Source organism: Mus musculus, chromosome 14, assembly GCF_000001635.26.
Source record: "Mus musculus strain C57BL/6J chromosome 14, GRCm38.p6 C57BL/6J".
NCBI lineage: Eukaryota > Metazoa > Chordata > Mammalia > Rodentia > Muridae > Mus > Mus musculus.
Genome location: NC_000080.6, coordinates 46563039 through 46707217, shown reverse-complemented (window position 1 = coordinate 46707217; position 144179 = coordinate 46563039). Strand labels below are relative to the sequence as shown.

General features: G+C 44.6%; 4 long non-coding RNA genes and 1 pseudogene across 6 annotated transcripts, besides 1 other annotated feature; 3 read left to right on the top strand and 2 right to left on the bottom strand.

Moving 5' to 3' along the window:
* The first annotated feature begins 33442 nt into the window (after positions 1–33442).
* On the top strand, positions 33443–61401 carry D330046F09Rik (RIKEN cDNA D330046F09 gene). Its single transcript, NR_131909.1, has 4 exons — positions 33443–33490; positions 52385–52481; positions 56651–56719; positions 60544–61401. It is a non-coding gene; the product is annotated as an RIKEN cDNA D330046F09 gene (long non-coding RNA).
* Positions 61402–69794: 8393 nt separating this feature from the next.
* Positions 69795–104412, top strand: 4933425B07Rik (RIKEN cDNA 4933425B07 gene). The gene is made up of 5 exons (NR_046460.1): positions 69795–69920; positions 73023–73194; positions 80914–80972; positions 101975–102031; positions 102901–104412. It is a non-coding gene; the product is annotated as an RIKEN cDNA 4933425B07 gene (long non-coding RNA).
* Gm41146 lies at positions 75643–81057 on the bottom strand. Of its 3 annotated transcripts, XR_874593.2 has the most exons (4): positions 80836–81057; positions 80553–80750; positions 79004–79250; positions 75643–77606 (listed from the first exon to the last, which is right to left on the bottom strand). It is a non-coding gene; the product is annotated as a predicted gene, 41146 (long non-coding RNA). The 3 variants fall into 3 exon arrangements; XR_874592.2 differs by having other exon boundaries at positions 80553–81057; XR_874594.2 differs by lacking the exon at positions 80553–80750.
* Positions 95441–96548: an enhancer, noted in NCBI's record as "VISTA enhancer mm387". NCBI's record gives its function as "enhancer in: branchial arch[11/12] | nose[11/12] | facial mesenchyme[11/12]" and the evidence as "EXISTENCE:transgenic organism evidence [ECO:0001131][PMID:17130149]".
* On the bottom strand, positions 98754–99454 carry Gm18761 (predicted gene, 18761; annotated as a pseudogene).
* A 26954-nt stretch (positions 104413–131366) lies between the features above and the next one.
* On the top strand, positions 131367–138887 carry Rubie (RNA upstream of Bmp4 expressed in inner ear). The gene is made up of 5 exons (NR_046459.1): positions 131367–131539; positions 135969–136131; positions 136950–137015; positions 137453–138041; positions 138475–138887. It is a non-coding gene; the product is annotated as an RNA upstream of Bmp4 expressed in inner ear (long non-coding RNA).
* Positions 138888–144179: the final 5292 nt, after the last annotated feature.

The window sequence follows — 144179 nt, the reverse complement described above, 5'->3', positions numbered from 1 at the left end:
ACATATTGTCTACAGAGATTTCTAAGGTATCTGCTTTTAACGGTTGTTAGTAAAACTGGGGTGCTGTTACATAAGATTGTCAAGTGACATTCCAACATATTAGAAGAATTAGGTTTTGAATAATATAAAGATAGTTATTGAGTTAGCCCATACGCTTCTGTGTGATCTGCTGGGAAAGTTGTCTTTCTAAAACTTGACAGATTTCATAATGAGGAGATCACTGACATACCCCTGTGCAAAGGCTACATGCAAATGAGCTCTTCCGTTCCTGACTCCTATTTTAATTGATTTTGGAGTCTCGTCACGAGTAGGCTACTGTGTTGTATTGCTTAAGAAGCAGCAGCAATTTATAGTTTAGTTGAAGCAAGTTCTTGTAATAATGACAGGCACGGCGCAGGCCTAATCCATGGGGATCTATACAACATGGTGAACAATACACTCCCCAAGACATGTTTAAATTATGAATCTGATGGTGGGCGGTCTCTCAGCTCTGTGCAGAATAGCTTTGGTGTGAGCTGTTGGAGCGTTTTGTACCTGGGATTCAGAACTTTTATGAAGGCCAATACCCTGAAACTCATTCAAGCAATAAATTCACTTGTCTTTGAGTTTACAAGGCAATAAACAGTGAAGGCCTTTGACCTTAACATTTACTGAATACATTTGCAGCAGTTGTGTTTATTGACAACTATTTATAGGGAAGCATTGGGAAGTGAACTTCCTAAGTTGGGGGGAGGAGGAGGAGGGCAGTTTTGTAAGGCTTCTTTAAAAACAAAAGTTTGTATTTACTTTTCAGCTATTGGGTGAACTTTCCGTTTTGGAATTGGGGCTTGATTTTGTGTACCAGAATTTCTTTCAGTGTGATAAAATACCATAATTAGAATTTCTAATTAAAAGAAGACAAACGAAAAAGAATAACAGCGGAGTTAAAGAGCACTGGCCCAAGGGCATTTTGTGTTTTGAGAGTGGGATGATTGAGAACAGTCAAGGGCTGTAATTTTTTGTTTTTGTCATGGAGTAAGATGCTTCTCTTCTATATGAACATCTAGTTAAAAGGGCTTCCAGTAGCTCTGTGTTGCCCAAAGAGAGGGGTATGCTGTGAACCTTACCTGTGTTATGCATTTTGAAGTTCATTGATTTTTGATAGGATCGTTGACGGTTGATCTTTCTCATTGGAGTAACTTGTATGGCATCCCAAGGCCATCATATTCCTTAAAGTTGGGAGGGTTTGAAGCTGCTCATCGCTGGGGATGGGGCGCTTAGACACACTATACAAAGGGTGTATTTAGTCTACAAGTGGGAAGATGCTGCAGGCACCTGGCGCATAGGGCATAAAACAAATGTAGGGGAAGAAACTTGTAGTGATTCCTTAGAGCCATTTTCCCACAGACCCAAAGTCCTGTTCCTTCCCAACCTGGGGAACTCCTTCTGTTGATGCTGTATGAACATGGCGGACGGGGAGAGGGATTCCTTGCTGGTGCCGTGGGGCTCATGCCTTGGGGAATGAGAACGGTTGCTCACCATCTTCACACATGGTAACGGCTGGGGTTCTTGAGGGAGCAGTTATCAGAGTGTGTGCCTCCCAGATTCCACAACAACAGGCTACACTCTTGGTAAGTGAATTCTGCAAGAAGCCTGCTTGGCAAGCTTGTATACACACACACACACACACACACACACACACACACACACACACACACACACACACACCACACACCACAGACCACCCCCACAAGTATCTTTCAACTCTCAAAATTCTTCACACGCCTTTTTTTTCTTTTTCCTGATAAGAGGAGCAAACCACTAAACAAACAGGGGAGGTGCATGTCCTTTAGGGTCTGTAGTCACTTTTTTTTTTTATTAGATGTTATGTATCTGTGGATCGACTCCATTGTGATCCAGCGATCTGAATCTGCACTTGCTTACAAGTCTGTTTTTACAGACTGTGGAAGAACAGAGTTTTAATTGCTTGCCGAGGAGAGCGGGGATAGAATCCTCCAGGTAAATCTGGTATATGTGTCAGATTAGTTTTGCCTAGAGGAAACGCCATGTCTCAGCGTCTTATACCCCTAATTTATACCCCCTTATAACTGTGATTACCGTGACGTGGAGTAGAGAGATGCGGTGAATGATTCAGGAGGCTGGCACGGGAGGGTCACAAGTTTGAGACCACCACCACAAGAAAAAAAATGTAGTTCTCAGAAATTGGCTTCTGAGATTAAAGGGGAAACTATATAACCTTACTGGTTAATATTTCATAACCAGTAAGCTTTGGATGGGGGGGAAATTGAAGAAAACAGAACAAAGTGTGTTTGGCAGACTTCTGCTGTCTTTCCTGCCTACTCAACAAGCTCAAAGGCAAGGACCGTGTTTCTCTTGGTGGCTGCTCTCTCTAGGGAGGTAGAGTTGTTTTGTATAATTCAGCTGACATTACCTTAACTTCGGGACACTCACCTTGGAAAACAAACAGTTTGATACCCAGAAACATCTAGAAACTTCCCAGAAAGCAATGATCTTAGCCTGTGTTAGAAACAAACCAACAAAGCTTACTCTTCCTCCTCCCTGCCCCCACTCCTGTCCTCCAGGCTCCAGAAAACAAGTTTGTTGAGCAGGGAAGGGAAATGCCTCCAGCCAGCCAGTCTGAAGACAGGAATGCTGGGCAGGAGATCCGATCCACAATCGGAAGGGTAGAAGGGGCCGATAAGGCTGCATCAGTCACCAAAACAGGTTTCGGAGGTAAAGTGAGGAGGGCCAGGAAATTTGCGATAGGATCGCACTGGGCTGTTAAATCCTGGCACCCAGCGCAGGAGTGGTGACTAAGAGACACTATTTAAACAACAGAGTTTGCGCAAGCGCAAAGGCTCCCTAGCCAAGCTCCTGTGTCAGATCCTCCTGGAGCTTCTGGTCTCTCAGAAAGTACCACGTCTGTGGTCAGTGTCTGCACTGGGGCTGGAGATCAGCTGTGTGTTCATCTCTAAACATTTGAGTCTCTTTTCTAGGAGTACACCCCCCCCAGCCCCCCACTCCAGCCTGCTCCCTGACCCCCACATCCAGGCTGGTCTTCAATTTTCAATCTGCCTGCTGATCAGCCTCAACTGTTGGGAGTGAAATGAAGGTTTTCTGTGGCCCACTTCCCTTCGAGCAGAAGTAGACTGACTTTGGTTAATATCAATACAAGACACGTAACTACGTTTCTCTTGCTTTCTCCTCTTTTCTTGGAAGTACGTTTTTCTGGGTAGAAAGACAGCTTTGGACAGTTGTGCATTTTTCGGTCTCTGGAATTTTAGTATATGGTCCAAACCAGTCGGACTGTATGAGCTGGGCGTGGTGGTGCAAACCCTTAGTCCCAGCACTGGGGAGGCAGAGGCAGGCGGATTTCTGAGTTCGAGGCCAGCCTGGTCTACAGAGTGAGTTCCAGGACAGCCAGGGCTATACAGAGAAACCCTGTCTCGAAACAACAACAACAACAACAACAACCAAACAAAAAAACAAAGAGAGAGAGAGAGAGAGAGAGAGAGAGAGAGAGAGAGAGAGAGAGAGAGAGAGAGGCCAGTGTATCAGGACGTCACTGTGCCTGTCACATTTTTTTTTCTTGGAGTGTGTATATTAATGTGGCCACACATTGCGTATGGTGGGCGGGGACACCCTCAGGTGCTGTCCCCTCCTTTCTTTTTTCCTCTTCAAGACAGGTTCTTTCACTGGCCTGGAACTTGTCAAGTAGGCTGGTTGACCAGCCAGTGAGCCACAGAAGTCCACCTTTCCCGCACTCACGGCCATCCCAGCCTTTCTTCACCTTTGTGTGGGTACTAGAGACTGAACACAGCAGCAGGGTCTCACGCTTGCAGGGCAAGCACTTTCTGGCCGCGTCCACCAGGTGGAGGATTCTGACAGAGCGGACACCTGTTTCAGGGTGTTCTGATTCTTGTTGGGGGAGCTGGGTGGCCCTAAGCATAGCAGACCCTACAAGGGAAGCAATCAGGTGCCCACAGCAGGAGCCTCCCTTGGCCAGTAGGGGTGATCAAAGAATGGAAAGCCAGGGCCAGCACTTTTTTCAGTCCCATCGGTCTATGGTGAAATCTCAGGCGTCCGGTGTGCTTGACTCCCAGATCGAATCTTCGGAAGAGGCTGGTGGTGTGCCTGCTTCGGGATCCAGAGGCCAGCTCTCTGGCTTTCCCCTGGGAGAGCATGCCCAGGCTGGTAGGGTTGCAGTGTGGCTTAGAACCAGGAGAGAGTGCGCCCCCTCGGGAAAAGGGAGAGCTGTAATTCTCAAGAGTAGCGCTAGAGGTCGCAGCTCGAAAGGAAAGTGCCACTCAGACTCCAATCTGACCTCAGCCCCCCCCCCCCCCTGTTTTAATCTCTGGAGACTTTCAGGCTTTCTGTGCTGTTACTCTGAGCCATGGCGCTTTTCTGTATTTGAGGGTCACTCTCCAGGCAAACCTAATTTATTCTCCCTGTCCCACTGCTCCTCACGGTAGGAGAGGCATGTTAGGTAGAGGCATGTGAGAAGCTCTGCCTCTCAGAGAAAGGCAGAACCCCCTTAAGGGGACACTTTTGTCTTCCTGCATTCCAGGGTCAGCTTATATCCTGTTGTTGTTGTTATTATTATTATTATTATCATTGTGGTTGTTATTATTGGTTGTTATTGTTCTTATACTACACAGATATGTAAGGCTGGATATACATGTCTACACTCACAAAAACATACTATTCAAAATAACAATAGGAATGGAATGGAATTGAGTTGGGAAAGCCTGAACCACTGAGAATAGTTGAAACCCAAAATTGATGTCCAGTTCTGTATTTGCTTTATATGTTGAACGTCAGTGGGGCTAGGCTAGAGAACCTTCATGCACTCGAGTGATATCCTGATATATAGGATAATTGATTCGAGACCCTTGGGAAAGGGTCGTTCAACCACAAAGGGGTCTCAAACCACAAGTTGCAAACTGTTGTGCTATAACATGGGATCACTGAACTTCATGCTAGCTGAAATAAGCCTGTCACAAAAAGGCAAATAATGGACGGTTCTGCTGTTGAAAAGTAGCTAGGATAGTAAAACGGAGAGACAAAAATTAGTGCCTCCCGGGAGATAGGGGGAGGAAGGCAGGAGATCACCTTAGGGTCACTACTGTGGTGTAAATAAACATCATGACCAAAATCAACTTGGGGAGGAAAGGGTTATTTTGCTTATTCTTCCTTATTACAGTTCATCACTGAGGGAAGTCAGCGCGGAGACTCAAATAGGGCAGGAATCTAGAGACAGGAGCTGATGCAGAGGCCATGGAGGAGTTCTGTCTACTGGCTTGCTCAGCCTGCATTCTTATAGCATCCAGGACCACCAGCCCAGGGGTACCCCACCTACAGTAGACCAGGCCCTCCCACATCAATCACTAATTAAGAAAATGTCCACTTGCCCACAGCCCAGCCTTACGCAGGCGATTGTCCCTGCCTTCTTGGATAACTCTAGACTATGCCAAGCTGATATAAAAACTGGCCAACACGGAGATTACAATTTATTAAATAATGAGTTTCAGTTTGGGAAAGTGAAAATGTTCCAGAAATGAATAGGGGTGGCGGCTGCACCATTCAAATATACTTACTGCCACTGGATCACACGTTTAAAATGGTTCAAACAGGCCTGGGGAGGAGGCTCATTTGATTGAGTACCCAGTTAGCATGTCCAAGGCCCTTGTTTGATTCTCAGCACCACCGAAACCAGGAGTGGTGGTGCACTCCCAGCACTCCCAAGGGAGCGGCAGAAGGATGGGAAGTTCAAGGACATCCTTGGGTACATAATAAATTTGAGTCTAGCCTGAGCTACATGAGACCCTATCTTTAAAAAGTGTCAACATGGCAACTTGTGTGTATATTTTTCCACAAAATTCTGATAGAGCAGTTTCAGACTCAGTAAGAGTTCTGTGATTTGAGATTGCTCCCCCAATTCTGGGCCCCACAACATGAATGGGACACTACAGCCAACCTGTGAGTTGAAATAACACCAAACACTGCTGTCACAGTTCTTATCGTAATTCATTCTTGGACAACTTCACACTTGTACATAGTACATTCTGATCACACCGTCCCTTCTCCGTGCTAGTTTCTCCCAAAGCTAAATTGATCCCGTGGAAAGATTTTTCTTCATTTGGCCTTCCGTTTGTAAAGGGAGGTGCAGCTGATGGTTGATCAATCCCAAGAGTCTGCCTAACTGGCAAAATGCATAGTTTGGGGGATTCTTTGTTGCCACCGAACTCAGTGGATACCAATTTACAAACCCCAAATTCTGAGAGTCCCTGCTTTGCAAATTGGCTTGGGTGCTGTTAGTTCTTCCACATGTGTGCATGGCTGTGCGTGGCTGTGCGTGGCTGTGCGTGGCTGTGCGTGGCTGTGCGTGGCTGTGCGTGGCTGTGCTTGCTCAAGGTGCATTAAGCAAGAGAAGAATTATAGATAGCCACAAGTTCCAGAGCCGGATTCAGCTCACCACCTCCCTCAGTGGCCACTGTAAAACACAGGGCCAGACGTAGGCCCTCCTTAGCTCTCTCTCCACTTTTATTGAGCATCTATGGTAGGTTCCAAGACAGCAGATAAATAAGGCTTAGTCCTTGCCCTGGCAGAGCCCATGGCCCAGCAGGGGAGGCAGCTACATCAGCAGCTTACCATAATGCAGCAGCGTGATAAACTGGGTCATAATGAGATGGGCAGAGAGGCAGGGGAGCACTGGGGAGCAAGTAAATCTAATAGTATCGTGGGGTTTGCCAGGTTTTACAGGAAGAAAACAGATTGCCTAAGACTTAAAGTTAGACCCCCCAAGCTGAGACGTGGGCCCATTTCCCTTCACGTTGACCCTAGATTTGCATGGTGTTCTTCCTGTAAGCATGTGCAGTACCATGGCTGGTGAATTCTGGGTTAAGGATCTGTGATGGAAGGCAGGCAGGCAGGCAGGCAGGCAGGCAGGCAGGCAGGCAGGCAGGCAGGCAGGCAGGCAGGCAGGCTGGCTTGTGGCATTCATCAAGGCTCCAGCTTGCCAGAGGGAAGGTCAGCAGCTGTTACACTTCTCTCTGAAATAACTGCAAGGCCTCATACTGTTTCGAGTGTGATCCCTAGCGCAGCCATATTGGAGTGGGGCATCTGGAGCTCACTGGCTCATGAGGGCTCCTCATCAGTGGGTTAATCCATTAATGAAGTCATAATTTTCTGGCATGATTGGAAGATACTGGAAACTTTGGAATTCTAGGTCTCATTGGAGGAAGTAGGTGTCCTCCGGGAACACCCCCCAGAAGGGTAGGTCTTGTCTCTGGATCTCTCTTGTTCTCTCCCTCTCTGCATCCTGGCCATTGAGACGTAGCTGATCAGCAGCTGTGTTGCACACATATTTCTTCTACGATGTTCTGCATCATTTACACATATGGAAATATTGGAGTCTGCAGACCCTGAACTCAAACCTTCGAACCTATAAGCCAGGCTACATCTATTTCTGTTAAGTCAACGTTCTCAGGTCCTTCGTCATAGTAATGGAACACTGACTGACACGGAGCACATGAGTTGATGGATTGGGTGGGTCAGACATCAGTCACAGTGGTTAGGACACCAGGGAACAAAGTAAGGGCAGACTGGTATATGCCATGGCCTTAAAAAAAAAAAAAACCAAGTTAGCAGGAGAGGCAGCTCAATGTTAGAATGCTCACCTGCCTAAGACCAGGGGTTCAATTCCAAGTAGTGAAAACACAACACAAAACAAACAGAAGTGATAAGCAGAGGCAGGGGTGGGTGGGCAGTTGACAGTGTTTGCTGAGGTCTTAGTGAATTCTTAGTGCTGTGCTGGTATCCTTTCTCGAAGTTCCCACAACCGGATTGGGCTGTTTGTGCTGTTGTGGCCCCTGTGTGTAGATGAGATGTCTGAGGTACACAGAGGTTATTCACTGGTCTCAAGCCATGTAGTAGGATGTGTAAGAGGGGTATCCAGGACTTAATCTGGGGGCTGCAGGGCCCCGATCATATCCTCTGATCTGACTTTTCATACCAGTGCCAGCACGGACCAGGCTTCAGAGTTAATATGTGAATGTAAAACTGATGTTAACTCTGCTCACTCTAGTGAGCATTTCCATTTTGTGTGTGCATGCAAGTGTGTGTGTGTGTGTGTGAGATGGTGTATAGCATATGTAGGTACACGTGTTTATGTATATAGATGTCAAAGGTTGATTTAAACTGCTTTCACCTTACTCTTTGAGACAGGGTCTCTCACTGAACCTGGAGCCTGCCAATTGGTTAGGCTGATTGTCACTTGGTTAGGCTGATTGTCACTCTTTCCTTTTCTGGTGCTGTGGTCACAGATGCCAGCTGCTGTGCTGGTATGTTACACTCTAGGGATTTGAACTCAGGTCCTCATGCGTGTGTGGAGGGCACCTTGCTGGCTGAGCCATCTCCCTGGCCCCTGCATTTCTCTTTGTCCATTCCTAAGATCTCAGCTTACCATTTTCTCTTCTTAACTCTTGCCTTGTCCAGACGGTGCCAGGCATCACTGGTATCCAAACCAAGGTTTCTATGCCTACAATTGCAGCTTCAGTCAGCCATACTCTGCCGGCCCCTGTAGGTTTGTCTTGAGGTTTCCTGTTCTGTTTCTGCCAGAGAAGACCCTTTACAAATGAAACGCCGCTCTAGCATAATGTCTCGTTTAGATCAAAGTGCACTGTAAAATGAATAATAGTGGTAGATTTCTCTCTGTGGCCTCAGAGGAACATCCAACCCCTTTGTTTGTCATCTGAGGTCACTTCCCAGTATTAAATTGTTCTGCTATTCTTATGTCCTCTGTGCCCCTTGTATTCGTTCTAAGAAAGTTGATCCTGGACACATTTGTGCTGGTTAGTTGTATGCCAGCTTGACACAAACTATTGTCACCAGAGAGGAGGGACCTTCAATGGAGAAAATATCTCGATTAGATTTGGCTGTACCCAAGCCTGTAGGGCATTTGGTGATTGATGTGAGAGGGCCCAGCTATTTTGGGTGGGACCATCCCTGGGCTGGTGGTCCTGGGTTCTATATGAAAGCAGGCTGAGCAAGCCATGGGGAGCAATTCAGTGAGCAGCATCCCTCCATGGCCTCTGCATCGGCTCCTGCCTCCAGGTTCCTGCCCTTGCTGCTTTTGAGGATAACCTGTTATATAAAACTGTGAATGAAATAAACCCCTTTGTCCACAAGTTGCTTTTTGTCACAGTGTTTCATCACAGCAAGAGTAACCCTAACTATTAGATACTATTAGATACTTGTGGCTGAAATAAAAGAGAATCAATGTAAAGGAGGAAGGGGGCTGGAGAGATGGCTGACTGCTCTCCCAGAGGTCCTGAGTTCAATTCCCAGCAGCCACATGGTGGCTCACAACCAAACCCCAACCAAACAAAAACCAATGAGCCTCTTGGGACCATTTTTATTCAAACCACCTCAGGGCACTACATCTACCAGCTACGATCCAGGTTCCAAAGGGTCTCCAACTTCCCAAAACAGCACCACCAGCTGAGACCAAGCCTTCAATCGCACAAACCAGTGTGAGCGAGTAAGACACTCCATTTTCATGCTGTGACACGTGGCCCACCGTTGGCTACTGCTGGGCCGACATGCATGTGGCACTATTGGGTTGAATGTGGTCTCTGTCATTTCACCTACTGCCATCCTAACTGCTGTGTGAGGTCAAGGGCTGCTTCCCAGAAGACATCTCACCTCATCTGTTGGAAGTTGCTTCTTTCCTCAGGACACAGGCACTAAGGGCAGTGTAGACTTTCACATGTGTGTACCTATACTGCCTCCTAGACGCAGACCTCAGAAGACAGGAATCTTGCCTGTTCATGTTTAGGTTCTTCTTTCTTCTTAGAGCCTGGCTTGCTTTCGGGGACACGAACGGGAAGCAGGTGGAATAGAGGAGAGTGAGGGACCAGGAGGGAAACTCCTGTACACTGGTTTCAGAGATTTGTTTTTCTATATTAAAAAGAATTTCTGCCATCTTCCTCAACATTTTGGAAGATTTGAATTCATGATTCTTTGTTCCTTCACTTTCTGTTCCATGGAGACAGGGCTCCCTGTGGCTGCATGCACACCAACAGGAACTCCATTTGTGTGGTAACCTGGGCAGACAGTGCTCCGTAGTTTCACAGTGTGTGGCGGGCCTGAGGGTGGACTGTGAAAGTCCTGCACACGCTTGGCTGATTCCCTTCCTTTGTAAGTCACTGTAGGCTCATCTGGACCTGGGGCGGGGGGGTGGGGGGGGGGTGGGGCGGGGGCGGGTCTCCATAAGTGTTATGCTGAAGCAGGGTGTGAGGTGGTTTCTTCAGCAGCTGCTCAAACTTCAGGAAACCAAGGCAGGCTGCTATTTGGACCCTCAGCTCTTATATGGTCAATCTCTTGACAATCAGACACCCCAAATTGGGACCTGAGAGCTGTGAGCCTGGAGGCGAAGCGCAGGTGTGGAGGCTCATATTTGGGAGTTCAGACTGGCACTGAAAAGAATACTCAGATCCCACCAGCATTGCCAATTATGAAACGTTAGTTGGAGCTCTTTGTGTCAAAATTATGTGCTTGTTTAAGCTCCAGGTACCATGGTGATCCGTCTTGGGTAAACACAAAGACAAATAATGCTTTGTATTCATCTGCCACCTGGGCCTGCCGAGTTACCTAATCATCCCTTGGTGAGCCTACTTCTCATCGAATAACTGTACCAGGCAGCATAATTAGATGTTTCCCCTGCAAGCCCTGGGACCACTTACCAGCATTTGGGATGCCCGGCCTTCCACGCCATGATGACGAGGGATGGGGCCCTTTCCTGTGGTGGAGTCATGGTGTGCCATTTTCTTGGATCTTGGAAGGAAAATGACCTTGAGGAAGACAAGCCAGAAAAGACAGCCCAATAGCAGCCGGGCCGCCCATATGACAGAATAAAAAGCCACTTCAGAGCTGTCAGTGCAACAGCTGGGAGAATAAGCTTAGAAGCCAGATGCCGCTTCAAAAAGGCTAGTTTCCACAGCGTCAGGGCCTGCAGTGCTCATTGGAGCCCCTTGTGTGGCCCCGGGTGCGGGGCTTTGCGGCTGAATAAAATAACAGAGGCAGGGAGAAGGGGGTATTGTGTTCACGCCCAAGGCCTGACATAGAAAATCAAAGCAGACAGCAAGAGGTGGCGGTCCTGGTCACTGTTGGTGGGTCACTGAACCCAGCAACGTCATCAGGAATCTGAACCCTGTCCATACTCATTCCATCAGGGGTTTATTTGAATATTGCCTAACAAGGGGGCAAGTTTTAATTTGATGCTAGTCATTAGCTGGTGCGATCCTACTGCTAGGTCACCCTGAAGACCATCTAGCATCTATTAGTGGCTCTGCTGGGGAGACTCCTGTGAAGTCTTCCCGTCCTGATCTTCCTCCCAGATAAATGAACAATATCTCACTTTACACATTACTGACTTGAGGGAATGCCTAAGTGACTGGCTCCAGGTTACCCACCTGAGGTATGAAGGGAGAAACCATTCTGAGTGATGAAGCCTGCCTCAGTACTCAGCACCCAACCTGTGTCACCCAATGTCCTGGACCCCGTGCATTCACCCGTAGCTTACCTGTTCCACCACTAGGGCCTCCCACTGGGCCATGGCCCTAGAATACGGATACACAGTGCTAATGCGGTTCCTTCCACAGCCACGTACTACTGGAAGAGATCATTTCTTGACTTTTGAGGAGAGAAATAGTTTTCTTTTTCTTTTTTCTTATTTATTTTTAGTGAATGTGTGTGTAATATGTGTATGTGATAGATGTGTGTATGTGTGTGTCAAATGTCAATCTAAGATATCAGATATCTTGTCTGTCTGTCTGTCTAATCTATCTATGTGCAATGTCTAGATCCTGCCTCAGAGGCTAATAAGCCTCTGGAATCCACTTAAATTCACCTTTCATACCTGTACCTCCAAGTCCTGCCTTTTTAAAAATGAAGCTCTGGGGATTAAGCTAAGCTCTGGGACTTTAGCTCAGCTCTTCCTTCTTGGACAGCAGTCCGCTCTTGCTCTTTGCTGTGAGGATATTTGTTGTATCAAGTGTGGTGATGCTCGCCCCGAGGGCAGAGGCAGTCAGATCTCTATGAGTTGGAGGCTATCCTGGCTATTGTTGCAAGTTCCAGGCCAGTCAGGGCTACACAGCGAGACCCCATCCAAAGAGAAAAGACGAGATTTAAAAAAAATATTTGTCCCAGACAGAATATCTGAAAACAGGCCGAAGAGTTAACTTTTCTACTCCTGAGGTGTGGTGAGTTGACTCTCACATCAGGCAAATGAGCACAGTAGTCAGAAGGTAAATGATAGAAAACAAGTTTTGAACTTTTCCTGAAGTTGTCAGTGGGTTGAAGTGATCGCTGGCCTCTCTTGCTTTGTTCTCCCATCTGAAGGAATGTAAGTACGACACACTGGGCCACAGAAAACTCAAAATTTGGAAGGCTGATAGGAGTGTGGGTCTGCCTCAGTGGCCTCCTGGGGAGGGTGTGCCAAGCAAAGGGTGTCACAGCAAAGGCATGGACATTGCTGAGGGACACCTGCAGAAGCAAGAGGAGGGGACAGTGACTGAACCCTGAGAGGGTCCAGGGTAGGATCTGAGGCCTTCAGAATGACATTTGCCATCCATGGGGGGCCAGCAGGAAAGGAGCTGGAAGAACGGATGCCTTTGCCCACTTTTGCCAGGATCTGAGGATGCCTGCTGATGCCTCCCAGCAGCCAAACTCCATCCGAGGAGGAGTCTGCTTGTGGCCAGCGATCTCACGTCGAGTATCAGGGTGATTGTCAATGCTTACTTGGATATGGCTTGCTCTTACACACATACAGTATCTTCAGACTTAAAATCCAACTGGCTCTTGTAGATTAAACTGAAGGCCTCTAACTCAGAATGAGGCCAGCTGGATCGCCCTGGATTTCAATGTACTCAGGGTTACTAGGAAAATATTTATTAACACGATGAGAGAGATATTTATTATGGAAAAAAAATCACACTGGGCCATGAATAAGAATCTGAAGGAGGAGGAGAAGGAGACGGAAAACAAGCTCACAGTTTGCCGTGGGGAAGGGGCCTTTTCTCCTTGAATACCCTCGGTTGCTCTTTCAATGCACGTTCTGCAGTTGGAAATAAAGAGAAGCAGCCTGTTGTCTGTCTGAGCTTAGGCTGTGGGTGGAAATGTTGATTCACTGATCGTCTTGGGGAAGGAAGGCTTTGACATGAATGTTTCTTGCCTGAGTCTTAGAAGAATAAAGTAGCACCCATGAGAGGCTCATTTTAACAGGGCCTCTGCGTTCTCTAGCATTTGCCCCCCAAATCACTTCTATTTGCTTCCCAAGCAGTTTGATCGGAGGGAGGGGAGGTATTTTCCTTTACTCCATTCATGTGGCTTAATGCCCAGTTCTCAAGTCACCATGGCTACACAGAACAAGGCTAAGGTAACCTACACAGTGTAGTTGAGATGAGACATTTTCTGCTGTGAGACCGGTCCTTTGGGGGAGACACAGAGAGGAACCATATGATTATTGGGGGTTGCGGGGAGACAGCATTTCATCAGAATGCTATGATTGGGTCACCCTCACCTTTTCCTCCGTGAAAAAGCTGCTGGGTGTTACCATTCGTATCGGTGACACAGAACACATACCAGGTCCCATTTCTAGTGTAGAGCTGTACACTAGTAGGGATGGGAGACTGGAAAACGCTTCTTCCTCGACACAGTTGTAAGCCTGACTTGAATGCCTGTGGACAATCAGGAGGATTGGCAGACATGGGTTCTAATCTTATGGACGATCAGGAGGATTGGCAGACATGGGTTCTAATCTTATAGGTGGTGTTGGGTTGACATTATCCAAGTTTTGCTGGCACAAGGGCCTGTTTTCCAGCTGTTAACTACGTGTCTGGTTTTCTAATCTTCTCCTATCCCAATCTGACCAACCAAGACAAAAGGACAAGAAAGGGAGGGCCAGTTCCTAATAAAAGACTGGATCTAAAGAGAATTTTTTAAAAAAGATGGACGTGTGTGTGTGTGTGTGTGTGTATGCCTGCAATTGTGTTGATACCCACAGAAGCCAGGAGAGGGTATTGGAAACCTGGAACTGGAGTTATAGGTAGGTGTAAGCCATCTGATATGGAGGCTGGGAACTGAACCTGAGTCCTCTATAAGAGAAGCAAGTGCTTTTTTTTTCCTTTTCTTTTTTGGTTTTTCGAGACAGGGTTTCTCTGTGTAGCTACTCAGAAATCCACCTACCTCTGCCTCCCAAGTGCTGGGATTAAAGGCGTGCGCCACCACTGCCCGGCTGAAGCAAGTGCTCTTATCCGAGCCACCTTTCCAGCCCTGTAAAAGAATGTTTGTTTCTAAGAGTTAAAATTTTACTTTATTTTATTTTGATCTTAGCTCAGGGTAGGGACTCTGTACTAGTGTAGAACTTACCAGTAGCTGATTGCTGGCTGCTGGCTTTGCACCAAAACAACAGATTAGTACATGTGGTTTCCTCGCCTGATACAGCTGCGTGATGTTCTAGCCTTGGTGAGACTCACGGAGCTTCCCATGTGTTGTGAAATTAAGTGTGCCTTAGAGTTGCAAAGCTCTGGGGACCTCAAAAACACAAGCAGACTAATATTATTATTATTATTATTAATTATTATTAATAGCTTGGACCGGGGTTTGTCTGCTTTGCTGGACTCTTTCCTCTGTGTGTACGTTCATGCCATTGCAGCAATCCTTCTGTCTCAGTCCCTGAGGTGGTGGGTCACCATGCCCGGTGCTAAGTGGTCATTTTAGCTGTTCTCATGTCCCTTTGTTTCTGAAACCTTGAACAGAAAAAGTGGACCACAGCAGAGAAGGCCTCTGTGCCAAAGACTGGGTGTTATTGTCCTTGGTGGGAAGGGTGGAGTTGGTAGAAAAGCTTTGAGTATCCTCTGTGCAGACAGGGTGGTGTCTGGTGGGTCAAAGGTCAGGCCTACACACCCTGCAGGAGGAGTCTTTTTGTTAGCTCAGTGCAAAGAATTGGTATAGCCTTTGGCAGAATATGCTGAGCCACATGACACACAGTGTTAGCCATACCTGCAGGAATATCCATTTCTCCCCCCGTCCCCCAACACACACACAGAGATCCAAGCTGCAGAACCCTAAGGTCTGAGCTGCACAGGTGCAAGTGTCTAGGCCAGCATCCCTGGATAAGCAAGTCTCAAAGGGAGCATCTTTCAAGCCCAGACCCTCCGAGCTAGCATGCTTCTAAGTTCCACCCGGTTTCTGTCCTGGGGCACAGAGACTACATTAAAGTACAACAGCAAGACAAAGACAATATGAAGTGCTTCAAGACTGACTTCAAGTATAAACTAATATAATAATAATAATACTAATAATAATAATAATAATAATAATAGCACTCTTGTGTTTTTGAGGTCCCCAGAGCTTTGCAACTCTAATGCCTTGACCCATGGCTGAATCATTTGGAGATGCCACCATGTGGGTGCTGGGAATTGAACCTGGGTCTCCCGCAAGAGCAGCCAGCACTTATTTGCTGAGCCAGGTCTCCAGACCCTTTAAGGACATGTTCTGTCCTCCTCTCAGGGTCCCCTCGTACTCAGGACTCTTGGAAGAGATGAGCGTGTATGCACATCCCATTTATATCTGTATGTGCAGATGTATGCACGTTCCATTTATATCTGCATGTGCAGAGGTGGCACATTCCTACAATAAATCCATGTGTGGACACTCATATACATACACACGCATGTATGTGCATGTGTGTGCAGAAGTGCCTCAATCAGTCTCCACTTTACTTCTGGGGTTTCCTGTTGAACTTGGAGCTTGCTGGTTTCACTAAGCTGGTGGCTAGGAAGCCCCAGGGATCCTTTTGATGTTGCCCCTCCAGCACCGGGATTACAGCTGTGGGCTACCATACCCAGATTTTAAAACAGGTACTTGCTGTTGGAAACCTCAACTCAGATCCTTATGGCTTTGTGCCAAGAACAGTATGGACTGAGTCATCTCCCCATCTCAAATAAATCTTTAAGAGGAAATTCAGGAATGGCTAAAAAAAAAAATCTTTAGTGTTTCTGCGATGTCAAAATGAGATATGTATCTTGCTGTTAAATTCATTTCATGTTTATGAAGTATCTACTAAGCACTTGGGAGAAAGCTGGTATAGCCTATGCTAATTTCTAAGTAGCTTGCAGTCCTGGAAGGACAGGGAGCTGGTGTGTGTGTGTGTGTGTGTGTGTGTGTGTGTGTGTGTGTGTGTGTGTGTGAGTGTGTGTGTGTGTGAGTGTGTATGTGAGTGTGTGAGTGTGTATGAGTGTGTGTGTGTGAGTGTGTATGTGAGTGTGTGAGTGTGTGTGAGTGTGTGTGTGTGTGTGTGAGTGTGTGTGAGAGTGTGTGTGTGTGAGTGTGTATGTGAGTGTGTGTGTGTGTGTGTGAGTGTGTATGTGAGTGTGTGAGTGTGTGTGAGTGTGTGTGTGAGTGTGTGTGTGAGTGTGTGTGTGAGCGTGTGTGAGTGTGTGTGTGTGAGTGTGTGTGTGTGAGAGAGTGTGTGTGTGTGTGTGTGAGAGTGTGTGTGTGAGTGTGTGTGTGTGTGTGTGTGTGTGTGTGTGTGTGTGTGTGTGTGCAGAGTAGTTTGGTTTGAAGGCCTGGATGTGGAATAGGCAGAGACAACAAGGGAGAGGATGGAGCTTTAAGATGGCATTGGTGTGATCTCGAGGGCGCTGAAGAGCCTTGGGGGTCTGCTAGCAAATGCTGCCAAGCATGGCTGGGCCTTGAGGGAAGTCAGATATGGAGTCAGAGAGGCTTGGGAGACTTTCCACCTGTTAGTAAAACCGACATGCTCACTGTTGGAGTGCAGCGCACATAGAGGTCAAGGGCAGAGGTAAACAGCCACGTGTGCCTTGGTCCCTGTCTCCTCTCAGTGGGGAAAATGGAAGGACTTCCAGCTTTTGTCTCTAGGAGACACTAACTAGATGAATTTTAACGCCCACCTTGTTAAACCGTTACAATGACCAGACCTCACGCATCCTGGCATTAACCATTCTGGAGCTGGTAGCTCTGGCCGGCAGCAAGTTCATGCCTTTTGGGGGGTTTCTTGCTCATGGTCCTTGGCATGTTTCTTTTGATACTACGTTTTACCTTTGACGTCCCTCAATCCTGCCTGCCTTTCTATTTAAAATGTCAGTGCTCAGAGAGGTCTGAATTGCGCTGCCTAACATGGCTACCACCTGCATAGTTTCCCACACAGTGTCCTGTCAATCTCACTGGTAGTGTTTCTCACAGACTTGCTGTTTTACTGTTGGTTTTAATGAAGAGAGCGACCCTTCAGGGTAAGACAGCATCGCATGCCAGTCATGGCCTGAGAAAATCAGCATGGCTTCACTATGGGTTTTCAGTTCTCTTCAAACCACCTTCGGGAAAGTGTTCTTCAGCCCCCTTGCTGGGATCCCCTCCTTTCCAGCCTGACCCAAGGCCTTCTTCTAAAAGGTGCTTATGGCGTTGTGGTGGCCAGGCCTCGGGGTGTGGTGGTTGAGGAAACAGGCCCCATAGGTCCTGAGAATGCCCTTCATTATCAGTGAAACGCTGCTTTGTATTCTGTCCGCGGTTTCTTCCTCTGGACTCCGTGTAGACTTGTTACTTTCATCCCCACTCTGCTGCTGTGTGAGACAGCTATGAGGAGAAGGACAATGTTTGTCTTCTTTGTTGAGTTTCTAGGATGTAGCCATGTGTTCATGGAGAGCCCTACAAAGTCCCCAGTTGACCTCAATCACTTTCTCTTCCAATCCCTGTAATTCAAATCCACCTTTTATTTCTAAGGTGCCCCCACCGTCTCTTGGGCCTATCTATATAGCCCACCTGAACTAAACATGAGTAAATAAATAAATAAAAATAGCAGGAACATCTATTTGTTTAGTTTTCATTTGATTAATTTTTATATAATATATTTTAGTTATATTTTTTCCACCCATGAACTCCTCCCAATACCTCCTCAATATTCTACCTACTTATCTTCATGTGCTTCCTTTCTGTCTCTCAAAACAAAAACCAAAATGTGTGTGTGTGTGTGGGTGGTGGTGGTGGTGGAGAAGAGACAAAACAGAACAAAAAACAAAACCCCAAACACAAAAAACCCAAACCAAACCAAGCCAAGCATTATAGATTCTCCCTTGTGTTTCCCTGGAGTACGGACGATAAACCCAGTGACCCTCCATTGGAGAAAACCGATTTTCTCTCTCCCAGCAGATATCAATTGCAAATAGTGTCTTTGTTTTGTGTGTGTGTGTGTGTGTGTGTGTGTGTGTGTGTTGTGTGTGTGTAGGGTAGGGGGGAATTGTGCCCACTTTCCCTTCTCAGTCTTGCGATCCCACCTGGCTGATGTCAGTCTGTGAGTTCATATGTGCATCAGTCCTGCTGAGTCTGGAAGACACGGTTTCTTCGGTGTCTACCATCCCCTCTGGCTCTTAAGTCAGTCCACCTCCTCTTCTATAGATCCCTGAGCCTTGACGAGGAGATGGTTGATAAATACACCCCAATTAGGACTGGAGTTACTCAAATCTAAAAAGGAAGAAAACCTAGAGTAATTTCTTCTGGTTTTTCTATTAAACTGGTAACAAATTCTCTTCTGTGGCTTACGGAAGGAGCAGACGAACACAACTATCTGAGAGAATTCCTCTGCCAGCCTGAGCCCAGCTTTTCTATTCAGAGTAGTGGATGGCTATTTTTCCTTTCTCCCAACTTGTCTCTGCAACCCCCCTCCAGTCCCACTCCCAGCTCCCTATGTGGGCTGTTCTTCTTGTTCCTAGTGCTTGGGTCGCCCTTTATCTACTCGAATCTGTGTAAGGGGATCCTGCCAAGATGATCAGATGAGAACTCAGCGCCAGAAACATTTTAATTAATTTATGGTGATAAAATGCGAAAAGAAAACCATTGAGGAAAGACTGGGCCAAAGAAAATTAAACATAAGAGGAAACAAAGAAACTAGAGACGTGCGGTCTTGGAAGGAAGGGCCTGGTTGGCAAAGGGGCCAGCAGGCTTCTTTTCTCTTCCCTTCTTTGCTATTTTAACAGTTCCCAAGTGCAACAACGGACAGAAGACCCCGGGGCAGGGACAGAGGGGACAAGGTGGAAAACTGAGCAGCCAGCTCTTGGTCTGGTACTTCTTGCAGAGGCTGTTTGAGGTTGGATGTCCGGGAAACATAAAGTGTAAGCCGAGGGTTATGAGCCCCAGCGTAGGGAGTCCAGTGTTTCTCAGGAGAGGTGAAGAGGAATGTTTCTTAAGATTCAGCTAAGAGGGAAAATAATAAACCTGCAAATTGGATAGTGTTTATTTGTTCCAGTCCTGGGGATTGAACCCAGGACTTTGCGCATGCCAGGTAAGTTGCTCTACCACTGAGCTATACATCCCCCCTTGCTAGCCCTCTTTTTCATGTCTTTACTTTGAGATAGGGTCTTACCAAGCTGTCCAGATTGGCCTTGGACTCACTGTGTAGCTCAGGCAGACCTTGAACTTGTACTCTTCCTGAGTAGCTAGGATCATAGGCACTCGCCTTCATTGCCTTTAGATCTCGAAGTGTTTAAAGAACTCTCTCTATATTTAAAAAATATGACATCCCAGCAAGCTGCAGGAGGGTGGGGAAGAGGCTAAAGAAAACCCTTATCACCTAGCCTTCTCTATCATAAGGCAAAAATAGGACAGCAATATTTAATATATCTGCAGGCAGGCTGGCTCACTGAGCCATTTACAATGCTGATTTTATTTTGTTTTTTTCTTTTTAGATGAAACATCTTCTAAATGTTGGAAAAAAAAAAACAACCCACATTTCCCAATTGCCCTTTCCCTAAATGATGCTTGAAGACAAGAAAAAAGAGGAAAGCACCTACTAAACAGCACACAGTGGTTCTACTGAAAGAGGAGGTGGCTTACTTTTCTTGTTCCATCAGCTCAATATCTGGTTGCTGTGATAAGATACTGGAAGGAGCCACTTAATCGAGAAAGGGTGTATTTTGTGCTGCAGTTTGGGAGGCTGTAGTCTATGATGGAGGGGCAGGCAGAGTAAGCATTGGGCGGCAGATTCCTGTGAGATGGAGTGTCAGGGAGCAGAGGGAACTCTAGTGGAATAAGGGTGGGCTATACTGCATAAAACAGGTGCCCAGTGGCCCACACCCTTTGATGAGGCCACCTTCTAAAGGTCCCATTGTATCTCCAAACAGTGCCACCAGTTGAGAACCAGGTGTTGGTACTTGATCCCACGTGGGACAGTTCCCATTCAAACCATGATACTTGCAAGCTATTACGTGTCCTCATAGATTTGATGGCCAACAGAACTGTCATCGTTTAAGTAAAAGAGGGGATTAGTAAGAGCAACTGGGGAGGGACAGAGCTCTGAAGGAAAGCAAATTTGCTGGAAAAGACAGAGAGACCTTTCCATGATTGGAAGGAACCTATAGCACGGGGTGCCTATTTGCTCTAATTTAAGAGGGAACCATGTAAAACTGAATAAATCAATGTGTGTTAAACATGACAATAGATTGCGAATACAGCTGATTTAGTGCGATAATGGAGATTTCAGGGCTGTGACCATATACCACGTGTCTTACTGAGGAGGGCGTAGAAAGTCAGTTCCTTTTCCGTCTTTAAAATGTGTGCGATCAAGCCTCCTCCTCCCAGGGCTTACGGGATGGGGTCTTGGCACATCGTGTGCATTTTGGGAAAGGTCGCACACGTTCTGGCGTGCATGTCAGGGAATTTGTTTCCCCAGCATTCAAGCTTACTAAGTGGTTCCTAAGGTCCGGACAGTGTACTTTGGTGTTGGGGGCACACGGCCAGGGAAAAAAAGATGATATGTCTCGTGACCTCACAGAGGCAATGATCTTGTGTAACAGGCAACCTTTTCATTTTCCCTTAAAGATACGGTTAATCTGAAAGTTTGGGTGACTTCCCGCAACCTCAGTTCCCTCACCTGTGTAACGGAATCCTATCTGCTGCACTTAGGTGCACAGGCTGGGTATTTGGTAAAATGACCTAAGCCACGGCAATCTGTGTAGAATCTAGGACTCTGGGAAAATCCCATTACTGGGGATTCTGTTTACCTTTTTGTAAGAGGTGACAGGCCAGGTGAATGACCCCAGCTTGGGTGCTGGCAATATGACCAGAGGAGACCCTTACCCACTGAAATACACTGTCATTGTTGGGGGGCACATTGGCATCAAGGGAATTCTGCAAGTCAAGCGGTAATGAGCACAGGGGTTTGGAAAGGGCACCAGAAGCATTTCAAGGCCAATAGGGGATTTCAAAGTGGACGCAAGGTGGGTCTGAAGTGAGGGGCCACGGGCAGCCCTGGATATAGGGACTGGAGTACGGAGAGAGAGGCTTTCGGGAGCTCCCACCATACCTTCCTTTGAGGTTTCTTGTGCGGCTCTGTCAGTGATCCCTGAGGTATGCTGTGGTTACAGTACCAGGCTGCCGGCAGCTGACCAGCTCAGCTCCCTGGGCGATAGTTTTCATCTTCAGAGGAGTTTCTTTGCAGAGAGAAGTCACCAAACAGAAGTCACCACCCCAACGTTTTCCAAAAATCAGAGCATGTTCTAGAGTTAGAAAACAACGGGAAGCAGTTGATTGGATTAAGCTAGAGGCATATGTCTTAGGGGCAGAAACAAAGCCAAAGGCTTTGAGAACAAAACGCTTCAGATCTTCATTATGTACGAGAACATATATACTGCTCTAGGCATAATTTCCAGAGAAATGTGTGGCAGCGCCGAGCAGAAGATCCACAGAACGTCCATCACAGGAGTATGTGAAACAGCCCCAAACTGTCTACTACGCAAATACCTGTCAACAGAGCAATGGAAACATACAAGGTATCTAATAACGCAACAGAGTTGCACAGTAATGACCATGGACAAACTAAGCCCTCATGACACAGTTGAGTCTCACAAACAATACAAAAGAATACATGCCTCAATTTCATTGATCTGATGTTTGAAACAGGAAAACTTTGTCTAGAATGTCAGAGGTCAGGAGAATTGTCACTGGAGGCAGCGACAGTGTTGGGCATGTTCTGCTGGTGTGCTCCATCTTCATAATGGCTGAGTGGTTGGAATTCCTCAGTTTGTGACAATTCGGCCAAGTGCATGTGCTCTGCTGTGTACTGTGTTCCTGTGTACTGTGTTCCTGTGTACTGTGTTCCTGTGTACTGTGTTCCTGTGTACTGTGTTCCTGTGTACTGTGTACTGTGTTCCTGTGTACTGTGGTGTTCCTGTGTACTGTGTTCCTGTGTACTGTGTACTGTGTTCCTGTGTACTGTGTACTGTGTTCCTGTGCACTGTGTACTATGTACTGTGTTCCTGTGTACTGTGTTCCTGTGTACTGTGTTCCTATGTACTGTGTTCCTGTGTACTGTGTACTGTGTTCCTGTGTACTGTTTTCCTGTGTACTGTGTTCCTGTGTACTGTGTACTGTGTTCCTGTGTACTGTGTTCCTATGTACTGTGTTCCTGTGTACTGTGTTCCTATGTACTGTGTTCCTGTGTAGTGTGTTCCTGTGTACTGTGTACTGTGTTCCTGTGTACTGTGTACTGTGTTCCTGTGCACTGTGTACTATGTACTGTGTTCCTGTGTACTGTGTTCCTGTGTACTGTGTTCCTATGTACTGTGTTCCTATGTACTGTGTTCCTGTGTACTGTGTACTGTGTTCCTGTGTACTGTTTTCCTGTGTACTGTGTTCCTGTGTACTGTTTTCCTGTGTACTGTGTTCCTATGTAGTGTGTTCCTGTGTACTGTGTTCCTATGTACTGTGTTCCTGTGTAGTGTGTTCCTGTGTACTGTGTTCCTGTGTACTGTGTACTGTGTTCCTGTGTACTGTGTTCCTGTGTACTGTGTTCCTATGTACTGTGTTCCTGTGTACTGTGTACTGTGTTCCTGTGTACTGTGTTTCTATGTACTGTGTACTGTGTTCCTGTGTACTGTTTTCCTGTGTACTGTGTTCCTGTGTACTGTGTTTCTATGTACTGTGTACTGTGTTCCTGTGTACTGTTTTCCTGTGTACTGTGTTCCTGTGTACTGTGTTTCTATGTACTGTGTTCCTGTGTACTGTGTTTCTATGTACTGTGTACTGTGTTCCTGTGTACTGTTTTCCTGTGTACTGTGTTCCTGTGTACTGTGTTTCTATGTACTGTGTACTGTGTTCCTGTGTACTGTTTTCCTGTGTACTGTGTTCCTGTGTACTGTATTTCTATGTACTGTGTTCCTGTGTACTGTGTACTGTGTTCCTGTGTATTGTGTTTCTATGTACTGTGTACTGTGTTCTTGTGTACTGTGTTCCTGTGTACTTGTATCCTGAGGTCCAAGGAAAGGCTCACAAGAGAAAAAGAACGTGGTCATGTTTCTTTACTGCCACCATCATAGCCTGGAAGTGTCCACTGTGAGTTTCCTACCACTGAGATAATGTTGCATATTATTATGTCTGTAATATAGTAAACCCTCATTTAAAATACTTGGTGAATAAATGGAGACTGGGCCAGAGCAGTTCTCTAGGTCAGGAAAACTCTTGAGAGTGCTAGGGACTTTAAAGAAGCCCAAGGCCAAGGAGATAGCTTAGTGAGCAGAATGCTTTCCGATGTCCAGAATCCATGGAAAATAGTGGCTTATGCTTGTAACCCTCTGGCTGAACAGGAAGAGGGAGGCAGATCTCTGAGGATGCACTGATCATCTCAGAGAGATGAGTGGGGCCTGAGGGGTGGCATTCTAGGTTGACCTCTGGCCTCCAAATCCATGTGCACACATGGACAAGTGTACACTCAGTCAAGTCTATCCACATGAACACACACACACACACACACACACACACACACACACACACACACACACACACGAGTACAGTAATAGAAAGATAACTGACCCCCATAGAGACATTTCTATCATCAGAGATTTCCATTAGCTAAACCATTGTGCCAGACATTCAGGAGGGGGCCTCATGCCTCCTGTGTGACATCTGGCTCACAACTCCATGTGCTAGCACCTGGTACTCCTCCTGGGTGTGGAGAGCAGCCAGAGGCAGGGTGATGGGGACCTCCCTGTACGGAGCTTTGCTCTGTCCCACGGCTCCTCTGAGCTGTCATTAGGTCCAGCTCAGCTGGATCTTTGATGTCTTCTCTGTGTAAATGCAGCCTGATTATTTTCTCCTGTTCTTTGATGAACAAAATGTGAGGGGAGATGTTTGACCCGGGGGCATGGCTTGTGGCAAGGCAGGAAATGCCTCATCTTGTTGGGGGTACATAAAGGGGAAATTAAAAGGTACTGTTAAGTGGTACATGCCAACCCTCAGGTCTGCCAGACATCTTCCAGGAAGTGTGGCAGCAACACGACGTGGCGAAGAGCAGATCCAAGTTCCCCAGTTCCGGTCCAGGTGGACTCTCTTTTGTCCTGCCTGTGCTCTACTCAATCCATTAGTGAGGAATCCTGAAGCATCACGTGTTTGAGAGATAGCTGAAGCCACATAAAAGGTTGGTTGGAGACATTTTCTGACTAGGCTGTGGGTGGTGAGTGTGTAAGCCTGCACGGACTTACTCCTATTACCGCACAGCTTGGCTGGTCCTTGTTTTTCTGAGGTTTGGGTCACATCACACAACTCAAATCTAACTGACAGTACAATATCAATAATTGCGTACCTGGGAAATCAGGCTTCCAAAATGTGATTCCTTGTTTTCTAGAGATGCTTGCACTCTCTTGATCCTGGTGAGATCATCCAAGAGGCGTGGCACGTGTTGGAGCAGGCTTAGCAGCGAGTTGCCACCACAGTGCAGCAGCCCAGAGTTGGGCTGACGTCCTGACAGAGCAGGAAGCTCTAGGCCTAGGTGACTTGGAGACCCATTTCTTCCCCATGATAAGGTCAGCTCATATGAGTGCCCCCCCTTTTTTTGATAGAATATCAAATAACAATGATATTTTCAGGGACGATGTCAAGAAGCAAGGCCTGCTCTCTGTGGGTGGCGTGATTCTAAAGGGGTCCTCATCCTGGAGGACCAGACTCTGAAGTCCTTAGGACTCAGGACTCCCTGGTAACCCTGGATAGCACCCATAAAGACAGCTGACTTTGCAGTAGGGGCTTCAGGGTCCTTTTCTGAGGCACTGCTGAGGGGTGGCTAATCAGCCAGACAGGAGAGCGACAGATACAGCCGTGGTGGAGGGGAAGACAGAAGTCGAGTAGACAAGGCTTTGGATCTCCTGGAATATTCTAAGCAGTCTGGGTGCTGAGACCTAACTGACAAGCATTCGATTAGCACCGAGCTTGAACCTTGTTTCTAATAGCGCTACGCCACCCCCCCCCCGCCCCCCAGGCTTAGAACATGCCTCTAGAGCGGTGGCTCTCAACCTTCCTAATGCTGTGACCTTTTAATACAGTCCCTCCTGTTGTGATAACCCCAACCATAAAGTTATTTTGTGGCCGCTTCATCACCACAATTTTGTTACTGTTATGAATCGTAATGTAAATATCTGATATGTGACCCCCATGAAAGGGTTAACTCCTGTGAAAGGGTTGTTTGCCCCCCCCCCCCAAAAGGGGATGTCACCCACAGGATGAGAACCACAGGTCTAGCCCCATGTTCAGGATGACAAAGGCTGCTCATTGTATGCAGAGAGAGCGAGAGCATGAGGAGCAAGAGATACATAAACTGACTGCACGAAGTCTGGTAGGCCATTGGCTTCCAGTCCCTGGGCTTCAGCTTCCTTCTCTGCAACAAGGCAAGGCTCTCAGTGGTAGGGTCCCCGAGGCATTCCACAGGATCTGCCCGGCCACTGCTGAAGTCCAACCGTGCTCCTGCGAAGGGTAAGCGGTAAGCCTCGGTAACACTAATGCCTCTAGCCAAACGTGTTAGCCAGACAGGCATTGTAGTTGAAGGTCTAAGACACAAGCTCCGTTCATTTTTATTAGAGGACAAAGGGTGGAACATTATGGAGAGAAGGCAGCTAACGAAGGAATTCAGCATTCGGTGATATTCTCTGAAAGTAGCCCGGCCAATACCAGGCTTCCAGAGAGACTGCTGGTTTTACTCTTGTGTCTGGTAGCAGAAGCCTGGAAGCCTGTAGTATCTGGAGGAGGAAACAGAAAGTCCTCAACCACTGGGGTGGTCCAAGGATGCTCACGTCCTGGAATTACACTTTGTGGAATCTCTTTCTCTGAGTGTTAGGGAACCTAGGACTTTAAACTTAATTCACAGCAGGGTGGGGTCGGTAGTACAACTAACTGTCACTAACATATGTACTAAATAATTCTAGCGTCACCAGTGAGAGCCTATTGAATACTGTTAACCTGGTCTTTAAAAAAACGTCACTCACTTCTGACCTTGAGGATGTTAATTTGAAAGCCTCGAGCTTGCTCGACTGAGGTGGCACTAGGAGGCACTTGTAGTAGCTGTCTCCGGAGTGTGGGGCTTGCTGAGGTAGGTCTGTGTATTCATGGGGAAAATGCCTTTTGAGCCTTCAAATTAGCTTGGAATTGACTGAGGAGCTGGCCTTCAACACAAGCACACACACGTTTGACAGTGGCTCCTGGAGCTTTGTTTCTATCTTTTCATCTATCTGTGTGTGCATCTTTGTTTATATGTGAATACACATGTGTGCAGCTGTGTATGAGTGTGTGTGCCTGTGCGTGTGCGTGTGTGTGTATGTATGTATGTGTGCACACATGCACACATGTGTGCCTTTGTAGACCCAGTTGTTCTCCCCTTGAGACAGAATCTCTCACCGGACCCAGAGAGCTCGTTTTTTGCTAGTCTAGCTAGCTGACTTGCCCCAGGGATCCTCTGTCTGCCTCCTGGCTGCTGAGGTTACTGGCTGGCATTTATGTGGGTTCTGGTTATCAAAACATTGGCCCATATGCTTGTGCATGGGCTTTACCCACTGAGCCATCTTCCCAGACCCTCTTGGCGAGTTCTGAGAGACAGCCAACCCCAATAGCTAGGGTTTCTTCAGTGCCCTGGCTCTGTGGTAGTCCCCAAGTCTGTAACCTGGTGAGATACTTGGCCTGAAGGCATGGAAAGATGTGTTCTGTTCCTTCCTGGCTCCTTCCCTCTGGACTGAGGTTACATTGACCAAGCTCAGTTGTATTTTGCTTTCTGCCTGGGTGGGTAAGAAAGGACCAGGTTTCCTTTGGGTGGGGAGAAACATTCCTTTCCTGCTCTAGGGGGAAGGTGGTATTTATGTTTCTCAGGAAAGAACTTCCCAAAGGATAACATATTGCTATATGCTCTGGTGTTTAGGGTACAAAGGGAATTATTTAAGCAATCCATTCCTGTCTAAAGTCCTGTCAGAAGAGAGGGAGCCCAACCTAAGGAGCCCTTGCCCAGATCCAGGATATGAGAGCGACGTTCTCAAGCTCTGTGTATGATCGCTTTGGCACTTTATAAAAAGCATACCAGTGCTGAGTTCTACCCCAGACCAATTAAACAGGACTCTCCGGGTGGTGAGGCCTGAGTCTTGGTATTTTTAAAAGCTCCCCATGGGATTTTAATGTGTGGCCAGGTTTGAGAACTGCTGAAGTAGAGTGCTGTAGAGATTACAGGAAAGCATGGGATGGGCGTTGGGTGGGGGGATGGTATCCTAAGTACCTGAAGTTGAGTGCGAGGGCAGGGGGGACATAGCTGATGGATGAATGCTTTTCAGGGTTAGGTTTGTGGGGGTCACTTGCCCTGTGTAAGCCTGTAACACCCACAACACTGCCAGGTGATGTGGTTCCCGCTCCATTTTCCAGAAGAAACACCAAGGCTTAGAAAGAGGGGCTGATTTGTACAGAATTAGGCTATGGTGAAGGTGGCAGTTAAAGTCCCATTGGGGACAGACCACAGGCTTTGTGAGCTGGTACCTGTTAGGGACTGGCTAAGGGGCACATTTCGAGCACTCATCTGCCCTGCAGCTCTCCTTGGCCCCTCTGGGTTTCCTGCTGGTTTTATTTCCCAGTTCCCACTTTTGCTTCTTCTGGCTTTCAGAAGATAAGCTTGGCCAGCAATCATTGTCGTCCTGTGCAAACTTCCTGTGCCTCTTGTCCTGCAGAGGTACACCTCCGGCTTACCACGTGGGCCAGCCTGTTGGCCACCCATCTACAGTGATCTCCTTTCCCTGTGGGTGACAGAACTTCCTCTAGAGCTAACTCCTGCTCACACCATGGCTCTCCTTTCTGCTGCTTACCCGATGGTTTCCTCTGATTATCCCATGAGAGCAAAAACTACTCATTTAACATCAGGACTAAACCACAAAGACATTTTTTTTGACCAAGTTTCTGCAAAGTTTTGATTTTTGGAAAAAAATATATATATATGTGTGTGTGTGTGTGTGTGTGTGTGTGTGTGTGTGTGTGTAATATTTTACTGTGTTACAATGTCAAAATATATACTATGTAATATAACAATATATAACATATACTATATAATATCATATATAATACATAATATATGATATATATTAACATATATTATATTAACAAATGAAACCAGAGGCAGTAGACATAGCTCATTAATTAAGAGTGCTCTTCCAGAGAATTCTCAGTTCTGGTCTGCACACCAGCTGGCTCACAACTGCTTGTAATTCCAGCTCCAGGGGCTCTGACTCCCTCTTCTGGCCTCTGTGGGCATCTGTACTCATATATACATAGAAATATATAAATAAACATAGTTAAAGAATAAAGAAAGGTTTTTAAAAAAGGAACCAGATCATCAAGAATTAGAGGGTGAAGCAGCACCCCCGTTATGAAGAGGAACAGAAACATTGAACTTAGCTTCATTTCAAATGGATAATGTCACCCTAGTGGGATGGAGGAGCCTGGGAGGAGTGACCTCTGTGAGCCTATGGCATCGGACATTGACAGTCTTAAGCAGGGTAAGAGATGAGATAAATAGGAAAGAGGTCTTGAACTGTTTATGGTAGGTTCATTTTTAGGGAAAAATCATTATGAGATTATTTGAGGTACCACAGACCTGAGAAATGAGGAAATTGACTCATATTGTCGGGAGCAAAGAACTATAGAGCCATAGAGGTGCTAATGTGGAATGGAGAAGTCAAGGAAGAACCAACCCTATGTGGATAAAGAGTTGGCTCAGTGGCTAAGTGCACTGGCTACTCTCCCAGAGGACCCAGGTTCGATTTCCACCCCTCACATGGCAGCTCACTACCACTTGTAACTTCAGTCCCATGACATCCTCTTCTGGCCTCAAGGCACCAGGCATGCACGTAGTACATAGTCATACATAAGACAACATATCCACACACTGAAAAGGAAAAAGAAAATAAAGAGGCCTATAAGGAGAAATTGAAAGTAGATGCCTCGATGTGGATCAAATTGTGTGTGCACAGAGTGTTGCGTGTAGCTGCATGGGAATGTTGCATGTAGCGCCATGTGAATACATGTACATCATGGCTTTGTCCACTTCAAAGGCCAGGGATAACAATGCTCCAAAGCCATGGCACACCTGTCATGGTCTCTTATACTGCTCACCACTCAAAGGAATCAGGGCTCTTTGAGGAAGGGGTTGATTCCGTGGCTGGGACCAGACATGTACCAGACATATTTTCAAAGAGTGGTGTGGACTATTATACCAGTTTGTCTTCGGTTGTTGTAAGAGAATTCCCAAGCTCTTGCTGTTTGTGAAATAAAGAGGGTTATTTAGCTCCCAGTTTTCCAGGTTCAATAGGATGGTGTTAAGCATTCGCTTGGCACTGGCGGGTGCCTTGTGGCGTCACAGTGGTGGGAAGATAGGAGAGTAATTAAATACTACGACAGGAAGCCAGGGAAGTTCAGAGGCCGGCCACACTCTTATCACAAGTCACTCTTGAAGCCTGAACAAAATCCTACAGAACTACATTAATCCCTTCTGAGAGAGGCACCAAAGACCCAACCACCATCTGCTTGGCCCCACCTCTTCAAGGCTCTCCAATTTCTACACAGCTGTGCTGAAGATCAAGCCTCTAGCACATAAACCTTGGAGGGATCCAAACCACGTCTCAGCAATGCCAGAAGGATACATAGCCAGCATGAAGGGATTCCTAATGGTCAAAATCAAAGATAACCTTAGCAGTACGAGGCACAATGAAGCACAAAACACTGAAGCAAAAGGAACTCAGAAGCTCATTACAGGTGAGGAAAAAGGTCTTTGAGGGATGGAAATCTTGGAAGAGGAGTGCCAAGTGTCCATTAGTAAATGTGAAAAGAGCTCAGCCAAAGCTACGAATGGTCATTTTTGCAGCTATTAAGGTAAAATTGCTTCTGGAAAGAATTGTTGAAGGATGCTAAATCTGGAAAGAGAAGCTTTGAGGAGAAGCAGGGTATTTGCTTAATCCTAAAATATGTCTCCAGATTGCTTATTAATAACATAGTGAAAAATTATAGCCATGCATACAATAGAGAAGTACAAATCACCTTGACTGGGGATCAAAGCTAGAGTTACAAATGAGAGGCTGGGCCCTGGACCCTGTGACAGGGGTGCTCTGAGATGGACACGCCTTTTCTTGCACTGTATTCTGGGAGGAAAAAAAAACAACAACTCAGAGCTCATCAAGAGGAGCCAATCCCAAGTGAGCAGCGCTCTATTAAGTGAAGGGGAAAGAGGAAGCCGACGTTGTTCAGAAATGCCAATGCCATTACAGACAAACAAGGGTCAAGGATTTATCAGATTAAAGTCAACCAAAATGTCATCACACGCAAGTACTGTATGTGACTCTAAACTGGACCCTGCAGCACAGAGGAGAAAATGCTATACATGAGTTTGTGTCAATGACCAAACTGACCTGAAGTGGTAAAGTATGACATCACTCATGAATTTACTGAGCCTGTGACTACATTGTAATTAGTTGTAGAAGAGACCATTTCTGCTCTTGGATAATACATAATGAAGTTTTTAAGGAGAAATGGTCATGATATATGTATGAATTTATTCACAAGTAATTCAGAAAAATACTTATACCCACATTACCCCCCCCCCAATACACACACACAAGCTGACCCAGTGGACTGGACCCTGAGTGTAAGCTACAGCCTTCAATGGCCTAAGTCTACTGGCCTATTTCTTCCAGTTGGGCCCGTTCTCTGAAAGGCTCCCCAGCCTCCTAGAGCTTCCTGTCAGGGAACAAGCACTCAAAGCCTTTGGCAGTGATGTTTTAGAATTATTTTATAAATTTTGATTACACCTAAAGCCATATAATAAACGATTCTTCCTACAAATAAGTCTAACTACTAGTTAATAGAATAAAACTCGGGATCCCCTAGAATGGCCTCAGAGCCGTCAGGCCCCACTCCCGATTGATGTCTGGACTCCCTTATCTTGAGGCTTCTGGTACTTGCTCTTTTGCTGTCCTCAGAATTCCTTCAGTGTGCCACCGTCTGTTTGTCCTGTGGATCTTTATACAGGGCATCTCCTGCCTCTGCATATATACTCCCCGCACACAGAGTGAGGAGCCTAGCCAGGACTCGGGATGTGTAAGAACTCTTCTCTCTCCTACAAAGCTCTGACTCCAGTCTAAATGGAAATGACTTATGCCTATTGTGTTAGCACAATGGCCTCCAGGTGTTGCAGTGTCTCCTACTATCTTCCTGGGGAGCAGGACTCTGTGGGGTATACAGGACAGTAGGATCTGCAGTTCCCAGATGCAGTCTGACTCCACAGACTTTGAGTATCACTTGTGGTGGAAAATGAACCACTTGGAAATAAGTCCTTGTCTCCCTGGTGCCCAGATGGTTGGATGTGAGTCTAGAGGAGCCCAGTTTTCATTGTTCTGGGAAATCCAATCTATAAGAGTACCAGCAGCGTAGAGACAAATGAGACAGAGCAGGGGGCTTGTGTTTGTCATTCTCTCCCTACAGCCAGATCTATACTCAAACTGGGCTTTAGTTGGGTGAGCTGACAAGTTCCCACTGACCCCTACTTTTTTGGTGTTTTGGTTGAACCAGATAGAATTGGGCTCCTATCACTTATACCTAACAGAAGCCAACCCAGTCATTGGCTGTCCCGAGTGGTTTAAGAGCTGGCAGTCGCCAAACACTGCCTTAGGCACTGTAAAGCCAAGAGCGCAGTCTTTGGAACATCCCGGTTGTCTTGGGCCTGTGGCTTTACATCAGCTACCTCAGGGAAGCCATTGCTGTTGTGAGATTCTACGAAGGGTGCCTTGTTTTCTACAGAGAGCAGGCTGAACCAGAACCTGTAAGAAGATACGACCCAGTTGGGAAGACACAGTTCAGAAGCAAAAATAGTGGCATTTCTGGGACTTTTTTTTTTTAATTAGTGTGAACAATTAATTCGGGGTTAGTCCCAAATATTATGTTTACTTAAACATTAAGTTTGGGTTGATGCAATAGATAAATGGGTAAAGATACTAGCCTTGCAAGCTGACCACCCAAGTGTGATCCCAGAAACCTACAAAAAGCAACATGTGGGAACTTACATCTGTTCCCCTTGCATGTCTACGGTGAGGTGTGCAGTGGTGACAGGATCACCAGGAAGCTTGTGGATCGGCTTACGTGGAGTACTCAACACAACAGAAACAAGAGAGACCCTGTTTAAGGGGGTAGAGGAGACAGCAGACTCCCAAAAGATGCCTGGTGGCCTCTGTCAAGCATGCTATGGCACTCCCATGTGCACACACACAACACACACACCACGATCTAAAATTGTATGTTTACTTAAAAGCTACTCTAGGAATATTTGTGAGAACTTCATAACACTATTGAGGACTAGCGGTGTCCTTGAAACAGGTTGGAGGTTAGAGGCTGGTCCGTGCCTCAGGGTCGCATGCTCAACAGCCGTCTTTCAACATCTTTGCCATGAAAAACATCATGGTTTAACTGCAAAGTTCTATTTTAGATTGCCTTTCTCAATGACTTTAAACCTTAAAATAGAAGTGTACCCGGCAGACACCTCATTTTTCAGTATAGAATTAGGTTCTGCTGATAACGGATGGATACTTTCCACATTAATGCAAAATGTGTGCACGAACCTGGAGATAGGGTAATGCACTCCAGGAGCGGGCCATGATATATTTAGATACAGACTAGAAGTCAAACTGATACATCATTCCTTACAGCGTAGCCAACAACGCCAGTGCAGAACAGCGCCTCTTGGGACTGAGGTCATTTATTTTTTCTCCTGGATATATTGTTTATATCACATTCTCTCCCTCATGTTATATATTAAATTGTTTAATGTAAGCCATGAAAGAACAAATGTCTCTCCCTCTCTGACAATCTGAAGAGTCGGATCTTCTGAAGCAGGTGATCTGTCAGCTCTCTTTCCCGGATGTCACTGGTACCTACGGCTCTCCTTATCAGCTCATTTCACGTTCCCAGATTCAATGACTATTAATCTATAGCATCTGTGCAGATAGGCTAGGGCTCCCTGGCTTTTGTGCAGGCTACTTTCTCCGCCTCCAAAGTGTGTCTGTCTGCAGGAACAAAGGCTTCCTGAAGCGGGTAGAAAATCAACTCATTGAGAAAAGTTCCTTAAGGGTGAAGAATATCTAAAGTCAAGGTATTGTTTTGGCTACTGCTATTCTTTACAAAATGTGTGTGTGTGTGTGTGTGTGAAAATGAGACTTGGGGAGAAAAGAGAGAGTACCTTGTGGTTTGAGGGTAAAGTAGCCCTATGTCTTAGAAAGTTGGGGGCTCCAAAATTAAGCCGATCTTTCCTTCCGCCCGTTTGAGGTGCAGTATCTCTCATTTCTGAGGTGCCAGCTGGCCGGTGAACTTCCGGGTGATTCTCTGGCCTCTGTCTCCTATCTGGGTAGAGGAATGCTGGGATTGCGGATGCGAGCCACCACAGCCTGCTGTGGGAGCTGAACTCAGGTTGTCAGGCTTACATGTTGACCCACTTCTCTCTCACCAACCCAAACATTAATTTTTAAATAAGCACGATGTATTGGGCTATTCTTCAGTTAATTGTCCCCACAAATAATTAAGCTCCTCTTCTATTTAGAACTACAATAATAATCACCCCTTATTGAGACTTACCGCAGGTCTTTCACTGGATAAGAACTTATCACCCAAATTCACTCCCTGTGGTGTGGTTGAACTTGTCCACATCCACCAGCAAATTTCGTTACAGCCTTCGTGGCACCTTCAGCATTTGCTTCCGTACCTCTCCTGGACAGCCCAGCCTGGGTAGACTGTCCCCTAGACAGATCCTCATAGCCTGTCTGCTTCTTCTGGCCTCCCTGGTATTGAATCACCAGTGCTGTTGGTGATGGTGTTCTGCTATGTTTCAGAAAGAGGCTGCTCTGTCCCTGAATGGAGGTCTCAGAATGAAGGGAGGACAATAAGATGGATATGATGCACAATGAGACCTGAAACTTTTTTTTTGTTTTGGCTTTTTGAATCTGAGTTTCTCTGTGTAGCCCTGGCTGTTCTCAATAGACCAGGCTAGACTCAAACTCAGAGATCTGTATGCTTCTGCCTCCTGAGTGCGGGGATTAAAGGTATGTGGCATCACTACCTGGCTCTGAACTTAGCTTTTTATAGCCTCTAAGACTGTACTGCTTCATTACATCAGAGTGATCGTCTCTCATACACCTTGTGATCTCACCTTCAAACTATGAATTGGGAGGTCCTCTCTGAGCCTACGTCCCTCTGCTGTTCGGAACTTCCAAGGGCTTATCAAGAGCACTGCTTTCCTTCCCCTGCTATGTATCAGGGTCCTGTCTTCTCTGACACTGCAGTTTGCGGTTCCTTGGTTTCTCTCTGGGGTTGAGGTTTCCTGCCTACTTGGGCCACTGTCTGGTTTCTAGCCCATTCCAACTACTCGGAAAAATCCACGTCTGGATTACACAGGGCAGAAGCCTCTGAGAAGGGAGGTTGCTTGGTCAAGGCCACCACAGGTTGTTAGTAAGGTGGCTATGGCTGATGGTGGGTCTCTGACTTTCATGTGCTCACCAGCTGCTCTGCCATGGTTGCTGCAAATGCCATTCGTTGATGACCTTTCCCCCAGAGGTTGCCACGTCCCTCCTGTACTGGAGCTTGTGACGAGTGGCTTGAAAAGCTCCGTATGCAGTACTGGTTTATTTGTATGTGGGATAACACTTGTAATCTCATCACACAGAACAACTGAGTCCAGGGCTACATAGGACCAACATGAGATCTTGTTTCACTCACATACACCAAAGTAATATGGCTTCAGGGAGAGGGTAGGAGGAGCCCTGAGACTGTGCTGACCCATGCTGCTTGGTGTCTGAAGGGCGTCACTGCCTCCACCCACCCCACCCCATCCCCCACGCAAACTCAAACCTTTGCCCTGCACACAAAGTAGATCATCAGTGGGGGATGCTGACACTCGAAGCTTCCATATGGAGAGAGGTTTGTCAATTAACATGAGATTTGCCTGGACAATTGGAGTTTCTAAAATTGGAGTTCTTAAAAGTCTCTATAAGAGACTATCAGATGAAGCCCCTTAGGGCTCATTAGACCTGAGCTTCATCTCAGGGCCAGGCCTGCTTGCTTTAGACCGGAGCCTTGTGTCCCACATGTAAACCTCAGCTTCAGAACAGGTGGTGTGTGTGTTGGCGGGGGTGGGGTGGGGTGGGGTAGGATGGCGGGGGAGGGGGGGAGGGTCCGGAATCTGCATATGTAACAACCAGCTACCCAGGTGTTTCTCATGAACACTCGACTTTGGGTCTCATTCAACCTCATTTTATAGGTTTAGAGAAACTGAGGCCTAGGGATTTGATTCTTGTGGAAATGATTATGTCAAATTGCAACAAGGAAAGGTGAAAGTAATTTTCAGGGTAAAATAAAATCTTGAGAGTCATCATTCATCTCTGGTTTTGGCACAGATCTCCTTCATAAAAAAGTATAAACCTAAAAACACAGGTCCATCTACTGAGCATGTGGTAAGTAGCGGGTTTCCCTTTGACTCCTTGAAGTCAGTTTTGCAGAGCCCAGAGCTGGTGACTCATTGGAAACAATTGCTACCCCGCACCACCCCAACCCCAGCAGAATCATGGTACCTAAGAGTGAGCTAGCACTGGAGGAAGTGAAAGGAAGAGGGAAGGCTTGGGGTAGGGCAAGCAAAAGGAGGCAGACCCAAGATTACTCATCAACATAAACATGGCACACTTTCAGATTGTATCAGGTGAGAGACTAGAGCTATGGTATGTCAGGAGAGCCAGAGTATCCAGGAGAGTCACTGCAGTCTCCCACCTCCATCCCATGGTTAAGGAATGATGCGAAGAGCTGACCAATCAGCCAGGATTGGCTAAATGTAGGACAATGGAAGTCTCTGTAGCTGACCCTTAGCATGAATATATAAAGAAGAAGAAGAAGAAGAAGAAGAAAAAAAACCACCTAGAACTCTGTGGTGAAATGTGGCTGAAAGGGAGTAGATAAGAGTCCAAGTAAACTCGTACTCCTTCATTCCTGGGGGAGCTTGGTGAACCGCCCACATAATTTGCTGATAAAGGTCCATCTGTTAAAACAAAATACAGCGGCGCTGGCAATACATTTTAGCCGGAGACCAGAAGTGGTTATTTTTTTCTTGACAGCCTTGTTGGTTCTGTATTTTTATTTTTTATTTTTTTTGCTCAGAAAACTATTTGAGAATGAAATATAGATGATGATATTGGCTTTAAGTTCGTGTTACACTTTCTGCTTGGAGAGAGACAAGTCAGTCGGCATAGCCTCCCCGGGAAAGACTGCTTTGTGATAAATCGCGATGAGGGCCGAGTCGTTAAGGAAAACTCAGCTTCACAAATGACACACGTAAAAAAAACAAGCGGATGTCTGATGAAGGAAAGAGCCGACTGATTGCCAAGACCTTGAAAAACAAAATTAATTTCCTTTCGTCTTTGATAATGGTGATGTAATGTAGTTAATAGGAAGACCTGCCATGCTCAAGTAGTTATAAAAGGAGAAACGTTGGCCAGGCCTGGGCTGGGATACTGTTGTTACTTTCACTCTGTTGTGAAAGGAATGGGGAGGGGCCCGAGGGAACATGGGGCCGGAATCTATTTTCATTTGTTTTTTTTAAGCAGCTATTTTACAAAGAACAGGGGGAAAATAACCTGTTTATTCAAAGATTTCTGATACTTGGAGCTGTTGAGAGACATTGTAAGAAACATCTTGTCACAGTTTCAACATAAAATGTCCCCACAAAGTTCATGTGTCTGAATGCTTGGTCCCCAGCTGGCATGCTGGTTTGGAAGGTTGTGGAGTCATCAGGAGGCTGAGTTTTTCCTGGAGAAAGCGAATCATTGGGGGTGGGACTTGAGGTTAGATGGACAAGCTCCACTTCCTGTCTGCTCTCTTTTGGTCCTTGGGGAGGTAGCATGAACAGCTGGCTCACACTCCTGATATATGTCTTCACAACACGATGGACTGTATCCCCCCAAACTTCGAGCCAAACCCATCTTCTCTTAACTTGCTTCTTGCCAGATGTTTGGTCATAGCAACAAGAAATGCAGCTGATACACATATAACTCAAGAATAAAACGAAGCCATTGGTATTTGTCTTAGTTAGGGTTTTACTACTGTGAACAGACACCATGACCAAGGCGACTCTTCTAAGGACAACATTTAATTGGGACTGGCTTACAGGTTCACAGGTTCAGTCAACTGCCATCAAGGTGGGAGCATGGCAGCATTCATGCAGACATGGTACAGGAGGAGCTAAGAGTTCTACATCTTCATCTGAAAGCAACTAGGAGAAGACAGGTTTCCAGGGAGCTAAGATGGGGGGGGGGCAGAGGGTCTTAAAGCCCACACCCACAGTGACACACCTACTCCAACAAGGCCACACCTCCTAATAGTGACACTTCCTGGGCCAAGCATATTCAAACCACCACAGCATTTAAGAGAACAGTTCAGTGTCTGCAGGAAGGAAACACCCGGGCCTTAGGTAAATGAAGCACATGCCTGGGACCCTTTGTCATACAGGCGAAATGTAAGCACACACAGAGGTAAGGTTTATCTAAAAATCTACTCAAGCTTACAAAAATCTGTAGGTGGAGTCAACCATTTCCTTCCAGCATAGGCTGAAACATCCAACTTTAGCTCAAACAATGTGGTGCCTGTTGCCCTAAAATGAGACACCACTGAGTTTTCTGCTCCTGGTGACTTGGATTAAAAACAGGCAATGTAGCAGACGGTCATAACTTAAGTCTTGGAGTCAGAATTGGCCCCCTCTTCCAAAACGCTGAATTTGTTCTGTATGCTAGGGACCACAGGCCATTTGAACAACCTTTCTGTGAATTCACTCTGATTCAGAGAGGACACACTCCACTTAAGGGTGGCTGTTGACCAGTTAGATCATTGATTGCCACAATGAGCTCAGGTTTGGTGGCATTAATGGGTTTGTACACATGCATCCCAGTGGCGGGGCACACATTCAGGGCTGAGGGTGTTCATTGAACAATAGGTCTCTCTTTCAGCAACTCTCCCTAAACTCTGTAGAGAGGCCACAATAGCCTGTCCAGTAGGCTACTGTGTCAATGCCCAGGCCAGAGTTCTGAACCTGTGATTTTGAGTCCAATCTTTAACTTTCTTCTCTGAAGGTGGGGTGGGAGAGGGAGATTCTTTTTCTTGAAGAGAATAAATCAGAAGAACGGGTAAGTCTTTTCAAAATTACAATACTGGACAACACTGATGGCACTGACCTCTGGGAGAGCTGCTTGCTTTATCTCTTTTCTCTGCCTATTTCCCTCTCTCTATCCTGTCCTTACACTGTTTATCTTGGAAGCATCTACTTCTGCTTTTCTTTTTATCTCAGCTGGAATGAAGCTTGAGTTATACTAGGAGGAAAAACTGACAGTGTATACACTGGGTCTGACTGTGGTTTATCATCGTAAGAAGCTGTGTGGTTCAATGATGCTGCGACAGTCTGTTATCAAGTGCTGTGTAGCAACTGTGTGTCTTGTATGATATTTGTACCATCTCATTGAGCCATCCTAGCTAGGTGATGAGCTAGCTACTGTGGACATAGATGAAGAAACTAGAACATAGAGAAGCTAATCAACTTGCCCAGGACCCCACAGACTCTTCTGTGCTGAAAGTGCAATTGTAAGACTTGTTCCTCATTGCTCGCCAATATGTTTGGTTTTTTGAGATAGGCTTTCTCTATGTAGCCTTGGCTGTCCTAGAGTTTGCTCTGTAGACTGGGCTGGCCTTCAAGGACCAGGCTAGCCTCAAGCTCTCTATCATTTTATATTTTTTGTCCTTTGGTTAGTTTTACTTATTATTCCCCCATAACTCAAGAGAGGAATCATATCTAATGACTCTGAGATTTGTTCTTCTCAACTGGGCTAAGAGAGCAAGTCTGTGAATGTACGGTCTTGCGCTTTTAGGAAACCTATCCTTTGGTTAATTCCTGACGGCGACTGAAATGTCCCTTTGGAAACTGGGCCAGGCCATAGAGACTCCCTCCCCTCCACAGTGCAACAGGCTTGAAAGCTGTTGTTTCTCTATGAACTGGGCACTCCGGGTATGTATGCAGGCTCTTCTGAGCAGATGTCAGCTAGGAGAATTTTTCTCCAAAGTCAAGGCCCAGAATACAGAGCAGAGAGACTTCCAGGCAGAGATATTACCCTAGACCCTCAGGCATTTGCATAGTTAAGCAGAAAGGTGTGAAATGTGAAATTCAGATGGCATAGGGGAGATGACATTCTTATTAGTTAGTCTTATATACAGGGATGCACAAGGAGTGAGAGGCAGGCAGGAGTGAGGCACCAATAGCTGCCTAAGACCTGAGATGGGTTCTAGGCAAGACAGGAGGTGTTGTGAGGCCCTCAGCATGATGAACACATGGGAAAAAAGCAACCGAGCTTGGAAAACAATGAATGATTCCCTTTTCAATTTTCCCCTTCGACACCCCAATGCTTTTATGGCTTTATTTGCATGGAGCTGCTGAGGTTATAGCCATCACAGCAAATGTAGAAGCTGTAACTCCTGTACAAATGTCACTCTTGGGAACATTAGTTTTCTTCAGCCTTGTACTTTAGCTTCAGTAGAATTTTACTCTGAAAGTAAAATTCTCCACACACATGAGTCTTTTGCTACTCAGGACCAAGGGCAGCAGTTTCTGTAGGTGAAAGTCTCAGTTGGCTCTGCTTTCACTCCTTGGAGTCAATGGATCATGTTTGAAAGCCTGCAAAGACTCATAGAGATCTCCAGCTGGTTGAGGCTCCCATCTTGAGAACTGGCTCTGGCCTTGGGAGGGAATGAGCAGGCTTGAAATGATCACTAAAGTTACACTAACCCAAAGTTTCTAAACCTTGACGTCTGTCCTGTGTGTTGTCAGTTATGTGTGGCTACTTTTACCCTGATGAGGCTTGGTCTTCTCAAAATCAAGAGGTGGCTCAAGGAATGAGCTTCAGAAGCAGGAGAAATGGAGAACCCTCAACTCTAGTGACCAACAGATGCTTTGGGGTAAATCACATCTTAGTCATCTGCTCTGCAGAACGAGAACACTGCTTTTACCTACTAGGGCTTCTAGAAAAACAATAAGAGAACAAGGAAGTTACCCAGGAAATGGTAATTATTGTTGCTTAGACAAAACCACACATGAGCAATGCATAAGATATATAAAATGTTTTGTACTGCTCATGTCCATGGTGTCTATAGACTGGCAAGTTCTCATAACACCTGGATAGTAAGTTAGAAGCGATAAATGGTCTTCACATTCTCCAAAATAACAAGTCAGATGTTTGGTAAGCTTTGGAAGGGCTATGCTCTCTGTCTAAAACTATCCATCCATCTATCCATCTATCCATCTATCCATCTATCCATCTATCCATCTATCCATCCATCCATCCATCCATCCATCCATCCATCTATCCATTTATGTTTATTTAACTCTTACTATGTGCCAGAGGTGTTGTCCAGGAGAGAGGTATTTGAGAATTTCTTTCCTCCATAATGTTCTTTTATATTCTAGAAGGGAAAGAGATCATGGTTAATAAATAAATGCAGATTTTTGTTATTATGAAAGCAATCTAAAGAAAGGCTCCAGGGCAGCCCAGTGATGAGAACTGTGCAGAAGTAGGGTGACTCAGAATGGGGAGTGTCTGTGTGTGATTATTCAGTGAAGGTGGTGGTCAGGGGCTTTGTCACATGTTTTGAGATTTTAATTTTTTAATAATGCTTTTCTTTTTTGAGATTATAATTACATTGTTTCTCTTTTCCAACCCCTCCCATATAGCCTCTTGGCTCTTACTCAAACTTATGATCTCTTTTTTCTTTAATTGTTGCTACGTACACACACACACACACACACACACACACACACACACACACACACCCCACAGAGAGACATTGCATGTATGTGTGTAAAATGTCACTTGTATGCATGCTTTCGGGCTGACCATTTGGTATTGGAGAATCAGTTGGTGTGCTCTTCCCTGGGGAAGACTGTTTCTCTGACTCTTGGCTTTCTTTATTTGCCTGTAGTTCTTTGCCTAAGGTTGAGCCTTGTGAGCCTTGTGTTGACCCTTCCATGTTAACATGCCTATTGATGTGGTGCTTGCTCAGGTTTTGGTTAGGGACTATGCTGGTGAGACTTCATGGATATAACTTTAGGCATCTTTAGGAGCCATCAGCACATAGCAAACTTCCTATTCCTCTGGCTCTTACAATCTTTCTGCCCTATCTTCTTCAATGATCCCTGAGCCTTAGGTGCAAGAGTTTTGTTGTAAAAGTACCAGTTGGAACTGGTATCCATAAATCTGAATTTTGTTTGCTTATGATTTGCTATAGTGGTCTTTATCTGCTACACTGAGAAGTTTCCTTGATGAAGGGATAAGAACTACATTTATCTGAGAGTATAAGGATACACATTTAGAATTTAGTTAGGGATTATGCTGGTTTACTTGTGTTATTTATTCATTCATTTGTTTATTTATTTATTATGGTATTTGTAGCTTTTAGAGGTTTCTTTACTCTCTTGTTTCAGAGCCAATGGTGAAGAAGAACTGTGTAGTGGAAGGGCCCAGTAGAGCAGAAAAGGGACTAGGAACAAATGCATCAGTCAAGGGCACACCCAGTGGCCTGTTTCTTCCAAATTGGCTGTGCCCTCACACTTTACTAGCACAATAAGGAATGAGTCCCACGAGGTCACAGCCCTCCTGACCCAAGCATCTGGCCCAACCTCTGCATCTTGGTGAATTTGGGGACCAGGCATTCAAACAGGCTTTTGGGGATATTTAAGATCTAAATCCTCATAGTTGTCCCAGAGTGTCCATTGAAGGGCGACTTCTTGCCCTTTAGACTTCAAAGAAAGAGAGTGGGCCAGCTATAAGGTAAGAAGGGATATTAGGAAAAGCAGAACCCTGTGGTCTTGAGAAGTCACATTGGAAAGGCACAGTCCATGGGTTATTTTCTATCAGCACTCACTAAGTTAGCTCTCCTGTCAAGATACATCTGCCCATCCACCGCTTTCCTTGCTCCAACCCCCAGGTTGGTTCGATTAAGTGTGTAACATGTCCACACTTAGCATATTATGTGATCATTCCCAAGTTGTACAGATTTGAGAAAGGGAATTGATTTGATTTTCTTGACAGAGACAAGAAACTACCTTTGACTGGCATTTTTACCCCCACCCCCGCCTTACTCATTTGTCCAAAGAGTGGGACTGTGCTCTGAACACGGTGGAGTAGCCCAAGAGCCAGGCTCCATCCTCAGGCAGGCAGAGCATTCCAGGTGAGTGTGCAGAGGTAGTGCGCAGAAGCTTCCAAAGGCTCTTTGACCCCAGGCTCGCACAGGGAACTACTTGAGAGGGCTGGCAGGGTAGTCATTGAACACAAGTGCAAAGGTGGTTGCTCATTATCTTAATAGAACAAAAGGTTTCCTGTTCCCCAAGGATTAGTGCAAATCATGGAGCTAAGAGGGGAGGGTGATGTAAGTAAAGGGTGCTCTCCGGCTTGGGGGCAGGCGTGTTAATAAATAATGTTGAACTGCTTTGAAATGCTGTACTTGAAATGAAAGGAAACGTAAAAGATGTGTTCCTGAGAGTCACAAGACTCACAGACTTGGAACCAAACAAGCTACTTCTAGGTTCCTGACTGACTCACTCTGGGAGTCATTTTGTGAAGATGGGTATTTGTTTCTGACTTAATAGAATTGCAAGAAAGAGGAGGAGACATTTAAAACATAAGAAGAAAATGGTGTTGCTGAGGCTGCAGGCAGGCTCAGATGGAGAGGGTTCAAAGAGATAGGTTATTGCCTTTAGCTGAAATCGGAAATGGTAGGCTAATGGAGGAGGTCCTAATTCAAATCCTGGCTCTGAAGTTAGATGCCCGCACTCCAGCTTCAGTATCTCAGGGTATTTCCATCCGGGTGTCTTTGGGGGAGGCCCATGAGCCTCTTTTAGAGTTGCATTCCTCATCTGTTAACTGGTATCTGCTTCTTGGGACTCTGATGAAGACTTGAGATAATTAACCTTGTTAAGCGCTTTGCTCTGGAGAAATGGATGAGGTCACTCTAACTGGGTTGTGGACATAAGCATACAAACAACTCAACAAGGGCACAAAGTCATGCTCCACGCTTCAGTGTACACTATTGATGTGGCCTGGAGACAGGGTGACAGTGCCACAAGGCACACAGCCCTTCCCTGGGTGTCCTCACTTCCCGTCACTGGCCGTCTGCTTGGTCTTTTCTGATATAATCAGGTGTCTTCATGGTTAGTTCCCACCATCTTAGTCATGCGTTCCCAGGCCTAATGATGCTTCAGGGTACATGTCCAGGCATTTGTGCAGGTCATGCAAAGGAGGAAGCTGCCAGACTTTATTTATTTCTAAAAGTTGTAGTTTCTATACTACGGTTGGAAGACATGTGAGTAAACACCATCTATTAGGTAAGGGAGAAGCCCCGTGGTTATTTTCCAGAAGGTCCCAGGGCTCACATGAAGTCAGCTTGCTCAGATTCTTTTCTCCAGCTTCATGGAGTAAAGGTTTAGTATTGGAGTGATAGACTGGGGACATGCCTGCCACCTCAGCTTGTAGGAAGGAGTCTGAGGCAGGCAGTGAGCCTGGGCTGCATAGGAAGACCCAGTCTCAAAAGCAAAACAAACAACAATACAATGCAACACAAACAAACAGACAAACAGCCTACAGAAAAACAAATAGTAAAACAAGCATGGAAAAGTACTTTTTATATGAATCAGTGGAATTGGGCTTTAAAATGAACGTTCCTAGGAGTTTCAGAACTGCTACACCCCAAGTTCATAGCACCCTGAATCCAGCACTATTTGTTTCCCCATCTTCCTTTGGGAGGCATTTTGAATCCTTTGAGATTACCAGTGAGAGACGCCCATTCACCTACTACTTTCCTGCATCGCATTGTCAGAAGCAACACACTTGACAACGCAGTTTCCTAGTTGCTCATTGCAAACTCAGTTGAAGTGTAAGGAAATTTGTTTTTGGAAGATAAAAAAAAAAAAATTACTGCTTTGACAAGATAGACTAGAAAGTGTTCTGAGGCTACTGAGCAATTTTGAACTCTACACTAAAACTCCAGGGTTCTCAGAAGCAAAGGAGGAGCACTGGAGGGGGAAAAAGGAAAAGAAAGAAAAGGAAAGAAAGAGAGAGAGAAAAGAGAAAGAAAGGAGAAAGAAAAGAGAAAGAAAAGAGAAAGAAAAGAAAAGGAACCTGTGTGAACTATTGGATGGGTCTGTTTATTCCCCTGTCATGGGTTTATTGATTGAGTGAGCTCTCCTATAGCTTGGGCTGCCTTTGATCTGCCAGGGAGAAATTGGGGCTGGGATTTTGGCGGAAGGGAGGGGAGGGAGGAGGTTACGGAAGAATCTGGAATGTAATGGCTCCTGTTATCTGTAGTGGCCAGAGACACTCCTGACCTGGGCCATCCAGAGCTGTTGCCAGGGAGCAGGGGAGGCACTGACAGGAGAGAGCCCCCAGCTCTGGCCTTCCCAGTGGGGACAGCACTTAGAGCTGGGCCAGTGATTTCTTGCCGCTAATAGATTTGTTTCTTTAGAGTCAGATAAGTAAAGAAAGCGATGACTTTTAAGTGAATAGTTCCCTTGCACAGCAGGGCTGGTTAGTGTCAGCCAGTTCAGTGGCAGGGAATACCAGTGGGGTGGCTTTGAGCCCCCTCCCTCTCCACTCCCCTTCTTCCCAGTCTACAAAGCCCAGACACCGGCCCCCTCTGCTCTTGGTGGATGGCCAACGCTTGTCTGAAAGCCGTTTAAGTAATTGCTCATAATTGCATGGTTCCCCGACTGGGCTCTTACCTCTCCACCCCTGAAATTAAAAGGGGCCAAAGATGTGTGACCTTTTTCTAATGGGATGGGTGCTGGAACAAAGAGATTCAAGGAGGAGGCCCCAGGCCCTTATCAGGGCTCATCTCTGACAGCTGGAAGCCTGGGGGTGGGGGGAGTCAGAATTGTCCTTTGTCAAGTTGGAGAGGAGTGGAGGCTGAGGGGATTCCTCCCCCCTAATCTCACAGCTCCGTGTGCTCTCTGCCTGTTCACCTTCTCACCCCCTCCTTCCTCCACTCCAGAGAAACATAAATCTTTTGCCTCTTAATTCTGAAAAAAAAAAAAAAAAAAAAAAGAGTTAGGCACATTTGCTGGGCAGCATCCCGTGGCAGGCCATGGCTCCCTGCTGGTGGATAATTCACCTAACTTCTCTGAGCCTGCCCCTCACCTGACAATCAGTGACAATGAGATAATGCCACTGTCAGGGATGCTCCAAGGGGGCCCACAGATTATCATTTCTGATGTCATCCCAACTCCCCACTTCTTAACTCCATTAGCTGGGGAGAGACTAAGTCCAGGCCTTGGTCAGTTGATATTTTAGGTTCAGATCCACAACACCAGGATTTCAGTGTTTGAGGCAGGAGGATCACATAGCTAACATGTTGCTCAGCCGGTCTGGACTATATGTTAGAGTCTTAAAAAAAAAAAGTCTAAATAGAGAATGGAATGCAATGTCCCTGTATCTAGCTCACTGCTTTGCAAGTCTGGTTGCCTTGGCAACACCTGGGCAGCTTTTAACCATTGACACCCAGGTTCTGAATGCAGACTATGGTTGATTTGGTCTGTATACAGATCCAGGTGTCAATATTTTCTCTCTTTTTTTTTTTTTTGGTGGGAATATGGTGCTCATGTGGTGGTCAGAAGCCATCCACCGAGTTTGAGAGAGTCTCTTTTGTTCATGGCTGTGTATGGCGGCCCAGCTGGCCCACGGTCTTCCATATCTCTAACTCTCATCTCTCAGTGTGAGTGTTGAGATGATAGAGACATGTCACAGCTCCAGGGACTCAGACTTGCACCATTTTGCTGGAACGTATCACCAGTGCTTAGTCACAGTCTGACATCACACGCTCACAACAGATGTTCAGATGCGTGGGTCAGTATGAATCAACATACACATCTCTCCGCGTCTCACGTTCCTTCTCTGTGAGGTGAAGGACCAGCATGAGCAGTGAGTGGTTCTTACCCAGTTGCACATTGCCAGAGAGATGGTTTAGTCATCGAGGTGCTTGCTTTGCCGGGGCAAGAAATCTGAGTTTCATCCCTAGAACCTGTGGAATAGGCCAGGTGAGCTAGTGTTTGCCCTTGTAATCCCAGAAATGCTGAGACAAGCTGACAGATCTCCGAAGCTCATTGGCCGTTTCCTGCAGCCTACTTGATGAAGTTCCAAGTCTTGTCTCAAAGGAAAGGGTGGAAGACACCCAAGAAATGACACTCAGTGTTGTCCTCTGATCTCCACATACATGAACATACATGTACCCCTCTACATTCACCTGCACACATATGAATCCCATACATATATGTGCAACTCCTCTCACATACAAAAAGATCATAAGTCATAAAGGCCTGGCAGAGAATGGTGCCAACTTGCTAGCTGCCAACGCTCCTTTTCTTGTGTGTGTGTGTGTGTGTGTGTGTGTGTGTGTGTGTGTGTGTGTGCGTGTGTGTATGTGTGTATGTGTGTTATATGCATGTGTGCACATGTGTACTTGTGCAGTGCATGTGCACATGGAAGCCAGTTTCCAATGTTAGGAGTCTTCCTTTATTGTTCTCTACTGAATTTTCTGAGACACGATCTGACATTGAACTTGGAGTTTGCCATTTTGGTTAGTCTGGCTGGCTAGCCTGCTGTCAGGATCTTCCTGTCTCTGCTTCCCAGCTTCGAGGTCATGGTTGCATGCTGCCACACCTGGCCTCTGTGGGGTGTTGTGAGTCTGATCTCAGGCCTCAAGCTTGCACAGCAAGAGATTTACCTACTGAACCATCTCCCCAGCCCTCAAACTACTTTTTCATATCAGCAAAAGTCATACTTAGGGCAAGGAGAAATTCAGCTTGGAAATGAGCAGCCCACAGGCATGTAGGCTTCTAGTATACAGTGCTTTTTCCACCCTGAGAATTCTGCAATCTCTATTAACTTCATGAATTCCAGAGTAACCTGTCCTTGAGGGCTCTGTGTGTCCTGAGTCACTTTGTCCTCTTGCCCTCAAATTTGCCTCAAACAGTGGGGCACAGCTTATACACTCCCACCAGACTCTGAGCCTGGAAATTCTGCTGACAAACAAAATGGAGGCAGCATGGAAAACGGTGCCCCAGTTTGTGCTGTTACAGTTAATGACCTGTCAGCGTTTCCATTTGGAGCCTCTATTTCAGGGGATGTATAACCAACCATAAACATGCTCTCTGGGCTGAACCTTGGCACTTGTGATTTCAGCTCGAGAACACATGTGTGCTGGTGTGTGCATGTGTTTTTACAAGATGAGAGGGGAAAAAAAATCAGTTAGCCATTTTAAAGCTAAGGGTGGTGAGAAGCAGGGTGGGGGGCTGGTAATTGGTAGCAGATGCACCTCTGATGCTGCCAGGACTTGAGAATTGCTGAGTTGCTTTGCCCCCCAGTTGGGGATATGGAGGGTGGAGAAGTAATTCCGTGCTTTCATTCTGTGCAAGCAATACTAATTGACAAAGTAAAAATCCATATGTAAGGGGTAAAATACAGGTGAAGGTAGCTTCTCTAAGAGCAGGAATTGACTGAAGACCAAAGGCTGTATAGGGCCCAGAGGCCAAAGGAGCAAAACTGTAGCTTACAGAGCCGGCATCTTTTCACCAAGGTGCACTCTCCTTTACTCTCTTCTTCCAGAGGCTGGAAGAGGGAGGACAGGCCAGTTTTAGTTTTTAATGACATTTCCAGTTATCATAGCATGTGGTTGGTGGGGAAATGGCCATTTCCTTTTGAATAGAGAGTGTCAGAAGACCTCTGAAAATGTAGATTTAATGAGATTAGATGATGACAGTATCCATATGTAAGTACCAAGATGATCATTACAACTGAGGCATCAGTCAGTCCACAACCCTCAGAACTCTAAGCCCTAGAACAGGGTATGGTGACCTACATCTGTAATCTCAGCACTTGGGAAGCTAAGGCAGGAGAATCATGATGAGTTCTGGGCCAGCACAGGCTGTATAGCAAGGGTCAGTTACAAACAAACTAACAAATAGCAACAGAAGTTGTGAAGCCTCAAGCTGCCGCTGTTTTAAGAGCATGTAAAAATCTCAGCTCATGTAGTGAGCTATGTCTGCGGTGGTTTTCAGACTCTGTTTCCTGCAGTGTAAGAGTGACTGGCTTGGAACAATAAAGACATCCACAGACACTAGGCCCAAAAAAGTCAGAAAAAGAGTTTCCTCCAAAGACCTGACCATAAATCGGAAGCCATAGTGGGAAGCCCTCAGGCAGAAGGCTTCACACTCATTGGGGAGGAGAGATAGTCTGCTTCAAAGTTTCCATCTTTAGTGATGGTCACACCTTCTAGCAAAGAACAGTGCAGGTTCCAGCCTCATGTCCCCTTATACCTCCTGGACAGCCCAGCCCTGTGGCTGCTGGTGGAGGTGGTGTCACTGCTCAGTGCCGATGCTGAGAGCCCACACCTCGGGTCTCAGATGCTTCTCTTTCTTCTCTTTGGCTCTCCGTTCAACACCCTGTCCATTCCTACTTTTTATGTAAATGAATCCAGTTCATTTCTTCCTTCCAGGGACTTCTCTCCACCTGGCATCTTCACTCCTTTTTTTCTTTGCATAGATGATTCTATGCTCTCATCCTGTTCTGGGCTCTCAGGTCGCTTTCCTGGACGAGACCCATTCTTGGCTTATTATTTCAGGAGTCACCAAACTACCACCAGCAGATCAAATCTGAGTGAACATTACCTGTGCTGTTGTGTGGCCCAAGGAATTAAGAATGCTATTTATCACTTAACTTTATTACTTAAAGTTTTTGGTGGGAAGGTTGTTTTGAGACTAGGTCTCTTTCTGTAGTCCAGGCTGGCCTAGAACTCCCCATGTAGCCCAGGTTGGCTTGAAACTCACAATCTTTCCTCCCCAGTCTTCTAAGCGCTGGGTGACAGGTATGTAAAATTATCAAGTTGTAGTTTTAAATGGTCTAAAAATAATCAAAAGGACACTACTTCATGAAGTATAACATGAGATCCAGATTCCAGTGTCCATAGCAAAGCTTGATTGGTATGCAGCCAAGATCATTCTTTATTATTATTATTATTATTATTATTATTATTATTATTATTATTTTTAATGCAGGCCACAGTTGCATTCAAATTACAATAGCAAAGTCATTCTGATGGTGTTTTTTGGGAAAAGAACCTAATCTGTGTTCCCTTCGATGAGAGCATTTGTGTCTCTCTGTGTCTTTGTCTTCTTTCTGTCTCTGCCTGTCTTTCTGTCTCTTTGTCTGTCTCTTTGTCTGTCTCTGTCTCCATCTCTCTCTCTGTCCCTGTCTCTGTCTCTGTCTCTGTCTCTGTCTCTCTCTCTCTCTCTCTCTCTCTCTCTCTCTCTGTATTTTTCTGTCTTTATCTCTATGTGTGGATGCATGTGTGAGGACCTCTGTATTTGTGTGAGTGTATGGGTGTGTGTAGGTCAGAAGTCAACTTCTGGAGCTGCCCTCACCAGTTATATCCACCATGTTCTTTGACACAGTTCTGGGGCTTCTAGGCAGGTTGTCTGTCCCTGAAGTTAGGGGTCTGCTTGCATCTACTTTCCCAGGATGGGATGTATGTGAGCAAATGACTGCATCCAGCTTTTCCTGTGGATTGGGGGGCAGGATTAAACTGGGGTCCTCATGCTTGCAGGAAAAGCACTTTGCTGACTCAGCCATCTCTCCCACTCTCCCTCTTTACAGCCTCATCTGTTCTCTTGCTATATTTTAGTCTCTCGATAGCACTTGTCATTGGTTATAAATTATGATATTTTCTTTATATATATATATATATATATATATACTCTCATTTGTCTGCCTGTCTCCTAAAAGCTCTGGAAGACAGACCTTTTCTGCCTACTTTGAAGTTACATGCATGGCACAAAACAAAACTGGACACTCAGCATTTATATATCTAATGAACCCATGTCTTGGTAGATACAAGTTCTTGGATCTAGTTATTGCCTCTGAAAGCTTAAACCATCCCACATTGATTCACCGGTTCATTGATTGAGTCATTCATTGTACAGAGGGCCTAGAGTGTGACAGCCTGGTGTCCTTGGTGTATCCATTCATTTGACTTCAATATTTGACCTACCAAGACTTCTGCCTTCCTTGGGATGCCCCAGTGGGGCATGTTGCAAGACATCAGACGTGTGTCTGAGTCTCCTGTCTGGGGAGGCTGTTTCCGGTCCTGTCCCATTCTCCCTTGATGACAGCATTGGGCTGTGTTGCTCAAGACTCTAAATCTCCAGGAGGAATGAATGACCGGCTGCCTTCCCCCAGGAGGAGGCAGCTGTCCTCATTTTTGTTCACTCAAGCACAACCTTTTCTCCTGTTTCTGCCCTAAGACATCTCTGCTCCCCTCATTCCTTCACAGGGCCTACTTGCCCCTGCGGCCTCCCACTCACACCTGCAAATCTCGTTCACACGGCATCCGATTCATCCTTGGCCCGTGAGCAGGCAAGGAGGGCGGGAGTCCGGCGCACACACTTCCTCTTCCTCCTCCTCTTTCCTGCCTTCCCTGCAGATGGGTTTCTGTGAAGGACTCTCCAAGCTTTTTCCCTGGGGTGGAAACTTGGTCTCCTAATGGCGCCTGTGGAGTAGGAGGATGTAAGCCTACTTTATATTTGAATGGCTCGCAGTTCCTGGTGATGATAGGAAGGTAATTACCCACCCGTAGTTTACTTAACAATTACTCACAGAATGTAATGTTGCAAGATCTCAGATTTGGACGTGAAGGGGAGAATACAATTCCCCTCCAAATGGGCTCAATTCCTTTCCTTGTGTGCTAGGGTGAAGGGTCCACTTTTAATACTTATCTGACTTGGGGTTACTTTCAGTCTGGACTTTTCTGGGTTAGATCTCATATAAAATATACTTTCTCATTGTAAAAACTATGTGCCCTGAATTGATTAGTCTGGTCACTATCCCTGTAATATTATAGCAGGGAAAGTTGGTCTATTTTGATACCTATTTTATCTCTTGATGGATTGTCAATTTGTCCTCTGAGCAGTAAGAAGAAGGAGAGATGCTGTCAGGATGGGAGATAGCCAGGGACTGTGGAGACAGATATTGGACAGGACCAATGGAGGACTGGGATAAGGTGAAGTCGGGTGATCCCAGTCATTTCCCTGGCTTCACCAAATGAAGAATCAGGGACAACTCTCTTGTGTCACCTCTATCGCCCTTCTTGGTTCTGATTTTAAATATGGGTCTGTGCGTGTTTCTGCAGGGCCTCTGAGAACACCAGAGTAGAAAGTTCACGTAGAGGGTAATGCCATTTATGTTGGCCACCTGGCAACCCCAGGCACCGAGAAAAGCTCCAGGCCCATGTGGATGCTTCGTAAACATCATTTAACGTTTAATGGAGGGAAGAGACCAGTAAATGTGCTCGTGGTTGGCAAGAGGAGTGGGAATCTGATCCCCTCTTTCTGACACTTAAACCCTGACTTCTTTTTTTTTTCCACACACAAAAACACATACAGCCAGAGAGAATGGATGTGCTGCATATAGGAGATTCAGTAAAGCAATTCATTAAGGGGAGGGGGGGTTCTTCTTTTGCTGTTAAATGGGCAATCAAAATACCAATCCTGCAGTGCAGAGGCGGATATATCCGATAACATTAAAGAGAAGGCTTGACCAGTAACTGGACTGGAGCAAAGGAAGAGCCGGTCTTTCCTTTCTTCCCAACTCCTGACCCTCCCTTGTTCCAGAGATGCCTTACAGAGATCAGAGTGTCCATGAATTACAGGTGTGTATGTATTACCTGTGGGTCTCTTAAAATCCAGATGTGGATTCAATAGGCCTCAACTGGGCTGGACTCCTGCACCTCTAACAAGCATCCAGGTGCTGCTGTGCTGCTGAACTGAGTCTGCACTAAGTAGAGAGGCTTCAGGAAACGCTCTCTTGAGTCTGCCTTGCTTGCTTCCTCTAAGCCTGAGGTCGACTCAGAAACAAGTGACTTTTTTCTTTTTTTAAAGGTTTGTTCCATGTGACCACATTGGAAGAGGAACAGGTGAAAGGCTTCAATGACCTAAGTCCTTATTTTGGGTTTTAACTTGTGCTTCAGGGCAAGAGGTATGTATTACACTCCTCTGGGGTGAAGTGCTATTTCCTGGAACCTTTTGTTTTTCATGGAATCCAAGGTGACTGCAGGTCTGAGACAAGACACATTTCAGCTGTGAAGGAGGGTAAGATGAAATGATGGACACTCCTTGTGTGATTTTCATGCCAACCTGAACAGGTCAGCATGTGATAGAAAGTAAGAAAGACAGGCTCTTGTACTGCATGTAGTGATTTTTGTTGCCCCCAAGTGAGGAGTCGATGTTTGGCTGTTTGGCAAAACCAACTTTGGTCAACGTGTCTGTTTCAACTTCTCCACCAGAGCTGAACATTCTTCAGTGTGGATATTAGCTAATCTGGCTTGTTGGTTCCCTGGTCTAGTGAGAATAGAATAGACAAGAAGGGGGCAGACTGTAATGGCCGGAGCATAGACGTGAAGAGAGCCAGATGTTTAAGACTAAAGAAGAAGCACCGACTATAAAATAGAATACAAGAGGGATCCAAAACCCAAAGATATGCAGTTAAATAGATCCTACAGGGAGCCATCTTTCCTGCTAAATAGCCCCATGAATACAGACTACTAAGGGTGAGTTCTAGTGAAGGGGATTCGGGGTCATGTAATCAGATGTACGAACCATACATCTGTAAGCTTTGGGCTTCCGTTATTTTTGGTATGTCTAGTCCAAATAACTCCATTTTTGTTGTTGGCTATAAAAGCCTGCTGACTCTAACCTCATGGTCCCCTTGTCTCAGCTCCTTCATGCTAGGGCTCCATGCACACACTACCATATCATATCCACTGAGGCTTTCATTCAATTCTGGCAACCTCCTCCTTTGAACAGTTTTGTTTGGAGACACCGCTGATTCTCATCTGGTGATTGGTCTTGATTGCTGCTGGAAGCTGTGGTGAGATCTGTTCGTTTTGTCTGATCCCTCCCCACATTGAAGGGGAAGGGACAGATCACAAGAAGTAGGTGACAACTGTTTCGGGGTCACATCCAAGCAACTAAGAGGTGTCGAAGGAGTAGCTTCGGAAAGTGTTTACTTAGAGTCTATTCTTAAGTTTAATTCTGTCTGGGGATCGTGTGTGTGTGTGTGTGTGTTAGGTTCCTACAATTCTTTTGAAATTTTTCCCCGGCTCGGAATCCTTCACAGTTTCCAATGGGTCTGACTGATGATTCTATTTTTGTTGCCATCTCTCCATAATCTGTCCTTATCAGAATAGGGTCCCTAACTCTAGAAGCTGCTCATTCCTAGGAGCAGGCTCTGCTTATCCCTGCCTGGGAAAGCTGAGCACATTACTTATGTACGTGGTTACAGTTATCTCATCTGTAAAGTGAAAAAAATGATAGCACAAATGTTATTATGTTTGTTTTGGATTCAGTGGGTTAACCCATGGACCACTTAATATGGTGCCCAGCTTAGGTTAAACTCTTGAATGTGTTGGTTGCTACGACCCTACACATTAGTCTCTTTCTATCTCTACTTAAGGGGGATACAGGTGATGATGTGTTTGGGACCAAGCTTTCATTAGATATCTTGATATCAGGGATGCCTTTAGGCCCAATGAGGTTAGAGGATTGTGAAACAAGCAACCTCTGGGAGCAAAGAAGAGGGCTAGTCTTGGCCACTTCAAGTAACATGTGTAAGTCACTTAGGGAAATCAAAGATACTGGCAACCTCCCTGCTAGTCTTTGAAAAAAAAAAAAGAGGTCTTTTCAGCTACATAGCTACTATGCTGTAGGCCCCTATCTTCAGTCTTACACGTCACTTCGGATGTTTCTGCTACTTTGCCACTGCCACTGCACTCTAGCTTGTCCTCCCTCTGTTGTCCCTCCCCCCTGCTTTCAGCTTGCCTTTTCTGCCTCCATTTTTGGGCCTCACTGTTCTCCTTCTTTATTCCCTCTCTTTTATCTAGGCGATGGTGTTCAGCCAAAAGCCATCTTGGTTGAACCTTCTACAAGCCACTGACCAGCTTGTGGTCCAATTAGCCATAGCCAAGACCTACTGTAATAGTGCATAATCAAAACACCCCCCTCTGGTGGGTAAAAGGCAGTTCCTTAGACAAGGATTCCCTGTCATGTAGGGGGGAGGGACCTTCTGAAGGAATTATGACTCAATTTTCATTATGAATTTTAAGTTCCATTTAGAAGAAATTATGGTTCAAATTTCATAGTTTATGAAATGAAGAGTGAGTTAGTTAGCACGAAGTAAGGTAGGATTCCTCAGATGTGGGTCTCCTTTGACTGCCTGTCTAAACCTATCTTTCTCTTCTTTTGTTGTAATAAGAGTCTGGATTTTGTTCCCAGATGAAGCTACGTGTTGGGGAAGTATGTTGAGTCCCCAGAGACATGAAAGTGAATTTTGCTGTTTGCTTCTTAGTGATTGGCTTAGGCAGGAGCATGTGACCTAATTCTGACTAGTAAAGCAAGAACACATTTCTGGGACTTTTTTCCCCTTATAAAACAGTATGTGATCACCTTCCAACTTAGCAATCCCACTTTTCAGAATTTACCCCTGGGAAATGAAAACATGTCTACACAAAGCCTGTTTGTGAATGTTTATAACAACATTATTCATAAATAGCTCAGACTGGAAGTATTCCAAATGTCCATTAACCGGTATATGAATAAACAAGTTATGGTATATCTATACAATGAAATATGGTTCATCAGTAAAACAGAACAAACTATTTATATATGCTACAATATAGATGAGTATCAGCTGCACTGTGCTTAATGAAAGAAGCCAGACACAAAAAGTGCCCCCAGTGTGTGATTTCATTTATATCATGTCTTTGCAAGGGTAAGCCTTGGGGACAGAGCTTTTCCAGGTGCTAGTGAGGAGAGAATTGACCCTGAGCAGATACCAGGAAACTTGTGGCACAATGGGAATGTTATATCTTGATTCTTACATCACTGTATATACACTTGTCAAACTCATCAAATTTTACATTTAAAAAAAGTCACTTTTACCATTTTCAACTTATGTACCTATAAACACAACTTTAACCAAACAAAAGGTGTGTGGGGATGGAGCAGTATCACTATTGGACCAGGAAAGGGAACTCACTTTAAAGGTTACAACATACTGCATATGGTGGACAGGAAAGAAACATTGAGCTGCAGTTTGCTATGTGCAAAATATTAATTCTTTATTAGTTCAGCCAGGGGAATCAGACTTTTTGCCCAGGGAGCCCGTCCTCAGTGAGGCATGAGTTAATTATGTGTAAAGAACAGTGGATTGAGCTCAGGGACTCTTATGGAAGAATAGGGGGAAAGACAGTGAGCCCCGAAGGGGATAGGAGTGCCACAGGAAGACCAATAGAGTCAACTAACCTGGACCCTTGGGACTCTCAGAGTCTGAACCACCAACAAAAGAGCATACACGGGCTGGACCTAGGCCTCTCCGCTCATAGGTAGGCAGAAGTGCAGCTTGGTCTTAATATGGGTCCTGAACAACTGGAGCAGGATGGGGGGGGGTATCCCAAAAGCTGTTGCCTGTATGTGTGATATGTTCTTCTAGCTGGACCTTAGAGGATGCACCTAGCCCTGCAGAGACTTGATGTACCTGGGGGTGGGGGTTGGGGTCCGGCACCTGCTCAGAAGAGAAGGGTAAGGGGTGGGGGAAAGGATTGTGGGAGGAGATGACTAGGAGGGGGCAGAGGGCAGTGAGAGGAATGTAAAGTGAATAAGTTAAAAAAAAGGAATGGTCTCTGGCTCAGGGGAGGGGGTCTGCAGTCCTTTTCCATCAGAACAGGACTGTGAACATGAAAGAAACTCCCTGTAGCATTAAACATACAGTATAACAATCTATAGACACTGATCATGTGTGCATGCTTATGTGTGTAAATGTGCACATATATGCAGCTCTGTGTGGAGACTAGAGGTCAACAAACAGGTCTTCTTTAGTTGTTGTTTACATTATTTTTGACACAATCTCCCACTTAACCTTGAGTTCACTGTTTGGGTAGACTGGCTGGCCAGCAATACCTGGATTCTTCTGTATTCCCCTTTCCAGCACACAGACTGTAGCCACAAGCTGCAGTTGGCTTTTCTATATAGATGCTGGGAACTGAATTCAGGCCCTCAGGTCTAAGCTCAAACGTGTTATTGACTGCACCACCTCCCCAATCCCCTGCTTACATCTTGAGTTTCTCAGTTTGTGCTTTTTACTCCTTACAGGAAAAGTTTCTGTCTGCTTGTTTTCTGAAGCACACACAGCTCTCACAGGAAGCCTTGGGCTGTTAGAAGGTAATATTTTAGAAATCCAAAATGTGTGGGGCACAGATAGATTGACCTTTCTACAGAAGCCTACATACTTGATATTGGTATTTGTCACCCTAGTTTATCTTTTGATTGAGGGGACAATATGTTACTATGTCCTGAATTGGGATATGAGAGTTCTCAGAGCGGAGAGCAATGAGTCCTGCCTAGTCAGTAAAACTAGAGACTCACCTTCTAAAATCTTGGTGAAAAAGTAAGCCGGGAGCCAGACACAGTGATGCCTGTGTGGGATGCCAACACTGGGCAGGGGAAAGCAGAAGAATTTGGAATTCAAGCTCATTCTTGGCTACACAGAAATCTCAGTCCAGACTGAGTTACAGCACCCTGTTTCAAAAACCAAGCAAGCAAACAATAGGAAGCGTAGTTGGGTTAGCCTGGGCAACACCCAGGCTTTTATTCCTAACACAACTGCAGACAAAACAAGACAACAGCAAGAGTTAGTGGGAGTGTGCCACACTTTATCATCATCCACCATCTAGGATGCCAATCGAGAGACACTGGTGATTTTATGAACTGAGGCTATAGGTTGGTTGGCTTCAGAGCCAAGGAAGTAGGAATACCGAAAGTTTACATAAATGATCCAAACAAGATGTAAACAATGATCAACATGAGTAGGACGTGTCTTCAACTACTGATACAATTTTGTGTCAAGAATCTCAAACACATAGATGGACAAATTGCGGGGAGCCCAGCCACCGTGGATACATTTATATCACAACTCCTCAGGAAATGCTGTGGAAGAGAGAGTGAAAAGATTGTAAGAGCCAGAGGCCCAGGAAATCTGCTGTGAAGTAGTCTCTCATAGAAATGGCTGCATTAAAAAAAAAAAGATTTCAATACTGGCAATATCAACAGACATGCTAACTCAAAATGGGGAAACTCATGGGGTCCCACCAACTAGACAAGGAACTGTAGGCAACTGATGGCTGCGGAGAAAGGGAAAGGTAACCTGTCCCAGGGTTGAGCTCCTAACTGATTGTCCAATACAAAAGAGACTCAGCAGGTTGTATATTTATATATTTGTGTATGCACATACAAGTGTAATAATAATCAGATCTGAAAAGGTCATCAGTCTGAAAGGGGGGAGATCTGAAGGAGATCGGGGGAGAGGACCGAAGAAGAAAAGAGAAGGGGAAAGTGATAAAGTGTTTTAATTAAAATATATAAAAATGAAGTAATAAATTTTAAGACTACACCACACACACACACAAACACACAAACACACACACACACACACACACACACCTCCTATGGTCAGAAACATGTCACTAATTTAAATTTTCTTTATCCAGATCATCTATCATGGATATCTGAGGGCCAATTGTCACCCTAGTGCTACCCAACTCAAAGAAAAGCATGTGTGTGTGTGTTTAAGTCAGTTGTAGTTAAAATATTATAAATTTGAGCATGGGAGAGCTAGTACAGTAAGAGGTTACTGAACAAGCATGGGGACTTGAATTTGGCTTTCCAACATCCGTGTAAAAAGCAGTACTAGGAAGGTGGACACAGCAGGATCCAGAGCCACCTGGGCTAGCCACACCAGTGAGTGCCATGTTCCATGAGAGAGATGCTTTGTCTTCAAAAACAGATGGATGGTGTCAGTCAAGGGACAGCACCCAACATTGTGCTTTGGCCTCTATACATGGAGGCATGCATGCATGTACATACACACACACACACACACACACACACACACACACACACACACACACACTTATACATTTGAAAGTTTTATAAACTATACCTGTTCCAGACACGCATCCTTGAGGAGTTTGGGTGTGAACCCCTGTCTCTGATTTAATTAGGTTAACTTGTCTACAACACCACTCACCTGGTAGAGAGTCATGGGGAGTTCATATGCTGGATACCTTGGGGTCTCAGATGCTTGAAGGGAGGAATACAAGAACAGACTGGCCCACTGTAGTTTCAGCTAGTTTTAAGAACCAATCACAGGGACCTGTGAGCTGACTCAGCCAGTGATGGTGCTTGCCACTCAGCCTCCTGTAGACCTGTACATGACCTGGAACCTACGCAGTAGAAGGAAACAGGCTTCCTTAGACTTCTATGTACACTAAAGCTATACTTTTTTTTTTTAAAGAACTGATTCATAGATAGTTATTTTCTCTTTTTTCCCATAACCTCCTTATCTTAGGCTATAGGTTGGGTAGGGGGGAGACATTCCATTTCTCATGATTCCATCATTGGATATTTGAAGAACTTCGGCCATGTTTACCCCTGTATCATGCATAAACATGCAGTCCTAGTTGAGAGGGGCTCAGAAAGGGGCTCCATTGTGCAAATCTGAAACTGAGCTCTGAGCCCCTTGCTCCCCCAAGAAACCAAACAGGAAGACCAGAATGCTGAACAGTGGCCATGGCTAAGTGAGATCATGTGTCAGCTGCCCCCTTCCCCTTCATATGCAGAGGGGCTCCTGAGCTGGGCAGCCCACAGGGCTCAGAGGGCACAGCCAGCCATGAGGCGAGATGCCAAAGCTACTTAACGGTGCTGAGGCTCATGCCCTCAGATATCTTCTGTTGGTACAATCTTGGATTTTCACCACACTCTCCAAGAGACTTGCAATTCCTAAAGCCTGCATCAAAACAGAGCCAGTAGACAGGCTTCGCTGTGTACTGTCCAAGGAAACTAGGTAAATAGCCATCTGAATACAGGAGCCTTTCTTTCCCCTGCTAGGCTCTTCCCTCCAGCCCCTCGGCCATGCACCATACTGCACTTTTGCATTTGATGGCTTAGTTTCCCACACCGTTTGACTCTTTAGGGCTAACGCTCACCTAGACCCCCTCCCTCTCCCTCTCCCCCTCCCCTCCCTCCAAACTCCCACTCCCATCTGCATCTCAGTCCCTCTAGATCTGACTCAGCTTGCAAAATCAGCTTGCTGCCTTCCTTCCAGGCAGTCGGTTATCTGTTGTGTCTTGCTCTGTCTTCCGGCCCCCCCACTGCCTGGAACGCAGCAGCTCCCCTGATGTTCACTTTGCTGTATCGTCTGTGCAGAAGAGAACAAAAATGATGGATGGAATTGGAAGAAACGTGTTAGGCATACAGAGCAGCCTGCCTACCAGGGAAAGGAGTCGAGCGGTGAACATGTGAACAGGGACATGAAATGGCAGGACCAAGTGCTGACCATTCACACTACATAGAAACAAGATAGCAAACATTAGTAAGGTCCCAATCAGAATCTCATCAGTGCATCCATTTGGCTCCTTTTGTCTTCTGCCTAGGAAGTGCAGATATTTCCGAGGCTGCTCCAGAAGCTAATTATCAAGCTCTGCCTACAGCCAGTCTATCTGAGAGAGCAGGGAGGTGCAGTTGACCCTGGTGACCCTCATCTGGACAACTGTCCTGTTCACACCTCATCTCTGTCCCTCATTCCGTCCGAGGGAGGGGTTGGGACTCAGAATTTGGGCTGTGCGTTTCTTCTGCCAGCTTTTGTTCGATTCTGGTGTGACAATTCGCACCGATATTTCCCCCCACCCCTTGCTTCTCGTTGGGTATTTTAAATTGATTTAATGATCCACGTGATTCAAGGCTATGAATGTGATCTGAGAGTCTTTTCTGTGCAGAGGCCTCCAGGCGCGCTTGCTAAGCAGTGTACTTGGAGGCTACCATCCCACCAAGGTAATTTTTCACTCAGTGCTGCTCAATCTGAATTTCATGAGTGATTGTGTCAATGAAGAAATTCATAAACTCCCTCACCGACTCATTCATATCTCTGCCTATTCTAAGTCTGTCGTTGGCGCCACTTTTTGAGTGGATGTCCACTTTTCCTCTTACAGACAAGAAGCAGAGAACGGAAAGTGGGGGTAAGTGAATTCACACGGAAGGATCACAGACACACAAGGGAAGAGATGCTGACCCCAGAAAACATGAGCGACAGGACAATGCTAAGAATGGCGTCTGAACACCCAGAAGGACGTGCAACAGTGGCTAGGAGGATGCAGAGAAGTGTTCACATGGTGACAGAAGAGGGCGTTAAAGCAGGTGATGCTGGGGTGGGGTTCTGGGACACTGCTCAGGCTCTAGGCAAGTGGCAGACGAGTCTCCTTTGCTACAAGTTCACGAGGCCTTGGGAGCTCCAGATTCTTTGTTTTATGAATATCTTTATGGGTTTGCTTTCGTTTATCGTAGTTCTTGGGATCAAACCTGGAGCCTCGTGTATGACAGGCAAGCTCTCCACCACTGAACTACATCCCTATTCTCGTTTTAAAGAACTTATATAGTAGATACTGTCCACTGTATTGATGCTTGGCTTGTGTCTGTGGTAAGGTACATCTCCATGTTGTAATCAGTTCATTCCTCCTGTCTTTTAAGACACCCCCCCCACCCCGTTTGACATGTATTTACAAATACATGGTACCAAGTCCCCTCTCTTAAATCAGTTCCTTGAAGTATGAATAAGGAAACAAACACTCAGACAATTACATGAACTCTCCTCATGTTGATGGTCTGTGATTGTTCTGCAAAATAGCATGTGCCCTTTCCTTGGCTCTGGGGGAGTTTCTGAGCATTAACGACATCTCTGAGAAGTGTTTAATTTCCTTGGAAATGAGCTCAACAATGTGTTTTTTCTCTCATGATGATGTAACAAGCCACTTACACTGTGCTACTGATTTAGAATAATTGAAATTTTGGTGGTGAAAAAAAAATTTAAGTGGTTTGATGGTAGTCTAAAATAAAATCTTGAGTCTCTCTCTCTCTCTCTTATGCGTGTAAGTGATAGGTAGGCAAATAGCCTTGCTGTGACGTCTAAGGAAGTGCTCCCTGATATTTTCTCAGTAAGCGTTCCAGAGCACACAAGGGTGCGAACACAGCCTGGTTTTCCTTTCCGAAACATCTGGATTCATGGTGAGTGATTCATGCAGCCCTGATGCACAACTATTGTCTTGCTTTTTTTTTTTTTTTAATCACTTGTGGAATTCCATTCACCACCTACCCCATAGGCAACTTTTTCAGTTAGAACAATTTCCTCCTTACATAGGCTCCAGCTTAGGGGATATACAAGATTCATCAATGCCCTGAAATATGAAGTGCTACCTAGCATGGATGGTTTTTCATTTTTAGGTAGGAAGTGTTACGCCTTCCTTTGTAAAACAGTGTGACAAATGGTGGCGCTGACAATGGCAGCACCTAAATAGGATTCTGTTATTGCCATTCTGAAAGAGAATCTTCAGGTAAGTAAACTGTCAGAAGGATGCAAGCCTTACAGTGTTTTCCACTGGCTGATTGTGATTTTGAAATAGATTTAGTCGTCGAGGCCCAACCTCTTGTAACCTGGTGATGGAAAACTTCGGGCCTTCTTCTCCACACAGCTCCTACAACTGTCTGAAATTCAATAAGCAGAGAAAGTCACTTCACGAATGGCAACAGACAGTGAATCACCTGGAAGAGGAAAGATGATATATATACACATGTATATATATATATATATATACACATATATATATACATATATATACATATATATATATACACACACATCTCTATTGCTATCTATCTATCTATCTATCTATCTATCTATCTATCTATCTATCTATCTATCATCTATCTATCATCTATCTATCTCTATAACATTTTGGGAATGACTGAAAGGCTTTTCAGATCTTGATAAATATGGACACAGCTTAAAACATTAGATGCACAAACTCGAGGATAAAGAGATCAAAAAGGAGGCTGCCAAGACAGCTTGATGAATAAGCCACTAGAACTGGAGGGAGGTTCCCAGCACCAAGCAAAGCCTGGTGGGTGTGGCCGTCCTTCCCCCAGCTCCCTCTGTGGTCTATAATCCTAGTGTTTAGGAAGCAGAGGAGGAGTCCTTGAAGCAAGCCGTTCAGCTGGACTAGTGGAATCAATTAGTGCTGGGCTCAGTGAGAGACCCCACATCAGTAAATAAAGTGGTTTGTCTCATCCCATGGGGGTCTTGCAGGCCAAGAGAAGGACACTGGCTTTTTCCTATATGCCACAGGAAGTGCTTGGACAGCTTTGAAGCAGAGGAGCTGTGACGAGAAATAAATTACTTCAGACAAAGAATTGGAAGGGCCATTCAAAAAACTCAATAATCAAGATACACTATATTTTTTAAAAAGGAAGTGAATATAAGAGTTCCTGATGAACAAAATCCAATTGTTCTCTTTTATGTTAAGTGAAATGCTGAATGGAAGATCAGATAAATAAAGCATTAAATTGCATGCTGTTCTGAGAAACGTGATGAACTCTCAGCATCAGGCGGGTTCCATTCCATGTCAAGCATTCATCATCCTGTGTTCAGTGTATTCATGAGGTACACACTGCCAGTGGGCTGTTTCTCACTTGTTGCCTCCTCCAGTCCTCCATCTCCATTCTGAATTTCTTTCCTCTGTACACAACTTCTCTCTGTCCCAGTCTCTGTACCAGAAATTCTTGGTATGCACTCAAAATCTCTATTCCGTAGACACAAAGACTCTTGCCTCTTCTACCCATCTCAGGCAGGCTACTTTTTGCCCCACCTTTCAGACTAATGGCTCTTCTTAGAGAGTCCTCTGAATTAGTCATGGGCAGGGGCAGGGACGGGGCAGGAGCTGGGGTTGGGAGATGAGGGGGCGGTTTGGGGGGCAGGTGGTGGTAGTCGGAGGTTGGGTATCAGGGGTTGGGTGGGGGTGGGGTCGGGGGATCGTTAAAGAGTGGCATATTTACTTGGCCTTCCAAGCTGTTTTCCCATCTTGACTCTGTGCTGCAAATATACCCTCACCATGGTTTTTAGAATTTAGAACTGCAGCGCTAGGTCAAGTCCTGACTTTGGCTGCCTCCAGATGGGGCCAAAGCCTGCCCTTCTGTTCTTGTTGGTGGTATGTGATGTAGGAGCAAGTGGAATCAAGTTTCAGGGTCCTGAGAGATGGCCTATCGGTTGAGAGCACTGACTGCTCTTCCAATGACCTGAAATCAGTTCCCAGCACACACATGATACCTTAGAACCACCTGTAACTCCAGTTCCAGGGGATCTTATGCCAGCTGTATAGTAGCTACACAAATGCTTCATGATAAATTTATACAAGGAAATGAAAGCCCTGTACACTAAAAACTGTCAACCACTGATGAAAATACCTGTAAATGCTAGGGTCTCCCGTGTGCACCCATCAGAAGAATGGATATTACTAAGCTGTCTTAAGTATTTAAGGAAATCTGTAAATTAATGTAATCCACAGTAACATTTTTGCAAGAGTTCCCATCCTGATAGAAAACTACATCCAAGATTTGTATGGAGCCACAGAAGATCCTGAAGAGCCAACACACAACTGAGAGGGGCTGGGGAACAAACCTGAAGGCAGCAGAAAATTTGACTTCAAAACAAACTGTGAAGCCATAGTTATAAAAAATGGCACAGGATAGCACAAGACTAGAATTATAGTCCAAGAGGCCAGAATAGAGAGCCCCAAAGTAATCCACACTTGCTTCTGTGGTATGAGATGTGTTGTCTTTCCCCTGCTTTAACCTGCATGTTTCTGGGCTTGACCTGATGCATAGTGAGGGAATGAGAAAGGACAGACAAAAAGATACACACAGAAACTCGAGGATCAGGTGGGTCGTGCACTCTATGGAGATACTTCCGTAGCCCAGAAACTCAGTCCATCTGTTATGTACTGCTGAGGGAGGAGGTGGGCTTATTGTGTACAGTGGGATAAGGAGGAAAAGCCTTAGCTAGTCTAAGCAGGAGGTCTCTGTAGAAAAGTAGTTTCAGGTTATAGTCATGTTGAAGAAGGAAGCTGTGGTTGGTGATAGTGTTTGTATTTACTGGTTTTAACCAAAGGTCAATTTGTTCACAGCATCCATACCTGGACCAGAGGAAGGCTTTACCAGTCCTGTAGGTCTGAGGCACTGCGGTTCTTTTTTTTTTTTTTTTAAGGAATTTAATTTTTTAAAAAGATTTATTAACTTATTATACGTAAGTACACTGTAGATGTCTTCAGACACCAGAAGAAGGTGTCAGATCTCATTATGGATGGTTGTGAGCCACCATGTGGTTGCTGGGATTCGAACTCAGGACCTTTGGAAAAGCAGTCAGTGCTCTTAACCGCTGAGCCATCTCTTCAGCCTGGCAGTGGGGATCTTAATGTAGTCATTCTCTAGTCAAAACTACACATTCAACTCAGGGCTTCATTCACTGCCTAAACTTCTTTCTGAATGTTACCAAGCCCCACTCCCACCTTGGGATGGATAGAAGTTTGGGGCTGGTAATTTATTTGCTTGATTAAGGGCTTTCAAGCAGTCCCTTGCATGCTATGGTGACTGTAGTTGATAATGCAAACTTATTTTAAGACATCATGCTGTATACTAGAAATGTATATACTTTCTATTGGTCAATTAAGATAAATGATTTTTTTTAAAGTTGAATAAAAACCAAAAATATATCAGGCTGTAGAGTATCTATTTCATGATAATTTGACCTGAAAAAGCCAACAGGAAGTCTCCGGAGTTCATTGCCACCGAGGTCATTGAGTCAGGGACATTGGTGTTCTCCAAAAGGCCAGGTGATTTTTATAAACTTGTGACCGAGCATGGAATTCGTAATTGGCATTAAGCCTTGGGCTTTGGTTAGCATTCGACTTCGGGCCTCATTTCTGAAGACAGTGTAATATCTCATCCTCAGACTTTGAAAAGAGATGCTGCAGGGGTGGGCAGCCATTACAAAGGAACTGGGTGAAGGAGCATCAGAGGCTATTTTGGGATGATTCTGTGACTCTCCATCATGAAATCCAATGTGGTTCTTCACATGACACCTGACCCCACATGCTGAGTAAAGACCAACTACACAGTGAGTGCAAGGGGTTTGATTGCCTGACTGAATAGCTTCATTTCTACAGAAGAGTAACTCAACATTGTTTGCATATCATGTTCGTTTCCTTTCTGTTGCTGTGACGAAATGCTGAGACCCAGGCAAGTTAAGAAAAAGGGAGTTTACTTTGGCTCCTAGTTCCAGAGGGACAATAGTCCTTGATGGTAAAGAGGAGGCATGGTGGCAAGAACAGGTAGCTGACAGCTCCATCTTGAATGGCAAGCATGAAGCTTGAGGGCAAACTTGAAGTAGAGGAGGATTTTTACTTTTAAAGTCTGCCCAGTGACATACTTCCTCCAGTAAGGACATACTACATAAATCTCCCCAAGCAACACCACCCACTGGAGACCAAGTGTTCAAATGCGCGAAACCATGGAAAACATTTCTTACACAAACCAGCGCACGCTTCTTGTAGACAGGTCCTCCGAGTAGCTAGTATATGATAAATGAGTGTTGATCAGATTACATCCTTGCATCTGGCCATCGAGGAAGAGCCTAGTGCTACCTCTGTTTTAGAGAGTCATAAATTGCTCAAGATCAGAAGGTTTTCACTCTTGTGCTTCTAATTAAGATTTCCAGCCTCGATGGAAAAGTGCTTAAAGAAACTGTAATAAAATAAACCACCAGACTGTCTAGGCATTAGAAACAGTGCATGCTTGCATTGAATGGGTATGGAAACCGAGATCCAGCCTGCTTAGATGACTTAGCATCCTGGTTCTGTTGCTGTCTTGTACAGCAAACTCCATAGTCAAGAGTGTATTGATTTAGGTTATATATATCTCCCAAGGTAAGCAGTAAGCTCCTATTTATCTCTGCTTTGGTTCCTATGGCCTGGATCCCAGTGGACTTGGAATAACAGTTCTGAATAAAAGGATGCACCGAGCTCTGTTGTGGAAGGCTCAGGTCTTTTACTGCCTTTCTCTACATTTTGGTACAGGACTTTGTTCCCTTTGATCACTGGAAGGAGAGACGTGTCATAATCTTGTTTCCCCAGGGAGCTTGACCTCTGATGACATTTTCAAGGCTACAGGGAAATGTTCCTGGATCATCAAACCTGAATGCTTTCCTCCTCCTCCTCCTCTTCCTCTTCCTCCTCCTCCTCTTCCTTCCCTCCCTCCCTCCTCCTATTCTCATCACAGTGAAAAAAAAAAGACACAAAACAAAACAAACCAGTCCTCTCTAGGTAGCACCCCATGCACTCCAAAAGGGATGGTCTGAATCCTGTCTTGTTGTCCCAGGAACTACTGACAGGTGGGATTCTTGCATCAGTTGTGAATGGGGCCAATGGCTGGTACAAGGGGAGATGCCTATGAGTATGTGGTGGGAAGGGTGGTGTGTATGACCCCTCAGTTGGAAAGGCTCCCTGATGTGATAGTCCTTATTGCAATGTGCTTTGAACCATGTAATAGAATTTTCAAGGGGATCCAAGGAAAACAAAGAGGGAAATAAAATGTTCCTAGTGGGGACACTTTCTGGAAGACTAGATGGGATTCTCTGATTTCTAGGTAGACTAGTTCAATATGGTAGGATTTTATGGAGCAGTCCATTTTTCCAATGGGCAAAGAATGAGGAATCGCCCCCTAATAAATCCATGGAGCCCTAGTTAGCACTCAACACAACTTCAAGGGAATGTTGTACTGAGGATTTCTGTGCAATCAATTACCTAAATACCAAGACATGTTGTCTCTCCCCGGACTAAAAGGTCTTTGGGACAATGAGGAAACAATGGCCCCCCTGCCCCCTTGTCATGCACATTAATGTCACAGGTCCCAGGAGAAGACTTGGGGTACTTTGATGGCCAATGTGCTCAAATTGATTTCAGAGATTTCCAATCCCTTGCATCTAAGCACGCCTTCTCAACAAACAAATAGTCCCTGGGACACAATTCTCCAGCAGGTCTTGGATCCTTAATTACCTCCACTCAGTGGTCCTCCTGCTGTTGGGAGCATGGCAGGCGCTTGGAAGCATTAACATTCTTGGAATTTCATTAGGCTGGTCTTTGTAAAGGAGTTGAATACTGCCTCATTAGCTCAGGCTCATGGGGCATTTGTGTCTCTGACAACAGTTTAATTATGGACATTGTTTACCAATCAGTACTGAAAGGACAGACTAGAGGGCTAATCTGAAGATTAACACAGTAGCTTGTTTGGGGGTTAGTCTTTCAACCAGTGAATGCAAGAGTTAAACAAACGGTTTATGTAGTTCTTGTTTTCCATAATAAGATTGGGGGACTTCATCCAAGGCATGGATACAGTTAAACGTTCCTAAGGCTCACTCCTTCTGTTTAACGTTGATTTAGCTTGGTAAACCCAAAGGGAAGAATGGCGACTTTGGGGAATGTTGTGGTTGAATAAACGAAAGCTCCAGGAGACCAGCTAGTTAAGACAACAGAACCTGGGCGGCTCCATCCTCAGGTTTTGCAAAAACTCTAGGAAGCCAGTGCTCATGAGGGAGCCATAAGGCAGTCTTAGACATGCATTCTCCAGAATGATAAGGGATGTGAGAGAAGGCTTCTCCATATGCATGTGTGCTTTGTCCCTTCAATCTGTATTTGAAGATTCAAGTTTTTTCGCCTTCAGTGTTTGGGAGCCATGGGATCACTGGTCAGGAGATAACCGGCTCCCAGACAGACTCCACAACTTCCAGTCTGGGGCTGAAGTACTAGAGTGAAAAATGTTTCTGTGATCAGGAATTTCTGTAAATTGAAGACATGGCCTTCAGTATTTAGATACTTAACCTCTCCAACTTCTCAAATACAGGCATGGCCTTTGAGGCACACACTTGTCCGAGTGAGATCTAGACCAGAGTGGAACATGCACCACGGCAGTGAGTTCAAGTAGAATTTTGGAGTGGCACCTGATGTTGTCACGAGTGTCAGGCTGTCTGAGAGTTCGTTCTGGAGGTAGGTGTACAGGTCAGGGGAAGAACAGGAGTTCCATTTCATTTGTCGGCAGATTTACAGGACCCCGCAAACCAGGAGCTGTCTGGTGCTTAGAGGCTGACCTTGTCTACCTGGTCCCTTGGGGAGAGGACCCCCAACTCCACAGACTAAAACCACTTTACATCTTCCTGATATTAGCAAACATTAGTGTGGGTCATTTTGATTCTTCACATAGCAGGGTCAAGGAAAAGCTAAAAGCAATTGCAACTTGCTAATGAGGACTATTTAATTACTTTGGTGTGTGTGTGTGTGTGTGTGTGTGGTTTAGATCAGAGGTACCTTCCCTGATTGTTTTCCACCTTATATATTAAAGCTGGGTCCCACATTGATCCTACAACCTGATGAGCCTGCTAGTCCAGCTAGCCAGTGTGACCCAGGGATCCTCTCTCCATCCCTAGAGCACTGGAGTAGATAGTAGGCTGCTATGCCTCCCTAGCATTCCCACGGATGCTGGGGATCCCAACTGTTTTTCGTATTTCCTGCCAACCAGTTTACCCAACGATCCATCTCTGCAGCCCTATGCTGGCATATTTTTCAGTAGCTAACCTATGCATGTTGAGATTGCCTACTTAAAAATATACTGGAGTAAGGAAGACTGAGACGAGTTCTCTGTCTAGACCCTCTGGGATGGCTAGAGGCTCACGAGGGGCCTGCATCCTCACAAGATGATAACTGAGGCCTTGTATTGCCCAGAGACTGAATGTGTGGCCCTTCAGCCTGCCAGACTCCTCTGTCAGCCCCTCCCCAGCTCCAGGCACTTTTATAATACCAGGTAAGAACTTGGGGACTCCTCAGGACCCCACTCTAACAGACACTGTCTTTTTACCAGAGAATATTTTTTTCAGACAAGGGTTTCTTCTCTCTGTCACCACCTAAGAGACTGGTGCAGATGGCCAGTAAGTTACCCAGACCCTACTGACCGGTGTGAATTAATCTGTAGGATGGCACTGAAGGACTCTCTAAAGGACAAAGAGGGAGGAAGCTTCAAGGAAGTTATTTGTAGTCACCTAACGTTGGGTTTGTTAGTTGAAAAGTGGTATATTCCTGGACAGATCATGCCACACCAGCACATTTCTCACTTTGGGAGGTCTTTCTTTAAAGAGGGGAAGTGAGAAAGAGAGAGAGGGGGGGGGAGGAGAGAGAGAGAGAGAGAGAGGAGGGCTATGGACTGGGGTTTGTGTCCTTTATCTGGGCCGTGATGTAGGTAACAAAGGTGATGCATGTGCAGGAGGTGTGTGCCAGTTGCTATGGCAACAGATGCATGAGGGTCCTTGTCGCCTAGGGATGATGTCATCGATAGATTCAGAGGCTGGCTGTAAACAGCTTCCGATGCTAACAGGGTTGAGGACAAGGAGGGGACAGAAAATAGAAATTGCCATATCATTCTCTTTAGAGTCTTGACCAAGGTAAGCCAGTAGGAAGGAAGATGTCTGGAAGCCTTCCGATGCCTCTCCTGTTAATAGAGATTCTGAAACTTGGGCAGTGGGTATGGGAAGAGGAGGAGGAGGAGGAGGAGGAGGAGGAGGAGGAGGAAGATGAGGAGGAGAGTTAGAGTGACCATAAAGGAAACATCTCTGCAGGTAGTTTTGAGCCGTCACCTATGTTGTGTTTGGCGACCTAGAACAACAACAGTGGATATTTCATCTCCTAACTCCACATCCAGGAGAGGTGTTAGAGGCAGTGTTGTACACAGCAGTCCAAAGCCAAGAATCAGAGAAAGGAGGACAAATGAAGAAAGAATTGGGCAGCATCCACCTCTGGGTCTTGGCACCCTGGCCTCCCCACAGTCACACAAGCCTTTCCCTAGGGCTCCAGCTGCTAACATCCCTCATAACTGGTCGTCCCACTTAAAATAATGAGTCTTGGAGTCCCTTGATGGATTCAATCATTTCTCATGGTGTGGTTCAGCTTTTAGGAAGAATAAATTGACATTTTAAGGCCTGCCTGGATTTATTGTAAACAGTCACTCCCCACTAAAAGTGGCCTGCCGTGTGACCCAGCGTGGTTTGGCCCAGAGTAGTTTGGCTAGGATGTTGGCTCCGTTATGGAGACACATTTGCCATTAAAATAACACAGCCACAAGGAAATACACCTCGTTGTTGGCCGAGTGCGTGTTTTCTTGGGAACTGGGAAGGCTTTCTCTCTGAGTCACCTTAGCTGTTCCTCTGAGTCATTCCAGTGGGGGAGAAGGAGGACAGGGCAGGGAGTGATGGGAAGGTTTGGCCTCCCAGCATGACTCAGCCCTTCCCTACTCTCCACCTAATGTATGACAGGTGCCCAGACCTCCTCAGCCTCAAAGATACCCCTAGAAAGCAGTCTTCTCATTGGCCAGGAGGGTGGAGACAGGTCTCCTTTGCTCAAGAGGTTTCTAGTATGTGTAGCATATGTTTCCCCACCCCGTCCCCAGCCCCCCAAGGCTAGTTTTCTAAGACTCCAGACCTGACTCTGTTTAAGGTTGGCTCTGGGTGGGAGTGACCTTTACTTGCAGCATCCATGGGCCTACTGCAGGCACAGAGAGACTGCCTGAACCCCCTGGCTTACTCATGAGGTCTCCATGGCTCTGAGCCTTCTTGGGTCTCAGTGGACCCTGTTGGCTTGTCCTCTTACCCTCCTTTAGCTTGCAGTCTCCCACAGTCTTGCCTCCAGATCTGACATCTGCTCAGTTCTGCCCATATTTCGATGTGGCCCAGGCTGGCTTCTAGCTTGTAACTTTCCTGCGTCAGCCTCTATGGTGGTAGCAGTAAAGGCATGTATACTATCCCTAACTCGCTATTATTATTATTATTATTATTATTATTATTATTAATTATTATTGCAGCAAGAGTGCTCACAGGTTTGTGTTCTCCGAGAATCAGGGCAAGTCCTTCCTCTTTTAGTTTAATTTCATTGGTTTGGCAAATTTGGATCAATTATCTTGTATAACCCCTAGTTTCTTCAACCATACAACAAAGGTTACCACAGAGGTAACCAACTTCCTACAGTCATGAGAACCGAGAGGCATAATCTTTGTAAAGTACTTACCAGGGTGCCCAGACTTACTGAGTGTTTAGAAAAGACTATTGCTATTATGTCCCATTGAACACAGAGGCCAAGAATGTCACTCTGAATGTCCCAGCATATGACTCATTGTAAGACTTCACAGTGCGCCGGAGCCTCTTAGCCATCAAAACTGGAGAGGGGCCCAAGTCCTTCTGGCAGGTACATCCTGCTGATCTCATGGCTGGTCTGGACAGGAAGTTTGTGGCTGGTTAAGGGAAGGGCTTCCTTCCCAGAGGCACACAGGCACCTCTGGAGGGAGGATTCCAAATCCACCAGTCTACAGTAGCTCTGTGGATCCAGGCAGGACCTGAAAGCTCTGGGAATGGTGTTGTTTGGGTTTATTTCCATGTCTTCAGGAGCCTGAGTAGCTGCTTCCTTCTGCGTTTTTGGACACATTAAAAACAGTACCAGCGAACCCTTTGGCCCAAGTTCATGAGCTGAGTCCAACCCCAGGGTTCACAGTTAGACATGAAATACCGAACAGAAGCAAGGCAGACAGGCACCCACACCTGGTTGCTAGAACGAGCAAACCAGATGCCCGGGAAGCTGGGAAGACTTTGTGTGTGAGTGCGGCGGGTCTTATGGGTTTACCATCCAGCTCCAGCAGCTTCTAGAAGGCTTTCAAAGTGAGGGACTACCCCCTCAGGACTGCTGAAGGCCGGCACCTGCACTGAGAGCCACGCCCACAGCTCCCTGGAGGAATCTAATTTATGGAGAGGGGGATTCTGAACTCAGCTGCATTCTTGTGGCTGGGATCAAAAGGGCTTTCTTGCTGACCACAGATCACATCCCAGGAATCCTCCCTGGACAGAACATTCCTGAGAATGAATGTGGCTTTGGCCACAGCCTGTATGGCGGAGCAAGACAGGAAGGGCACGGAGCCAAGACAGATATTTCAATGCCCTAGTAAAAAGGCTTATATACCTCCCAACAAGAGACGTGTACATTTGAGACAGACGGCGTTTTCCCACCCACTTGGGATGGTTTGTTCAAATAGTTTTATCCCAGCAGATAACTTTGCTTCCGCTGAACTTAGTGACTTGGGAATGTTGGATTCCAATTAGAGAGACGGCTTCTTGGGCACCCGCGGCTAGCTTTACCCCTCTAGTATGGCCATGACCCTATTAGCAGTGTGAATTTACCGCATCAGAATTACGTCATCACTAAGCCCCACCTCTGCGCCTGTCCTCCAGCTCTATCAGCTTGACCAATCTTAGCTTGAGGAGAACATTTAGAACCATGGTCGGGATGCTTCCGGACCAAGGTGCTTGAGACAGCTGGAGGAGGGAAGGGACACAGTTGGAGCTGGAAGGCAGGTGTCTGCCGGTGAGATGGTGTCTGGTAGTTCTGAAGTAGAGAATGCCAGCAGTGAGTGGGAAGAACCAGTCTGCCCAGCTGACATACCCAGCAGCCTCCACCGTCCGCCTTTCCAGAGCGTTCTCCAGAGTAACCGTTTTCTCTTGTTCCAGGGCAACCTGTTCCTGACAGGGTCAGCAAAGCTGTGCTTCCTCCTCTGATGGGTTTGTAAGCCTGGCAGAGAGAAGAAAGCGAGGAGAAGGAATGCTGGTTCCTCTGCCAGCCAGCTCTGTTTATGAAATTCCTGATTGTCTCCAGAAACGAGAGGAAAGCTAAGTGCTTGGTGTAAGCAGAGTTCCAAACACCCTTTGGGATGGCAAATACTGTACCCCAAATAAAGAAGAGTAAGGGGGGATGACCATACCCCCACCTTTTGGTGGTGGTGGTGGTGGGGAGAACCCAGGGCTTTGCTCCTGCTAGGGAAGCACTCAGCCAGCCACCTCTCAAGTTTTGTAGTTTTGGGTCCTAGTCTCATACACTTCCGGGCTGGCTTTGAACTCGCTGTGTGACCCAACTGACCGGGTCACACTCAATATCCTCTTGCTTCAGCGTATCAAGTGCAGGATTCTAGCCTGGTCTTTATTTCATTATCAATGAGACCAGAGCTGAGAATTGGGTGTAATAATGAAGAAATAAATCATCAGACTGGTACATCTGTAAAGACAGAGCCAGTCATACTCTAAAATGCAACACAAATATAAACATCTGTATTTGGTTCCTGGCTTCCATTTCTGGTACAATGAATTCCAACCGAACGTTGATACAGATCTTGTTGATAATAAGAAAGTTCTCTCCTGCTCTTCCTAAGGGTCTGAGTGCATGGTGGGTAGATTGTGTGGACAGCTTGCCTTTTTTCCCTGATCTCTAAGCACAGGAGTAAGGGAAGCCATCTAAGGAAGGGAGGTGGTGTGGGAAAGAATTGTCAGGAGAGCATTATGTGACAGCTGATAGCCAGGTCATGACATGGTATGTGAAACCCAAGGAAAACAATATTCTCAATGCTGAACCATTAATTGGTTGAAGGACAGAGTCTCACCTGCGCACGGGAACACTGCAGGAGAAAATATGCACCTTTCAACAACTTGCATTTTCCCCCCTCTTCCATTTTCTACAGATTGAGGAGAGTTTCACTTTTTGTTATGTTGTTTTGTTTTTCAAGACAGGGTTTCTCTGTGTAGCCCCGATTGTCCTGGAACTCACTCTATAGACCATGAACTCAGAGATCTACCTGCTTCTGTCTCTTGGGAATAAAGGCTGGCAATGCTGTCCACACCATCAACACCTCTACCTCCACCACCACCTGGCCATTTTCTTAATAAAAAGATTTAGGTAGAATAAACAATTGCTTGTTGACATATATATGTGTTAATGTAGTTATGTGTGTTAAGGATCATCTTGTTATGGAGTGTAAAATATTCTCCTCAGACCCATGTGTTTCAGCATTCTGTCCAGTTGCAGTGCTGTCTCAGAAGGTTTTAGGACCTTTGAGACCTGTGGTCTAATAGAAGTTGCTGAAGGCAGGCCTTATCTGTACCTCTGGTTCCAGCCCAAGTTCCGCTTCCCAGTTGGTAGCTGTGACTTAAGCACCATGATACCAACAGACACCTCTGACCCTGGCTGAGCCCCAGGTTCTGGCTTCCCCACCAAGTTGGACCGAAATCTCTTGAAACCACCAGTCAAAATAAATCCATGTTTGGTTAAGTTGCTTCTGTTGGGTATTTTGCCACACTGATGAGAAAAAAAACAATATATACTTAGAAAATTGATTATTGTAGGAATACTGTATTTCTCAGTTTTATAGCTTATTAAACCTTTTTGTTAATTTTCTTCTTCCCAAATCGGTAACACTCGCGTCTTTTCCCCTGAATCGCTTTGATGTGCTGCTGCCCAAGCCCAAGCTTGCTCTGTTTCAGATGCAGCAGTAGGTGGATTTGTTTGCTCAAGCCACACCCACCCCTTACACAGAGGGCATCGTCACAGTTTTCTCTCTCTCAGTCTTTTTCTGCAAGTGTATTTGGGATTTCCATAATGTAGCCTTTATCCCGTAACTTTAAAAGAGTACCTTGCAAAAAAAGTTCCCTTTAAAAATGGATGGTGTAACAGGAGATAATAATTCTACGCCAGTCTCAGAAAGACAATTGCCATGTTTTCTCTTATGTGTGGTTCCAACATTTTATAAAGATATACATGACATATACATAAAATTGTCCATGGGAACAAAGGAAGGAGGAAAAGCCAAGGGTGGAGAGGTGTGGGAGCTATAGTTAACATATAATATATATACTTACATGAAAGTATCTTTATATGACAGTACCATGTACAGTGAATTGATACAGTAGAAACATTTTAGATAATATCTTTACTATATCCTTGAGAATTTCGTACAACTTATTTTGATTACATTCACACCAGCTCAACTCTTTCCATAGCTACCCTTCCTGTTTTCCTCTCCCAAGTCGTGCACCTTTGAGTTCTCCTCTTATTCTTCTCCTCAATCAAATCACTCTGGTGTTGCCCAGCTACCTCTGGGAGTGGTCAGTATACAAGGGGTCGCATCATTACTGAAAACCACCTCTCTCTTTTCCAGCCACTGTCGAATGCCAGTAAATCCTTAGGAGGTGCTGGGATTTTGTGCTCGAATTTCCCCCTCCATGCTGTGTTTTGCCTGGGTTGAGTTTGCATAGTTCTTGCAGATGCCATCATAACTACTATGGGTTCATATGTGCAGCTACACTGGTTGTTATTCCTCCACAACCTCCCCCCCCAACACTCTCGCTTCCTTGAAGAGGAGGGTGTGGGACGTGATATATATGCCCCATTTAGAGAACACTCTTATTTTATATACATTGACCAGATCAGCATCTTCATCTTAACTTCTGGTACAAGAGGAGGCTTGCTTCTCTGATGGAGGTTGAGAAGTGCTTTGAGAATAGCAATAAGTCAATTTAATGCTATTTCTATTTGGCAGAATAATAATATTGGGCTCTTTCCTAGGGCATATGACCTGTCTATCAACGAGCTCTTTGCCCTGTACCAGTATGGGTTCCAGCTCCTGGAGCGGGCCTTAGATACAATCAGAAAGTGGTTGGTCACTCTCAGAATACTCCTGCCACTATTGTACCAGTGGGTACCTCTTGTTCTATCAGCCATCGCTGTAGCTGTCAGGGTTCAAAGCTAGGTGAGATTGGTCATCATTTCTCTCCTCAGGTGGTGTGCACCTTCCAGCATTATGAGCAGTAGCCACAAGGCATGAAGCTTCCGGGTGGGTCCATGTTCCGTGACTCAACTATGTGGTATTTTTCCATACGCGATGAGCATTTTTTTTTAAATTAAAATAAAAAAATTCAGAGCTTTATTTTGGAAAAAGTTAATGCTCTGGTAAATTAGATATGATGTTTATAATTACCCGAATAAAATCCCTCTGCTTCTCTAGCTTCTTTAAAATCTAGTTCAATCAAGCAACTCATATAAGTGTGGATGGTTGGCTTTACTATAATTATTTATTCTTGAAAAAAAATGATGTAACTGAGAGCATTTCCCATAATATGAAACTTTACATAGAAATAGAACTAAAAAACATAACCTGCTGCAGGATTAGCTTTGGGTTTTAAAATGTGTCTTGCATTTATTTTTATGCACTATTTTGTCTGAAGTAGTTTTCCTATACATTCATTCTTTATTGACTTGATTGACATGGCACTTGGCAGCAATTCATATGGAAACCATGTAACTAATTCTATACAAAAACCCACAGTATAAATTATGTAAATTTGCATGCAAATGTGTTTGTATGCGAAGGTTTTGAGTCCTTGATGAGTCAAAATAAGTAAAGCTATCAGAGTATTGAAATGTTTGTGAGTTTTATTAACACATGGCTGCTTGAATTCCATATGAGACTAATTTCTGGATTCAAGGTAAATTCTTGGACCAAGAATCCATTGAGATTTCAATAGCCAAATAATGGTTAAAAGGCTTATATTCTAGCTTCTTTTCTTGGATATTTAAAGTATTAGTTTGGGGTGGCTCAGTGGTTATTCTTCCTCTGGACCTGGGTTCAGTTCCCAGCACCTGCCTTGCATGGCTTGCAACACAACCATCTGTGACTCCAGCTCCAGTGGGGATCCAATATCCCCTTCTGGCTTTGACAGGCACTGCACTCACATAAAAGAAACATACACATAGATGAAAAAAAAATTAAAAGCTCTAGTAAAGAAAGTAATTTATTTCTCAATCCAGTATTTATTTCCCAGATAGACTATACTGTGGAATTCCTTATTCAAAGCAAATGTGTATCATCTGTGCAGCTAGAGTTCCATGGTCCTCATGTCCCTTTGTCTGTATTCTCTAACATAGAAAGGGTGGATTGGGAGCGATGGGGAGGAGAGATGCCTCACAGGGACCCCGTGGCTTGGAGGATGTATCTATGGGCAAGGTCAAGTGCAGCTAGGAGGAAGGGCAGTGCAGGAAGTCATCTCCCTAGATAAGTGGGATCTTGCAGTTCTGTGTGCTCTTCAAGGCCATCTACTGCAGGATGGATGTGGCTAAACCATGGGGAGCTCTGAGAGCCCTGAATCTCCTTCTTGACTTCACAACTCCTGGGAGGGTGTGTGGTCACTCCATGGTATGTGAAGTGGTCACAGGGTGGCATTATTCAAATCATCTCTCACCTTCAGATTCATTCTCCTATCAACAACAATCTAAAAAAAAAAGATGGAAACAAATCCTTAGGGTTTTTTTGTTTGTTTGTTTTAATGAATGGCGGCTCTTTTCCTGTGTCACTTAGTAAAATAAATGACCCTTTCTATAACAACAAAGCCACTAGTCTTGGGAGAAGAGTAAGTTGGGTCATGTTGCCTGGGTGACTTGCCCAGGAAATGGGTCCGTGAACACAGCACTAGTGAAGAAGGGAAGCTTTTCCAGGGGACTTTTTGGGGTGCGGAATGGTAAATGGACAAGTTGTACCAACGGACACATGAGAAGGGACACTGATGATGAAAGACCCTAGGGAGACACCAAGGCCACTCCTGGGCAAGAAATCAAGTGGAATGAATGGTACAAAGCCATACAGACAAGTGTGCTTTCTTCCCCAAGCAATTTGGGTACAGTGATTTCTAGGGCCGAAGTCCCCAGGTGTCACCTGTACACCGTGAAACCTTAAGTCACCTAGTTCCAAAGCAGCACTCTGAGCATTTAGATTCAAGAAAGAATGCCCATATCTGCTTTTCATTAGTTCTCAGGGGACGCAGGGCTCCATCCAGACCAAGAAACCCACATGACAGTAGAGACACAGGGTTTTTTTTTTTTAGACAGGGTCTTACTTTTATATTGGTCTCCATGCTGGCCAGAGACTCAGGATTCTCCCATCCCAGCTTCCAGAGTGCTAAGATTACAGATATATGTTGTCACACCTGCCTCAAACATTGATTTTATATTGAAAATGTTTCCTGAATTTAATTATCTGTTTTGAATGACCTTGGGGTAAGTAAGCTACATTTTTCTTTTTCTACACTGCCATTCATAGCTTCTAGCAGGAATCCTAAACAAACATGCTACTGACTGCCTCTAGGAACTCAACCTCACGCTCACCTGCAGACTTGAGTTTCCCTTGCATCTCTATATGCCGCCTCTTTCCTGTCTGTCGGGTTTTTTTTTCCCCCCTGAACTCAACTGCCCAAGTCAGTGACTTCAGGCAATATATATATATATATATATATATATATATATACATATATATATATATATATATATATATATTCTTTTTTGAACACGGTTAGACCACTCATAAATAAAACACTTTCTATTTTGAATGTGTTTGTGTGTTTTAAATTCTTCACTCCTTCTAGATTATCGATCTTTGGATACCTATTATAGAACCATAAATGAGCCATCTATCCAGAATTGTAGTAGAAATAATTATTAATAAACCCTGGCACAGGGTCTCTACCCTGCCTTTGGTTTTTGAGATCCCAGATAAAAAACACATACAAACTTTATATTTTCAATATGCCGTAGGAAGCACAATAGCTTGGCAGCTACCTACCCTCTATGCTATTAGGATCCATTTTCCTAACAATCACTCTGATTTATTACTTACTCTGTTTCATCTTCGCTGCTCTTAGCTCCAACTGAGCAGTCCTAGGGCCACACTCTCTTGACCCTTTTCCTATGGCGGCTTCCTTTTTCTTCTCTTGCATGTTCTTCTACCTCATGGTGGCTGGCTTCTCCTTTTTCCAATCAGAATTAACTTGTGCACGTAAGTATGTACCTAGGTATAGGCCAGGTGTCAATGTTTGGTGTCTTCCTCTATTGCTCTTCACTCTTGAGACAGGGTCCCGAGGAACCTGGAACTCATTAGTTAATTCAGTGAGTCTGGATGGTCAGTGAGCTCTTGGACTCCCAGTGTCCTCTGCTTTCCCAGGCTGTGGTTAGAGAGGTGGTGACTAGGCCCTGGGTTTTACATGGGCGCTGGGGGTTTGAACTCAGGCCCTATGCATGTGACACCGGCAGGTGACCATCTGAGCCACCTCTCCAGGCCCACTTTTCCATTTTCAATGATGATGTATATGACACCAGACTCTATTCTCTAAAGACAACCCGGTACATATCTCCTCAGGCAAAGCTGTCTGAGAAGACAAGGCTGAAAGAGGCTCGTCAGAAACTCCACACTCCAAGACTGGAAAGAGAGCGTTCAGTGGTTAAGAGCACCTGCTGCTCTTGCAGAGGGTCTGGGTTGGATTCCCAACACCCACATTGCAGCTCACAGCCTCCTCTAGCTCCAGTTCCAGGGGATCAGGCATCTTCTGGCCTCCTCAGACACCAGGCACGGAGGTATCCAGATGTGCATGCAAGTAAAATATCCACACACATCAAATAATTTAACTTGTTGAAAATAGTTTTTTTTTTTATACAATGTATTCTGGTTATCGTTTCTATCCCCCCAAACCCCTCCCTGCTTTTCCCTGCCTCCCCACCCACTCAAATCCATGCCCCCTCTCTCTTAGAAAATGAATAAAATAAAATAAGATAAAATAAAAACTAACAAGAGTAGGGCCAAACAAACAAACAAATAGAAATAAAAAGAGCCAAAGAGATCCAGGAATAGTGGTCCATGCCTTTAATTCAAGCTCTTGGGAGGCAGAGGCAGGTGAATCTCCATGAGTTCAAGGCTAGCCTAGTCTGCAAATGGAATTCCAGGCCAGTCAAGGTCATACAGTCCATACCTTATCTCAAATAGGAAACAAAAATAAACCCCACATTAAAAAAAAACCCAAAAAACAAAATGTAAAAACTAATATATAAGCGAAAGACCTGTTAGGCAAAACACACACACACACACACACACACACACACACACACACACACCAAGACATTATGAGACAAAAGATACCATGGAGTTTAGGTTGTGTTGGCCACTTGCTTTCCTTAAGCTGGGGGTGGGCTAGAGGCCTGGGTAGGGGTGGAGTGGGGCCTAAGAGAGTCCACGGAAGGAGGAAGTCTGCGCATGCCAGGAGGTTTGGAAGATTCCCCAGGGAGTGGAGGCAGAGAGGAGGTCAACTCCCCGAAAGTGGTCAGCTACAGGGCTGGGGTGAGGCTGCAGAGCTTGCAATGGAGGATAGGAAGGAAGGAGAGTGCAGGAAGCCTACCTGCATACAGGCCAGAGTGGCCACACGGCCCACAGTGCTCCAGGTAGAGCATGCCTCCAGGCACTGCCGTCTGACACAAAGGGATGCGGTAGAGGAAGAAGGCCCAGTCTCTGGGAGTCAGCTGAGCCCTCAGGGCATAAAGGCAGAGAAGGGGACCGACCCTGTATGTGCTCTGCTACAGGGCTAGGAATGAGACTCCTAGAATTAGATTTTTAAGTAAGACAAAGAAAAGATGGGGGGGGGGAGGAGAGGGGGGAGAAAGAAAGTCCACATTTCTCATTACCTCCTTTGGATAGAACCACTTTTGACTCTGTCATTTGCAACGGACAATAATCTTCTTTGTTCTGTTGTTATTTTACAGCAATCTCTGTCAAGATGTGTGTGCCCGAGTCTCTCCACTTCCAAAATGGAAACAGCAAGGTAATATTATAAAATAGAAGCGGCTTTGCCAAGAAGTTTGTAATGCAAATGTGGTTGGTTTAAACATAACCCGCCCCCAAGTGTGTTCATCATTCAGAATGGAAACGTGAAAAGACCATCTTGATAGTAACTGCATTTTTGATGAGCGGCTTGAGGTCACAGTCCATAAAGCAGTCCTGTGCTGTTTGGGTCATTTTCTGCAGAATTTGTACACTGAAGGGATGGAATGCCTTTGGCTGCGTATCTGCATCTGCTATTTCTTACAACCGCTCTCCCTGGGGCACGACTGACTGAAGCGGTGGTGTTAGTAGAGAAAACAGGTGTGCTGTGTAAAAGTGCGGTTGTGAAAATGATCTTCCCAGCTTTCCAGTTCTTCTGAAAGAAATCTATGGTCTGAGCATCCCCCAGGGCAGCACCAATTGGCCACACCCTGGCTGGCTTCTTGCATAGACTTTCTACCTGTGGTTTGGCAAGTTCAAGGGACTGCAGCTTTAGCCATGGCTCAGTGTGGCTCAGTGGTTAAGAACACCGGCTGTTCTTGCAGAGGACTCAGGTTCAATTCCTAGCACCCAGAAGCTAACCATAGTTGTCTGTAACTCCAGTTACAGGGAGCTGATACTTTCTTCTAGCCTTCTCAGGCACTGGGCTTGAATACAATATGTACAGATATATGAAAACAAGGTACCTATTTAAAAAAAAAAAAGATGAAAAACTGCCTGTTGCCAGCCGGACAAGAGAGATGGCTGGCTTCCCTGAGAGATATACCACACAGGAGTACAGCAGTGATTTTCTCAGACAGGACTCTGCCGGAGCTCGGTAACTTTGCAGCCTGGGTTACTTGGAGATTTGGAGTGATGACTCTCCCAGAAAATCTTAACCTATTGACTGAGAGGCTTGTGCTGTTTGTAACCTAAACTTTGCCCTGATCCATGGTTAAATTCAATGCTCTGCACACATGTTCAAGAAAGCTTGCTGCCAAAGTGGGGATGGGGGTAATTGTAGAACCAGCAATTTGAGCATGGGAGCCTGATAGGACTATTACTTTTGAGCATTGATCTTACTTCCTTCTAAACTGCATCCAGGGCCCTTATGTTTCTGTGGTGACTGTCCACACAATAGGAATATTGTAAATAGTTGAACATCACCACCAGCTGTGCATGAAGATGAATGTATACCAGTTCCCGCTCTGTAACTCACCGGACCGATGTCCTCACTATTGCTTATCAGAAGGAAATTCACTGTGTACGAAGCCTGAAGCTAAGTTCCGAGGAAAGCTGATATCTCCTTAGTGAAGAACTGATGTCTATAATTTCTATGTCCCTTGAGAGACAGGAAGCTCTGCAACAATTTGTTCATCTTAATGTTTTGTTTTTCTTATCTTTCTTAATGTCCTTTATTTTATATGTTTGGGTGTTTTGCCTGCATGTATGTCTGTGTACCGAGTGCACACAGAAGCAGCATCGGATCCCCTGGGGCTAGAGTTACAGACAGTTTTAAGCCATCATGTATGTGCTGGAAATCAAACCAAGGTCCTTTGGAAGATCAGCCTGTGTTCTTAAAGGCTGAACCATCTCTTTAACCCTCTCTCTCTCTCTCTCTCTCTCTCTCTCTCTCTCTCTCTCTCTCTCTCTCTCTCTCTCTCTCTCTCTCTCTCTTCTCTCTCTTGTTTTACTCAGAAATTGATCTAATGTAGCCTGATGTTTGCTAGTAGTTCCTTGGGGATTCACTTAGGATCACCTGATTATAACTCATCATACATTCAAACTTGGACTCTAAAAGACCTCCGAAGAATAAGTTTTCCACTTATTGTGAGAGATCCGCCCCAGGAGCCGTGGGAAACTGGAGATTCCAATGCCTTGCCAGCTTCCCTTTAGCTTCCTTGTATTAAGTGTGCAGCTCTGCTAGAGCACCTGCTCAGGAGATTCCCAGTGATGTCATAGTGGATTTTGCATTTGGAGTTATGCTTTGGAGGAAGCAGAAGGAGGCTAACGAGTAGCGAGAGAGGACATTGAAAGGTCATCCACACCCCCATCCCATCTTGCTCTGGCCAAAAAAGAGGCTGTCTTTCCTGGATGGAACCACCATCCCTACCCCGGTCTCTTAAGAGCATAAAAACCCGTGATCTTCTCTATAAGAAATGTCTTTGCCTTACAGTGTAAACATGGCTTGTGTCATTATTTTTTTTTTCCTGGAAAGGGTTCAAACTGATGTTGTTTATGTGTAGTTTTACTAAATGGAAACCCATACATATGACCCTATTTTGTGAAGGTTATTTTTCAGGGTGGGGGTGGAGAGGGGGGGAGGAGGGAAAAAGAAAGGGAGAGACAGACAGACAGACAGAAACAGATAGAGAAGCAGGGAGAGATAGAGACACAGAGAGACCGATTTGGAATCACAAGTTATGGTCTAGCTTATCTGGAAACAGGAAGTGTGAAAGATAACATGGGCACTCCATTTTAATCTCACACTCATTCCTAACCCAGGGTCAAGTTTTGGGCCCTTATCTCTGTCTAGAGTAAGAGATGAAATGTGCAGGAAATGGGCTTTTGCTTTTTAAATAGCTGTTAAGCAGCCGCTGTTATACACCTTTGGTTTTCAGGTTCTGTGCAGTGGCCAGGTGCCTATTTACAGGCCTGTGCTCTCATTTCTTGCTGCTTTGATCACACAATAGTTATGGAACAGCTGTTTGAGCACCCATGGGGCTGTTTCTCCTCTCCTGTGCTTGGCTGGCTGTGTCCTGCAGCTTTATGATCCCACCAGGGAAGCCGTCCATGATTCTGCTTCTAAAAAGAAAAATGCAACAGTGGGGGCTGGGCAGAGAGATGGTTCAGTGGCTCAGTGGTTAGGAGTGCTTCCCACATTTGTAGAGGACCTGAGAGAGGCTACCAACACCAATACCATCAGGTGGCTCAAAACTGCTGATCCCGGCCTCTGGGGCACCTGCACTCATGTGGCATTCACACACCCATGTACACAAACATACACACACACACACACACACACACACACACACATAAACACACAAAGACATGATTTCTTGATATGCTTGCTTATGCATAAATGTGTTTATGGAAATTCTTCATTATTTAGTAGGCAAAAAAAGTATTTCCTTTTTGGATTTTGAGGTTTTTTTTTTATTGGATATTTTCTTTATTTACATTTCAAATGTTATCCTCTTTCTGGTTTCCCCTCTGAAAATCACCATCCCCTCTCCCACCCCATCCCCACCCCTGCTCACCAACCCACCCACTCCTGCTTCCTGGCCCTGGCATTTCCCCACACTGGGGCATAGAGTCTTCATAGGACAAAGGGCCTCTCCTCCCATTGATGTCCGACTAGGCCATCCTCTGCTACATATGTAGCTGGAGCCATGAGTCCCACCATGTGTGCTCTTTGGTTGGTGGTTTAGTCCCTGGGAGCTTTGGGGGTACTGGCTAGTTCATATTGTTGTTCCTCCTATGGGGCTGCAAACCCCTTCAACTCCATGGGTCCTTTCTCTAGATCCTCCACTGGGGACCCTGTGCTCTGTCCAATGGTTGGCTGGGAGCATCCACCTCTGTATTTGTGATGCAATGGCAGAGCCTCTCAGGAGACAGCTATATCAGGCTTCTGCCAGCAAGCACTTGTTGGCATCCACAACAGTGTCTGGGTGTGGGGAGCCGCACTCACATTTGCCATTATAAGATGGCGCTGACAGCTGTGTTCTAAGTAGTAAATAATCTGCACATGTGCAGGGGCAGTTTTCCCCGCCATGTGCTCTGCCTTTCTCGTGATGACAACTGGGCCGATGGGCTGCAGCCAATCAGGGAGTGACACGTCCTAGGCGGAGGATAATTCTCCTTAAAAGGGACGGGGTTCTGGCACTCCCTCTCTTTGTCTCTTCGTCTCTCTGTCTCTTCGTCTCTTTCTCTTCGTCTTTTCCTCTGCTCTCTTCCTCTGCTCTCTGCCTCTCTCCCTCTCTGCCTCTCTCTCTGTGTCTCTCTCTCTCTTCCTCTCTGCCTCTCTCTGCCGCGCTCTTCCTCTCTTGCTCCTGAGTAAGCAATAAAGCTTTGCCGCAGAAGATTCTGGCTTGTTCGCGTAAGATCTGGGTTTGGTGATTGTAAATGAGATGGATCCCCTGGTGAGTCAGTCTCTAGATGGTCATTTCTTCAGTCTCTGCTCCACACTTTGTCTCTGAAACTCCTTCCATTGGTGTTTTGTCCCCCCCTTCTAATATGGATCAAAGAATCCACACTATGGTCTTCCTTCTTCTTGAGTTTCATGTGGCTTGTGAATTGTATCTTGGGTGTTCTGAGCTTCTGGGCTAACATCCACTTATCAGTGAGTGCATACCATGTGTGTTCTTTTGTGATTGGGTTACCTCACTCGGGATGATATACTCCAGATCCATCCATCTTCCTAAGAATTTCATAAATTCATTGTTTTTAATAGCTGAGTAAGTACTCTGTTGAGTAGATGTACCACATTTTCTGTATCCATTCCTCTGTTGAGGGACATCTGGGTTCTTTCCATCATCTGGCTATTATAAATAAGGCTGCTATGAACATAGTGGAGCATGTATCTTTATTACATGTTGGTGAATCTTCTGGGTATATGCCCAGTAGTGGTATTGCTGGATCCTCTGGTAGTACTATGTCCAATTTCCTGAGGAACTGCCAAACTGATTTCCAGAGTGGTTGTACCAGCTTGCAATCCCACCAGTAATGGAGGAGTGTTCCTCTTTCTCCACATCCTCACCAGCATCTACTGTCACCTGAGTTTTTGATCTTAGCCATTCTGACTGGTGTGAGGTGGAATCTCAGGGTTGTTTTGATTTGCATTTCTCTGATGATTAAGGGTGTTGAACATTTTTTTCAGGTGCTTCTCAGCCATTCAGTATTCCTCAGTTGAGAATTCTTTGTTTAGCTCTGTGCCCCATTTTTTAATAGGGTAATTTGTTTCTCTGGAGTCTAACTTCTTGAGTTTTTGTATATGTTGGATATTAGCCCTCTATCATATGTAGAATTGGTGAAGATCTTTTCCCAATTTGTTGGTGGCCTTTTTGTCTTCTCGACAGTGTCTTTTGCCTTACAGAAACGTTGCAATTTTATGAGGTCCCATTTGTCTATTCTTGATCTTACATCACATGCCATTGGTGTTCTATTCAGGAATCTTTCCCCTGTGCTCATATGTTCGAGGCTCTTCCCCACTTTCTCTTCTATAAAAAGTTTCAGTGTATCTTCTTTTAGGTGAAGGTCTTTGATCCACTTGGATTTGAGCTTTGTATAAGGAGATAAGAATGGATCAATTAGAATTCTTCTACATGATAACTGCCAGTTTAGCCAGCACCATTTTTTGAAAATGCTGTCTTTTTTCTACTGGATGGTTTTTGCTCCTTTGTCGAAGATCAAGTGACCAGAGATGTGTGGGTTCATTTCTGGGTCTTCAATTCTATTCCATTGATCTACCTGCCTGTCACTGTACCAATACCATGCAGGGTTTTTTTTTTCTCCCACAATTGCTCTGTAGTACAGCTTGAGATCAGGGGTGGTGATTCCCCTAGAAGTTCTTTTATTGTTGAGAATAGTTTTCACTATCCTGGGTTTTTTGTTAGTCCAGATGAATTTGGAAATGGCTCTTTCTAAATCTATGAAGAATTGAGTTGAAATTTTGATGGTGATTGCATTGAATAGGTAGATAGCTTTTAGCAAGATAGCCATTTTTACTATATTAATCCTGCCAATCCATGAGCATGGGAGATCTTTCCATCTTCTGAGATCTTCGATTTCTTTCTTCAGAGACATGAAGTTCTCATCATACAAATCTTTCACTTGCTTAGTTAGATTCACACCAAGATATTTTATATTATTTGTGACTATTGTGTAGGGTGTTGTTCCCCTAATTTCTTTCTCAGCCTGTTTATCCTTTGTGTAGAGGAAGGCCACTGATTTGGTTGAATTAATTTTATATCCAGCCACATTGCTGAAGTTGTTTATCAGGTTTAAGAGTTCTCTGGTGGAATTTTGGGGGTCACTTAAATATCATATCATCTGCAAATAGTGATATTTTGACTTCTTCATTTCTAATTTGTATCCCTTTGATCTCCTTTTGTTGTTTAATTGATCTGGCTAGGACTTCAAGCACTATATTGAATAGATAGGGAGAGAGTGGGCAACCTTACCTAGTCCCTGATTTTAGTAGGATTGCTTCGAGTTTCTCTCCACTTAGTTTGATGTTGGCTACTGGTTTGCTATATATTGCTTTTACTATGTTTAGATATGGGCCTTGAATTCTTGATCTTTCCAAGATTTTTATCATAAAGGGGTGTTGGATTTTGTCAAATGCTTTCTCAGCATTTAATGAGATGATCATATGTTTTTTTTTCTTTGAGTTTATTTATATAGTGGATGAAGTTGATGGATTTCCATATATTGAACCATCCCTGCATCCCTGGGATGAAGCCTACTTGATCATGATGGATGATCCTTTTAATTTGTTATTGGATCGGTTTGCAAGAATTTTATTGAGTATTTTTGCATCGATATTCATAAGGGAAATTGGTCTGAAGTTCTCTTTTTGTTGGATATTTGTGTGGTTTAGGTATCAGAGTAATTATGGCTTCATTGAACAAATTGGGTAGAGTACCTTCTGTTTCTATTTTGTTGAATAGTTTGAGGAGTATTGGTATTAGGTCGTCTTTGAAAGTTTGATAGTACTCTGCACTAACTTATCAGGTCCTGGGCTTTTTTCTTTTGGTTGGGAGACTATTAATGACAGTTTCTATTTCTTTAGGGGAAATGGGACTGTATAGATCATTAATCTGATCCTGATTTAAATTTGGTACCTGGTATCTGTCTAGAAAATTATCCATTTCATCCAGGTTTCCAGGATTTTTTGAGTAAAGGCTTTTGTAGTATGATCTGGTGATTTTTTGGATTTCCTCAGATACTGTTGTTATGTCTCCCTTTTCACTTCTGATTTTGTTAATTAGGATACTGTCTCTGTGCCCTCTAGTTAGTCTAGCTAAGGGTTTATCTATTTTGTTGATTTTCTCACAGAACCAGCTCCTGGTTTAGGGTTTTTTTTTTTTTTTTTTTTTTTTTTTTTTGGTTCTTTTTGTTTCTACTTGGTTGATTTCAGCCCTGAATTTGATTATTTCCTGCTGTCTACTCCTCTTGGGTGAATTTGATTCTTTTTGTTCTAGAGCTTTCAGGTGTGCTGTCAAGCCGCTAGTGTATGCTCTCTCCAGTTTCTTTTTGGAGGCATTCAGAGTTATGAGTTTTCCTCTTAAGGCTGCTTTCATTGTGTCCCATAAGTTTAGGTATGTTGTGGCTTCATTTTCATTAAACTCTAAAACGTTTTTAATTTCTTTATTTTTTTCCTTTCTTGACCAAGTTATCATTTGAGTAGAGTGTTGTTCAGCTTCCACCTGTATGTGGGTTTTCTATCATTTATGTTGTTATTGAAGATCAGCCTTAGTCTGTGGTGATCTGATAGAATGCAAGGGATAATTTCAATATTTTGTATCTGTTGAGGTCTGTTTTGTGACCTATTATATGGTCAATTTTGGAGAAGGTATCATGAGGTGCTGAGAAGAAGGTATATCCTTTCGTTTCAGGATAAAATGTTTTATAGATATCTGTTAAATCCATTTGTTTCAAAACTTCTGTTATTTCACTGTGTCTCTGTTTCATTTCTGTTTACATGATCTGTCCATTGATGAGAGTGGGGTGTTGAAATCTCCCACTATTATTGTGTGTGGTGCTATGTGTGCTTTGAACTTTAGCAGTTTCTTTAATGAATGTGGATACCCTTGCATTTGGAGCATAGATGTTCAGAATTGAGAGTTCATCTTGTTATATTTTACCTTTGATGACTATGACGTGTCCCTCCTTATCTTTTTTGATAACTTTAGGTTGAAAGTTGCTTTTATTTTATATTAGAATGGCTCCAACTTGTTTCTTGGGTCCATTTGCTTGGAAAACTGTTTTCTAGACTTTTACTCTGAGGCAGTGTCTGTCTTTGACACTGAGGTGGGTTTCCTGTATGCAGCAAAATGTTGGGTCCTATTTACATAACCAGTCTGTTAGTCTATGTCTTTTTGGGGGGAACTGAGTCCATTGATATTAAGAGATATTAAGGAAAAGTCATTGCTGCTTTCTGTTAGTTTTGTTGTTAGAGTTGGAATTCTGTTCATGTGGCTATCTGTTCATGTGGTTTGTTGAAAGATTATTTTCTTTCTTTTTCTAGAGCATAGTTTCCCTCCTTGTGTTGGAGTTTTCCCTTCATTATTTGGGCTGGATTTGTGGAAAGATATTGTGTAAATTTGGTTTTGTCACGGAATACCTTGGTTTCTCCATCTATGGTAATTGAGAGTTTTGCTGGCTATAGTAGCCTGGGCTGGCATTTGTGTTCACTTAGGGTCTGTATGATATCTGCCCAGGATTTTCTGGCTTTCATAGTCTATGAGAAGAAGTCAGGTGTAATTCTGATAGGTCTGCCTTTATATGTTACATGACCTTTTTCCTTACTGCTTTTAATATTCTTACTTTGTTTTGTGCATTTGGTGTTTTGATTATTATGTGATGGGAGGAATTTCTTTTCTTGTCCAAACTATTTGGAGTTCTGTAGGCTTCTTGTATATTCATGGGCATCTCTTTCTTTAGGTTGGGGAAGTTTTCTTCTATAATTTTGTTGAAGATAGTTACTGGCCCTTTAAGTTGGAAATCTTCCTTTTCGTCTATACCTATTATCCTTAGGTTTGGTCTTCTCCTTGTGTCCTGGATTTCCTGGATGTTTTGGGTTAGGATCTTCTTGCATTTTGCATTTTTCTTTGATTGTTATGTCAATGTTTTCTATGGTATCTTCTGAACCTGAGATTCTCTCTTCTATCTCTTGTATTCTGTTGGTGATGCTTATGTCTTCCTCTTCCAATCATTGCTCTCTCCTTTGCTGTGATTAAAGTGTCATGGGGATAAAGTTTAAAGAAAATGTCTGTGAGTTGTCCAATAGCCATCTTGTAAAAGGAACAGTTGCCAGGAGACCTGGTTGGCAATGTTATTTAGAGGTGACTTTGAGTGTACCTCTTACATCAGAAGGCATGGGTAGGAAGTGGAAACTACTTAGAGAAAATGTGTATCTATTCTTCAAATGCTTTGCTGTGTTTTCATGTATTTATTTTGTGTGCACGTGTGTATAGGCATGCGTGCTATGGCACATCTGTGGAGGTCAGAGGACAATTTAGAGGAGTGATTCTCTCCTCCTATCATGAAGGTCCTGGGAACTGAACTCACCTCGAAGCAAGTGCCTTCTACTGAAATATCTCCCAGTCCTGTGTCTGGGAGACAGTTTTTAAAAAAATTGATGACTTCGGTATAAGTACAATAAACACATTTATTTATTTCTTGGTTGGCTTATTGATTGAATGGTGTATGTATGTGTGCTTAAATGCCCATACACACATGCACACAGAGTAAATAAATGAAAATATAACAAAGAAAATGAAGTAACCACAGAGTGAAAAACCTCAAAATAAAAGTATTATTATTCTCTATTATTTCATTCTGGAAGCTGTCAAGCTGTCAGAGTTAGATTTTTTTTTCTTTTGCAGTAAACAACCAATCATTAGTACACGAAGAGATTTAGTGTACAGATGCATTTATTTTAACATCTCAAACAGATGGGTAAAACTAATCTTTAAAATTTAATTCTACTTACAAAGATAGACTTTGGTTTATGTCTGAGTTAAAGACGTAACAGGTAGACATGGCCCCCTTGAAAATCTGCAGATGAAACTCTCCCTTTTTTATTTTCCACAGGACAGGAGAAACAAAAACAAACAAACAAACAAACAAAATGATTTCAAATCTGAGGGCTTTCTGACCAGTGAGCAAAGGCATGGAAGGCAGGCACATCCCATTGTCTGATTCCTGTTTTAAATCTCTGGCACAACTCGTACGGCAACACACATCAAATCATGAGGCAACAAGGCTATCACTCCGGGGGACATCTATTGCGTCACCTGGCATGGGCTTCTTATTTTGGCTGATGATTTAGTTAAACAAATTCTACTTTCTTTCCACTTTTGCAAGGGCTTTGATTTTTGGCTTACGTTTACAATACGGTTACAAAATTGTACCTGTGATTTCCTGGCCTTTCTTGTTCTCTGTCAAATTTGTTCATAGGAACAGCGTCACTTCGGCAGAATAATCTTTGAACCTTTCAGATTGCTATCCCGTGTTCAAAGCTGCAAAGCGCCAAGTGGGAACTTTATATACTCCTAGAGAATTGTGTGTGTGAGAGAGAGAAAGAGGGAAAGGGAGAGGGAGAGGGAGGAGAGAGAGAGAGAGAGAGAGAGAGAGAGAGAGAGAGAGAGAGAGAGAGAGAGGGAGTATGGAGGATGAGAAAAAGAGCAGGAGGAAAGACGGGGCTGATGAAAGATAACAGAAAATACCCTAATTATTCAGCAAGTCTTTGTCACGTTTAGACCAGAGGCTTTTTTTTTTCTTCTTCTTTTTGTCTGGGTTTAACTAAATAGCACATTGATTCTATCCCAATTAGCTCCTGATTGAGTCTTCTTTATCTTATAATCCCTCCCCTACCCCACGTCCTGACTCTGATCTCTCAATTAAAATATCATTTTTCAAAGGCAAAATTACAGAACAATCCTTTGCATTGTAAAGTTTCACCAGAACTGATCAGTTATGGCAGTCGGGTCGCTTCACAAACGGTAGGAGAGAACGGATTGGTAAACTAGGAAGGGGGTTGATATCTCCATGGGATTCCCTTCTGTCCTACCAAACACGGCTTGGAGGCTTGCTGGTTAAAAGCATACTGTAAATCGAACGATGGCTAAATAAATTACAGTGTCTTAGGAGATAATATGCAGTCTGATGGTGGGAATCTCAAAGGTCTAGGGAGGCCAGGCTGTGGTTACGAGGCAAGGATTGTGGGAACTTGAGGGACAGCCACCAGGCTGCTTTTGTTTGAAGGGAACTGGGTGAACTGTACATTGGGGATGGACTTGCCTGAGATGGTTTAGTTCTTATACTCAGGAGGCAGAGGCCAGCCTGTCTACCAAGTGAGTGCCAGGCCAGTCAGGGCGAGGAAAAGGTCAAAAATAGGGTTGGGAGCATGTCACAGTGGTGGAGAAATGCTTAGTGCTATCTTTAGCACCTACAGGTGAGATGAAGAAACGGACTTTATTTCCACATGTTGATAACAAGCTCAGAAAACTTTCAAAGACTTATGCACTATGGGCTGGAGTTTGCAGCTTTTGGTCTCTATTATATGGACCTGAAACGTCTGAAATAAATGATTAAATAAAGAGATGTAGCTTGGGCTAAGAATGTAGCACCGGGTTTGTAGAGAGTGTGCAATCCCCAACACTGAAAAATGAGTCACAATAAGCTACACCTCACAACATACAGTATCTGTGGATAAATGAACACACAGTTGTTGATGCTTTGCGCAAAGGCCCATAAAAAGCTGCCCAGTTAACTGCAGTAACTGCAGAGGAAGGAGGTCTGATGTGTGAAGGTGGAGGAAGTGGGTGGGAGGGGAGGAAAGCTAGCTGGTTTTTAACTGGCCACTGGGTCTCATGCTCAGGCTGGCCTTGAACGTACTATGTTGTCGAGGACCTTTACCTCCTGACTCTCCTGCCTGTATTTCTGTAGTTCTGGGATGATAGACGTGACTCCCCACACCTGGCCTAATGTGGTGCTGAAGGTCAAACCCAGGGCTTCAGAGGTAAGCACTCCTCCTAAACCAGCTCTGGTCCCCAGATGAGACTGCTTTGAGGATGTGTTTGCATCTTGTCTCTATGCTTTGTCCTATTGTGACTATTGTGTTTGATACATTGTAAAAGTGTTTACACATATAACCTACATAAATTAAAAAAAAAACTTTTAGTGTCCAATTAATGAAAGTTTTTGCTTTTGTCATGATGGATTTTTTTGTTTTTGTTTTTGTCTGTTGTTTGAGCTAGAATACAAAATATGGTTAAAAAGACGTGGGAAGTACTTATGCGGTGTGGGTGCACATACTCCTACCCGTGGGCAGTCTGAAACTGACAGGCTTTTAGTAGTCAGTACTGAATGGGAACACATGCAGTTTCTGCTTTAACAAATACCTTGGCGAATCTAGAGAAGTATTGAAAGTTTGGATCTTTTTTATTTTAATATAATTAAAAAACCAAAATACTGGTTTTGTTTTTCATGAGTAAATCCATAACTCTCAGTCACTAAGAGTGCTCTTGCTGCCTCCCTGGCCAGGCCATGCCGTGACTCCTGGTGTGGGGAGTCTGTCTGGTCAGTTTGTTTACTGTAGCCATCTGGGGAATGTGTTTTGTTAACCACGTGTGGGATGGATCAATCATTGAAAACCTACAACTATGTCCTGAGTCTTAACTGAAGGCAAACGCCTCACTATTGTGGCTCTCTAAGTGTGTGCCTAAGGGCTGTGCATGGAAAATTACCTAGTTGAAACTGTCATTGTCTGTTTTCCTGGAGTTCAGAGAGAGAGACAGAGACAGAGACAGAGAGAGAGAGAGACAGAGAAAGAGAGACAGAGAGAGGGACAGACAGAGACAGAGAGACAGAGACAGAGACAGAGACAGAAAGACAGAGAGAGAAAGAGAGAGAGAGACAGAGAGAGAGAGAGAGAGAGAGAGATTGAGAGATCAAAGACTGAGTTCTTACCCTTTCATGAAGGGGCAGTTGGAGCGATAAAACCAAGGCCATTCCAGAGCAAGCACGTGAGAGTCAATGGCCAAGCGCATTATTTCATGCCTTGCCTTCTGCAGTTGTCCATATGCTGTGGAGCTTCGAGCCGAGTGATTCATGGACAACATGGTGAAATATTCTGTAAGTTCATGCTGCATGTGAATGCTTGTAAATCGCCGTGCTGACACAAACTCAAACCCTTGCCATTCCAGCTCAGTATTTGAAAAAACATGTTTCTGTACCAAGCAGCAATGTCTCCCTATCCCTGAGCAAAGCCACACTGTGCCTATCGATTAAAAAAGAAAAGACAAAACCAAAACAAAACAAAATAACCCCCAAAACCTCAACAATTAAGTGCTTAAAGTATATTACAACCATTTCCCTCTTTCTTCTATCACACTGTATAACAGAATTCCATTAGACCTTTCCTCAGCTAAAAGGACAAAAAAAAAAAAAAAAGAAAAAAGAAAAAAAAAACTGAATGAAAGTACACCATTCAACAATATTAAAGATGCCCTGGGGGAAGGGGGAGGTTATTTCATCGCCCAGGTTCATGGAATAAGAGGGGATAAAAGAATGTTGCTGCTGTTGCATTACCCACCTCCAGCCCAAACTGCCGCGTTATCTCAAGTGCACTGCGGTGTGCTGCTGTCCCCAAGTGTCTCCCAAGGACAGTCACTCCATTCTTTCCCCAGAGATTACCTGCTTCTAGTGAAACCTATACGGAATCCTCTCTGACCCGTCTGGTACTGTGACAGTGATAACCAGCCACACTTTCCAGCCCCTTATCTTGCCTTCTCTGGGATAATCTTCTCTCCTGGATCTTAATTCTGCTAATAGCACCCTTGACTGCCTGCCAGACAGCAAACATGGGCAGGTGAAAAGTGAGCGGCTCCAGCCTGCCCGCTGATAACTCCCGAAGGCTTTTTATTCTCAGAATTCGCTCCTAAAAATGCAAGATGACAGGATGCTCCTCACTTGCAGGCCTCTTGCCCTCTGCTGCAGGCGCTCACCAGGACCCCTGAGCCCCTCCCTCCTCTTACCACTTCTTCGGAGAGGGGGGGTGATCTCCCTCACCTCAATTCTATCTGCTCTGTTTCTTCAGTGCGTTTTTACTTAAAAAAATTAAAGTAATATATACCTATTTAAAGCTAGAAGGTCCATAGATGGTCTTGCCTTAGCCTAACTCAACCACTAGCTCAGTGTGTATTCTTCGTAACTTCTTCATACACATCAATGCATAGTTAATATATATTAATTTAGTGTGTATTTAGTGTGTGTGTGTGTGTGTGTGTGTGTGTGTGTTGGGCAGGGATGGAAGTCAGGTCGACAGGCTTGACAACAAGCTCCCTTGCCTACGAAGCCATCTCACCTGCCTCTTTTTGCTTTTAACAAAAACAAAAGGCAAAGGCGTTATCACGCTATTCCCGGTCTGTTCTGTAGATAGATAGCATGAAGATCCTTTCTTAGTACACATTGCTGGCTCCTGCTTGGCGGCTGTGAACCACTCAGTTACACATGGGGCGGAGAGGGCAGCCTCCCATTGGAGATGGTTTTGTTTTTCCTATCACTTCTGTAGTTTGAATACTTTGGGTTTTCACACTCCCCAAGTGATGCAGCTTTTAAAGACCCTTACCACTTTTGTGTGTTTTGGGTTCTGTGGTTTTTTGTTTTTTGTTTTTCCCCAAAAAATTGAGGAACACATGACGTTGCCAACTTGCAGGTTGTTGCAGGTAGACGTGGACCTTTGCTTTCTGTGCACCAGAGGATCCACGTGGTTTAAAAATATTACACACAATGCACATCATGGGCAGGCAAATGGTATCAGAAGTAATTGCTCGACTTATCTGTAGAAATGAGTTATGTGATAGATCTAAGTCCTACGATTCTTTGAAAGGAAAAATTCTGAGGAATTTGTATTGTAAGCCAGTTCACTCCACCGTGTGACACTTGAACCCTGAAGAGCACAGGCAGGACACGGCTTCCCTATTCCCTCTTTTGAAAGGCTGAATGGACAGCTGTGGCAGCAACAGTGGTTCATTGGCTCAGGTGTGAGGTGTTTGTCCTTCTAAAGGATTCGGATGGTTCTTTGACTCTGAGGCCTGTACTCCGTAGCCAACAATGTAGTGCTATCCACCTCAGACCAAGACTCCTTTGGTAGCAAAGGAGGGATTTAGGGGGCACACTTGTACACATGATTGCAAGGTAAGGCCTACTAAGCGGGCCTGGCATGATTAGGCGTGCTGGGATACATAAAAGTATCAACTGTTCCTTTGGGGAAATCACTGTAATAGACAACAGCATGTTGTACAATGTTTCATCAGGGATATTTAGAGCTAAATTAAGAGCAGTTGTGAGATGGGTTGCCGATTTTTCTTGTGATAAAAGGGAAATAGTTCAAGAAATATGGACCAGATGTTATCTTAATCCAGACCTCATGTAAAAAGCACACTGTAGAACAGTCAGAATAGTCCATTTGACCTGTTTTTAATTTCCCTCCTCTCAGACACCCCCTGTGAAAAATAGATTAGACCAACACATCATTTACGCATCAGCGCTAGGCCAGGCTTTCCTCTGTGTGGAATGTACAGATTAAAGTTTGGAGCCCTTGGTTTTTGATAAATGTTTTTAAATGCTCATTTGACAGTAGCATTTTAGAGGGGAAAAATAACCTTAGACAGCCAATTTTAAAATAAAATTCACAGTTTGCGGATACTCCAAGCTTCAATAATGACTCTTGAAGTCATTACTCCCTCACTTGGAGCTACAAGACCAGTAATATATTTGTGAAAAGTTGGTATGAGGAAGAAATGAATACAATCCAACTCTTCATGCGCTGCAGAATGCATCCAGTGCCTTTGGATCATGTACTTAGGATGGTGGACTTGCAGCCGTTTGACAAGGAAGCATGGTGTGGTAGGTCTCTGAGACGGACATTCCCACTCCTAACTGGGGGTGCAGCGGGGCACTGTCCAGGGTTGATTCTGTGGGAGAGGGGCTTCTCGGTGGTCCTACTGCCTGGAATGTCACCACATTCCTCATCTGGGCCTGGAATAGGCTGAGTTAATGATGGGTATGTAAGTCTAGAAAAGCTGTGCATAGTGAGAATTCTTCACAGGTCCTCTACGCAGGAATGGGGTGGGGCCTGGCAGAGTGAAGGAGGCTGGGCAGAGGCTGTGGTGAACTGAAGGGCAGGCTTGAATAGCGAGGGCTGAGTTTCAAGTTTTGAGAGCACTCAGGTACACTGGCCAGTGTTAAGTGTTTCTTGGATTTCTTTATTTCCTGAAAGGGAGGCGTTTCTATTTTAATGTAAAAATAATTTGATTTTTCTCACAGCACAATGTACCTAGCAAATTGGCCAGTTTAACCATTTCTAAGTATTCAGGTGAATGAGTGACATCATCTGGTGCATCTACAGGGTCTTTTCCTTCTCTGTTTCAAGTGGAAACTCTGCAGCCGCTACACACCAGCTCCCTGCTCTCCCTGCTCTCCGTTCCTGCCTGCCGTTCTACTCTCTATGAATTGTGTTCATCTCTTGAGCTCTAGAATGCCAGCAGTGACCTTTGCTGACTGGCTCAGTTCATTCAGCATAATGTCCTAAAAGTTCTTGCCTGCGTTTTATCACAAGTCAGAATTTTCTTCCTCATTTTTTAAAATTTGATTTACTGCTTTCTATGATACTTACCTTAGAAAGTAGAAATGAAGCAGAAGCCTAGGAGGGGGCCTGGAGGACACACGTGCTTACCACCATGTCGGACGATTTGAGTTTAATCTCTAGGACCCATGGGATGGAGGAGGAGAACCTGCTTCGGCTAGTTGTCCTTTAAATTCATTATAACACACACAGACACACAGACACACACAGACACACATACATACCATATACCATACAGACACATGCATAGTCATCATATACAGACAAAGACACACAGACACATATATACACACACAGACTCACAGAGACATACATACATACACACAAACACAGACACAAACACACACATATGTACATATAGACACACATACATACACATGTAAAATAAACACAGACACAAACACACACATGTGTACACACATACACAATACATGTACACACAGACACACATATACACACACACAACAGGATACATAGGCACACATAGACATGTAGACACACAGACACAGACACACATATAGACACACATATATACACAGACAATAGGATTCACAGACACAGATACACACACATATATACACAGACACATAGACACACAGACTCACACCCTGTGCACATGGATACACACACACTCACACACACATACACACACAATGGAATAAAAATACTTGAAACAGATGAAAAACTGGCAGAAAGGAAGGAAACCTATGATTTTAATTAAGCTTTTACTGATGGTAAAAATAAAAGTCCATCATCTCTGGCTTCAGTACCTCTGGTTGGATAGAGATTTTATTTACTTATTATGTACTAGTTTTACTTTTAATTGTTTTGTAAGCCAATATCTAGAGTGCTGGAATTTAGAGCTGTTATCTGTCCTCTTCTAGAAGTGTCCTTTGCTTTGGGTCAGCCTCCTTGTCCAGAGGTAAGAGTGGTTTTTAAAGCACTGCCACTGCCTAGCACAGCGCCTTAGACTTCCATGCACATGCTGAGCTGAAACTCAGTACACTCAGTAGCAAGAGACCTCTGCAGGTCTCAGCATGTGGCAGTCCTCATTTCCCCCTCTAGGTTCCTTGCACAAATTATGTTTGGAACTCACAGACAATTTACCTTCAGGCAAATGTGGTGGTTTGAATATGCTTGACCCATGGGAAGTGGCACTATTAGGAGGCATGGCTTTGTTGGAACAGGCATGGCCTTGAGGAAGTATATCACTGGGTAGGTGGACTTTTAGCACTTGTGCTCAAGCTCTGCCCAGTGCAGAAGGAAGCTTCCTAGCTGCCTGCGGAAGATGCTGCCATGCTTCCCACCATGATGATAATGGATAGAACCTCTGAAACTGTAAGCCAGCATCAATTAAACGTTGTCCTTTATAGGGGCTGTCTTGGTCATGATGCCTCCTCACAGTAACGAAACTTTAATTAAGACAGTGCCCATCTATGGTTGGCCTTGCTGTAGCTTAAAGGTGAGTTGTACTTTTCCACTGGGCATCTGACCGATGCCAGACATGGGTACCATTGGCAGGCTCCTGGAGCATCCTCAACAGGTAGCTGAGTTTCCTTTCTCCAAAACTGTCTCATGTTGCTTCAGCCTGCAGAGCTCAGTGAGTGAGCTCCTTGTTCCCTTCTGCCTTTTCATTTTGCCAGGCAGCTTCTTAGGTGTGTTTGTTGCTGGCACTCCATCTATAGTGAAGCCACCCTCTGTGGTCTTGGCTCGAGTGCTCACTTGTACTTCTCTGTCTTATCTTCAGGAATGAATCTCTTATTCACAGCCTTTGGTCTGGCAGGCAAGGAGATCTGTGATAGAGTCAGTCTTCTACTTTAGCTGTCTGGGGGCGGACCTTCACATGTGTTGACTCTTGAGATGCTTTTCAGATCCACCGGCTGCCTAGCAGGACTACTACCATTAGTGGCAAAGGTCTGTGAAGAGAATTTCCAGAGGGCTGGACCAGGGAGAACTACCTTCTGCCTCAAACATAGCAGGAATCCTTGGCCTCTCCCAGGATGCCTTTTGCCTGGATGTAGTTGAGGAGCCATGCAGATGTGCTAGGCTCTGTTGGCTCAGGTTCTGTGTTTGCCAGGCTTCTCTGTGCCACCTGGGTCTCCAGCTGACATGGAGATGCTCGTGTATTACAACCTCTCCCCTCCCACCTCTGCTCTCCCCCACCTTCCACCAAAGCCTGAGTAATATCCCATTGGATGCATTCCATAGTTTGGTTTATCCACCAACAGATACTTATGCTGTCTCTACCTTTTATTTGTTTTTGTTTTTGTTTTTTGTTTTGTTTTTCAAGACAGGGTTTCTCTGTGTAGCCCTGGCTGTCCTGGAAATCACTCTGTAGACCAGGCTGGCCTTGAACTCAGAAATCTGCCTGCCTCTGCCTCCCAAGTGCTGAGATTAAAGGTGTGCACCACCAGCTGTCTCTACCTTTTAGATATTGGAAATAATGCTGCTATAAAACCCCAGCGTGCTGGCCAGGTGGAGTATCTTCAGGCTGGATGGCGAGTTTAGGTGGCCAGTTTGGACATATTTCTTAAATCAAGTGGGTGACAACCAAATAAAGCTTTTTCCTCAAATGGAATGTACCCATGGGGTCTCTGGTGGTCTCAAAGGGTTAAATTGGATTGTAATCCCTTTGGTGGGTATAGCTTTCCCACAGGGAGAGTTTGGCTCACTGTAATCATGGCTGTAGGCATTGTTCTCAGGTGACACTGGCAGTCACTGTATTGAAGGGACATTTAAGATATCTTTCTCTCCAGGCAGTGCCCAGCCCATGGAAAGACCTTTCCATCACCAGCAAAATGCTCCAATACTTTTTTTCCCTCCAGGAGAACTGATGCTCTTTTCAAAATATGATATTTCCATTTTTACTTCATGACAGGAAAGCTTGACTTGTGTAACAAGAAGAATGAGCCTTTGGGGGCCGCCCACACAGCTCGAACTTGGGAGTCCCAGCCAACAGCTTCAGAGGGGATTACAACTCAGGATTTACCTTTGAGAATAATTAACCTTCTGAATGTCAGTGACAGTCCAAGGGCACCTTAATGACCATTGTTGTTTTAGTTGGAGTGACAGAGAGAGGTTTGAGAGAGCTGTCGCTTCTTAACAGAATCTAGGCAAAAGCATACTTGCTTATTCATTCTGAAGAAAGAGGAAACTATTGCATGCTTTTCTATTTCTACATTACATACAAAGAAAGGTACATATTTACTCAGTGCCATATCTCCAGGGCTGGCACAAGGGTGGGTTGTTTGTTTGTTTGTTTGTTTGTTTGTTTCAACACGAATGTTTGGTAGACATTTGTGCGTACCAAATTTAGCAGCTGCATGGCATTGCTATAAGAAGCCCCGGAAAAAAGAGTTTCAGAAGTGTTGCAAACAAACTTTGGGAAGCAAAGTCTGGTCAGTTTATGTGTTTTAAATATTCTTTTCTGAAGTTTATGTTTCCTTTTTAAACAAAGACTTCCCAACAAGCCACTCTTATTTTAAGAGACCCCGCCAGTAGTTACAGCAGGACGCACAGGCTAATGCCGAGAGTGTTATTAGTAATGACCGAGACCTTTAGCCTCCTGTCCAGAGTTCTGTTTTACTGTAGCGGACTCCAATGTAAACTCGATCATGTTGGGCTATTTAGTAACTTATTAGTGCATCCATCTTTTCATCATTTGACAGGTGGAAGTAGTAGTTCGGTTTTTAGTTTTAATTATAAGGGATTCCAGATGTAGAACGCCACACAAATGAAAACCAGAGCCCCTCATAGGTCTTTTCAAAGCAGGCTGATTTCAAGGTATCTGCTTTTCATTTCAAAACGTTATTAAAGCTATTACTAAGAAATTCATAGTCTTAGCCTGTTCCAATAATTGACACCTTTAAACTGACTAAACAGATTTAGAGTGTGCAGAAAAGTAAATTTGTCTTAGAGAATGACCCTAATCATTTATTTCCATATAATGGACAAATGGGTGTCCGTGGAATTAGCCTGAGAGTTGATGAATGAAGCCAAAGGCTCCCTTTTTATAACACTGTCTTGGCCTCACCTTTGTCTCTAATTAGATTTCACATATAGATACTTGCCATTTCAGAGGACTTAATGACCTACGTTTACCTGCCGTGGTTCCTCCATTCAATTTTTTTTTTTTTTTTGGTCCGTCAGAACCAGAAGCAGTTTATTTTTATTTTCTTTGATAGGTAGTTTTGGGGTGAAGTCCCAGTTCACAAAACTCCCCACGAGCCATTTCCCAGCTGGTTATTCATTGTACCTCTTCAGAAAGAGGTTGCATAAACAGCAGAAATTTCCCGTAATTAGGATAGCTAGCTGGGCTGATAAATTAGAGAAAGAACTTGTTTGGCATAAACCGAGCCTGGTTCTGAGGCAGACATGTTCAGCTTTTATTCTCTGGAGTGTGGTTGAAAGGGTGAGAAGTTAATTTGGCAGCTTCATGGTTCATAATGCCCTTCCCCTCCCCCCTCCCTGCAGCCCCAGTGAAGTCCGGGATTGCTTTGCGCCTGCCCTCATACAAGGCAGGACCGTGACCCAAAACGGAACCCGTCTCCCCAGGGCACGCTCCGAGCAGCAACAGCTTGGCTCAAGTGTTTCTTATGAACAGCCGTCCTGAGCACTTGATCTAAATCATGCCATTTCCTTCACAGCATGGCACAGTTAACAAGTCACTGCACCAACACAATCTACAGATGGCAGTTCAAAAGGTGCGGGTCCCCCCAGCAAGATAAAGGGCAGGCAGTTCCAAGGGGGTGGGGGGATGCTCATTACGGGGAATGCAGGGGTGGGGGCACCTAGGAAGGGGGTGTGAGCTGGCCTGCGGGGTCCTCGTGGGCGCCCCCGCAAGGGGGTGCCTAGCTTGACTCTGAAAAGGCATGCGTGAAACTAGGGGAGAGCCGTTATTGAAGTAAAGTGCAAACAGCTTGCAGAGGGAGGCTTGCCTTGGCCTGGGAATGTTCCTTTGCAGAGTCAGGGCAAGGTCTCTGGGAACAGGATACTGCACCCATATGCTTCTTCTATCACTCTCTCAAGTATAGGGCAATTTCCAGAGTGAACCCCGAGACCTAGGGTACTCTAGGCAAGCACAGGCAACTCCTGGCCATGGGAAAGGCCCAGATCCCATCCAAAGAGGGCTAGGGCCTCCCTTCTTCACTGGCCTGTGCTCCTCCGCAAATTACATTAACGCTAATGTCCAGCGAAGAATCTACGAGACATATTGGGCCTTTAGACTTCAAAACAAGCCTAAATTGGAACCATATTGCGGGAATGCTTCTTAGCTAACATTTATATTACTTTAGTTACCAAATCCAGACTAAGTCCCGGGACTCGGCAGGGGAGGACATAATATATTAGGAACTAAGAGGAGAGTGTTCTATTCTTTTATAACTGTACAAAACCTTCCCTCACACTAGCGAGGAAATGACTACAAGGCCTTAAAATGAGGGTAGATAGCCCCCCACCCCAAGGCTGGGCCCCCATCACGAAGCTGCTCTGGAGGGTGAATGAAGCCTTCACTGGGATCTGGTATCAGACAGGTAAATTATAGACCTTCAGCTAGACTCCCTTCCCTCTGCAGGCATCAGACCCCAGCTGTATCTCGGAGTCTGGATCGGCTGCCAGTATCAACCTCTGTAAGCAAGTCTCTTAAGGAACTGGCAAGATGGTACCTGCCAAGTGTGTGAGTGCTAAGGAGAACGGTATGCAGTGAGAGCTGCTCCTCTCTGAGTTCTGCGAAGAGCTAAGGGAGATTTTTCCTTTCTGCACTTATTTCAACCAGAACACATCATTTGGGAGCACATTCCAGCAGCTCAGAAATTTCACCGGTGCTACTGTTTAAGAGCAGGTTGATGTTGTGGCAGATACAATGATCAAGGACCTCACAGGAAGGATTCACATCCCAGATAATGTCTGAGAGGATTCTGTTGCCCGACCACTGAGGTGGAGGCTGGATTGGATGTCCCTGCCGTTCTGGTCCCACCCTAAGCTCCTCTCATTTTCCTCGGTTTTTCACAGGACCCTAGCTTCCACCAACAGAGAAAGGTTGCTGGGGGTGGAGGGTAAAGCCGATAATGATTGATTGGCTGGACAGTTTAAAGATCAAGCTGGGCCTAGTCTCTGTTGGGTGAGGATTTCAGGATGGGTTTTTCTCAGTAATCTAGAGACTATACCTGTTGTCCTTATCAAATCCCTAGGTATCTCATCACACAAGGACACCTGAGGTCGTAGGGGAAAAAACACATTCATATAAGCGTTAGGAAGTCTCCCCTTGATGTTTATTCCCACCTGGTGTGACTTGGGTGTGACTGGAGGAAAGCATCAGTTATACCGTCATTGAAAAATAATTAGAGTCTCAAATTACACCAGTACCTTAGATTGCCACGAGGGAACTCCATCTAAGCTTTGTCACCTCCCATCTTTATCCTGTTTGCTATTTTTACTGGGACATCTACAGAGATTATCATGTGATCATCACTTGATGCTGAAGCGGAGACTGGTTTAAATGGTTTAAAGCAGAGACTGGTAGACTTGGGGTGAAGTCCTCATGCCAGTTCATGAAAATTCCTGATGAATCAGCACTGACTTTGTATCGATCGCTATAGGAAGACAATGTGATCGCTGGAGTGTTGGTTTGACTAGCTCATGCTGGCTTGAAGATAGAAACCAGCACTGGATATGGTTCCTACAAACCAGTGCTGTGAAGACTATGGAGTAGGAAAACAAGAGATAATCACACAATCACAAGGGTTAGAATTTAGAGCCTGATATGGCAGCACACACATTTAATCTCAGCACTCAGGAGCAACAGGCAGCCTGGTCTCTGTGAGTTCAAGGCCAACCAGAACTAAGTAGTGAACTTTCTCAAAAACCAAACCAAACAACAACAGAGCCAGAACTTACGTTGAATTTTATTTGTTTTTGTGTTTTACCCTTGGACTGGGGATGTAGCCTGGTTGGTACTCGCAGCACGTGCGTGTGGCTCAGTTTTATCCCCAGTTCTACATAAACCAGGTGTCTAATGTCAGTTTTTCTGGAATGGAGGCAGGAGGATAATGCTTTCAAGATCAATAAAATAAAGTAAAATAAAGATTCAAAAATAAAAACACCATTGATGCTTCGTTCAACGTTCTCCATAACCATCAAGTATTTATTGGAAATTAACTTCTGGGTAAATTTCACCCAAGGACTCACCAAGGTTTGGTCCCCACATCATAGTGCTTTGGGGGAGGCGGTAGACCTTTTAAAAGAAAAGCCTATTAGGAGGTTTTTGGTCACTGGGAGACAAGTCGATGGAGAGGATTCTGGCCTTTGTTTCTTTCTCTATGTTTTTTCCTAGCCACGTGTTAAATAGATTTTCCTCTATTGTGTGCTTACATCAGGACAGATTGCCTTGCAATCTGAAGGACTGAAGCAATGGGGCTGTGGAACACAATCCAAAAACTCCGAAAAACTGGAGCTAAAATGCAACTTTTATGCTTAGAGTAGTTTATCTCAGCTATTGTGTGACAGTAATAGAAAGATGACTAAGGAGCCACCAGAACCAGTTTGCAAGCTGCAGAAAATAATTAGCCAGTTTGCTTTACGGTGCCACATTGCTTTAGCTTGCTTCCGACTCCGTTACTCACATTAACTGCATTAACCTGCTTCACAAAGCTGGGACCCACATGAGCTCCTCAACTACCCACCGAGGTTATTGAAGAACGAACATTTCGTTTTTCAGTGAGACCATTCTCGAGAATCACACCTCATCTGGCAAGAAAGTCAGGAAGACAATGTATACAAATGCTTTGGACAAGAGACACACTCTGCACTTTCTGCTATGCTAAGGGGAGTTATCTTTAGATCACAGTTTTTTAGTTAATGGAAAAACGAAGAGGTAATGAGTGGGAGAATGGGAGTAAAGAGCTTTCAGAGGACCTGAGCTTTCCTCTGAGAGCTTTGTTGCATTCACATTAGATGTGGCTTTAAAGCACAACTGTCTTGTTAATGACAAACATCATTTTACACTACGTATTTTCCTGTGCTTAGCAAAACAAACAACTCCTCCAAAAGAAACCAGCCAAACAAACAACCTGTTGGCCACACCCACGGTCTGCATTCTTCTTCCAATAGTCTGTGGTATGCCCCTGCCTCCACTGATTTGGGTTTGACCTTGTGATGTGCTCCATGGAACACAGGCAAGACAAATGTAGCCATGTACTCCAAAATATTTTGGTCAACAACAGACCATTTATAGAACGATGGACTTAGGAGATTAACTTGCCTAGAGATGTCATGGAATCTTCATTTATTTAAGTATACTCTAGGATGCTCATCCAGTGATGAAAGGGGCTTCACAGTACAATTCTTAAAACGTATCCCTGTTAAAGGACATATGGAGGCTTATTTCTAAGTCATTCATGTATTGAGGCTCTTTGTTTCTATGGCAAAATAAAAATACTAGGCACTATTTTATAATATAGCTTTTACATAAAGCAGACGAAACTTAAGTTTTAAAAATCTAGAGAGAATTTCTAAATGCAAGTCATCCAGTAAAAAATATTTAACAAATTATTTTTAGACTACAGAACCAAGAAAAAAGTGTTTGAAGAATTTCACAAAGATCATTTTTTGCATTATGTTTATTGGGCATATGTTTATATGTAGCATTTGTGAGTGGATTCTGGTTGGGGCATGTATAATCATTAAAAAATGACCTTCAGGGGGCTGGAGAGATGGCTTAGCAATTAAGAGCACTGGCTGCTCTACCAGAGGACCAGGGTTTAATTTCCACCACCCACATGGTAGCTCACAACTGTCTGTAACTCCTGTTCCAGGGGATGTGACACCCTCATTCAGACATACATGCAGGCAAAATACCAATGTACATTAAAAAAAAAAAAAGACCTTCAAATATCCAGGTATCATTTCTGATAAACTGATATTGGCCCTTGGAGTTCTAAGCAGAGTAACATTTGCAATAGCTAGACATATGATAGGAGCTCAAGTCACATGATACTGTCCTTTGAAGATGACCTGGCTACAAGTGTTACACCATCTGTAGGAATAACGGAGACTTTGAGAAGCAATCACTGACCCATCTTCTCTGCTGTGAAGTCATAACCTCCATTCCTTGGCTTCAGAGACAGAATCATTACAGGAAACACTGTACAATCTTTTTTATAATCCCCCGTTTGCCCCCCAGTTATCTTTTCTGGTTCTGATTTAAGAAAACAGGGCGACACATAGGATGCTTCTATTTAAGCTTTGTGTAATTTGTAGATTCAAATGTTCCCATGAACAGCTATTTAACAAAAGCTTGAATTGCACTGGATTTTATCTTCTAGATTAGAACTAAATTCCTTCCAGTCAACTACAGTGTCATATCTTTGTGGCACAGTGAAAACATTGGGGCTTTAAAATGGAGCATAGCATCATCTTCAAGTTTTGTAGGTGACATTGAGACATGGGAACTGCTAGAATTTTTCTCCATGCTCTATTTTCTTTCATAGTTAAGTTATACATTCACTGTGCTATGCAGTACTGGGTCATTCCATGGCTGTCAATCGAGCAATGAAGACTTGGGTGCTAGCATACAAAAGGATTTTAGAAAGAGCCTCTCAATTTTTTTTATAGAAATGTATACCCTCAAACCTATTATCTTCATCTTGAGGTATATAATAACATGAATTTATCATTTTGTAGTTTGATTGAGATTGAACATTGGCAATTCCCATATAGCTTGATGTAAACATCAAAGGAAAATTCTTACATGTTTTTAAAGAAGAAAACATTCATTTCAGCATTATACAAATGAGTACAACACTCCAAGTGTCTATTACAGGAGGATGCATTGTTCTACCAAGTCTGTCTCAGAGGGATGATGATTGCTGAATGAAAGCCATTAGAGTTGCAAAGCATGACACCATTTATATACAGATTAAAGGAACACAAAATGACAGCATGTAATGGCGAGGATAAAAATATTAAGGGTAAGGATTATTAGTTAGAATATAATTGAGATGGTAGCTTCTATGTTGCTTAACAAAAATCCAAGGGGGACTGTAGAGACGATTCAGTGATTTTGTTAGGACAGTTTCTGTTCTTAGGACACTAGTTCAATTCCCAACATTCATATCTGGCAGCCCATAACTGCCTGCAACTTCAGTTGCAGAGGATCTAACACCCAGGTCTAGTCTCCACAGGAGCATGCAATCACATGGTGAATATACATTCATACACACAAATAAAAAAAACAATCTTTATTGCCAAGTAGATAAATAAATAAGATCTAGAGGCTGGAGAGATGCTCAATGGTTAAGAGCATGCTCTGTTCTTGCCGAAGACTGGAGTCAATTCCCTCTACCCACACGAGACAGCCCACAATTGCATGGAATTCCAGCCCCAGGGAATCCATCATCTCTGGTTTCTGCAGACATCTGCACTCACCTGCACACACCCACATACAGGAACATAGAAAAATACACAAAATTAAAGGTAAAAAAAAAATCCCAAGTTACTAGGGATGCAATTCAGTGGTAGAGTACTAGGTTGCATTTACATAGCCCTGAGCTCATCCTGTCTCACAAGAAAAAACCAACCTACCAAACAAACAAAAAACCCCACAAAAAACAAAAATCCAAACACGGCAACAACAACAATCTAACTAGTTGTCTCAGACAGTGTTTTATTGCTATGAAGAGATACTATGACTAAGGCAACTCTTATAAAAGAAAGCATTTAGTTGGGGCTTGCTTACAGGTTTAGAGGATTAATCCACTATCATCAAGGTGAGGAGCATGGTCCTGGAGAAGTAGTTAAGAGTTCTACACCTGGAAGAGGAGAACCCTTGGGCCTGGCTTGGGCTTTTGAAACCTCAGAAACCACCCCGCAGTGGCACACTTCCTCCAACAGAGCCACTCCTCCTAATCCCTCTAAAGTAGTGCCATTCTGTGAAGACTAAGCATTCAAACATGAGCCTATGGGATCATTCTTAGTCGAACCCCTCATGACTACCATTATTTGTGTTATGCATACTTACAATATTTTAAAATGAAACACTATTAAAAATCTTCTTTTGCTGGGCTTGGTGGCGCACACACCTTTAATCCCAGCACTTGGGAGGCAGAAGCAGACGGATTTCTGAGTTCGAGGCCAGCCTGGTCTACAAAGTGAGTTCCAGGACAGCCAGGGCTACACAGAGAAACCATGTCTCGGAAAAACCAAAAAAAAAAAAAAAAAAAAAAAAAAAAAATCCAAAAACTTCTTTTAGTAAAACCTAGTGTTTTATTCCAGAATTCCATTCCAAATGTTAAAAGTCCATTGTTCTTTGCTTTCTCTTGAAAACAATCCCCTTCACCATAGGGGCAGGTGGATCCCTCGGGCTAAGGGTGGGTCACAAAGGTAAACATGCATAATGTACAAGGAATTCAGTAATTTAAAAAACATTCTCGGTTCCCATTTTGTGTCAGTTGTTATTTCACACAGGAGCCAAATGCTCTCACTGAGGCTGGGTTGCTGCTCATCATTTCGGGTCCTTGTCCCTGCAGGAGCTTGGAACCAGCAAAGAATAAACATCTTAAGAAGACTGCACAGCTCAGCTTGGAACTGCTGGAGAAAGGCAGCCTTTAAGCCTGTGTGTTTTCTTCTTGACGTTCGGTTTTGTGGCAACAAGGTAGAGTTTCTGACAGTTTAACCCAAATGGGGATTTCTTTGAAATGCTGTGTGACATCACATAGTAAGTGCTATCTTAGACCTTATATAAGATGTGGGTATGTGGCTGCTGTGTCTCAATTTGGGTTGGACATTTTGAAACTCCTTTAGCTGATAGGTAGATGACTATGTCACAGTGGGCAAGCATCTGAAAGCCCATGCCAGCAGCCGTAGACCCCATGGGACTTATTGCTTCACGTTATAGGAAGCCCTGTATGTGTATGGTGTATGGTGGTCTCTCAGACGAGCTGCTTCAGAGGCTCGCCAATGTTATCAGAAACCACAGTTCTCATCCCAGGGCTGGCTGCATCCTCGGGCTGGTAGCAAGGAGGCTGTGGTAAGAAGCTGTCTCTCTCAACACAGAAGGTACTTCTTAGAACCCTGCGTAGAGAGCTCATCTTGTGTGTTGTATGGGTGCCTCGCCTGTCAATTAAAAAGCCTATGGTCTCTGGCTTAGGGAGAAAATAGAGGTGGGACATCAGGAAGGGAAAGAATTCTGGGAGAGGAGAAGGTGGGGTGAGGAGCCCAAGAAGACGTGAGGAGACAGACACATTGACACATGGTATCTGAATACAGGTAACCAGCCATGTGGCAAAATGTAGGTTAAAATAAATTGGTATCTTTAGTTGTGATCTAGTCAGAGTAGAGCCTAGCTATATGGCCAAGGTATTTGTAAATCGAATTTGAGTCTGAGTCTTATTCTGGGAGTATGGGGCTGGGAGGAAGAACTGGGAAATAACTACAACAATCCTGTGCTGGGCTTTTCTTCGATTTTTTTTTTCTTTTTTTTAATCACCTGTAGTTTGATGCTATGCTTGTTGCTAAAGCAGTCCAAGGATTATTTTTATTCCAGCTGGGGCTAGCCTCAGCTACTGTTCTCGTAAGTGATAGGGCTGTGTAGAGGATTAGTGGTTAGCTGATCAAAAGAAGAAAGGAAAAAGCAATGGATTCTGGGAAAACAACCGACAGTGCTCACTGTCATGAGAGGAGGGGTTGTACAGGTTATCAGTTTCACCAGCCTTATGGGAATGCACTTTCAAGTGCTTATCGCCAGTAGCTATGCTTGTTAAACCCTGTGCTGCTAGATAGTTTACGTGGTGGTGACTTTCTGTGTCAGCCTAACACTGGAGATCTAGGTATTTGGTCAAACACTACTCTGGGTGTCTTTTTAAAGGTGGTTTTGGGATGAGATTAACATTTTAAATTGATAAACTGTGTGACGGAGATTAATTCTAGGTCTCTGGGGAACCTTGACTAGTAGAGTCCCCAAGCCTCCCCCTGCCCCTGATATCCAGAGAGAAGATCTGGGACCATCACCGTCATCTGTCTGGCGGTGACTTCTTAAGGTCCCAGTTCAAGGGTGAAATCAAAGGGAGATAGGAATGGGGGAAATTCTTACAAAAGGTGTCAGTACATTCATTCTCATCATTCTGACTCTTCAAAAATATTTCACATTGTGCCTACTTTTTTAGAAATTCTATTCCCCTGCCTCCTCAGGGTCCATTCACTTGCTCAATTTGAGATTTTTAGGAATACTTTTCAAAAACTTTTCCAGAGAGCATTTCTATTTTGGCAAAATCTGCATTCTCTTTTTTTTTTCCTTGCTATGAGTCAGATGAAAAACTTGTCACATTCCAAATTACTCCCTTGCTTTGTAAATGTGCTTGTTGTGGGAACCAGGATATTTGCTGGGTGGGGACAAAGGGGTTTATATGGGGGTGGTTAGAAGGGAGACTTCTACTCCTTTTCCTTAAGCCACTCCGTATTGTGAGAAAACAAGCCGTAGCACAGAGGAACACTTGATTTTAGCTCCTAAAGAAAAATTTCTGGGACTCATAAGGAATAGAGGATTATCAAGAGTCTTCTCCTTCGTTGGGAACATGCCCTTCTCCATCCTCTCTCTCCAAACACACGTTCTCCATGGAAACCAAGTATCTGAGGTCCTATTTGCTGGCCAGGATGAGTCTCTGTGGCCACTGTAGCTTCCGGGATGGAAAAGCATAGCACATTCAACATGAGGTCTCTTCTTGAACAGAACTGGCCCCTCCAAGTAAGAATGACATAAGCCATCTTGCCAAGTCAGGAACTAGGAAAGGTGTTCTCCCAACCTATTTGACAAGAGGAGAAGTAATATCGTTTCCTGTGGTTTCATTAAAGATTCTTATGAACTATAATTTAACTGGAAAAAAAAAGACCAAGTTTAATCCCCCCTCAAGTATCATTTTTTTCCATAATTGGATTAAGGCTAACATAGCCAAATTATAGCGAAGTGTTCCCACAGCAAAATAATTCTGCACCCCACTTTTGTTTCATTAGGTCTGGTGGGAGGGGCTTGTCAAGATGGACCAGCCTGGACTCTCAGAGACCTTTCAGAATGGCCCTTGCTTACTTCCTGTTGTGACAACCTTGTCGGAGACACATAATTTCTCTGGTAATCTGGGCCTCTGATTAGACAAAACACAGACAATGATCTCTCTTATTGAGTCCTCCTTAAAAAGAGCACACAGTGTCTGTGGTGTCAAATGAGTTCAACCAAAGTTCGGTACACCTATATGGTGACTATGACATCGGCTTTATAGGGAGAGGCCATCATTAAATAGCAGATGAGCACTGTTTGCACTCCTGTCTCGGGGAGTAGAGCTGTGAGTGTAAAAGTTAACCCATGTTCAATTTCAAGAAGTCCCATTGACCGACATTCTCAATTCTACATGAAGGTCAGGCCGGACAACCAGAGTGTGCTGACAAACTATGGTTGGGTGCTGGTTTGAGTTGTTCAGAAAGAAGGTAGAGAGAGGGAGCTTTGCCTGACTCTGCCAAGCAATAGTCATAGGAGTCTGGTCAGGAATGTGAACAAAGAATATCATTCATGATATTCTAACTTTTCAATGGGTAAGTATATACTAGAGAAAGAAGGGATGGATATATGTCTGAGAAGCTAGTCTGATATGAAGGAGGACTAGGGCACATAACTCAGTTGGCAGAATGCTTGCCCAGCCCTGGGTTTGACCACTGGCACCCCATAGGCCAGGTGTGGTGGCACATGTCTGTCATCTCAGCATTGAGGAGGTAAAGGGAGAAGGATCAGGAGCTTACGGCCATCCTCTAGTACGCGATGAGTTTGGGGCCAGCCTGGGCTTTATGACACCCTGTCTTAAAATAATGATAAATGAAAGACAACAAAGATGACTGAAACAGTAGACTTGAAGAGGATACTTACCCACTCTAATGGGACCAAAAAGAGGGCCAACCAGGACTCTAATTGCAGAATACGCCCAACCATTATCAAATACCTTTGGTTTAGTCAAGAACAATTCATAATCTAATGAACAAATGGATAATTTACTCCTCAGTATGAAGCGATACCTAGAACATGTTGGATAACGCTCCACAGGTGATGGAAGGGCTCACATACTCCTGCTATAGACCCCCGGGAGCTCTCAATATGCAAAGTTTTCTAGAGGGATGGCTATATTTTCTCCTATAGGAGATGGTTTCTATTTTCTCTCTCAGTGGAACAGAGCTCCTTTAGAAGTGACACTCTTTTGTTCTCCCTCTCAGGGAGGGAGTCTTCCGCTCAATGAAGTACAGAATTTCGAGATCCACAATTTGTTCTACAGGCTGTCCCTGTCAGGATATTGGCCTCGGCTACCTTTGATCACATTGGATCAAGGAGTTAATATTACAACCCAAAGCAATCTCCTCCCTAAGGGAAAGAAGGCTCTGACAGACAGCTGTGTAGTTTTCTCCAGGCTGATTGCCAGATTTGGGAGAAATAACTCAGCTGAATTTTGTTAATTGAATGATTTCAAACTCATTAGAAATGTTTTGGGTTCTACAAAAGCCAACTATGTCTGGCCTCCAGTGCTTTTCTCCCTGGCCTTTAAACTCCGGTGCAGTTTAGGAGAAATTTAATCTGCGTGTTTGGGATTCATTTACACTTCACTCACCCCTGTGTGGTTTCTCGGAGAGCTACAAATCTTTGGAGGCTATTTTTTTCTTAGTACTGGGAAGGACTTGTGCCCAGAGCAAATGAACTCAACCCCCCATGAGACTTAAGGTCAGTGAGAAGCTCAGAAGCTCCCATGTTAAGGTTGGTTCCTCACGAACCAAAAATGCGTCTTCCTCTTATTCCTCCGGGTCTCACGAGAGCCTCTGGCTTGGATGTGGGAGACGGTCTTGCGTGCTGGTCTCCTGGAATGATTCTTGGCTTTGCATTCTTGCGTATCTCCCAGTCGCAGCTGTTCTAGCCCCTCCAGAAATCAGAGACCCTTGCTCTCAAAACACAGACCCTACTGGGTACTTTTGAGTCCAGAAATAAAATTCCCTTGTTTCTTGTCTTATCTGCCAAGGGCAGAAATCCTTGATCTCAAACTCAACTTTTTCCTCAGCTTGAAATGTTTAATTTTACTCTCGAAGAAGGCCAAAAATCTAGCGTTCTGCCTCCCTAGCCCCTTCTCAGACAACCCAAGCCTAGAATTTTGTTTTCATTCTCATAATCCCCCTAACCCCCCACTGTGGTTTTCCAAACTTCTAACTTATCACTCAAAACCGTGGTCATGTACTGGATATAAGCTGATCTTGACATAACCAAGACCCATTTTGTCATACGTTGCAGCAGACACAGAGGGTCGTCAGTTACCCTTCCTGTGATTTTCACTGACAGCCTGACTGGATTTGGAATCTATTAGGTGACATACCCCTGGAACTGTCCCTGAGGCTGTGGTCAGAGAGGGAAGAGCTACCCTTCAAGTAGGCAGTGCCATGGCCTGGTGGCCTAGCAAACAAAGGAGTCAGGGGACACCAGCCTTTGTCTGTTTGCTTCTTGAGTCTGAGCACAGTGTACCAGCTGTCTCATGCTCTGGCTGCCACAGCTACTGCCACTCTAACTACTACACCTTCAGTGTCCTGATGCACTCACCCTTCAAGTTGAGCTTCAATAAGCCCTTCCCTTACTTAGGGTGGTTTCAGCTGGCATTTTGCCACAAGATTCTGACAGGTAGCTAATATACCATTGCTCCCTTTTTCATTGTGGGTAAAGCCTAAATTGCATTTGCTTGCCATGCAATTCAGAAGTCCATTTTGATTGGGTAGTACCAGTCATGAAAATCCTATCCTTCTTTATCCTTCTAAAAGTTTGGTTTAGAAGGAGACTCAGTACCAAATCCTGACTGAGTCTGCTGGAAGCGTCTGGAAAGATGTCCTCACTCTTCAAGGGAACTGTTGGAGAGATGGTGTAGGAGGAACGACACAGCTGCAGCTGCATAAATGCCAGGGGCATCTCCTGCAGGAGGACCGCCTGATTACTGACACAGACAATGCCAGTCAACCAGGAACTGCTATTTGGAAGAGATGCTTTCTTGGTACCAATGGGGCATGGGTAGAAGGTGTTACAGTAGCTTGCTGCAGCGTTTCTCAGATGCTCCTGGAGTCTGTGTCCTTGACTCTGTGCCACCTCACCTCCAACCCCAAGGGCAGGTAGGATAGGGCAGCGCGTGGTCCAGGGCACAGGCAGCCAGATGGCTTTCCTTCCAGCTGCAGCTCCCTGTCAAGTCTTGATTTTATGTCTGTAGTTGTGATATCTGACCGTGGACCAGCCATCCTGTGACATTCAGAGCTGCAAACCTAAGAAGAACTCAGACACACTGAATTAACCAGCAGGGTTCTCTCAGCACTCAGATCACCTTGGGCTGGGTCTCTTGATCCCCAGACCTGAGTCACAAGCTTTCCTGAGTTGCCCTTGCTTCTGAGTGATCTGTAGTCTCTGTATACTAGCTGCCTCTCTCCACAGTCAGCCACTAGAACGATGTTTCTCAACCTGTGGGTCGCCACTCCTTTGGGAGGATTGGATGACCTCTTTACATGGGGTCGCATATCAGATATCCTACATATAAGATATTTACGTTATGCTTCACAACAGCAGCAACGTCAGAGTGGTGGAGTAGCTACGAAATGATTTTATGGTTGGGAGGGTCCCCACAACAGGAGGACCTGTATTAAAGGATGAAAGCATTACCACTGCTCTGAGATGGCCCGACCTCTTTCCACCCAGGGTTTGCCACAGAGAGGGTTGTTTCTCTTCTCCTAACCCATCTACTGACATTTCTGCTCTGCCCCGCCCCCAGCCTCTAAATCAGTTGCTCCCTTTAAATCTTAACCTGCAGCAGGCCTTTTCTCGTCAGCGTTTGATTAGCTCCCTGTGATAGCTCACATGAAGGATGCTCTATAAAAGTGAATTATGCCGTTCTATGTTATACTGCCCTGCCCGGGGGCCCAGTAGGAATCATGGGAAACAGATGAGCACAGGAGTCAGAGGCATTGACTGCAGAGGAAGCCTGTGGAGGGACAGCAACATTGTGACCCTCGCAGGGACACATGGAAAAGCTCCAGTAGTCTCCAGACTCTCTAAGGTATAAGCTAGAAGTAAAACACTCGTTTATGTGACAGGCATGGGGCCCTGGGGGTGGACCAAGGCGTTACATCACTGCAGACCACAGAATCTTAAATAAGTGCAATATAGGCTAGCAGCTCAAGATTGTCTTTGAAAACAAAATATGCCACTGGATATTCGCCAGCCTTAGCCTTTGTGTCCAGTTTCCCTAAGTCCAGGAAGGTTCCCTGTATGTGATTGGGCCAAATTAAGAAACCTTGATTCTTGTCCTGAAACTGGGTCCATCTAAGCTTGGACTTGACCAATAATGCTTGGGTAAGCACTCTACTACTGCTGCAGAACACAGGGAACAGCTTCATCTCCCTATGACACTTCTGTGGCACAACCCACCCCTTCCCAGCTTACTCAGTGCTCAGCATGTTGCAACAACATTTGCGGCCCACATTCCTTCACTCTCCAACTGGAATGCAAAAATATAGAAATGTGGGCTGGTGAGATGGCTCAGTGAGTAAGAGCACCCGACTGCTCTTCCGAAGGTCCAGAGTTCAAATCCCAGCAACCACATGGTGGCTCACAACCATCTGTAACAAGATCTGACTCCCTCTTCTGGAGTGTCTGAAGACAGCTACAGTGTACTTACATAAAAAAAAAATATATAGAAATGTCCACTTCGCTTCTCCCTGGGAGCTTTGCACCACACGCCATGACCCCTCTTGCAGTGTCTCCGAGTCACCCAACCTGGAGGTTTGGGATTCTATCTGAGCCTTCCCCCATCTCAACTGTTCTCCTCAGTATCTGCCTGGAACGGGTCTTACAGTGCTGATAACTGGGCATTGCCCACCTTGTTAGGCAGTGCTCTGTGTCACTAGGTGATACTTCATCACAGCATGGCCCCACAGCAACAGAGAATAAGGATCCAGAGTCTTTCCCCATCTCACCAGGCACTGAAGGCTGCATAGACCCTGCTGCTCTTACACTCAGTGTCCTCTCTCAGGGTTATCTTCTGAAGAGAAGTAGCTTACTAATGCAGTAAAAGCCTGAGGGCCTAGAACTGCCCAAGCTGTAAGATGTTGATTTTAAAGTAGTGTGTGTGTTTGTGTGTGTGTATGTGTGTGTGTATGTGCACGAGTTGGGGGAAGTCTTCCTCTATCACTCATTGTGTCAGAAAGACTCCTGAGGTGTGATATGCTACTTAGGACATTAAAAAGAGTTCATGGTTCGCTCAGTATTTGTCAGTGATTTCCAAATCAAGTGCATGTTGGATCAGAAGACAAATTAAAATGGTAGCCTTGCAATTGACATGACAATTAAAGCTTTCGGTCTTGCTAAGTCTTTCTATTTTTGACTTCTTGATACATCACACTAATGAGGGTGCTGCTGTACAGGGCCACCTTTCTCCTCTCTGGTGTGGTAGATCTTCAAGGACAAAGAAGGCTTAACTCAAAGTGACTTCAACAATGAGAAAAAGCTTCCTATTCCCCACAAAAGGAACCCAGGCAGCCTTAAGGCTGGTAAGTTCACAGACCAAAGTTTTTCTGCTTGTTTCCTCTACTGCTTTCAACCTGTCAACTGTACCAAGACTAGTGCCTTTCATTGCAGTGAAAAGGGTCAGAAGCTAAGGGCTGAAGCTCCCTGGAAGAAGGTGTTGTGTCCTGATAGGTATGTTTTTATGAGCCAGGAACCTCTTCTCCCTTCAACCAGCAGCCTTCCCTCATCTTCTTAGAGCTGCATCAAACATTCACTTCAGTCCAGAGGCTAGCAAGAGAAATAGGAGGGGCTGGGGAGATGGCTCTGTTGGCAAAGTTCCTGCTTGCAAGCATGAGGACCTGCATCCAGACCTAAGAGTCTGGCGTGGTGGTGTGTGTCTGTAACAGCTGCAGGCAAAGGTGGGCAGATCTCTTAACGAGGCTAGCCAACTGGTGCTCTCTGGGTTCAATGAGAGAGCCTATCTCAAAAATAAAGTGGCTAGAGGAAAGAATTCAATGCCCACCTCTGGCTCCCACATGCACACACATACCCACGCCTGCACGTGTATGCATATACACAGATACACAAGCCTACTCACAGCACACATACACACATACACACATGCATGTATGTATGTATAAACCTATTCATATAGCACACACACATGCATGCATGTTCACATACACAAACTCATACAGCACACACACTGAAATTGCTAGGGTGCATGGAACACAGACTGTGTTTTGTGTGTGGATTGCCTTAGAGAGTGTCTGGAGTTAGAACTTGGAGATAAATACTCATCAGTTGGGACTATATAAATTCTGCTATAGTTGGGGATGACCAGCTACGACTACATACCACATTCCAAATAGAAACAAGCCAATACATAAAGTGATCAGCTTTTCCTGGACTTAGCGATTATTGCCAGCTAAGCATGGAGTGTGTTGACTTGCAGAGGGGGAGTGATGATTTGTATCTTGAAGGACGTGAAAAGAAGTATTCCGCACCTTCCAGTCCTGTGAGGGAGTCCTTCCTGATCCTGGAAGGAAGCTTGGCTCCTGCACAGGTGATGGGGACTCCAGAAGGACTGGAGCAAAGGCAGGGACCAGGTGCTGCAGGCCTTCGGACCTGGAGTCCTGGGGAGGGCTGAGGCTCCCTGGGGAGGGGCTGAGAATCTCTGGAGAGAGATGGGCAACCCACAAAAAGCTCTGAAATCCGAGGACGCTGTTGTTTCTTTCTGTCTCATTTTAAGGAAGATCATAGAATTTCTTTGACTTGAAAATGACATTTTCTACTACTGAAGAACAGCTCTTCAGGAAACAATCTGTGCTTTCCAAGTTTTGACTGTATTTCTACTGCAAGATAAATGCAACCCTTTAAAGATGTGCTATTGTTGTGTGTGAGAGAGACGGCCTGTGAGTGGAGGTCAGAGGGCAACCTTGTGCGGTCTGCTTTCTCTTTCACGTCCATAGGTTCTGGGGACTGAGTTCAGGTTTCCAGGCACAGTGACAAGCCTTTGTGCCTGCTTGTTACTTTTTACCTTCTTTTCAGACAATCTCGCTCTGTGGGTTTTTCCAGGTCTGTGTTCACAGAAGAATTCTGAGATTCACATAATTTCTAAACATCAACAGATTTGAGATTTATTGAAGCCAGGGCATGTTTATCTGAGAAATAAGTGTAGCGAGCCAGCCAGCAGGCATGTACTGACACTTAACACATTCAACTGTAAGCCTCTGGTTTGAGTTATTTATCGTCTGGCCTCCTAAGAGCTCAGGGTATTTGGTGACTATGTTATAATTAGTTTTATGACATAAAACAATATGGGTGTTTGATGTATGTTCTAGTTTGTTTTTCTGTTGCTGTGATAAACCATGGACCCAAAGCAACTTGGGGGAGGAAAGGGTGTATTTCATTTTATGCTTCTAGACAACAAACAGTTCATCACGTGGGGAAGCCAGGTCAGGAACCCTAGACAGGAATCTGGAGGTAGGAACTGAAGCAGAGACCATGGAAGAACGTGGCTTACCTACCTGCTCCCAGGGTCACACTAAGCTGCCTTTCTTACATAGCTGGGCTCACTTTCCAAGGGATGGTGCTGCCTGCAGTAGCCTGGATACCCCTACACTAAATAGCCATTAAGAATATGCCCCATAGACAACCCCACAGGCAATTGAGGTTCCCTCTTCCCAGAGAACTTTAGCTTGTGCCAAGTTAAAAACAGAAACTAACCAGGATGATATATAACTAGAAATAAGCCATCTGGGGAATCAGGTTTGAATCTTGGCTTTCTGACTTCAAGGCTTACAGTGGTTTGAATGAGAAATATCCCACCCCCTCCCCCCAGCCCACTATATTAAATAGTTGGTAAGGCTGTTTGGGGAGACTGGGTAACATTTGGGAAATGGACCCTTGCTGGGGGAAGTTTGTCACTGAGTGGCGTTGAGTATTTGTGGCCTCAGCTCACTTGTGCGCTCTCTCTGCTTGTTTGTGAGGCGAGATCTAAGTTCCCTGTTCCCAGGCCAGGCCTGCATGCTCTCATCTCTCTGAAATCATAAGCCCCAAACCCCTTTTCCTTCTATAAGTTGTCTTGATGTTGTGGTTGTTGTATCACAGCAAAAGGGAAGTATGACAGAGCTGGATAGTCTTTACCTTTAAATGTATATCATTAGCTTCAATGGACAACACATATGATCTGCCTTTCCCTTCCCTACAAGGCTGACGGCTTGGAGTCTGAACATACAAGTCAGAAGAAAAGGACCCACTCTATTTATTGATTAGTTACAAAGAAATCTGTAAGCCATATTTGCATAAAACATGAATATTTATGTCAGATGTAAAATGTTAAATGGAACTTTATAATGCACTGTGCTTCTGAGTTTAAATCATAGGACAAGCATTTTGTGACTGTATGTCCTTACTTAAGAATTTCTGTTCTAAATACAGTGTGATCTTGCCAGCCACGCTTCCAGTGCTCATGGTCCTGGGTTAAGCCCTTATTTTGCTTTGTAAATTCAGATGTCTTATCACTTTCAATAACTACCTGGTGATCCAAGACCTGGAGCGGTGTGTGGCCCATAGCAAGGTCAATCCATAGTTTTCAATAGAGTGAAAGGGACATCCAAGTTCCTTTTGGTGACACAGAAGGCCCCTGACAGATGGTCTTAGCCTCCTTCCTCTTCCAAGTTCTCTATCCTTACATCCTATTTATAAACCTTATGTGTTTTATTTTTTATGTATTTTATATTTTTGTATTTATATTTTATTATATATATTATATTTATATATATTATATATAAAACATTTAAATATTTGAAATTTAACTTTGTTAGTTTGTTAAATTATTAAAATTAAATATTATATTTATAATTTAAATGTATATATTGCATTTATTTATTTATTTATTTATTTATTTATTTATTTATTTATTTATTTATTTATTTATTTAATAAACCTTATATGGAAACCTTGTTTCCACAAGAAAATGTGGACACTCCCATCCTTTCTCCCTCATGCTGTCTCTCACTGCCCTACCTGGCTGTGCTTATGATGTCACTGTGTACCAGACACCTTCTTCCTACTTCTGCATGAATGGGAAGCTCCTGTCCGTCTTACCACGGCATCTCCTTCTCACATTTTGCAGCACCGATCATGCCCCACTGACTCAAGCATTCCTGGGTCTTGCTCCTTCATTAGATGGTGAGCACTCTCAGGGCTGTGTGTCAAGACCTGACGGTAAGCGTATGACTTAACGTTTTAGCTTGAGTGTGGAATGTTCCCATGGGCTCCTGCTTCCAACTCCCCGTCTCTAGCATGAAGGGCTCCTTTGAAGGCTATGGAGTCTGGTGGAGGTGGGAGCCTGGCTGCGGGAAGTACCTCACTGGGTGGGAGTGGGCCTTTAAGGTTATACCTCCCTCAGGTTCTAGCCCACGGTCTTCACATTGCGGACTCTCTGCTGCTCGCTGTTGCCACCGTGAATTCTGCTACGCTTTTCTGCTGTGATGGACTGAAGCTGCCCTGACAGTGATCACAATAAATCTCTCCTCTCTCAAGTTATTTCTGCCAGGTATTTGGTTACAGCGATGAGAAAGGCAACCAAGGCACAGAGGAAATAAATAAGCTTTATTGTCTAACCCCTTTGCTTCAGAGACTGGCGAGCAGACATGACAGAAAGCTAACTAGAGCCTCAAACGCTTAGCCATTACGGAAGCCGGGTCTTCAATTAAGTTTCTCAGATGCCAGTGCTCTCTTGGCTGTCTCCCTGTAATATTCAGAAACTACGGAATAATTGCGATCCAAGGTTTGAAGACGGTGGTTTTCAAACAATTACAGTTAGTTCAAAAAGGCAACTCTAAAGGATTTTTTTTTTAAGTCTCTATGATTTCAGATTGCCTACGTTGTTGTGCTGTACTTCCCTGAAGCCGTTAAAAGAACTGTGACATAATGGTCTGCTCACTGTTGGAGGTCTGGGTCACCTAGTGATAGTGGGAGGCAGCTCCATCCCAGGAGGCAGCTTCACTCTCGCAAATCAGATGTTATCAATGTTATCGCTTAGACTGTTATTGTGGAGAAGTCAGGACATCTGCTGCAAGGACCCTCCTGGAAAAACATTCCCTTTCTCGAGCAGGGCCAGCAAAGCAGTGCACACAATTAAAGCAGGAGCTAATAAAACGTGGGGCAGAGAAAGAACAGAGGTGCTGAAATCCTGAGGGCCTGGCTGGAACCGGACTCTAGTCCATTGAAAGCTGAGGAGGACCATTTGTCTGTAAACCAGGCTAGCCTCGAAGGCCATCTGAGGCTTACCCTGTGTAGAGTGTCCAGCTAGGGTCTTGGTGCAGCAGGTCTCTAGCAACTGTTAGACTCCTTCCCTGCTTATGCATGTTGTCTGTTCTTGTCACTTTCCCAGTTCAGGTACTCCTGCAGAGCAAAGAACTTCATCCAAATGCTTGGGATGAGAGCCCGGTCAGCACACAGTAAATATTGAGTGATTAATGGTTGCAAAGAAGTCTTGTGATTACTGAGTAGCTGAATCTGTGCTTCAGAGAAACGAAATTTTCTTTGTCTGTGTTCTACTGGGACATAGACTGGGAGTGATTTCTCTGGCCTTGTAGAAAACCCCAAACATGTCCACACTGTGGAAAGAACTGCAGTCTGCTTTTGTTCCCATGAGGAGGATGGCAGATTTTTGTAAAAGGGATCATAGAACCATTTTCAATAGAATATGGGGTTTATCGTCTGTCTCTGTGCAGACCATTGACTGGGCTGATTTCTTTTTTAACATTTAAATTTTTAAAAATATCTTATTTTATGTGCATGAGTATTTTGCCTGCATGTATATCTGTACACTAAATGTGTGCCCGGTGCCCAAAGAGACCAGAAGGGGACACTGGATCTTCTGACACTGGAGTACTAGACAGCTGTAAGCTGGGAATTGAAGTTGCACCCTCTGGAAGACTAGCCAGTGCTCTTATGTATTGAGCATCTCTCCAGCCTTTATCCATTTTTTTGCTTTGTTTTAATGGGTTCGTTAATAAAATGCCTACTGGAGTCACACAAAGTCTACATCTAAGTACAGAGTTATCTCAGCTGAATAAGTATGAACGGGTAAAGACCCAAGTGACTATAAAGCACTCAAACCATTTTCTTGAGATGTGCAAAGTTTTCCCTGGGGAAAAGCTATTAATATGACTTTCTTGCTGACTGACAATTACATGCAGTATTCAGATGCAAATACATATTGCATCTGAATACATATTTTTTACATTGTTTATGCCCTATCTCTGTTCTGTCTTAGCTAGTCTATGATATTTCCTAAGAACGCAGGAGAGCCTTTATGTTAAATACTCCAAATGCAGTTGTTTACCAGTTGTGTGAGTCCAGAATCCCTTGGTTTTCAGCAGCTGAAAGTATATACCCTCCCAGTATTTCAGATGGGATGCCAATGTTTGCACATCTCAAGGAGCCTGAGCTGGAATTACCATGAATATCTTGTCTCTACCCATTTGGCAAATCACTGTGCTCATAGGCCATTCCCTTGGCAAGTTTCCTTTGGGAAATGTTGAAGGCATTCTAACTTCAAGCCAGGATAATGTGAATTGCAATTTGTCTCTTCTTGTTTTTAAAGATGAACGTGGAAAGGAACACTTTTGATAAGCAACAAGACACAGATAGCCTATCAGATGTGGGAATGAAGTGCGGAAAACCCAAAATCATTTAGCAAATGGATTGAAGCTAGCCAGAATTTCACCAGTCCAGGGAGAGCACAAAGGGGTATGTGTCTTACTGGGACTTCAGTGAAGCCATTTAACACTAGGAATGTTCCCAGGCGTGCATTTCGATTTCAGTGACAGTAACCTGTCTTACAGCATTTAGGGCTTGCCATTTTGAAAACTTAATACTGTTCAGTGTTTGCTGAAAGTGTCCATTTGTTCTTGAGAGGGTGTATATAGGACGACCATGTAAGTTATTCTCTGCCCCGGACTATCTTTGAAGTAAAAGGGAGAGCAGTTAACAGCTGCACCAGGATGACAGGGATAAAGCCGGAAGAAGTGATCGTCACGGAAATTTGGGTTCATGGGATGGAGTCACAGGGATGCTTATTTTATGTGCTACTCTGATTATTTATGTAGCTTTAACAGACAGATAATTAAGCTGTTTCAGTCATTGTGGTGGTAGAACTTCGTGGAATCACTTGTATATTCTTAACCAATCCCCTTGTAATGAAGGTCTTTGCAGGCCTACTGCATACCTCATCAGGAAATCACCCCGGGGGTGGGGGGATGGGGGGGGGTTCTTGCTTTCATCAGTTTAGTTTGTTACCAGTTTAGATTCTTCAGGGCTCTATCAGTGGCTCATATGCTAGACTGCAAGATCAAAGTACAACAGCCGAGGGGTCTGGGGTTTTCTGTAAGGCCCCAGATTCTAGTCCTATCCTTATCAGTAGCTAACTGTGATTTTTGGCAAGTCATGTAACCTCTTTGTGTTTTTCATGGCTTATCTCTAAAGCTGTGGTCGGCACTATCTGATGCGCTGACCTCAAAGCTTTGTTGGGAAGACGCGACCAGGTGATGCACAGGGAGGCCTTCTGGAAGGGACGATGCACATGCAAAGTGTTATCATTAGAGGAGAGGAGAGGAGCCATGTGATGTTTGGGGTGACAGTGCTTTCAACTCTGGCTGGCCTTGCAGATTAGGCTTGTGCAAACAAATGATGGGAAGAAGGCCTGGAGAGGCACAGCCCTCTCTTTTGTGAGTAGGAATGGGGAGAAGAGTGAGGCAGGGGGTGTGGCCAGCAAGAACAGGGATGTTAGATAGGCATGCCTTGGAGTTAGTTCTGCTGCCACTCAAGGGCATCAGAGTGGTACCCTTGGTGGAACCTCCACTATAGGCTATGGGTCTACGTTAGCTCACTTCTCACTAGCAGGGTTGGTTTTATTTTGCAATCCAAATTAAAAAAAAAATCTCAACATTATTCTGATCCTGTTGATATTGTATTAGGATTAAACAAAATCATTTATGTCAAAGTGTTTGTACTAAACTCTGAGTTAGAGTCAAAATGGTAGACTGAAGGGCTGAGGCTACTGATGGCTGGTTATTCTACTAAAGGTCTTTTTTCCCCCTGCAAAACATTAACTTTAAAAATGTAAATAAAACTTAAAGGAAATTGTAGGAGTAGTATTTGCTTATACAATTTTAGATATATCAGAAGCTTGACTGGGGAAGAAATCCGACATAATTCTGACTCCAAAAAGTAACAGTTAACAATGTTTTATTTTGGTGAATGTTTATCCAGGCTTTTTTTGGTGTTTTATTTTGTGCATTTTTTTGTGCATATGATGTGTGTGATGAAAGAGAGAGAGGGGGGATGGGAGAGAGAGAGAGAGAGAGAGAGAGGTGCTAAGATGAGTGTGTAGGTATAGGTGGGCAGCTTTTGAGAACTGGTTCCACCCTGGATTCTAGGGACCAAACTCAGGTCACTAGGCTTGTGTGACAAGTCCGTTTACTGACTGAGCCTTCTTTCCAGTCCTATAGATTTTTAAAAGTAAAGAGATTTCACTCATTCTTTTGTTTATGGCGATTTACATATTGCTTAATAGAATGCCATTCTTTTTCAGTTTTTTCATGAGAGTAAACAACTAAGAGATGTTTATAATGTAAAATGAAGAGAGCAGGATGAGGCGATACGGGACTCAGAACACAAGGGAGGAGCATCCATAGGCTGCAAGTCGGGGAAACCTTCCTAGAAGAAGGGCTTTCAAGATCAGACCCAAAGATGTTGCAGTGTGATACCCAGCTACCTCCTCAAGGACCAGGGTAGAGTAGATGCTGCAGTGTGGCACCCAGATACCCCCTCAAGGACCAGGGCTAATTCCTTCTTTAGTTGTAGAGTGTTGCTTTTTGATGACATTTAGCTAAACTTTCCTCTAGGAGTTAGCCTCTGCCGAACCAAGCTGCCTTGCTGAAGGCTCTGCCTGTCTCTGAGGAAGCCAGGGTAAAAGGCCTGTCTCCTATCTCATTAGGGATGCTCTGAAGGAGCAGGTAAGTTCAGTCCTCAACCACAGCTCTTTGTCCATTCAACCCTCTGCCCAGTCTTGCCGACAGTCTTCTCCACCATAGTTTCCAAGAGCTTCGCACAGTAATACTACATGTAGATGACTGTCCTCTGGTCAGCATAGGAAAAGACTGGCATTACAGTGGAAGTGTAAGGACCATGTGACTTCAAGATAGAACCTGTGTTCAATGACTATTAATCAGGCTTTTGTGTTAGACTAAATATCCAAAGAAATCAACTTGGAAGAAAAAACCAATTTTTTATTTTGGCTCCGGGTTTCAAAGGATTCAGTCCATGGTCCCACTTGAGGGTCAGGTGACAGAGATGTGGGGTGGTAGAGTTTTTCTTTCCTTGAGAGAGAAAGACAGAGACAGGCGGGAGCTGGGGTGAGGAACTGCTCCCAAGGACACATCCTCAGAGATGGGCTTCTTCCAACCATGCCCAAATTTCCACGATATGCCAAGGCTGTTCAAATTTAACCCAGTCTATGGGTCAGCGCACTCACGAAGGCAGAGCCAAGCAGCTGGCCAGCAAGCTTTCGTTCACGAGCCTGTGGGAGGCAGACTTTTTTTTTTTTGGAGGCAGAATTTTCACAAATGTTTTGATCTGTGAGTAAAGTCAGTAGAAAAGTGACATGATTCCAGAAAGAAAACCTGTCTCTTGTCTGAGCAACAGGGAGATGGTCCCCCCACCCCGACTTCCCATCCTGCCACTGCTAATGCCAACAGAAGCCCTTGGAGGTTAGGGAAACAGTCTCACGAGGGTTTTACAAAGATCCTATTAGCGGTACTATGCCCCTGTGAAGAAGTCTCATTACTATATTGCCTCCTGAAGTATTTTCAGAAGCTGGAGAGAGGGCTGAGCAGTTAAAAGCACTGGCTACTCTCACAGGGGACTTGAGTCTCATTCTCAGCACCGGCATGACAGCTCAAAATCATCTGTAACCCAGGGGCCAGGGGATCTGCCACCTTCTGGCCTCCATCAGACACGCCTTCTTCTGGCCTCCATCAGACACACCTTCTTCTGGCCTCCATCAGACACACCTTCTTCTGGCCTCCATCAGACACACCTTCTTCTGGCCTCCATCAGACACACCTTCTTCTGGCCTCCATCAGACACACCTTCTTCTGGCCTCCATCAGACACACCTTCTTCTGGCCTCCATCAGACACACCTTCTTCTGGCCTCCATCAGACACACCTTTTTCTGGCCTCCATCAGACACTGGGCATGCAACTGGTGCAGGGGAAACTCTAATACACATTAAAAAAAAATTGAAATTTCAGAAAAGAACTATTTTAGCTTTTTTTTTTTTAAATGCTTCTGGGACTCGAACTCAGAACCTTGTGAGTGTTGTTGTTCTTCCACTAAACTTCATCCCCAGCCCTGTAGTATTTTATTTTATAACCATTGGAGTTCCCGTGACTTCCTTCTCTACTCTACATCTTAGGGAGTGAATAGAAAATTATCCATTCCGATCCAAGTCACACAATGAGCACCAGTGTCTCGGGAATGCTGTAAAGTGTCAAAACTCTACAAGAGTCGACCTTAGCCCTTTGCTGTCTTCCTTCTTAAAGCTGACTCATGTTCTTACAGTATTTCCTGAGAGCTGGTGAGGTGGCGATACATTCTGCTGTTGCCACGGACGTTCAGCCTCCAAGATGGATGCAGTTTTGTACTACTACTGTAGGATCTGACGGAAAATAATGAATGATTAATAAATGAACAGATGGAAGATACCTCATGAACTTAAATCCTGTAATTGCAAGAGGGGTAAAAATCGGCCTCCACCCTAACAAATACAGGTAAATGGGACTTGGTAGCTCAGGCCTTTAATCCTAGCACTGAGCAGGTGGATCTCTGTGAGTTCAAGACCAGCCTGGTCTTCAAAGTAAATTTCTGGATATCCAGGATTACAGAGACACAGAAAAAACATGTCTCAAAAACAACAACAAACAAAAACAAAGCAAAGCAAAACAAAGAATAACAACAAATACAAGTAAAGTTCTTAGCTTTGCATACAGTAAAAAACAAAAACAAACAAACAAAGTGCTTTCTCAGACAATTCAAAGTTTGCTTTCTGTTCTTAGTTCTATACAATCTATCACACCTCAACAGTAGAACACTTGCCTAGCATGCTCAAGACCCTGGGTTCGAATTCCAGCAAGGTAAAGAAAATAACAACAGCTGTCAGACAAACTTCTACTATCTATTTTTTCTCCTGTCTTCATCACCTTGAAAGATTACTTCAAAAGAAAAAGGTGGCTGGAGAACTGGGTTGAAAGATTTACTCACTCATTGATTTACTTAACAATCCGAAACGCCGTCTATGGGCTAGAGAGCGGGGAACAGAACAGACAGACACAGCCCTGTTCTTATGCCGGGGATGGATTAAAGGACAGATGTTTAACGCAGGAACTATCATGACTTAAAACAACCAAATCAGGGCCATCAGGGAGTCCAGGGAGAAGTTACTTTTGATAGCAGAATCAGGGTGGACTTCTCTGTAAAAGTGACCTTTGATCTGGGAGCTAACTGGAGTGTCTTAGGAGGACAGACAAAATAGTCCAGGTGCAAAATCCTATGCAAAGACCCTGGGATAGGAAGAAACCTTGAACAAACACCCTCCCCCTCCCCGCCCCCAGGGAAGGTGCGGGAACATCCAATGTGGTTTCCCCAAGGAAGATAGGCAGGAGAGAAGACCCTCTGTCCTTCCAGGGGTATGGGCACGCCATGGTGTCTCTTTAACTAGACTGACTGATAGATATTGATTTTTTGTTTTTTTTTGTTTGTTTGTTTTGTTTTTTGTTTTTTGAGACAGGGTTTCTCTGTATAGCCCCTGGAACTCACTCTGTAGACCAGGCTGGCCTCGAACTCAGAGATCTGCTTGCCCCTGCCTCCCAGGTGCTGGGATTGAAGGCGTGCACCACCACTGCCTGGCTGTTGATAGATATTGAAAACTGCCTGAAGTTTCCCTCCCCCGCCCCACTTCATAGGTTGCACCCTGAAGTGCTGGGTATCCCAGTGTGTCTGTGAAGCCAAATGAGTGGTCTGGACAGTCACAGCTAAGCCTTGGGACAAACTGGCTCATTGTGATAAATGGAAGAGATCAAAGGGCTCTTCACTGTCTGTCAAGGAGTGTGGCTTTCTCTATCTTTACTACCAAAGCAATGGTCACAATCTCTCCTCCACTGACTCACCGCCTTCACCTTTTCTTGTGGCTGTGGCTGCTTTAGCATAGAGCCGCAGCTCTCCCAGTGCTGGGTATCTTAAGGGGTTGGGTGGGACTTCCTCCCTAGATTCCTCCCACCCCCCTGGAGAGGCCTCCGTTTCCCTCTCAATGATTAGAACAACCTGTGTTCTGGAATACAGTATTTAAATAGTGAGATCTGCATCGCTATCTTCTAGGATGGTGAGGGCTTAATTAACATTTGAAAATGCTTTGAGATCTTTGGATAAAAGTGAAGTGTTATTATCTTTGGAGTGATATAGGTCATGTGACACAGGAAGTGGCTTTGAAGGGAAGGGAACCCTTTCATCAGGCAAACTCCTTGAGGTGGTTTAAGCCTGTTTTGAGTGACTCAACATGCCCCTGTCATCTCTCCCCAGTCTGCGAATGAAAGGAATAACTCAGCCTATAGCTTAGCAACTGCCACCGTCCCTTATTAACTGAAAGTATTTAGTAAGCTTGTATTAAACACTGCAAGTTACGCAGAAGCCCCGGCGTTGAGTCAGGCCATGTCCCTGGAATCGCTGAGGACATTTTTGCCAATCCTGTTACTGCTAGTGTTCTGAAATGCTGTAAGGTATTGGCTTTTTTTTTTTTTTTTCTGGACTCCTTGCCTTTCAACCAAAGAACTTCTTTGGTGACAAGCTAACCTTACTTTCATTTTAAAAACTTAATGAAAGGAAAAAAAAATAGATATAAACCTCTACTGTCATCATCCAGAAGTATGTGTGGCAGACAAGGCACAATTGGTGTCAGAAACCCCTTCTGGGTCCTTATGTTCACTCCAAGCTGAGTATTTCGTCCTCCTTTTTCTCAGCAATCAGGACCTTAGCTTAAATTAAGTCTTCCAGATTCATGTTCCTGATGCTTCCCCGTGGTCTTTAGTGGACAGGATGCCAACGAGAACATTTTAAACTCATTTCCAGCTTTCTTAAAGGCAAAAGTGTGAAAGAATTTCACTTTGTTCCTTCTGTTAACTTCTGGGTCTTATGTACAGTCCAGAAATGTCTAAGATTTGCTAAGGAGTGGGTAAAGGAATATAAGAAAAGGCTATATGAGAAAAGTAAGTTTTATGAGGAATATGTCAAACCAAAAATGTTCAAGTGTACTTGGGAAATTACTTTATCTAGATGAGTGGAGTTTTGTTGTTATTTTGTTTTTGAGTTGCCTCAATTAGACATACATTCAAATATACATATATGTGTATATATATGTGTGTGTGTGTGTAAAATTTATACATACATATACACACATACATACAAATACATATATATGCAAATAAATTTATATATGCAAATTAAATGTGCTTTGGAATATAACATAGAAGGAAGAGGAAAACAAAAGAGGCTGTGGAAGGCTGTAAATGCCAGGTGAATGGGATGGGAAGACAGGGGAAGGACAGAGGGTGGGACAGACAGGCAGCTGGGGCAGGCTAGGAAGGGAATCAGGAGTCCCAAGACAACCCCAGGAAAGTCTCAGGGATGTTTTCTGTGTATGTGGGCAGAGAGGTCCTCCCTCAGGCACAGATACACAGTACAGTGGGCTCAAGCACCAAGCTGACCTAATTAAAAGCTCATTGCAGTATTGCGTCCCAGGACCTGAAGGCTCCAGTCACTTGATTTTAAGTCTCTTCCTTGTTTGTGACCACCAGCTATAGTCTCTCTCTGGATTAATTCATGCCCCGGTGGTTTGTTCTGAAATGCTTCTACTGTGGAAAGAGCTCTGGTGTTTGCATGGATGAAACAGGCAGGGCAGAGAGCGCACAAGCTGACCAGAAGCCAGGAACGAAACCTCTCTTAAACCTGAGGCCTTCCCAGACGGCAAAGATGGCTCTGCACTTTAATGCACATACTTCTCTTGCAGAGAACTGGAGTTCAGGTCCCTGCACCCACGTGGGTGGCTCACAACTGCCTGTCCACTCCAGGTTCAAGGCCCTGCCCCTCTCTCTACTGCACTAGGACTCAGACACATGCTTACAAAAAAATTTTTAAATCCTATTAAAACTCTACAATTGAGTTACAAAGAAACAGTATTTTTTTCTTTTCTTTTTCCTTTTTAAATCACAAGATGCAACCTTTTCTGATCCCTTATTTTCATACTGTTGAATTTTGAGATTCCTTTCTTATAGCAATTCTGAGGCACAGAACCTCTTTGCTTTGCTTTTTATAGAATTGTGGCCAACCTTGACAGAAGATCTGAATACTTGTTAAGTATAAAGTTGGTAAATGATACTATTGTTTGGGAGGTGGGGATGGGTGGATGGGGGTGGGGTGGGAGTTGAGAGTTTATCTAGCAAAAAAAAAGGGGGGGGGCGTGGGCAAAATTCCCTCTAACCAGGCTCAAATTAACTGAAATGGATCAAAGTAAACAGAGACATCTAAAAGCTTTTGTTAGTTGAAAGTGGCTATCTGTTGCAGGTCTTGCCTCATTAACTGCTGATTGAAGCTCTGCTTGGCCCTCTGGGATACCTAACACCCCATGCCTATCACCAGATGAACCTGGGTTAGGCGCTCTTGCCTTTCCCTGTGTTGCTTTGCGAGGCTCCTTGACCTCAACCTCCTTACTAATGTTTATCCTTCCCAGCATGCAAAGGGGGTGCAGATTTGTCCTGGAGAATGTCCCTGAGAATCTCTTTCCTAGCCAATGAGAAATGTGGGATGGAGGGGAACGGGCCTGGAGTCTCTGAAAGGTTCATAAAAGCAACAAACCCAGCTCTTAGTCTCTGCTCGAGATTATGCCTCTTCCTTGTGTCGACTTCGCTTTCCATCTGTGAACTGGGAAAGGTGACCAGTAGGCTGCATGCTCTAAAGATGCTAAAGATGTAGCACATGCCCAGCCCCCATGGTCCCAGCCTGTCACCAGGCCATTCTGCTGCTACCAGAAACTTGCTGTTTAGGGTAGGCAGGGAACATGGGTTTGCGGGTGGGCTGGGGAAGGGAGGGAGGAAGGGAGGGAGGGAGGAGGAGCAGAATTCTTTGAGTAGGACCAGATAGGTCTCTGTGTAGAGTAATATTACGCTCTTTCTCTCATAGACAGGCTGCATGCCTGCTTCTGAAGGCCCATCTGGCATGGCTTTGAGAATGGTAATAATTACAAGCTGATGATGGACATGGAAGAAAGCCCCGCTGAGCTAACTTATAAGGAAGTACAGGCCAGGACTGCAGGGAAATTACAGGCTGAAAACCTTTCTAGTTTAGGCCTTTTGGTGTTCTTAATCACAGACTTTAAATGTCGTAATAAACACGGTTGCGTTTTATTGACAACTCCCATGACAGGCAAATCTTTTTCATTTTATTTTATTTTTACCGTTTACTCTTTGGGATGCTGCGAGACAGTGTCTGCCTGGGTCGTGCGCATGCGTCTTTCCTTGGGTCGTGCGCATGCGTCTTTCCTTGGTGCTTCTGCTCCTAAGAAAAGAGGAAAACTGGTCTTATTGAAATGTTCAAACACTTTTCTTCCTTAAGCTGTTCTCTGCATTCTATGGTTGACACACATTTCCAAACTCTGTGCCTAACCTGTAGCCAGATAAGAGGATGGTCTGGTTCTTTGAACCAAGGAGACTGACTAGGACGGAAAGGCATAGAATAACCTATGACTTGTACCATCAGGCAGAGTTTATGGTAGAGAAAAAAACCTAAAGGTCCAGGTGAGCTCCAGCAAAGCTACATGAACGAGGTGCTGGACTCTAGAGAGGGCCTTTATTTCAGTGTGGGATCGAAATGGCATGACGCTTCCCAAAGTTCTGGATATTTTATAAATGGATGTGAAGCCTTTTGTCCATCTATTGGAGGCAATGAATTTAGAAAGCCTTCCTAGGAAAGGAAAAGTGGAAACCCGGGGAGACATTTCCTTCCTTGTCTTTGAAGTGTTGTTAACTTCGAAGTCTGTAGCTGAAGTGTTCTGGGAAAGCTATTCTTGAACACCATCAATTGCTATTATTAACAGAGCTTATTCTGAGTCATGTGTTATTAGTTCCCATGGAAAAGAATGTGATATACCTTACGGGAGATGTGGTGAGTCACCTCAACTGAGACTTTTACTCATGTCTTTGGTGTGTAGGTACCTATGCGTGCATGTGGGTGCACACATGCCACCGCACGTGTGTGGAGGGCAGGGCGCAGCTTTCGGGAGTCAGTTCTTTTCTCTTACCACGTGGCCCCTAGGACCTAGCTCTTGTCATTGGGCTTGGTGCAGTGTCTTTACTTGCTCAATCACCTTGCTGGCCCTGAGACTTTTCTTGATGTAGTTCACTCACACAAATGGATCTTTTGGATTTTAACGAAGAGCGTGTAGTCACTGTTTCGCATGAGAAACAACTTTTTAAACTAGTCTTCACGCCTTCCCTTCGGTACTATTTTACTATTTCACATTTTATCCTTTGTGCTCCATTTATAGCCAGGGCTTTCCCTAATGGGTTATTTAGCCCCATTCTTTCTGCATTTGATTTCAAACATGTAAAGTTCACGGGGCCTATGAAAGTAAAGCAACCAAATTCCTGCACAGCAGAAAGGTACCACCATAACTTCAAAATGGCCATGTGACAGCAAGTTCCCACCATAAGCTTAGTCTCTATTTTTATAAACAGGTCTTGCTCTCTCCGAAGCTCTGTATCAGTGAGAGACCGCTTCTTTATATCTGACAGTCTCCTTTTCTATACAGGCTAGAATGGCTCCTAACAAAAGACTCATGAATTGGGTGGAAACTATATATTAAATCCAAGACTATTTGTCTAGTTTTCATTAGGTTGCTGAGTGAAAAGCCTCAGTCCCTCTGTTTTCCCAAGGTACTCAGATATCTGTGCAGCCCCTCATCTCACGCTATCATCTCTCTCACAGAGCACAGGCCCGCTCTAAAGAATTCAACACTTAGCGCTCTTTACAGAACTGTCAGTAATGACGGCAACCAGGTTGCTGACATGTCTTACTGTTTACAAAGGATGAGCCCAGAGAGGCTGCTGGGAAGACTTGATAAGCCCGGCTCTGTCTGATGCTGGCCTCTAAACTAGCTGCCTTTGCTTGGCTGGCTCAAGAGGCAAGTATCAACAGTTGATCTAAACCCCAGGCCAGTACAGATAAAATGGGGCTGCTCAGAGTTGCCCTGGAAATGGTAAAAACAGAAAGAGACAAAGGAATGTCCCCCTGCCTTGCATGTAGATGCGTTTCCTCTGTTTCATGCATTTTACTTAACATTTGATGATAAAATTTCTGATGCTGGTGTTAAAGTCATGGCCGATTATCACGTCTGACAGTGTTTCCCAAGTTTGCACCCCTCTATTTCTTTAGAAATTCTAGTCTATGCTGTAGTTAAGATCAAAGTCTTTAGGAGGCTGTGACTTTGGAAGGCTGAGGTTATAGCTCACACAGGGCAGACATACAAAGGCATCCTTTGCCTCCTAAGAAGTCTTTCTTCTCCCTCCCTCCCTTCCTCCCTCCCTCCCTCCCTCCCTCCCTCCCTCCCTCCCTCCCTCCCTCCCTCCCTCCCTCCCTCCCTCCCTTCCTTCCTTCCTTCCTTCCTTCCTTCCTTCCTTCCTTCCTCAAAAAGCATTCCAAACACACAATTTTAAAATGAGAGAATCCAAATGTATTTATTGGAAACTGTGCAATGCACACACACACACACACACACACACACACACACACACACACACCTTTCTCTCCCACTCTGTAGTCAAATAAATGTTCTACCATTGAGCCACACTCCCCTCTCCCATTCTGTAAATAGAGGCTTTATCTTCAGGAAGAGAAACGTAAGAAGTCAAGACTTCTTTCCTTACTCTGCCTTGTGGTACTGAACACAGGGAAGGGGAAAGCACCGTGTGTCTGTAGTATACATGGCTCATGTACACAATGTATGTATATGTGCATACTGTTAGGGTCATGTCATATATATGTGTCACCACCTATGTAGGCTTAGGAGATGTGCATTCTTTCTTTGCAACTGACTGAGACAATGCTGTTTCCTTTTCTAAAAGTATCAGGCAGTTCCTAGAAATGAACTCATTCAGGATAGTTGGAGGAAATGTTGGCTTTCCCTCAGAGCTCACCCCTTTCTTGCAGAAAGGCCATTGCTGAAAATAACACCTGCCACTTGTCTTAATTTTAATCACTTCAAGTCCACATTAATTATGAAACTAGAGTTCATCTTGATCACGAGGCAGATTCTTCTCTGCCAACAACCTTTCTTTGTAATACTTATGAACTACATACATAATCTTTCCCCAAAGTGTCTGTATAAAATTTGCTTCCCTTAAAAACCACTGCTTTATAAATACTAGTCTCAGTTCTTAACAAAAATGTTACTGTCCCCTTGTTTCAGGGCTTGTAAACCAAGGCTCTTAGGTTGCTCACATCCACAGACTACATTTGGGGTAGCAGCACAAACCCTGGGCTCTATACTTCCAGATACATTTTCAAAGCCATGTCTTTTTGCTGTGAGCTTATTTTGAAGGTAGAGGCTCAGTTGCCATGGGGACACTGTGGACTGCAGGGCTCATTGGATGAGCATGGGCTGTACGTACCAAGCCAGGGCAGGCTGTACTAAGCAAGGGAGGGCTGAACCAAGCAAGGAGGATGCAGAATGACATGCTTGCTTATAGCCAGTTGCTGCTGGATCATCACCTGAAATGAAGTGAAGGAAGAATGTCACTGCAGGTCCTGAGCAGGGCACTGTTGATTCAGTGGGTGGCTTTCTCTCTTCACTTCTGATGCATCAGGGGCAATTTCCATCTTCCCAAACAAGTTAGATGCATCTGACAATTTTAATAAATGTTGTATTAACTCATATTGAAAGATAGGAACTTAAAATTACTTTTGAGTGTCAGGAATACATCCTCTTTATCAGAAGAAAGTAGCTTTCTCCAGTTTTTGGGAACAATTATTAAACAATACTAGACAGAATAAATATTTGTACTTCTATGGGATGGACTTCAAGTTTTCCACACACAATGGTAATGATTTATGCTACTTCTAGCAAACTGGGAATGTTACTAGCAACTATCATACAGAGGACTTCACAGTAAAGCAAGAGCCACAAGAGGATACGATGTGCAGGAGAAGTGGTCCTGGGTTTCTATCCACTTCATTCCTGGGCTCAGTCAGAGCAATAGCTCATTGCATCTTCTCTAGTCTGGAGGTTGCACTCCTGTTTTAGCTGAGTTCCAGGTTTCCCTGGTATTCATGTTTTGGTTTGGGTTGGTGGAATATTGTGAATTTGAGGACCTTCTGCCCCTAGCTCATCTTGAACATTTTCCTCTTGTCCATTTTCATGGGTGGTTTTTCAAAGGACCTCGCTGGTCTGCCAACTTAGCTCTTGCTTCTTGGTTCTCAGACTTCCATCTGCAGGCAAGTGGGGCCATGGGATCTGCTAACATGCAGAAGGAAGATAGCAGCTCTTTGTGAACTCTCGGGCCTGCTGCACAATAAGCCAGAACAACACAGAGACAAGATGCTTTGGAACGTCTGGGAGTCTCTGCTGTCTTATTACATACAAGGTGATGAGGTCATGGCTTACTGGTTAGCTTATATGGTATAATTAAGAGATTTGTTTTTTAATGTGATTCATCTTATGAAAAGTTGACTCAGAAAAGTTTTAGGGGAGAGGCAAGCCCTATGTGAAAAGATGTTGGAAAATTACCGTTTTCTTCTTGAAGTTTTAATTCATGAAAGGAAAATCCAGGCAAGAATAAGGAGAGCCTCAAGGAGCCTGTCTAGGGTTTCCTGGTAGCAGGGGGTTTGATTACTTAATGCTAAGAAGACTAAGGAGATGACATTAGCTCCTAGGGTTTTTCCTCCTATGGAATGAAGGCAAAAATAGGAGCTGATTATTAGTTTTTACTCCGGAATCATTAAATCTCTCTGTGTATGTGCTTGAATGAAGCACATGTTTCCTATACATATCCATGTAATTACAAATCAAATATTATAGTAATGTACACCTTAACAATTTTATTGTGTTCATCTGTTGATTCCAGACAGAATCCTTTCAAATGCAGTGCGCAAGTTCCTCCTGCTGTTAGTTTCTTGCTTGGGGAAGGTGTCAGTCCTCAGGCAAAGTACCTACAAATACAACTGTGGTTAGAATTGGGTGTGGTGGGCTTCAGGGAGGGCTCTGAAGTTTCTCCTGCAGGGTGCTGCTAAAATGAATAACGGGAACCAAGATCTTTATCTTAGTCTGCAGAGAAGCAAATTCGAGGTACAGGCAAGGAATGTGGAAACGGACGTTTTAAATATGCTTTCATTAGACGTGCTAGTTCAGTCATACTTTCGAGATTCTATTAATAGACTCATGCCCCGTTTTGTTTCTATTTAGGACCCTGGCATTTCCTGCTAATTCAAAGGAAGAGAAGAAAATTAGTGCCTGTTCTTCATCATGTCTGTATGCTTTTCTGTTCTGTAGCCTCAAATGCCTGCGAGGCCTGTGAGCTTGAACCTTAGCATAGACTAAGTAGTAGTTTCCCTTACTCTACTCATGGTTGTTTTTTTTCTTTTACATTTATTTAGTTATTCATTGCAGGGGGGGCTGGGGGGGGTGCTGGGGGAGGGGAGGCGGTGCTGCACATTTGCCATAGCATGCTTGTGAAGGTCAGAGGACAACTTTGCTTTGGTTCTCTCCTTCGCATCATATGGGTCCAAGGAATCAAACTTAAGTCACCAGGCTTAGAGGCAAGATCCTTTTCCTGCTGAGCCGTCTTGCCATATTCTTGAAGTTCCGCCATTTGAAAAACTGACATAGGATTCTCCAAGTTAGACCAACTGTTTTTTGTTTGTTTGTTTGTTTGTTTGTTGTTGTTTTGTTTTTTGTTTTTTTTAAAGGTGAAACTGGAGCCAAAAATGGATTTTTTTTGGATCACACATCTCCTGTCTCCTGCTGCCGGTGATGAAGCTGCCAGCCCCACGCCAGTGGGCGGAAATAGATACCAGCCCTGGAGGAAGTACTGACTGCTTATGGGCGCCTGCCACCCTCCCTGCTTCCTCCTCTTCGTGTGGAAGGAAACCGTGGGCTTTCCTGGGCATTTTTTCTTATTCTCTTAATACAGGGGAACTGAAGCATTTGGCTTTGGTTGTTTGGATAGTGAATCTCAGCTTGGAGGGCTTTCCAGAAAGCAGGCGGCTCCGGTCTCTGAACTCTAACTCCGTTTCTCCACCCCCCTTCCGGTGCTGTGCAGTTCTTTCCAATTCCTGAATTGACATGTACAGTACTAGAAAACCTGCAGAGAGCGCCTGGAGGTCACAGCCTGCATGAGCTTTCAAGCTGGAGAGGGCTAAGTGGAAGGAAGACACTGCACCCCTGGGATTTCCTCCTGCAAATGAGATGAAATCTATATAAATGTACTCTTTCCCGTCTCATACCTTTTATTCGATTTGCATACCACGGATCCGATGACAACTCTCTTGAAAAGTGGTGAGAATTCTTAGGGAAATGCCAAATATCTACTTCTCACCTGATAAAGTGATTCTCATGGTCACAGTATGAACTTCCACTGCACGGAGAATCCCTCAAGGCATATATATGTGTGTGTGTGTGTGTGTGTGTGTGTGTGTGTGTGTGTGTGTGTGTGTATGTGTGCGCTGTACATTTTTTTTTCTAAATTCTGTATAGTAAATCCAGACCTGTATCTCAGGGGTGAGGTGTGGGAGTGGGTCAGGGAGCATGTGAAGAATGGCTGTATCTAATCAGACAGCGAGGGGAAGAAGGCCTTATGACTGTCTCCTAGCACTAACAATATACCTGGGTCATTTTGGTTCCTAGTTTGTACCCAAGAAAGATGAGAAGTGCTGTATTCGTTTTTAGTTTTGCTCAAGGTGAAGCATGAAAATGATTTCTTTCATTTCAGCTCCTTTGACTGTTTCAGCCACAGCGGTTCATGCAAAGAAACTAAATCTTGGAAAGGAAGGGGCTAACCCCTCCCCATGCTTGTGCTCAGGAACCACATGATGACCATGACAGACCATGACCAGGACATCGGTGGGTGCAAAAAGAAGAAACAAGAGCACAGGGAGGAAGGAAGAGCTGGGTGGCATGGGGTGGGGTGGGGTGGGGGGAGGATTGCAACTAGGCATGATCTTGCTTCAGGGCATGGAGCCCAGAAAGCCCAAGACCAGAGGGCTATGCCTAGAGCGAAGCATATTTTTCAGCAGTGCTCCCCCCATTTGGGGGACATATTCTAGGATGGAAGTAGAAAGATTGTAATGGAATGTGGCACGTGAGCTCATTTGTGAAAAACAAAACAAAATAAAACAAAAAACCAAAACAGCTTTAATTTGCTACAGTGCTGAGTTCTGAGGCAACCATGCAAAGATCTGTTTCTCTTCCTCCTCTTCTTCTTCCTCTTCCTCTTCCTCTTTCTCCTCCTCCTGCTTCTTGGTTTTTAAAGATTCATTTACTTATGCAGATGTCTTGTCTGCATGTACATCTGCACACCAGAAGAAGACATAGGAATTCATGGGACTACAATCGTATAGGTTGCGAGCCTCCATGTGGTTGCTGGGAATTGAACTCAGGATCTCTGGGAGAGCAGCCAGTGCTCTTCACCGCTGGTCTCTCTAGGCCTGTTGACATCATTTTGAATGTTAAATTATAAGCAACTTTTCAGGCAAAGCACCCCGTCTCCCCACAGCTGCATATGGTGTCCCTGCAAAGGCAGGGGTGAATGTTGGGGTCCATTCCTCCACAAGATACCTCGCCCCCCAGACACTTAGGTTGATAGCCAAGTCCCCTCTGTCAGACATATTCTCTTGGTCAAATCTAGACAGCCCACCTTCCCGACACTGCTATTCCTGGGAGCCGAGCCTGGTGCCAGGCTGTACTGAACTCTAGATGAAAGGGCTCTCTTCTGACAGGCAGCTTGCGCTAAACCTTGACCTTTTTGAGCTTTGGGAGGTGGACAAGGGAGCAGAGGGGGACGGGCAAGGAGGGGCTGTGTGGTCACTGCTTATAGAGAGTCTGTTTACCTGCCTTCAAGGGTCACAGCCATCTGAATGGGTTTCTGGGACTCTGCTCTTGGGTTTGGTTTCAGAAGACCCATACTGTGGAATTCGGCTCCCCCCCAGGGCCTACCCCTTGCTCTTTGGGATGGGACTTTAATTCCCCAGTGTGACTCCAGCCTTTCAGGGGAGCACTGTAGCTTTCTTGCAAGCCATGTGGATGGCTGCTGTAAGTGGACTTTACTGTTGTTGTATAAACCTTCATTTAAAATTGACTATAAAATGTTTCTGAACCTGCCAAACACGCATTAAAATATTTTGCTCCATTTATGCCTATGTGTAACATTTGGTTTCTAAAGAGCTTTAATCAGTGACTTCAAGTAGGAAGTTATCCATCTTTATTGCCGGTTGGTTCTCAGTGGTGGTCGGGGCAACAATCTTTTTATTGCTTCTGTGTTTAGTTGTTCTTTGACATGATAGAAGTCAGCTGCAGTTCAATGAGCTCACTATTTGTGCAACTTAATTGCTTGCTTCCTCCAATACATACTCAGTTTTTCCTTTTATGAGCGGGGCTGTTGGAAAAATTAAGCTTAAGGATATGGCCATCCACTGTTAATTAACCTCCTTCCCAAACACATTAGTAAAATAGGTCAAATAGCTGCTGAGTGCTAAGTGTACTGTTACCAGGGTCTTCCTGGGCTGAGAAGTGGATCCTGTGTTAAGTGAACAAACGCTGGTGCTTTGAGCATTCTCTGGAAGCAGGCATGGCATAGACCGATGCTAACGGCCCTCCCCCTCCCCTGCTGTACCACAGCCATCCCTTCTGGGTGGGACCCCGAGCTGCTTAGATTGTTTCTTTCTGCAAACATTCAAAGACTTTCTTCCTTAGGTTATTGCCTGTTTTAAAGGTGGGGGGGGGGTCGGACCTAAACCTAGCTTTCTCTTTAGTCACCACTGCTGCTGTTTTGGTTCATCATTCCTAGCATAATCTGAATAATGTGAGGTCTAGATGTGCTCGAGATGTGTAGAAAGAAGGAAACTGATCTATCAAAGCAGGTTCACAGAGACCTCATCTGATTCTCTAGGTGTTGATTCATATTAAGGTGGAAAGTCATTTAATTGCCAGGAGGAGGGGTTGGTTGGAGCTTTCCCAAGTGAAGAGAAAGTATTTTGAGGTTTATATGCATTTAAGAAAGAAAGAATGAATAAATGAATGAAAGAAGGAAAGAGAGAGTGAGAGAAAGAAAGGAAGGAAGGAAGGAAGAAAGAAAAGATTTCTGAATTTGGTGAAAGGTAAGAAAATGCAAGGAACAAATTTACCCTTTTAGACAGTGAGAGAGCACACGCAAACAGAACTGAAAGGAAAATGTGTGAGAGAGAGAAGGATGAATCCGGTCATCTCTACTGTCTGATTGAAATTTCACAAGTTAGTCTTTGTATGCCAGGGGATGAAAAAGGAAGGAAACATAGCTGCCCCAAAGAAACGTCATGCTGATAAGTACAGAAAATTTTCTTTAGAAATTACTAGTTATCACCTAAATCTTGCAAACATTTTGGCAAACAATCTACATTTCTGAAATTGTCCTCCCTGATACAGTGACTGTCAGGCTGTGGTGGGCCAGTGCCCTTCCCAGACCTTTTTGATTCCTAACATGGACAGATTTCCACCTTATACTTACAGTTACTGTAGAGGGCATGCTACAGCATTGCATTTTTGTAGTGTGATGTCAGAATCCTAGAGACACAGAGTCAGTATTGAACTGCTATCCTGATTTTCATACTTTCTAACCCAAGATAATGACCCCATGGTTATCCTGGAGGATCTCTGGACATTTGTTCTCCTCAGTGAGGCTTGTAGCAATGTGCTGGGTCATCCCCAGGAGTTGTGAATTCTAGGGGTTACATTTTCTCCCATCTTTTGTCTGACTGATGCCTGAGATGCAAATGGTGGGCTATAGTAAAACTGGAGAATGGTGGGAAACCTTACTTCAAGGTTGAAAAAACTTGTCAGGAAGAAGAGGAAGAGGAAGAGGAAGAGGAAGAGGAGGAGGAGGAGGAGGAAGAAGAAGAAGAAGAAGAAGAAGAAGAAGAAGAAGAAGAAGAAGAAGAAGAAGAAGAAGAAGAAGAAGAAGAAGAAGAAGCAGCCCAAGACGATGGTTATGAAACAGCGAATTTTGGAAACTTCTAAGGCATTGTCCTGATGCTCTCTCTATATATCCCTAGAGCCCTGCTGATGGAATCTAGCAGCACCGTTTTTGTTTCACATTCCTTCTAAACTAGTTGCATCCAGGAGATTCTGCCAGGTCTCGCTGAGCTTCCAGGAATCCATGGTTTGCTTGGCTCTTGGATTCTTCTTAACTTTAAGGAGTGTGCTTTCTCTTCTGACTTTGCTAGTAAGTCATGATGGACTTCAATAAAATCTGGACAAGGAGCCCTAACAGCCACGAAATGCTTCCTATAACCAGCAGGTGGCACTGTGGATACTACAGTGGTGAAAACTGGGATGTAGGCAGCAAAGATAGGGTGGGGGGCTGGAAGGATTAGGTAATGCAGGTGAACCTACCGAATTTGGGATTAACAGGCCATTTTAGACAGCTCTAAGCAGCCCTGGGCTTGCAAAGCTCCTTCCCTCCTTCTCTCCCTCCCTCTCTCTGTTCCCGCCCTCTCTCTGTTCTCTCTCCTCCTTCTCCCTCTTTCCTCCTCTTTTCCCTCTCTCTCCTCCCTCTTTCTCGTTCTCCCTGTCTCTCCCATCTCCTTGTCTCCCCCATATCCTGTCTCCTTCCCTCTCTCCTCCTCTCCCTCCCCCTTCTCCCATTTTCTTTCCACTGGCACCAAACGATGGCTACTTAAACTTTCCTTGCTGTGTCTGCTGCTGTTCCAGGTTGAGAAACAGACTCAGGAAGATGTAGTGAATTTTATATCAACATCTACTCACATTATGAGACCACAGTGTGTAAATTCAAGGATGGTGTGTAGAATAGGTTACACTCTATGCTCATGACCCATTGTCCCACTAGGGACACAGGTTATTTTGGTTTATTTAGTTATATCAAGGAGATCAGGACATTTCCCTGATCTCTACTTGTCTCAGTACTCTCTGTCATGTGTGGCTTGTTTCTTTAGAAATTTATTGGAGAGAGAATTATGTAAATCAATTTTTAGAAGATACCCCTTCTCTGAATAAATTTTCGTACTTTTCAAAGTTCACGAGGTAGTTGAATTGAACAGAGATGGCCACAACTATTCGCTCCAAGACACCAGCAAAGGCACAAGGCTTATGGGATTCTCTTTGAAGGAAGGAACTTGTAATCAGAAACAACTTTCTCTGTAGCTTAGACCAGGGGCCAAGGAAGGCCCTAAAGAGGAAATGTAATTGCTCTCAATATGGCTTGCAACATGGAGGACTCTTGGGAACACCAGCCCTACCATCAGAAACATGGCCTCCTCTGCATGGATGAGCTGTGTTCTAGGGCTTGGTGGTTGCATTACCATTTTCTGCTTGCAGCAGTAGAAAGCAATTTTTTTCCCAATGGAGTTGGAGCCCATCTTTCTAAGAAGAACCAAAGGGGTTGGAGTCTGAAGGTGTTGGAGCCATCTTTCCAGGGGAGCACTGAAGGGGTTGTGGGTCCAGGGAGAATTGCTTCTGTCATCAGCGGTTGGTCTTTTTGTTATGGGAAAGCCAAAGGACTACAGAGAAAGGGATGAAGAACCACAAAACTGGATTTAGAACAAGGGGACAGAAGTCACTATGTAAAGGTCGGGGTCTTGGGGACCAGTTTCTATAGTCCGAGTGTCTCTCCAGTGTCCAGAATCGTACACATTTCTGCCATCCCCGTGCTGTGGGAACTGAGGCAGGCAGCTTGAGAGCTGCTCAGGAAGGATGTTTTGGACGGTCACTCTGTGTGACTGGACAGTTTGACCTACTAAGGGGACCTTGGAATGGAAACTGGTTTGCTATCTATCAACAAATAGGGCTGCTTCTGACTACTTCAGCAAGCTTCTCTCCAGCTTCTTGGACACCTTGCCCTCCTTGAGCCCAAAGCCTGGGCAGCCCTCGAGCTGCAAAGTGGAGCAAAAGTTCCCTGTCACTTCCTCTTCTGAAGGTTATGTCTGCAGACACTGGCTCCCATACCCCATAATTACTTTTTCACATTTTTTAATATAGTAACACATGGTTGGGCTTGTGGTACAGGGACCAAGTGATACCTCCAGGCCATGAACGCTATAAATAACTCCAGGGATCATTTTATATGGTTAGGGAAGGAAACTGCTTCTCTCTTAAGAAGTTGTTCCAAGAGGTAGGACTTGGGGACCAATGACTTATATTTTCAAGAGCCCCTTGCCATTTCTATTTCTCTATATAGCTCAGAGATCCTATCAGTATCAATGTATTGGCTTGTCAGTCAGTCTTATATCATGTTTTGGTGTAAAGTGGTTCTTGAGGGCATTTTTGTCACACATAGAGAGAGGCAATTATGTGGGTTAAGCTGTGAACTCCTGTCTCCTGAAGGAGGGCTCCTAGTGGGTACTCAGGGCTGGCATGTCGCTGGGTAAACCCCTCACTTGAGTCAACACTTGAGTAGACAGTAGCACCTTGTGCCACTGACCAAACAAC